The sequence below is a fragment of the Apteryx mantelli genome, chromosome 8, assembly GCF_036417845.1.
Source record: "Apteryx mantelli isolate bAptMan1 chromosome 8, bAptMan1.hap1, whole genome shotgun sequence".
Taxonomy (NCBI): Eukaryota; Metazoa; Chordata; class Aves; order Apterygiformes; family Apterygidae; genus Apteryx; species Apteryx mantelli.
The window spans coordinates 26,532,480-26,671,473 of NC_089985.1; the positions used below are offsets into that span (position 1 = coordinate 26,532,480).

At 38.2% G+C, this 138,994-nt stretch overlaps 1 protein-coding gene and 1 long non-coding RNA gene across 3 annotated transcripts; both read right to left on the reverse strand.

Annotated features, from left to right (window-relative positions):
• Positions 1–12,983: 12,983 nt before the first annotated feature.
• Positions 12,984–95,036, reverse strand: PRKACB (protein kinase cAMP-activated catalytic subunit beta). Of its 2 annotated transcripts, XM_067301001.1 has the most exons (12): positions 94,967–95,036; positions 40,676–40,737; positions 39,645–39,773; positions 34,966–35,064; positions 33,026–33,108; positions 32,340–32,466; positions 29,361–29,440; positions 28,708–28,777; positions 27,567–27,662; positions 25,905–26,027; positions 21,224–21,388; positions 12,984–15,252 (listed from the first exon to the last, which is right to left on the reverse strand). In XM_067301001.1, the coding sequence occupies exons 1-12, from the start codon at positions 95,010–95,012 to the stop codon at positions 15,127–15,129; spliced, it is 1,206 nt and encodes a 401-aa protein (XP_067157102.1). In that variant the 5' UTR covers positions 95,013–95,036; the 3' UTR covers positions 12,984–15,126. The 2 variants fall into 2 exon arrangements, with proteins under 2 accessions (XP_067157102.1, XP_013816876.1); XM_013961422.2 differs by lacking the exons at positions 28,708–28,777; positions 29,361–29,440; positions 94,967–95,036 and adding an exon at positions 57,879–58,065.
• Positions 95,037–99,434: 4,398 nt separating this feature from the next.
• LOC106499689 (uncharacterized) lies at positions 99,435–116,319 on the reverse strand. The gene is made up of 4 exons (XR_010884800.1): positions 116,252–116,319; positions 115,281–115,421; positions 101,627–101,760; positions 99,435–100,079 (listed from the first exon to the last, which is right to left on the reverse strand). It is a non-coding gene; the product is annotated as an uncharacterized lncRNA (long non-coding RNA).
• Between the last annotated feature and the right edge of the window lie 22,675 nt (positions 116,320–138,994).

Here is a 138,994-nt window from a genome sequence, read left to right on the forward strand (position 1 = left end):
CTGTATAAAATGAAGCAAATGAAAAAGCACAACATGCTTGTACACACAAAAACAGAAAACTAGTGATAGGCAGGAAGAGGAACAGTCAATAAAAAACAATCAGAAATTTCAGCTATATTTTAAACACTCCGTCAACATATTGGTGCTAGATTTTCTTCACTTTGCAGGTAAGTTTTGTGTTCTAGGAGCAATGATCCCAACCCAGACTGATCTTACTGGCTCCTCCTGGCTATCAACAATGCTTTGGTGGCTTTTTGAGTAGCAACACCATAATCAGTAATGAATAATCACTGAAAAAACATAAAAGCCTAATTCTGAAATCAAGGAGACCCAGTGACTCACTTGGTGACTAGTACTGACGGTGCAAGTTGCAGGTCCTTTTGCTGCAAGGGAAGCAGAAACATAAGACTCCTGCCAGACAGTTTTCCGCTACAGAGGTCTCAGTCAGTTCATCATTCTGTTCATCCTTCTCATTCTCAAGATAATGTTTACAGTGGCAAGGCTGCCATCATCTCAATAACAAGACAGTCCTGGCTGCAAAATTTACTTCAGATATCTGGCCAGCCTCCCATATGAGCTTTTACTTCCCTGGACACTGTACCTCAGAACTGGGCCACTAAAATACCCGGTCAAAGTGCATATACCTACAAGTCTGCACGGTACTCACAGAGCCCCTTTCCACAAAGTAGAAGAGACCCCACTCAGATTGAGAACACCTACCACGGGCACTTGATTCACAAGCTGGAAAATACTTTCTGTAGGGACAACCCAAAATAATTCATGATAGACAGAGGTCCCATTTCTAAAAATCCTAATTTATACACTATTTTTTGCCATAGGTAGGACAAACATTTAGCTTCCTCAGTAGCCACCTTTCAGCAGCAAAATGTTCCTGACCATTTGGGTTCAGCTCTCCCTTGTTTTCAACATGGAGACATTCATTAAGGGTCTTCTCCATACATGCTCGCTAAAGTTTCTCCTGGATCCCAATACAGGCTTTCTGAGGTGTTGTAGATTTTCCCTTAAAAGCTGTATTGGAACACTCTTGTATCACTTTCCCATCAAGACGCTTTGACTTAGAAGTCAAAGTCAGTAAGATTCAGGACCTTGTATAGACCCAGCAAGGAAAAGAGGCACTGAGGCTCATCCTGGTATCAGAAGTCCATCTGAACCGGTCAGTGCCTTTATGGTTTTCTTCTAAAGAAATATTCTGAGTATGCACAGAGCTTTACACAACACTTGGACAGAAGCAAGCCCTTAAAAGATGTGCAGCTTTGTTAACTATTGCCATATATGGGGGTGAACAGGTAAAGTGATCATATTTCAGAGATATTCAGGTGGATCATTCAGTGAGTTTCTAGGGTGATTAAGTTTTTTCACCAAATGTCCAGTACACTGCAGGCAGCATTAGCCTGCTTCAGAAACATCCTGATTTCCAAGATTTGTAAAGCGTGTCCTGGTACCCCCTGGCATCATCTTAACAGATTATAGTGTTGATATAACCTGAGATAGCCAGAGCTGATACCGAGTGTGGAAGACCAGAATAATGTGTTTATCCTATTGATCAGCCAGAGAGGATGCTGCTCCTCAGCCCACAGAAAGTAACGTAGAAGGGTATTTTCTGCAATTCTGAGAAACTGCAGTCAGGGGCATCTATGGATTCTCTCTCTGCTCTCACCCAGCTCCATAGGCACTGGACTGTGAGGAAACCAAAAGAAAACATGACAACCCTACACTTTATGTGGAAATGTGAAAGATCAAAGTATGCATGTGTGGCTTGGCAGACAGTGATTGCAAAAAGTAGCACCTTGACTTCAAGAAATGAACCATTCTCACAGCTGGGTAAGTGTTCCAGTTACACCTTAGAAGACAACCTTGTTTCCCCTCTCTTCTGACCTTTGATATAAAACAAAGCCAAAACCAAACACATGTTCAGACGTGAACATGAGCAGACATGACATTCAAAAGTTATGCATTAAGTTTATAAATGATCTGACCTTCTAAAAAATATAATTTGTCCTGTACTAATGTGGAAAAGAAAATCAAAAATGGAAAATGCTCAGCTGTAAATTGGTTGATATGGCTTTGATCAGAGATGCTCTCAATAACATATTTACTGCAACATTTTACCTTCTTTACAATTGCTCTGGTGGTCACATCATTCAGAAAAATATTGGACAACGATTTTTGCCTGTAAACACTATTGCTATAGTTATATAGCCAAGTAGAGATGCACCTAAATTTGATCAGCATCCAACTCTCTAGAACATATATATTCTCTCAATTATAAATACTATCTATTTAATAATCCAGCTTAGAGGCACTTTTGAATGAGTTTTTCACAACAAGTCTTTGGTTAAACACACTGGTTTTCTGAAATTTCAAGTACACATAATACAGAAGTGGGATTGTGTGTTATTAAAATAGAAGAAAACTGATCCTAGCCTCTAATTAAAACAGGATTTATCAGTCAGGGATTTTTTTAATGCAACTTCTGTACATAATATGAAAAATTGCTTTTGTTCAAATTAGTGTCAAGCACTTCTTTTGTAGTGGTATTAAAAACTGATACAAAAACAGTAAAAAAGAACTACTACAAGAATTAACTAACAATTAATTATAAAAGTATTTAAAGGCAAAAGCTACTAATACAGTATTGCAGCTGACATTTCTATGTATACGGATCCACACCATGCAAATATGCCACCTACTGGCAAACGAATGCAATTACAGCATTTTGTTACAGAGAGACCAGGGTAAGCTGGAACCATGATTTATTTTAGCTTACAGGTTTTTGAAGTAATTCGGAGCATAACAAAAAATTTCAAGAAAAATCAGAGTTGAATTCTGTTGGTTAATAAGCAGTGGCAGAAGTAAGACCAGTTTAATAACTTCGGACATAATCACAGAATCACAGAATCACTGAGGTTGGAAGGGACCTCTGGAGATCATCTAGTCCAACCCCCCTGCTCAAGCACGGTCACCTAGAGCACGTTGCACAGGATTGCATCCAGGCGGGTTTTGAATATCTCCAGAGAAGGAGACTCCACCACCTCTCTGTGAAACCTGTTCCAGTGCTCTGTCACCCTCACAGTGAAAAAGTTTTTCCTCATGTTAAGATGGAAGTGTCTGTGTTTCAGTTTGTGCCCATTGCCTCGCGTCCTGTCGCTGGGCACCATTGAAAAGAGTCTGGTCCCATCCTCTCGACACCCTCCCTTCACATACTTGTACACATTGATAAGATCTCCTCTCAGCCTTCTCTTCTCCAAGCTAAACAGGCCAAGCTCTCTCAGCCTTTCCTCATGAGAGAGATGTTCCAGTCCCCTAATCATCTTTGTAGCCTTTTGCTGGACTTGCTCCAGTAGCTCCATGTCCCTCTTGTACTGGGGAGCCCAGAACTGGACGCAGTACTCCAGATGTGGCCTCACCAGGGCTGAGCAGAGGGGAAGGATCACCTCCCTCGACCTGCTGGCAACACTCTTCCTGATGCACCCCAGGATACCGTTGGCCTTCTTGGCCACAAGGGCACATTGCTGCCTCATGCTTAACTTGGTGTCCACCAGCACTCTCAGGTCCTTCTCTGCAGAGCTGCTTTCCAGCAGGTCAACCCCCAACCTGTCCTGGTGCTGGGGGTTATTCCTCCCCAGGTGCAGGACCCTGCACTTGCCTTTGTTGAACTTCATGAGGTTCCTCTCCGCCCACCTCTCCAGCCTGTCCAGGTCTCTCTGAATGGCAGCACAGCCCTCTGGTGTATCGGCCACTCCTCCCAGTTTTGTATCGTCAGCAAACTTGCTGAGGGTGCACTCTGTGCCTTCATCCAGGTCATTGATGAAGAAGTTGAACAAGACTAGAGCCAGTACTGACCCCTGGGGGACACCGCTAGCTACAGGCCTCCAACTAGACTCTGTGCCACTGATCACAACTCTCTGAGCTCTGCCATTCAGCCAGTTCTCAATCCACCTCACTGTCCACTCATCTAACCCACACTTGCTGAGCTTGTCTATGAGGATGCTATGGGAGACAGTGTCAAAAGCCTTGCTGAAGTCTAGGTAGACAACATCCACTGCTCTCCCCTCATCTACCCAGCCAGTCATTCCATCATAGAAGGCTATCAGATTGGTTAGGCATGATTTCCCCTTGGTGAAGCCATGCTGACTACTCCTGATCACGATACTACCAAAGCCCCAAAACATTAATTTGGGTAGCAGTACTTGCTCAAGAAGAGCCACCAAACACTTGTTTGATGTAAAAAGAGCACAAAGACATTCGTTTTGATATTTCAAACGACGTTTCCTTGTGTGGTTTAAAACAAAACAAAAAAAAACAAAAAACAAGAGACCAACTAATTTATGATACCATTAGGAGTTATTTTTTCCCAGTATTCTCTGCAATTCTCTTAGCAGGTAATGTACTTTGCACCTGACACAGCCATGCTATGAAATACCTTTCCCAAATGAAGAAGATATGGGTGGATTTGGCCATATGGGGTATCTCTCTGCTCCTGCTAACAGAGTTAGCATCATGACAGCTTCAAAAAATCCCAGACCAGAAACATAAGACACAGGAGACAGTGCTCAAAGTTTGAAACGTATAGAAATTGGTCTGGAATTGCCCTCTACCAAAGCCTCAGGCAGGACAGTGGGTAGACTGCTTGATGCAAATAAAATTTTCCCAAAGAGTTCAAAACCATGTGCTATGCACAGAGAAGAGAATTCCAGCCCTTAGTTACTAAATGATGATATAACATGCCTTGCCTCTTTTACATTTCTCATATGAATAATTAACTAGTAACACTTGATTGCTTCCTGCTAAAAGCAGCATCTTAAACTTAAGATTTCATTTGCTCAGAATAGTTACAACACAATAAATAAGGAAGGAAATGAGGGGCTTTCCTTAGATATATATACAAAAATACTATATAGAGTATATACTGTATGTATATACTATTATATAGAGATATACTATATGTATATAATATATAATATATATGGTATATATTATACTATATATGTGCTATAATACATGCATATGTGTATATATATATACACATAAAAACTGACATTGTCCAGATTTCAATTTCTACATTCATACTCTCTGCTCCCCAAAGCACCCCATCCATTACCTCACAGCACATTTTAGCTGTTCACTTCCATACAGTCTCCTCTTACAGAAGCAAATTACTTCCTTTTCTCTCAAATTTCTTCCTGTGTGACATTTTCATTTGTTTAAATAAAAACTATCTGCATGGTTTTGCTGTCTGCAATCTGACCTGATGGAAACGCATACTGTCTGGTAAAGGCCTGAGAGACCTTCCCAGCTCCTTAAGGACTCAGACTTGGGATCTTCACTGCAGTCTCCATAAACCCATTATTCTGTTGATAGCAAGGGGTGAACATACGTGAATTGTCACTCCTCTAATAGCGTACGAAAGTCATATTACTGCTCATCTCCCAATTCTGACACACTGAATAACTTTTTGAGAGAAGTGATAATTTTAGAGATTCAGTGACTGTGTAACTTTACCAAATATCCCCTCCTCACATGGGCCATAATAGGAAAAAGTATAAACTGGCATTGTAAGAGCATCTGCTGCAGGAATAGAGACTTAGAGATCCATCAGGGACCCAATGCAAATATCCTGCTGGAGCCAAGGCACTGTGTTATGTCCTAAACCACTTGTAGGCACAGAGCAGATGTTTCTGCAGAGAAGCCTGTATGGTGAATCAAAACCCATACAACCTCAAGAAGGAAATGCATTTCCGTGACCAATGTGTGAGAGCACATAATCAGAAAAACCAAACTGACTTGTTCATTTAAGTTCAACAAATTCCTACATCTTGTGACAGCAACTGCAAGTTTACTTTTGTTGATCCAAAAAGTTAGGGAGGTACATGCAGTGATGGAATTACCAGAGTAGGAAGGTGAAGGCATCTGATTGTACATATTCCATCTGGTCTGAAATGGTTCACATGGTACTGTAAATGAGTGACGTCTTGCTTGAGATGTCCATTGTCTGTAAATAGGCCTTCACGATCTTCACTGTAAATTCAATGAAGCAACTCTCCTTTGGGCTGTAAGGACTGAAAGTGACACAAATAAAATTATAGTGTTCCTCCCCATCACAATATAGTGAACAGTCACATAAAGAAGGGTTGAGCCACACTCTGTTACTAGAATAGATTTTTCCTGTCATATTGTGTGAAGATGGGTTTCATGTAATCGCTAGGTGCATTTGAAGAAAGCTCCAGTTATTCAAACTTGGTTAATCCAGTAACAGTTCCCTCTCACAGATGTATTTTGTGATATCAGACAGGCTCTTGCAACTAGGAACAGCAAGGTCCTGTGCCTGCTTAAAGACAGCAATCCTGGTGCTTGCTGAAGCCTTGACACTGCGCATGCAATATTTGGATAATTTCAGGCTCTAAGTTCAAAGGGAAAATTAGATATACCTTCATACAGACTTTACCTTGCCCTGCCATCTCTTACCTGTTTCTAACACACTTTGCAAATAGAGCTCGTGGCTGGTTTCTGTCAAGTTTTTCTTGACAATACCATGCCACTTGGTGATACATTTGTTTGGTTGGCTTGCTGTGCTCAGTCATCTTCTTCTGAGAGGTTGGCAGTGAAGTAAGTTCTCTATGTGTGGCCATTTCTTCAGTGCTGGTGGCCAAGAAACATCTGAGAATTGTGCCTCACCTCTGGCTTGATGGAGGTAAATAAATACTGTAATGACACTTTGGATCAGGTGGCCCTGGAGGTGAATGCTGTTTCTCCCCAGTTCACATTTGCTCATGTTTAAGATAGAGTTCCCTGAAGTGCTGGCATTATTTGCCCAGACAATTTCTATGGATCTCCACAGGAGGGCCATGGGCCAGGATATTCCAGCTTGGAATTTGAATAGTTTCTTGTCACCCCACCTTGGAGAACATGGAAACCTGTGAAAAGGGGCAGGTACAAAGGACTGAAAAGGTTGAGCATTTCACTTGAGCTTCACTGTATAAGATTATGTCAGTTTTCCCCAGTTGGTTAAATATCCTTGGAAATTCTTGGGTAAAGGTTTCACTTCACAGTGGAGATTTGACCTCATTCAAGAGGTGGTTTAAGATCCTTGAGCAGTATCATTCCCTGTAAAAGCCACTTTGTACTGGAGCTGATAGCTCAGCATTATGACTGTCTGTAGTCATATTTCTCACATACGGATAGTTTTCTGGTAAGAAGCGAGCCAAAGCAGATGATCTCAGCCAGACATTAGCCCCTGTCAGTCAGAAGCAGATTGAGGTGTCCTGGAACCTGGTGTCTGTGATCCAATGATTTTGTTAATGCCGCTTGCCAAAGCTCTTGGACCCTTCTGCTGCAGCCTTGGGACGGTGCTCGTTCTGGAAGCCCTGGCACTGAACACGGCCTTGCCTATGGAGTTAGCAGACCTCCCCACAGTTTCTGGTACCCCCTGACATATTCACCACTCTGCCATCTATAGCTGCCTCCCCAAGCACCTCACCTGTGCCGGACTGCAGAGTCCGGCGTGCAGCAGTCTCAAATGCACCAAGCATTTTCTGGCTAGATTTACCTGGGATGTTACAGTGCTCTGCAACACACCACTAAAGTGTTCTAAGGCATTAAAGACTGTGAGAAACCTTTCCACAGAGCCATCCTAGTCTTGGAAGCAGGAAAAACATTTATACCTTGTGTAAATTGCATTTGTGGTGGGTACGTCAAATATACCAAAGACAGCATGATAGGATTTTGTTTCCTCAGTTACCAGGATAAAAACCAGCAAAATATATTTGGTTATGTTCCCATTAAATAGAAGAGAGTGTCACTGCTTTTCTCTCTCTCTCTCTCTCTCTCTTTTTTTTTTAAACTTGCCAGGGCAAATGGGCAAGCAGAGCTATGGCCTCTGCGGCTACGTCTCCATTAGCAAGCAGTACAGCCTAATAGGAGTGGAATTATAAAGCAAAACAGTATCACTTACCCAACATCCACACACACTACATGTTTCAGGGTATTTATTTTGTGCTAGCCCTAGTCTGACCCAATGGACTGATTGTCCAGTAGCAATTGAAGAACGTTAGATGCCCTTCTGGAGCACAACTTCCAGTTTAACTTCATCCAAAAGAAATCCAGTTCATAAACTCCAAGACCATGCCACAGTAACCGGGAATGACTGCGAGATTTACCTCAGAAGTGCACTCCTGATGTGAGCTAATGTGCTAACATTAACAAATTATATTCTTATATTATACACGTCCCCCTCGTATCATGTAGATCTTATACTGATTCTTCCATCAGTTTCTGATACAACATAATAATTTTATTAAGGTGACCTGTTCAGCATATCCCGTAGTTTTTACCCACCAGAAAGGAACCCTGCCGAACATATACTTCTTGATACATCCTGCAAGAGACAGGGAACAAAGGGAACATATTTACTGGGGACACACATGCTAAACTTTTTATGATGGCAGATAAAAAAAGGGATATTTTACATTTGAGAAATGACTGCATATTGATTACACTGTCACATATTGCACAACTAACTCCTATGAACTGACAATTTTAACATGCTTAATAACATCAATTAATGTGCCTGTGAGATAGGTAACACCTTGGCTAAGTAAAGCAACAAAATGTTCCCATCATTAGAGTCCTGACTCTTAAATCGCTGCTTTACACAACACATCAGGTAGAAGCTATAAAGAAGAAAGAAATTGAAAGGATTTTCTAATCAAGCATTCATTTTGTTGAACTGACAATTACCTACATAACTATATACACATCCCAAGTGTCAATATAGATACACAACAAGGAAAATGCAATAGAAAATAGTTCTTGTAATACAGCTATGCAGACCAAAGTATTGATATGCTGCTAAATATAAAAGAAAAGATGTTGGATTTTTTTTTAATTAAATTATCTTGGTGGCAGAAGAATTTCAAAAGGTTAATGGTAACCAAACTAGAGAGCAGAGGTAAAGAAAAGCAAGGAATAAATTTTTTGAGTGATACAAGGCAAGTGAAAAGCACAAACAAAATCGTGATAGCGTCTTTCTAAAGAGGGAAGTCGAGAGGAGTAGGGCTATTGAATCCATTTAAGTTATACCAGATTCCTTCCCACAAAGGTTTATCAGCATATTTAGAAAGGATACAAACACAATAGGATGCAGTTACTTTGTAAGCCATTTAAAGTATTCTCTATTTACAAGACATTTACATAATACAAATGTTTTCATTTCACCCTTTTTCACTATTTAAGATCTTAGAGCAAAGAAAGCAACTGAAAAAGCCTCTAGTTTTGGATATAAAGTTAACTTTTTCTGAGGAAGCAGGAAGATCCAGGCTCTCAGGTGCTTTTTGTATACACAAAAGATATCTAAAATCAAGGACACGATTCAAACCAGGCTTCCACAAGTAGATTTTACAGTAGGCTTTGTGTGTTTCTGACAAGTTACAAGGAGGTGGAAATACCTCTGTCTCTGAATCCATCAATATTGTAAAGGATACTATCTAAGCCCAAATTTTGAGTAAGGTAAATTGTTGTTTTTTTACTTTAATTAATTTCTTGTCACCAACATCTTGACAGCCACCACACTGCCATAGGCAGAAGGGTCTTGAAGAAAGCATGGAGAAATCAGAGGTATCCCTCTCTCTGCTTACTTGAAAACCTGCTGCTTCTCTTTCATCTAAATATTTCTCTACATGTAGCATCAAGTGGGAATGATTTCCATTAAATGAAAAAGTATATGACTTGGCAAAGCTAAATGGCCTCACTGGAAACAAGTCTAGCAAAAATAAATACCAGCCCTCAACCTCACTTTTACGTAAAAATTCTTGATTTAAAGTAACCTATTGCAGACACTCAAGTCTGTGAAAGTATCCAGCATGCTCTCGCAGCTGAACTGCTGACTTTTCAATCAACAGCCTTTTGTTACATATATCAATTGGAACGAGCTTTAAATGACCTGCTGACTTATGCTGATGCAGCAATACTTCTTTAACTCCTGCATCAAATATTGGGGGGGGGGGGTGAGGAAAGGGAATACATCAAGCTTTTCCATCATTCCAGTTTTCTCTTTGTTGCTATAATCAACAGGATTCTTCTTCAAATTTTAAAAACTGACTGGGCACAGTCATAGAAAGTCTTACTGTACTACAAACCCGAGCATTAAGATTTTGCTCCATTGGAGTAAACGTACCTGAGATTGTGTCCTGTTGAATCTTCCACAGGATCTTGGAAGCAAAGGCAAAGGAAGAAAAGCGCCTGACCTTTATCTCCCAGCAAAGGAGAACACCAGTCACTATGGCCGTTCATGTTTGGGAACAGATCGCTGGCCGCTCAGACATCTTCCAAACAGAACGACGTTACATCCTAAAGAGAGCTTTTGTGCTGCAACCATGTCCGTGTTAGACAGTGTTTTCTCTGTTTTATCCTTAGACAAAGATACCTCATTCTCAGGCTGCTTCTCAACACAAAAAACAGAATTTGAAATTAGATACTGGATTGCTAGTATCTAGGTACCGTTATCTATCAAAATCTGAATCTTACAGCTGAACACTAATAAGGAATGTGCAAGTTTGTCACTGGGTTTTTCTTACATGCTTCACTAACCATGAGCTAATGCAAATGGACATCACAAATATGTTGCCTTTAAAATTTCAAGCAAAGAGCCAAGTAAACACAATTTTTAGAAATACATTTTTGCAAATAATTTGTATTTGACCCTCTGATGGAGGGAACGGGACATCCAGATTGTAAGGTTTTTAAAGCAAATGTTACTAGCTTAGAAATAATGTAATGGGAACTCATCCAAATGATTTCCTGGCATCCTTAAGTTCCTGTTAAGGCCACTTAAGTAGGAGCTTTTTGGAGCAGTGAATCATAAGGATATATTGCACTTTGAAGATATGCAAGATTCTTTCCAGCAGACATGCCTTTTTGGAGTCCAGAAAGAAAAAGACCCCCCCCCAGCAAAGGGTAGAAATATTAATAGCCCTCAGGTTTAATTCAGCCCTTTATTCATTCACTCTCAACCTCTAAAGTTGGAAAGGGAAGCTATCTTCAGAAATCATATCTTATCCTAAGGCAGTTATCTTGTCCTCATTAAAACAAACAAACAAAAAAATTTTACTTAACTCTCATATATGAAAAGAAATATTTACTATCTACAGGCATTTAAATATCCTTGTGGAACTGCTAACCCTCCTACTGGAAGTGATCATTGCCCAGCCTGACATAAGATCCTTACGTTTTACCCCTTATGTCAGAGACCTTAAATCAGTTGATTCCTCAAGCTGTCAAATCAAAACATTTTTTAGAATGTTGTGCAAGACCCACACTACCTTGTATAGTAATGCTGGCAACTGATTTTTTTTTTTTTTCCTTTGGTCAAACATCCAGATCAGCTATACACGTCCCAGTTTGAGAACGGAATCATCATTTTACCAGTTTCTCCTCTGTAAGTGTGGCAAGTTGTAAGAACAACAGATTTGAATGACAGCTTCAAATCTGCTGCTTGACATGCTGTGTTTGCACGGGAATTGTGGTCAAAGGTGAAGAAAATTGTTTTGCAGTTGCTTAGATCATCTTTAGAAAAAGTACAAAAGTCTTTAAAATGTAATATAGCATTTATACTATGAAACCAAGTAAAACACAAAACCACAGTCAGTAGGCGTACAACAGCATAAGCAAAGAGGCTGAAGCTCTGATCGCACGGCAGGAAAAGGAGCTGCATTACAGACAGCAGATATCAGAGCCTCTCCAAGCAACACTGGCAGAAAAAGCCTCAAGACAGACAATGCCAAGACCATTAACAGTCTTTACTTCTATCAGTTGTTTCACAGCACAATGAGACACAGCACAAATTTTGTACAGCAGGGATCTGCAGACAATTTAAAAACAGGCAGTCATCTTTAATAAAAAGCAATAAGTCTGAATGCGAAAATATGAAGACAAATGATATTGCAGATAACGATCATCTTACTTTCACTTGATTGTCTAAGTCCAACTCACAGACTTCTCACAGTGCCTTTAATCCACACCACGTTCTCCAAACACCCTAGTTAGTGTGAAGCTTAATGGGTCCCAACTATTATGTGCAGTATATATTTCATAACCTTTTCATCTTGCTTTCAAACTCTATTTGCAGTGTATGGTGGAATGCAATGAATTATCATACAACATTCTGATTCACAAAGAAGCAGCACAATATTTCATGCAGTGTTGTACATAATTTAATTTGCACTTCTGTATATAAATGTTTACTATATTGCACACTATTGCAGCACTTAAAAACATCTAATTATTTGCAAAAATTAGTAAAATACTTTAAAGGATTTAAAAATAAGGGTTTTAATGCAACTGACAAGATAATAAAAAAAGCAATTTACTTAATGAGATACAATCCTTTATGTTGGAAATGAAAGTTACATACAACTAGAGTACAATTAAAATATACCATATAGTTCAACACTGAATTCCTCAAATGTGTAAAATTAACAAGCCTCTACTGTCATAGATATACAATTTTCCATATTGTGAAAAGGATTTTTGAAATTAAATACAGGTAACATAATATTCTGTAGTTATATTTTTATGACTGTGTTTAAATGAGAGGGTTGAATAATACTCACATTGTCAAATGTACTCACTAATGCCTTGGAAACTGCACACTTCCCCTCCTTTTCCAAAATAGAATCTCATTTCCATACTGAAGTCTATTATGCCATATTGGAAAAGTATTTTACTTTCTAACAGGATTTTCATAAAATTAAAAAAATAGCATAATATCATGGAATTAAGATGACTTTTCCACTTATGCCCACGTAGAATTTAATCTGGATATCAGACAGACATGTCAGAACCAATTTCCTAGACTTTTGTCTTATTGTACACACAAGATGAATGATTACAGTATTTTACAAAACAGAAAATCTCTGAACCTTATTATAAATGTAATGATTGAAAATTAAAATCATAACAGAATCAAATTGTGATCTCCAGCATTTATTAAAATCTTTTAAAGTTCATAAACGACAACAAAGTTACTGTAGAATTTATCGCATACAGCTAGCATACAACAGCATGTCCTTGGTCTAAATGAAATACAAAAGATTTTAACATTTTCATACAAAGGATTTCTTTAAATTTATTAATGTGACGATATATCTTTGTTACATAAAATTTGCTACAGCAAAGTATCTTATACTTTTCTTGCACATATGTAAATATGGGTGGACAAAGACTGCATTCAGTGTCAGCCTCCTAATGACGTTGTGCAAAAATGCTCAACAACCTAAACATACAGAATGTTGGATGTTACACTTCATACTGTTCTGTAAAATGTCTACAAAGGCTTTTCTTAAAGGAGTGTCATACAGATTAAAAGGAAGTAATGTCAGTGGTTTATTTTCACTGACATTCAAACAAATACAGTGGCTATGTATCAATATAGCTCAGTTTTATTAAAAACAATTCATTCTTGTATGCATGTAAATTGATCATAAAATATGAGTCTAGTTTAAACTGTTTAAATGTGCTGTTTTAAGATAGGTCACTGAGATAGCCAGAATCAAGTGTACGAATAAAACTACTATGAGTAAGTTTAAAAGCAACCCCCCAAAAAGTGCTGAGCCACTGATTATTAACATTGAAATAAATGTGTAAAACTGCCCAAAGCTAGCACATGGTAGCAATATCTTTTAAGTCAGTTGGTGAGAGTATAAAAAACATAATTAAGCCCAAATACTTATATCTGTGTGACCATACGTTCCGTTTGATTGAAAGAAAGTAGCTTAGAAATGAAGACACAATGCAACTAAAATAAACCCAGCTGTGGCAGTTTTTAAACTTTGTCTCTTTTCTTTGTGAATGAAGTGCTGTAATTAAACAGAAAATGATTGTAGCAGTACTCCATCCTCGGTTTACTAATATAGTATACCAGAATAAAAACTTGGCAATAACCTCTTTTATTCTTAACAGCTAACGAAAAATAACCGTGTTCATCCAGCAATGCATCCATAACATGAGTTTGCATTTGCTAAACCTTTTGTTTTTTCATAGCTAATGGCAGAGCGCATTTTGATTTTTAATTTTTTGAAACAGATGCCTTTTTTTAAATCAAAAAAGGCTTGAAACAAGGAATACTTTGGGAGCCCCAACATTGGCATTAAAAAAAAAAAAAAAAGGTGAATCAAAATGAATAATTCTCTACAATACTGACCAAAACTTCCTTTAAGAGTTTAGGGTTCTTGTTGTTAAAAAAGCCATTTAATATCTGCCAACTGAAATGCTGGTAAGTTGACTTGGTTAAACATGGTCCAAAGTCCAGACCAGGTGGAATTACTCCCTCTCATGAGACTGTAAGCTTTCCCTGGTACAGTCTGGCTACGGTAATTTACCTACTGCCTAGGTAGGGAATACAAAGGAAGGAGGCAGTGACAAAAACTGCAGGGATGTAGAAAACCAAGGCACGGGGTCTAGCAACTGCCCCCTACTTAAGCCAACCAATTGATTCTACTGAATTTTGGTCAGTCTCCAGGAAGAAATGTTTTAAAGTTAATTTAGCAGACATTTATATGGCGATAAATACTACCTTCAAAAACGCTAAAAATGTTGGCTAGATTTAGTCTGAGCTACTAAAAAAATTATTATAAATTGTAGCATCAGACACAAGACAGACAAGAAGTATTGGCTGGCACAGACTAGAAGCAACATTTATCTTTCACTTCAGTCTAAATCACACTAGCCGCAACACCTTCCATTTCACTCACACAAATAATACATTATTCAAAATAAAATGGAGCATTCTTGGGTAAAAAACTACTTCATTTTAAAAGGGGGAAAATGAACAATACACAGAAACAAAGGAACAACAGAAACCAAAGTTAAGTAGGAAAGTGGTCTAGTACTCTGTGTTACTGCACAACCAGTGCTTGCTTAATTGTGCCTAGTTAGAAGGGTTGGTGCAAACTGCACACATGGAAGATGGCAATAAAGACCTCAGTCAGCTTTGTGGAATGAAGTAACTAGGTAACTGTTTTGACATATGATGGTCTCAGCTTCACCTCATCTGTTAACAGAGTGCAAAGATCCCAATGTGAGCCCTGATGTCATCTTGTCCTCTTACTCCTACTAAAAATCAGCAAATTCTTTTGCACATTTTTCTGTTAGAGACACACGAATATCTTCTTCTTCATAGTCATCAAAGTTGCTGGTATCTCCAGGGCCTCTGCACTTTGGTATGAATGGAGCTTCTACCTGTATTTGGAAGAAAAAGCAATGAAATGTTATCAGCCTAATACCTTTAGATTTAGCATGAAAATGAGCACAACAAAATCCCTACTATGTCTCAAATCCCACCAAGAAAGCTTAATCTTGATATTAAAGTGAATTGGCTTACAGTTTTGGTACATAATTAAAACCAGCCTAGAAGGTGCAGGCCTAAGTGTATGAATATAAGTTAAAAAAGACTAATATCTCACTGACTAATATGAAATAAAAAATTACTTGCACTTCAGAACACAGTTGAGTTCTCTCCTTCCCACTTCCTAGTTCCTAGCACATGTAATTTAATCCTGTTCTCTCACTGGATGATAAAAATCCAGTCAGATTGAAAAAAAAACAACAACAAAAAAACAAAAAAACAAATGACACTGAAAAGATTCTCCTCTCTCAACTCATCAGCTGTGCGGTGAGGCCTGCACATAACAGAAATGATCGCACAGGAGTCATCATGTATGTAGAGAAGTGGATTCATTATGACCAGCACTAACCAAAATCTCAGGGCAATTTGGAACCCATATTCCTCCCTCCTCATATTTAACAATCCTCTGTTTGCAAATATAAACTAATCTAACACAAGTTTAAAACATAATTTGTTCTGTATCTCCTACCAAGTTCCTCCTAGGACTTAACTGTTTAAGTAAGAAGGGGAAGCCTCCTCAAAACCAGTCCACAAGGGGAGAGGGACGCCTTGAAGGGGGCAGCTAAATGATCACCACTGAAAGCCAGGGCAGCTTTAATTAATGATGGGGAAACCCCTTCTGGTAAGGACTGACTGCATATCCTCTAAAATCCGCAAATATACTCAATTAGCCTTGAGATTCAGTGCATTTTTTGTGAACTGCATGGCAGTAGGAAATTCCCATTTAGGTATCAGAACCAGGAATTTTCCAGGATTCTGTTAAGTGCTGCTTCTTAAAAGTCGATGGAACCTGCAACCTTCTGATGCTGACCGTAAAAATCAAATCCTTGGGTCTGGTTGTGACTTAACAGTCTCAATCCTTCTGTCCCAATTAGTGCATGCCAGCTTCTATTCATTTTGGAAGTTCAACTGAAGATGACATGAAATGTAGTTACAGGTCTGCATAGAAGCACACCTAAATGTTTATAGGCTTACAGCTTATGCTGCCCCTACACAGTCAGAAGAAAAAAAACCCTGCCAACTTGTGAATACGGGAAAGCTATCCTAGAGAACAGGTTGTGACTATTAAATTTCACTTTCACTCAGCTAATATCAATTAAAATCTTAATCCATCTAATCTATCAACACCCCATAAAGCTCAAAAGGGGCTTGCTGGAAGAAGGGATGAGCAGGGCTCAGGGCTGATGGGAGGGGATAGGCCGAATGGACAGTGAGGAAGGGACCGAGAGCCTGGAGCGCAGGAGACGGGGAGATGCTGCACTGCGGCAGGCCCAGGGCAGACGAGGGATGGAGGCAGCACTCAGTCCCACGTTCCTCCCTCCCGTTTGACAGGTGCCCAACTATCTACCTTTATGGCATGCATAATTCAAGCTCCTTTGAGGCAATGCAAATTTAAACCTGTAAAAACTAGGAAATGCAAAGTAATCAGACAGCTGACTTTCTGTGGGAGTTCCCAAGGAACGCACGCACCAGAAGCAGCCCGCGGGGCAGACAGAAGCGGGGCAGATGGGGCCCCAGCTAGCGCACGGGATCCCAGTTCCACTGCGTAATGGCACGGTGCTCCCAGTACATTACTGACTGGCAGTTGCGGGGGTGTGTGTGTGTGTGTAATAAATAAATAAAAGCAGTAAAATAAAAGAGGTACGGCACACACCAACACAACTTAAACTCTGCTGACTCTGGGTGATAACCCTATACAGGCACAAGAAACACTAACTTTCTGCATTTACAGACCGTGTTACAATTGTTAGGTGTATATTCTTCTGCTCCTGAAACAAAATTTGTGTTTAGGTGAAATATATTGACAGTATACACAGTCTGTGTATGCTCCTAGCCTACAAAGCCAAGCATCTTTATTTACCATTATCTAAATTCTATTTTTATGTTTTCTAAAATTCATTTTCAATTACTCTCTATCAAAGCTCAGAGCACATGAAATAGCTTATTCAGAGCCCAAATTTTAAAACCAGTTCAAATGAGGCACCTCAGATAGGAAAAAGTTTGTGAAATGTAGGAAAAAAACAACCCTATTATCTTCACTGAGGAGATCGCTAAAAAGTGATTATAGGAGATAATACTGCTTTCTAAAGGAAATATCTGCGTGGCCTTAAGTACAACCATATTATCAGGCCATATTTTAGTAAAGAGCTATGCAAACACACAAAGAAAACAATTATCTGACTTATTCTTATCTGAAATATGAAGTAACTGACTGTATCACTTATGACTGCAGCATAACATTATTATTCATGTTACCTGCCAAGGAACTGCTTTTACTTTACAAACTAGATTTATTCAGGAAAATAAGAAAATGCCACAGTAAAAGCTGGTATAAAACATAAGTTTATTGCTGTCTTTCTACAATCCCTTAAATGATATTATAATAGACACTGTTGTTTTAGATCCCTTGTAAGACAGTATTTGTTCCTTTTAATTAATAGTTTAAAAACAATTCAGCATTAGCTCTCACAATCCTTTAAAACTAGTAATAGCTATTCTGACTGTATTACTGGTTTACATCTTAAAATATTTCTTGTTTCTATAAAAATAATTCTTAGCGCTGTTAGTGCGCTGCTGTAGAAAATACTTAATGCAGAACTGAAACATATGATTTAATATTACGGGGCCAGGGTGTCACAAAAAGGCATACCAGGGAATAAAACTCATTGCATAGAAAAATGTCTTGTAAACAGGCATTAAGAAAGAACAGATAATTGCACTTCTGCAATGTGGAATCTTTTCTTAAAATGTCTGTACTTAATACAAAGAATACAAGATGTGTTAATAGTATCCTGTCTTCTAGTAATTAATACATTAGTGAATGCTACAACAACTGTACTGTCAATTTGTGTAGCCAAACAACCAGTTTCTTTTTATAAACTATTGTTAGTATTTAGGCTTGGCCTTTAAAATGCTTCCATTACAGCAGCAAGTTCATGCCTCTATAGTCAAGACTGCTAGCATTTCAACAATGTAAACTAAACCAATTCCTTGAAACATCATCACTTGACTAACACCTTTACCAATATCTAGGTAAAAAAATTATGTCTCCACCTGAATTTTCTGGGATAGCACCACTAAAGTGATTTGCTGTCTATTTAAAAAAAAAAAACAATGTTCAGAGGTTGCACTTAAGAGAACTAATAATTTCCTAGGTATCTGGCTCTGGCAACTTGCTGATCTACAGTTATTTAACTATGGCTCTACCTTCAGAGGGAGAGGAAGCTCGAGAGCTGCTGGAAGACAGACCTAGACAGAATTGTCATCATCCTCACCCTCTTCACAGAATCACAGAATGGTTGAGGTTGGAAGGGACCTCTGGAGATCATCTAGTCCAACCCCCCTGCTCAAGCAGGGTCACCTAGAGCACATTGCACAGGATCGCGTCCAGGCGGGTTTTGAATATCTCCAGAGAAGGAGACTCCACAACCTCTCTGGGAAACCTGTGCCAGTGCTCTGTCACCCTCGCAGCGAAGAAGTTTTTCCTCATGTTCAGATGGAACTTTCTGTGTTTCAGTTTGTGCCCGTTGCCTCTTGTCCTGTCGCTGGGCACCACTGAAAAGAGTCTGGCTCCATCCTCTTGACACCCTCCCTTCAGATACTTGTACACATTGATAAGATCTCCTCTCAGCCTTCTCTTCTCCAGGCTAAACAGGCCAAGCTCTCTCAGCCTTTCCTCATGAGAGAGATGCTCCAGTCCCCTAATCATCTTTGTAGCCTTTTGCTGGACTTGCTCCAGTAGTGCCACATCCCTCTTGTACTGGGGAGCCCAGAACTGGACGCAGTACTCCAGATGTGGCCTCACCAGGGCTGAGCAGAGGGGAAGGATCACCTCCCTCGACCTGCTGGCAACACTCTTCCTGATGCACCCCAGGATACCGTTGGCCTTCTTGGCCACAAGGGCACATTGCTGCCTCATGCTTAACTTGGTGTCCACCAGCACTCTCAGGTCCTTCTCTGCAGAGCTGCTTTCCAGCAGGTCAACCCCCAACCTGTCCTGGTGCTGGGGGTTATTCCTCCCCAGGTGCAGGACCCTGCACTTCCCTTTGTTGAACTTCATGAGGTTCCTCTCCGCCCACCTCTCCAGCCTGTCCAGGTCTCTCTGAATGGCAGCACAGCCCTCTGGTGTATCGGCCACTCCTCCCAGTTTTGTATCGTCAGCAAACTTGCTGAGGGTGCACTCTATCCCTTCATCCAGGTCATTGATGAAGAAGTTGAACAAGACTGGACCCAGGACTGACCCCTGGGGGACACCACTAGCTACAGGCCTCCAACTAGACTCTGTGCCGCTGATCACAACCCTCTGAGCTCTGCCATTCAGCCAGCTCTCAATCCACCTCACTGTCCACTCATCTAGCACACGCTTCCTGAGCTTCCCTATGAGGATGTTATGGGAGACAGTGTCAAAAGCCTTGCTGAAGTCAAGGGAGACAACATCCACTGCTCTCACCTCATCTACCCAGCCAGTCATTCCATCATACAAGGTTATCAGATTGGTTAGGCATGATTTCCCCTTGGTGAAGCCATGCTGACTACTCCTGATCACCTTCTTTTCCTCCACATGCTTGGAGATGGCCTCCAGGATGAGCTGCTCCATCACCTTTCCAGGGATGCAGGTGAGGCTGACTGGCCTGTAGTTCCCTGGGTCCTCCTTCTTGCCCTTTTTGAAGACTGGGGTGACATTGGCTTTCTTCCAGTCTTCAGGCATCTCTCCTGTTCTCCATGACCTTTCAAAGATGATGGAGAGTGGCCTAGCAATAACATCTGCGAGCTCCCTCAGCATTTGTGGGTGCATCCCATTGGGGCCCATGGATTTGTGAGTGTCAAGTTTGCCTAAATGATCTCTAACCCGATCCTCCTCAACCACGGGAAAGTCTTCCTTCTCCAGACTTTCTCTCTTGCCTCCAGGGTCTGGGATTCCTGAGGGCTGGCCTGAGCAGTAAAGGCTCACTCTTCCCCCAGCTTCCTCTCCCAGCTTTGCTTCACTTGTCCTGGCAGATGCTAATGTGCTTCTCTCCAATTTCTTAGTGGCTGCTCATGCTCTGAGAATATTCCCAATTCTCCCTGTTGCTTTCATTCCTATGCAGGTCTGAAGTTCAAAGCAGAGACTAGGCATAGAGTTTTTTTTTAAAAACAAAACAAAACCAAAACACACTACAATTCATGCTGGTCAAGCAGGTCTAGAAAATAATTTAAAAAATGCCAGAAAACAGCATTCAGCAGGGCTCTCAGTGTTTCCACAGCTTATGGAGCTGCACTCGAAGTGTAGTGTGAAAATAAAAAAAATCCTCAGCAGACAGAGACCTCTACATCTGAGTCCTGTCCCAGTCCCAGATAAAGCAAGAGCAACAACGAGGATGCACACCTCTTCAGCAGAAAAGGAAAAGTTCTAGCTTTGGCTAGAACATCTCCATGCTGAAGCAGTCTGACTCTAGTTGGAAAGGTATACAGATTGCTCTCTGCTGCAGAGGAGTATTTATAGATCCCATTATAGCAGGGATTAAACAGAAAGCAAGGGAGGCAAGAGATGGCTCATTCTGAGATAGTTGGGAAACAGACCAAAGCACAACGTGTGTTAACAGAACAGGAAAGTACACAGATGTTAAGGATAGGCTTGTTTGTTGTTGGTATTTTAAGTCCATTGATACATATTCTTCAGACTCTCAAATTTAAGCTACTTTCACCTATTCTCAGTTTAATTAAAGTGACAGATTTAGGAAAAGAAAAATAAGCAAAATAATTAGAAAAACAGATTTGACTTCCTCTCCAAAAACTTGTAATAGTTTTGAAAAGAAGGTATCTTACCTTTCTCTGATAAATGGCAATCCAATCTGTAGTTGCAAACCACTTGTGGTTCTTTATGTCATTTACACCATTCTTGAGATTTCCATATCGTTTGGTCAAATCTACCTGGAGTAAATTTCTTAGAAGATCCTTTAGGTCTGAACTGAAGTGTGACGGGAACCGTACCTGAAAATACATATCCAGAACATTAAAAACAATATATAAATTCGATTCTTCTGTGAGGTGACACAATGTTCATACGAAAGGAAACACTGGGGCCATTTTCTGTTCTTCTAAAGTTCTTCATCAAGTAGGAATGTGGGAAAAGAGATATGATTATAATTGCATAGGCATTTCTGTTCCACGGAGCCTTGAATCAATGGCACCACCTTGTCCATCTTTCAGTTCTTGAACTGAAAGTTTCTAGATCTGATTGAGTAGTGGGGAAAGTATTACTATAATGAAAGAATGATGTAAAAGCTGAATTTAACTTTGACTAAATTGTATCTCACCAACACATCTCAACTCATTCTCAACTAACTTCTAGGATCAAATTTTAAGATTTTATATGTATGTATGCATATGTATGTGTGTATTTATATACATATATATGTACACACACACACACAGAGGAGTATAGTGTGTATACATGCACACTCTGAAGTAATTCTACATTCTGCAGTCATACACAAAAATTCAATCTGGAACTTTATGCTGTACTGTAATCTGTTTCTGATAACTAAATACACCAATGTCAAAACTCTTAGATAAATAACACAACACTGTTTGAATATAGCATGTAAATGAGTTTTACTTGCCAACAGAATTCATTTTAACCTGGCTAAGAAATACTCGAAGATGATTCACAGGATATAATTACTTAGCAAAAGATCTACTGACAGAATTGGAAATTGGAGAGTGGAGAAAGGGAAAGAAAACAGCCAAAAAGTTTTATTTGTCATGCCCATAGTTTTCAGTATTTGACACTTGCTATATTCAGCTGGTCAGCTGTGAAATAAATGCAGAACATAGAATCATTTAAAATAAAAAGATAATGTGAAATCAAGAGGTCTGATAATCAAGGACATTGCTTAAATTTATCTGTCAAGGTTATGTATACCTCTATAGTAGAAGTAGTAGTATATGAGAAGCAGTGTTTAATGTATATTATACCTAGACAGGTGAGTGGTAAGGAAATGTTAACTCCATTTTTTTTAAGTAGAGAACTAAATGCATGAGTTAGAGTGTATGGCTTACTTAAGGTTATACAGGAAATACACTGCTAGCTGAGAACTGAATGTAAGAATTTCCAGAAATTGAGTTTAATGCTGTTTCTACAACCCTCCAATCTTTGGACTTGGTAAAAAAAGATTAGATGATCAATAGTAAAAATACAGAGCAAATTAGATACCATTGCAAAAAATAGTCAATTTTTTTTTCTTTCGGAGAGAAATCTTTCTTTAGAAGATAAAATTTGAGTTCATTTTAAAAAACAGCAATTTAGTTAAAATACATTCATGGAGACAGATGAAGGATCACAGTCTTACAAGTTCTTTCAAAAAAGAACTTCTAAAGCAACTTAACCTCCCTCATGCCCTCCTCCACCACCCAAACAACTCTGGGAAAGTCATTCCATGCTCAATAAAAAGACCATGGCTTGAAACACAACCACCACTTCCAAAACATACTTGTCTTCCAGTTTCATTAAGGGGTGAACAAATTAAACGTCACTTAGCTAGGAACTGGCTTAGCTTAACAGATAAGACCTCTGAGTGAAACCTACCTATTTATAGTCTAATACTATATTTACCACTTTTTTTTCTCCTCTTGTCTTTCTCTTTTTCTGTTACTGCTCATATTTTGCCGTTTCTTGCATTTTCCTGAGAATATCAGTTGTTCCTTTCTCCCTGACTAAGGAAGTAAACTGCAAAGTAAACTTATCTAAATCTCTCATAATTATTGCACTGTTTTTACTTTTTCTCTACAGATGGAACACCAGAAGAAAAACTGTATATAACAGGTATACTGATGTACACTCACTGAATACTGAAATGCAACTTTCCAAAGTTACATTTACATTTATTTATTTTTAATTTTTACATTGTTCCTGCCTTCCTTTCAGCATTACTGCATTTCACTGCATTCTGCAAGAAACATTTAGGTTGCAGTGACTGGCTAGCTGTGTAGTTTTCTTTAGTTAGAGCACAGGCAAGCAAATGGAAAAGGTTAACGTGGGTCAGCTGTTCACGCAACCTTTTCAACACAGTATCACATATATTAACCACTTTTCTTCCAAATTTCATATTAATTTCCTATTTATGCCATATAACAGATCATTAACATTCCTTAGATGTACAAACAGATATTTCAGTAATTCAATCATTTTGCCTCAGGAAGAGCAAAGTCCAAGTTAGAAACAAACTGGATGCAAATATGGCATCTCCTTGCACTCTGCTCCTCAATACATTAAAAAGGAATGCAAACAATTCACTGTACATGATGCACAGTCTCATTTCATAAACACTTCAGTTACAGCTGAATGTACTGGAATGAAACATATGATGCTTTGGGGCAGAAACAGTAATGGCAAAGAGAATAATTTCATATTTAATGACCTAGCAAAACTTTATGCAGACCGAGAAAAGAAAACTAAATATGCTTTCAGGCTTCTTTTTAAAATCAATACTCCAGCGATTTCTTCCCCTTCACTAATGATACCTTTACTAATTTACTGAAGGATAAAACTAGCTGGCTATACAGCTCCCACAAACAGAAAATACTAGCTGACCTGTCCAGGACTACACATAAAGGTTACGTGCTTTTGTACATCTATTTTCCAGTCTAAATTTGATCATTGGTTTTATAATTCTACTCCAATTATTTTGATTTAGTGTTTACAACAAAGAATCATCAGATGAATTTAAATGAAGCAGTCACACCAAACCACAAGACAGTTTCTGCCAAATCACAGAGCCTTTACTCAATATAAGTTCATTAAATATTGTATTTATAGCTACTCTAAAAGAAAAAAGTTTAACATTTAGCATAGACTTAACCATTGACATTCAACAAAACATGAACAAGGTGTCATTTGCCAGGGGACAAGCGATTGGGCTTACTTGCTAAAGAATATTTTAGTATGCTTTTCCCAGCCTCTTTCTGACCGGCTCAAGAAGTAGCCTTCCAACCCTGTCCCTCGGAAGGCAGCGTGGAGCCCTCTACGCCTTAGTACTTCAGTTTAAGCTTTCCTTTTCTTCACGTCACTCCTTACTTTTCTTCACATTTCTCCCAAGAAGCTGCTGGCGTAGGAAGATACTGCACAGTTGATTAGGTATTTACAGTACAGAAACTATGCGAATGAAGTGTTCATGAGTTTCCTGAGAGAAACTATTCTACCCCTTTTGAAAAGAGTGTTTGACCAGAGGAATTTCCATAAAGCACTTTGTGCGTTGCAAATTCACATTCCAGCATAACTGAATAGTAACACCCTTATGTAGCTAATGCCTAAATTTTCTTCTAATTATATCATGCTTATATAACACATTCATTTTTGGTATTTTGTGCAATTTCAAAAAAAGAGTTCCTCATGAATTAACCCATGTTTAGCTTTTCCCTTTTTACATCTCAAAGTAACTCTCACTTAAGAAAACATGTATCAGAGAAATACATGCATTCCCCCTTACTGCAACAACATGAAGCCAAACAGATATGATTTAAAAATGAGCCTTAGGAAGCTATTTGGGCCTCAATTACAATAAAAAAAAAATATTTTTTTTTGCTGTTGTAGTTCTATTTTTCCACATCACTACTGATTTACACTTACAGAAAAAGTACTTCTGCTGATATATCTTAGCTCATTCAAGAAACTGAAGCAACTATGCCTCCCCTATGAAAGGGGATTTGTCAGCATACACACCAACAAGACCTTCTTCATTTAAATGAGGTCTTACAAAGGACTCGCACTGCACTCCACCACAGTGCCCGCTACGGCGCCTCCCTTGATTACAGCTACCTAAGCACTGTGGCAAGGCACAGGCATACGCAGGAGCAAGGAAGAGAACTGTAACAAATCAAGTGAGCGCAAAGAAACGAGACAGGGGCTAGCAGGAGAACAACAGAATCACCACACTATCACGCTTTTAGCGCATTAAGAGATTGTCATGAGGAATAAAAGGGAAAAATTGGAAAAAATATTTTTTAACAATTTTATATAACACTGAAAGCTGGACAAACATTAGACATGTCTTGAACTACAGGACTTTGCTGTTGCAGAATTAAAGAAATCTACTTCGAATCATGGAAACTCTTTAGAGCTTCTCAAAAGGTGCAAAAATGTTTCAATAAAGAAAATAGCCAGGCAAGTTAAGTATACACATAACAGTTGTTGGATCATTTTTATCCAAGTGTAAAATGATATAATATCACAATGTCTGTAAATCTAATAACTTGCATTTTTAAAGGTGAAGGAAGGGAACAGTAAAAGTAGCAAATGTCCAGATTTTTAAAACATCAATTTTATTATTACAGTAACAATGTCTGTACTTAAGTAATATACGTTAGGAACTTTTCCCACACTGTCCAAATTGCTAAATATCTAGCAACCACTGAATTCTGCATGAACTCCACACAAATATCAGGTTCTGCAATAACAATGAGAAACAAAACAATTGCATTTCCAGAAACACATGGAGCCTTCACTCACCTTGCCAGACACAATCTTCTCATAAATCTGAATGGGCTGATCTGCAAAGAACGGGGGATATCCAGCTGCCATTTCATAAATTAACACTCCTAATGCCCACCAATCCACTGCCTTGTTGTAACCCTGGGATAAGAATGAGAAATATTACTGTTAGTATCATTTTTAACATAGTCTAAGATTTCCAATGTATTTGTAAAATACAAGGAAAGCAAATACATTCTTGCCTGTTTAATACAGAACTTATTGTCTAGTTCAAAATAAACTGAAGCTCTCATGTGCCAGCAGCTTACATACTTAAAACTTAAGTCACTGGTGAACCTGAAACATTTTGTGCATATTTCTGTGCTGAGTTTCAGTGATGTCTTTACACAGGTGTGACAATGCACCCTAAGTGACAGAGATGAGCACAACTCTTTCTCCGAATAGTCTGGTTACAGAAATATTAAAACTTTTTCCAAAGCTTGAAGAATTGTCATTAAACATAAGAGTACTTCCTATACTGCATAACTGTCATCTTTTTAATTGATTATCCATATATCAGTACATTGAAATTTTCATTTTTGGTAAACTAGTTATCCATATAAGCTTAAAAATTTAGTTAATTAGCAGTTGTTGATCCATTTATGACCTGATTTTCAAAAGCCTGAGCATAAAGTTATTAAGTAAATCTTATTTAATAGTAAAAAATGAAAAACAAAACAAAACAAAACAAAAAAAATCCCCAAACCCAACCTCAGCAATTATACACATGTAAGTACAACTTTCTTCCCTAAGATCTTTTACCAAGCTCAGGGTTAAAATTCAGTCTTTTCTGAAGAATTGCATTTTGGAAAAATGGTAGTAGAAGCATTGCAGTTTTTTCTTCTGCTGCTTTAGCTGAATAGGGCCAAAGATAACTCTACCCCAAAAGCTGCAAACAATCAACATTTTCTTCCCATATAAAAGTACTTCCTATTTACTTTTAAAGAACTGCAAAGGGCATTTAATTAAACCATACATTAAATGCACAAATTAACATGATGTCAGAAGTAGTTCCATCATCTGTAAAGATATTTTTCCTTTGCAAGACATGAAGAACTGCATTTGAAAAGCTATATTACAGTAAGATTTCTTCTTCGTTCAAACATGTTAGTGCAAGTATTAGATACAAACTGATGTAAGCTTAGACTGCATGTACTTTATGCTCAAAACTTGAACTTTTTCATATTCAGTTTCATTCAGAGTGCTTTAAAACTCTTGCAGTTAGTTATCTAATTACTTCTGATTCATCCAATATGCAGTTCTTGTTATCTCTGGAGCTCTGTTCTATCGGTTACCACTTCAGAATGTAACCACTCAGACCTGCTGTTATGATAAGGATACTAATTAAATAACCTAACTACAGTTTCTTTAAAGCCTGTCTTCCTTCACAAGTTATTGGCAAGCATACGTAGAGTTCTGTATTGTTGTACGAAAACCCCTGCTGTGGAGTAATTTTTAATACACTAGAAAATACTTGCATCAATTCTATTTTGTATCAGTAAGAGTTGATTAGTCAAGACTTGATTTTCAGAAGTACCAGCAAATCCCTCAGAGTTTAATAATTTGCTGACAATTTTTAACTGCATCAAATGCGTGGCCTGAACAACAGGACAATTATCATTCATAAAACTGAAAGAGCACCTTGCTGAGAATTATTTCAGGTGCCAGGTATTCTGGAGTTCCACATAACGTCCAAGTTCTTCCTTTTACTCTTTTTGCAAAGCCGAAGTCTGTGACCTGGCATCAGAAGAAAAGGAAATGACTGTAATTACACTTTTACAGAGAAACGAAAAAATAAAATAAAATAATACAGAAAGCAATTTTATACAGAGAAATAACTCGTCTCTCAGATTGGATGGTATCATATAGTTAGGTGCATCGTATACAGGCAATTTTTCTGATATTTGAATTCAGATGAAATTTGTTAGAAGGCTTCTCACGATAAAACTAATAAATAAATAAATAAATAAGGCAAAATAGGTATTCCCTAAGTCACACAAGCTACTATTTATAATTCAAAAATCAGTGGGAACTATGACTTATTAGTCTCATTTATGTAGTGTAATTACTTTAATCTTTTTTTTATATATATACTTTTCACAGACTGTTTATATTGCTGAAAGCTTAAAGAATGTGAATGTGAACAAGATATTTATCTTCTCCTTTAGCTGACAAACAAATGGATCACAAAAAGGGTCAAGATACCAGCGAGTCTTGTAAATTTGGAAATTTTTATTGCATAAGTGTATAAAGGTTATATGGAAAATTACTGTGGGAATTAGACAACAGAAAAGAGGTCTTCCAGTAACTTCTGGTTCTGAGTATTTTTGACAGCATCGCCAGAGTCCAGCTTGTTTATCTGAAGAGTGGGGATATCTCCCAGAGAAATGTTATGAAGTAATGTAAAGTTTCCTGGCAAATTAAGCAGTAATCGTATTCACAGATGGCAAGTTCTTGTCCATTATAAAGCCTTCGTTCCACTCATCATGTTTTCTGGAGAAAGTTCTCAGCATTTTCCATACTATCTCATCATCCTCTGTAGGATTTTTCCCATACCATATTGCATAATGCATATAGAAGCCAGCAGAATACAAGTGAAATTCTGAGATTGGGTTCAAATTATAAAGTCTATGCTTGTTTCAGGATCCGTTTCTTGTGTTTTCTTCTTGGTATCATATTCAAACCATTCACTAAGAAAGCACATTGTACCACAACAGTAACCATTGCTAATTGTGCAATAACCTGTGCTGATGGCTCTGATACCCTTATGCCACATACTCACAGTTAAACAAGCCAAACTCGAAACAAGCCAGCTTTCACTGTGGTTTTCGTAGAAACAGCAGCAATCATGCCTGCAATTAAATGGAGAGGGCGACAGGCTCACAATATAGACCTGATTCAGTCAACACTGAATCATTTCTGTGTTTATGAATGAGTATCAGTCCATGCGAGAAGAATGCACTGCACACATGGGATGGCCAGAAATGGCTTCAAAATTCAAAGAGAAAATGTATGGAGCTTCTACAAGAAATCTAATTGGAGCTGCAGTATCAACATATGAACATAAAAGCCCTACTCTGTTCAGTAGTGGCAGCTAACCAACCTCGCGTAGGAAGACTGACTGCTGGACCTATCATCATTAGTGGTTTGTTCACTATCACAAAGATACATCGTTGCATACTAAAGTCAACAATCCTGCAGGAAGTTATGAATAACTTCACATTCACAGAGCTCCCCAAGTGCATTAACAAAATTATTTCTGTTCTTCCTACAGTGTTATTTTGTTGTGAATGCAATTTTATTTTACAGTTAGAAATAACAAAATATTAATCCTTCCCACTTCTCTCAACAAACATTTTCATTATGAATTTTTCTGTTTAATTCTGGCAAGGCAAAAAGCAGGACACAATGAGGGAAGAAGGGCTTCCATTGTACCAAGACTGCAAGGCATTGCAGAGTGCTTGTTGCTGTATACCATCTTCTTGCTTGTCATTTTGATCACATAAACATAGGAACTAAAAGGAAGATGAGGAGGTGCCATGAGAAGATGCTGTAAAACAGAAGTCATTTGCAGCACTGCAATTCTGAGATGCTCTCTCTTATAGTTGAGATTTTGAGCATATTCATAGAGGTGCAGGATTCAGACAGACTACTAAGCAGAATCCAGTATGAACCTGGAAAAAAAAAAAAAGAACAAATAACTGGTCTTTATTATATTTTTAATATCAGCTACATCCATATATGCCAAAAGATACTTACCAACATCCTCCACAGTGCTACTGGCTGATTGAACATAGGATTTAAAGGATGCAAGTCCAATCATGAGGCAGGAGGACTGAGTTTCCAGGCCCATCGCAGGGAGTTCTTGGTCCTCCCTTATTTGCTGGGTGTCTTGCGTAACGAAGAAATCTAATCTCCAGACATACTTCCACCCTTCGATTCACTGTTAGTCTTAAGTCCCCTGCATTGTCTTCAGAGTCCTTCAAAACGTCCTTCAGGATCCTGAGACAAAATTCTGTCTAACATCTCATAATATGGGCAGGTATCGTGCACATGTGATAATGGAAAGTCCAGTCTTGGTACTCTGTTTTCCCATATACTTCATTTTAGCTTAGGAAGCATTCCACTTGACCATTCAGTTTAGCAATGATGACAGAAGTGTTTCATCAGCAACATTTCACCTTTACGGTTTCCTGCACTTTCACTTCTTGTCAGAAGACAAGGAAAAGTGGACCACTGTACACCTCTGGTATGGAGCACAGAAGGCATAGTACCCATTGCATAACACTAGCTATCTGCTGACTTCAGATGCAAGTAAATGCAAAGAGAGTGAACAAGGCGGCAAACCAGAGTATTAAAAGGTAAAAAATATCCTGTCACCAAGGGTTGAATTCATTTCCCCTGATTTTAGACTTTCATATTGTAAATGTCTACATTTCTTATCTCATAATCCAGACTCTCCTAGTCAATCGAAAGAATCAGACACTTCTAGAATGTGATTCACCTGATCTTAGTTATTTACACTAGGAAAAATGAATCATGTCCTGGAGTCTCATGTTTCTCTCCACTGGTAATACAGGGAATTTAGATAAATAATTCTAATATAAACAATACAGACACTACTTTGAAGACATCTGAATTTGGACAGGTGAGTCTCATCTCCTGAGACCTGAATACCGATGTAGACAAACTGGCACCAGGTATAGTGCAAATCAGTGTAAGAAAAGCAACCAGAGAATCATCAGAACACTACTGAATATAGATGTGTCTATACAGACATTAATATTTACTAAGTACTTCAGAACAAGTTTTCTTGTTTTCAGCATGAGTACAAAATACACTTTACCTTGCCAGTTACTACATTCAGAGAATGTATCATGGGAACAGAAAACAAACAAACAAACAAACCAACCCCAAACCACCCCCAACTTTTAACTGTTCGATGACTGAGCTCAGTATGAAGTCACTTGCTCACCACACAAACAAGTTCCTCAAGCACCACTCATTAAAAACTACCGCAAAAAGCAAAAAACTGCAAAAGGAAAGATAAATGCCTAACTTTACCACAAAGGTATGTTGTCATGTGGAAGATGACTGGGAATTTCAAGTAAGAACAGCTCTCACTACCCCCCCAAGATGGGACGTGTTGCCAGTCAAAAGATCACACATGTTAATCCAGAAGATATTTTTTCCATTTCAAGAACATCAACATGAGATTATTAATACATAACCTTTTTGCATATGTGTTATATATGGAAAACTTACTGAAAGCATACCAGTTGCAAACAATCTTTTTTCTTATCCCGACTGCAAACTATCATTTGTAGTTCTATTCATGCTTTCAGGTCATGAGTGGATAAAAAGCATTGAGATTTTTTGTTTTTAAAGTTTCAATTATAGGGTTGATGACTCAAAGTTGCCTAAATAGTAATTTTCCTTTCCATTGTTTGAAGGACTGTAGAGCTAACATACTAAAGGCATATGCAAATGATGCCTTATGGGAGTTTTCTTGAAATTATAATGTCTTGCAATTTGATTCTGACAGTTGCGCTGTATGAAGTTAATACATCTATCTATATCTGAGGACTTGCAGGTTGTTTCTTTCAAACAAAATTGATCAGGAACAGGTTTTACTTTGCTATGCTTCTGCGCATCTATCAAGAATGCACACAAGCTTTTGTTTCCCCAAACAAAATAATTTTTAATTTTAAATCTATAATGTAAGTTAAAAAAAACAAAAACAAAAAACCCCCAAACTCATGAAGGCAGTCCCTTTGCTCAGAGATCCAGTGCCAGTACTTCTCCAAAAGCTTCCTTCCTTAGCTTTTTCTCGCAGCCACGCTGGCAGGGCTTGCCTGTGCTTTTTGCTGCCTGGCTTCTCTACTTGTGACTATTGTCCGGAGTGATTCTGCTCATATAATCCTCGGGCTCCATGCACAGGGAAACCTCCTTTTTCTGCTCAACTCAGCACTTCCTCCAGATTTCCTGAGAAGGTTAGGACTCTCCAAGGTTGGGACTCATTTGACTGAGATTAGGTACTATATTGTAGATGTCAACATCTAAGCTGATCATCTCAGGCTACTTAGGACACCTTTCACCTCAGATCAGGGCTGATGCATAAAATAGGCCAGACGAACAGAGCCACACAGATGCCTACTTCTCTCCACAGGCCATGAGGGAAATCCTGACAACTCCCTCAAATGCAGACATCTCCAAACATATTTAGTTTTAATCAGAGGAAGTTCAATCCAAGAGTTTCAACTGTTATTAAGCCATGGGGCATTTTAACGTTCCCTGAATATAGGCTAACATGCCAACTAGCTTCAACAGACCATTTAAACACATTTGCTAGAATTACCTAGCCTGCAACACAAGACAAGGCTCCTCTCCCTAAATATATGAAGAATATCATACCTGGATGTATCCTTGCTGATCAATTAAAAGATTTTCAGGCTTTAGATCTCTGTAGATGAGGTCTAATGAATGGAGGTACTCAAATGTTAGCACTATCTGAGCTGCATAAAATCGTGCATGTGGTTCACTGCAAAGAAGTAAAACAATATTAAGCATCCCCACACTATACTAAGATACTGAGTTAACCACAAGATTGTCAGGGACAGACTATTTAAATATCTTTTAAGTGTTTCCTTTACTGCGTAACACAAAAAAAGCAAGTAGCAAGCATTTTATAATTAAAATATTTATTCTCTAAATCTAGTTTAAGTTTTTCATTTTAAATTGCACGTGAAAATCAAGATGAGTGTATTCCACAACATAAAACTTACAAAAAAACCTTACGCTTTAATTTTTAATTTTAGAAACTGTGATCAATTTCAGTGACTATGACTATGAATTTCAAGATTATATCTTGCATAGATCATGAAAGCCTGCATTAACTAACTGAATAGTAATAAAAGTAATTACAAGTTTTCCACTGTCTGATTATTTTAGTCCACTGAGAAAGGGCAAAATTAAAAGCACTTACTCCTTTAAAATTCTTTCTTTCAGTTTCATTTCTTCAGTTTTCTGATACCTTCTTTCCTCTCACAAATTAGCACTGTAAAGCCTTTTTAAAGGAATAATATCATCAAGTCTCTTACCTGAACCTTCCAATTCTTCTTAGATGTGAAAACATTTCACCACCAGGGACATACTCCATTACCATGTATAAATTAGAATTATCCTAAGGAAGCAAATAAATACACATGATATATTAGACATTCTATAATCTCTTTGAAACAATTTCCAAGCACAGTATGTTTTATTAAAGAACAAAAGAAAGATTTTAGGCATCCAATTACCTTAACAAATGTAAAGCAACACAGGTAGAAATTCTTGAAAAAGTGCAGGCACACTTGACTTGACAAAAAGAAATAACCTAATCTTAACAAATCTGATTTTTTTGTAAATTTGGAGGACACATATCACTGTTAATTAGCAAAATATTAAGTTTCTTTACAGACTGACTAGTGCATACTGTCTTGAAATTAGAAGCTAATCTCAAAGTTTTTTCCTTCCTGGTTAAGATTGTCATTAAGACTTGCCTCATGTGTAAATATCTCACAAATATCTGCAGAACAATTACAAATTTTCCTCTCCATAAAATTCATCAGGTACATCCTTTGGTTTTTCTCAAAGATAGAATGCTGCCTAAAAGCTCTCTGCTGTACAACAACCGATTTCCTAGCAAGACAAGGAAAATCTTGGAGAGTTTAGATTGTTTTGTTCTGAAGATATCCTTCCAATTAGTATCTGGTGAGATGGTGTGTGCATGTGCATGTACACGCAGGAACTTTGAAAGCTTCCTGACAATTGATGCATCTCAACCAGTTCCCCGAAAGGTTCTGGCACAGATTTTGGCAGTCGTTCTAGGGCACAGCAGAGACACCAGCTAGTCCTGAGATTCTGCCCCACAACTGATCCAAGTGTGTGAGCACACACTCACGCTCACGCATGTGTACATACACACGCAGGCACATCCACTCAAGCACACAGAATTTAAACTGCTAAGAAGCCTCAGTTGTTAAATAACCTGAAGAGGAAGAATTTATGATACCATCAAATCATCAAGATAGTAAAATTCATTTCTCAGATGTTCCCTTTAGTCTTTAAAATCTCTACAGTATACTTCAAAATTGAGCTGCGTATGTAAGAAATGAAATTTTATCCAGCAGAAACGCACTTTGGGTTTTGTTTTTTCCCCCAGATAAAGCCAACGATGACAACACTCATGCAGTCACATAAAGGTATGCTGTCTAAAGTAAGGCATCTAACCTAAATCCCATGGGGGCAGTGACTTGCGAGTTCTGATGAATCTTGCTGTGGCAGTATAAAACATTACCAAACTCCAGTGGAATTTTGGCCATTTGAAGCTACCAGCCTAACCAGTGGAGGAGAACACATGCCAGCCCCTCCGCTGTTTCAGTGCAAACTCCTGAACTGCACCTTAATCTAAAGCTGTCTTTACCAGTATCTTAAGCTAGAACACATGAGTTTTTATTAAAGCAGAGAGAGTGTGAACACGTGTTCTGCTCTGCCAGCTTTTGTGTGGAGACAGTAACCTCCAGCAGAGAAAGAAAACTGGCGTTGGTAACTTCCCACACAAGATTTGTCAGGGCTCAGCCATCACTGCTCCAGGTGAGGGCTGCCTGAAGTACAGTCACAGCAGACAGGATCCTCCAGAAAGCTATGAGGAATAACTGATGCATGAACTCTGGATTTAGCTATAACAGCTTAAGATGTTATTGTCCTCAGTAGTTATAAATTCACAGTGCCCTTCAAGAGAGGGTTTAAAGAGGCATCCCAAAGTGTGAATTTTTAGAGAGATGTCATAATGTTTTCCAGATGAGACACAAAGGAGAAAGTATTTTTATATAACCCATAATGGACAGAAAAATTAATTTTGCATTAGCCATTTCTAAAGGATGTTAAATATCTTATTGATTGAACTCTTGCTCAATTTCTGTGAAATTATTGTATTGTAAAGTTAGAGTGTACACCTCCCTGAAACTCAAACAACTACTTTCAAAACAATGATTACCTTAAAAGAATACTCCAGTCTTACAAGGAAAGGAAAGTTCACTGCTTGTAATATTCTCTTTTCATTCAGTGTGTGTTCTATTTGCTTCAGTTTGACAACCTAGGAAAGGAAAACACAATCTTCACTTTAACCATGACATTTTATAAATTTTATTAAATTTTCAGTGTAATCAATTACCTGAAAGCAAACCCCTAACTTTACAGATAGCTAAAAAAACCTTTAGGTTTATTACTATAATAACAGCACTGAGAAAAGATTAAAAAGTCTAACAACATTCTAAAGAGTAGTGCTCATGGAACACGGTTTGCAGGTGACTCTAGAAATAGTCTTTTTCACCGCACAGAGTGTAAGAATCAGTAAGGAAAATATTTCTGTACATGTTCTTAAGAACTACTTGCTTTCCTAATGGAAATGCTTCTGCAGCAGGATGATAATGCAATAAAACTGATTTGATCTTTGGACCCTCTGCTAAGAACACAGAAAACCATGTCATACATTTAATTAGGAATTTTCTATGTGGAGAAAAAAAAAAGAAATACTACCTTCTCCTTGGTATTCATGACAATGTTAAGCTACCAAGTGCAAGTTGCAGAATTCTGATCACTGCTCTTCCTCAGCAATTTGGAATTTGGTTTCTTGTCATAATCAATTGCATAATCATAATTTTTCCATTTTACTTAATCTCTATCACCCAATTTATCTATATCTTATTTTGAGAGTGGCAGGAGACCCAAGGTTAGTTACCTTTTTTTTTTTTTAAGCACAGGAGACAAGAAAGTCTACAAGGCTGATCAAAACATCAAAACAAGTCATTGTTTTTTGATATCTGGAAATCAAATCTAACAGCTCTAAATAACAGATCTGCAAGATACGCCAACCCTGACTGAGACTGTGTTTAAAATTAACTATCTTTTAGAGACAAAAGGTAGTACCTATAGATGTCTGAGCTTTTTTGTTAACCACTTTTTCTTTCCAAAAGCAATTATGGAATGAAACTCAGCAAGCAGCATTATGTTACAGACATGCTAAATAAAGGCAGACAAATGAAGGAATAACAACCCTACACACAAAGCTGCCGGTTACATCAACATATGCTACATTTCTCTTTATTTTTTCATATCCTGATGAACCGAGGATAAGATTGGATAAGAAAGGGACACAGAACTGGCCCATCCATTTTGCATTCAGATTTAACATCTTATTTTAAGGCGATTCTAGAAAGACCCTTCCTTTACAATCACCAACTAGTGAATCCTCCAGAGAGTATAATTGCTGAAACTGGTAGACTCTTTTGAAAGAAAATACAGTTGTGTATTTGATCAGGGAATGATTGACAGGAAATAAAGCCCTAAGAATAGTTCTCACAATTAAAAAGAGAAAGTAAACTCTCCTCCGATAAAACAGCGCTAAATTTTTTTTCTTGTTTATAAAACAGCAGCTGGACCTTCTCTGCAGTCTCCTAAGATAAAATAGAACAGCAACACAGTGAATCCAAAAATAGGGAGGGAGAGAAGAATGAATGCTCAAGTAGATCTGGGCTATTTCCAAAAATCCCAGGGACGTGCTAGTTGGGCTAAAGAGCCAGTTTTTTCCCCACGCCAGGCTCTTAGTTAAAACTCACTGGCAAGCCAGCAGACAAGCAAACCCTGTGATAAAGCTCATCTGCATGAGTGCTTCCTGCTCCAAAAGCAGCTGCGTAAGGGCCGGCTGCGGAGCGCTCTGCCTAGGGGATGGAGGCCCCTTCCGCCCCCGCGCCGGTCCCTGTGGCCGCGCGGTGCCGGCGGACGCTGGCGCCCCACTCTCGCCCCGCAGGAGGCTGGCAGTGCCCAGGCACCGAGCCTTCACCCGAGCACTGAAGGAAAACCAGCTGGATAACTGGCATGCACGGACACCTTGTAGAAACCAAACGGACGGGAAAACATCCTACTGCTTACATGGTTTAAAAATAGGATATACTTTCTCTTGTTTCAAGTAGAATGTAAATGAAAAAGTTATAGGCAGTTCTTCACATGGTCTTAATTGCAGACATCTCCATGTTTTCTATCAGATCCAAATTGTAGAAATTTTGATAACCTATTTACTGATCAATTAATTGAAGTTAATACATGAATACATTTATAATATATACATTCATATATAGATATGAATATATATGTCAACCAAGTTGAGTTGAAAAAGTGCTTGCAATGCATAATTTAAATACAGAAACACTTCAGACATCTGATTAGCATGAAAACACATCTCTTTTTCTAATAGAAGACTGATATCTGGGGGCAAATGTCTTAAATCCCATAGAACTTTTACCGAAAGTCCATTGCAATAAAAATGTGAATTTTTGTTTTTACCAGATATTATAGCTATAGCTTTCCAATTTATTTTAGACTGTGCTGGTAGCAATGAGTTTAATTAACTTTATGTAACATATAGCCCATATTTTAAATCTTACTATTTTTATGGCAGTTTTCTGAAGAAAAACACAATCTCCTAAATTGTTCCAGTGACAAAGACTCAGTCATTCCTGAAAACAGTTCAAATAAAAAGAAGTTAAAAATGGAATTCGGCAGTGGGCTCTCCTGGCAGCAGCGGGACGTCCATCGCTCCTTCCTTCGCAACCCAGCTTCTGCCAGGATCGACCAGCCACACTGCGATAAGGACAGGCGACACAGGCCTCAACGGCCTGCGCTGTCGGTCTTGTGGTTGTACTTTCCAAAGTCAAAAAATGCCAGAATTGATACTGAATTGACAAGTTTGTTTTGGCTTTTTGTCCAACACTTATAAAGGACCCTGTTATTATATAACACACTATTCCAGGTCCAGGACACCAAATCATTCCTTGTACAGAATGGACAGCAAATGAGACAGCGTGGCTAAAGAGTCACATTTAAGGAATACTGGAACGGCCACTCAGGGAACTGCTTTGATCATGCTGCTGCCATAGTCCCATCATACAATGTTACTCAAGAGTGTCAAAATGCATGAGTGCAAGAGTTCAAATTAAGGCAGTGCTGTAAACTGCATTTTAACATTTTCTGATTATTAAAGTCCACTTTGCCAGATTGATATTTTCTTAATATGATTTTTAATTTAATTTGTTATACAGAAGCAAAAGCATGCAGTGCCTTATAAAGTAAGAAAAGTTCTTATGCTGAGGACCTTAGAAACTGAGTTCTAAATAATGCACTTCTGAAAAACTTGTCAAAACCAGTAAAAACTAAATATATAAATAAATTTCTTAACAACGTATTATTCCAAAATTCTATTCTATTTAAAATTTAAACTTCATCAAATGACACTGCTTACTTAACTAAAAGAATAATAAACTTTCAAAAAAATTTTGAAGTGGAGTAACAATACAGATGCGGACTACAGCATTTCAATTTTCAACATAGCAAATATCTACTGTAGGACAGCTGTTTGCTCTGAGGCCTTCCAAGACGTGCATTGCTGTGGTGACATCATGCTGTCTTCTTTCCTCTTTCTATACAGCTCTTAACTCACATTGAGGGAGAGAGAAAAGATCCTCAATTCCTTTTTAAAATTACTCTTCTATCTAAGCAATCACTATAGATGCAACAGAAATATTAAATAATTATGCATACAAAAAATAATACCCCATGGGATTGAGAATGGAAAAGAAATGATTCAAGCAATTAGTATTTATTAAATTACAGTTCACAAATGAAAATTTTGAGAACCCCTGATTCAAAGAGTCTTCCAAAATTCTTGAGCTATGTGCTAACAATGTAAAATAAGTTGATTTTTTAAAATAGTATTAAATTTTGCTTTTGCTAAAGAATATGTAGGCCACCTTACAAAAGATAAACAAAGAATTTAACTGATAATATTTTATTAATGCCTAGAACACTACTCAACATAGCCTCTTTTACCTGTCATTAATCCTACTGGTTGTTGTAAGAACTGTACCCAACATGAATAACTGAATACGCTGGCTAAAAAAGAAAGTCAATTGTTTAAAATATGACTAGCATCCAAGTGCAATAAGCAAAAGCACAATAAATGCAACACAAATTTAGCCACAGTTACCAGACCTTTGTCTGCATCAAACTTATAAATATGCAGTTAATACATTAATATAAAACTCGAGAAGTTTTGCTGCTTTTTAAGATTAAGAGAGAATGCCTTCTCTATTTTATTTGCTTTGGTCTTATATTCCTATATGTATCCATTCTAGTGTGCAGGAACTGGAGCAAAGTAACAACAGCAGGAAAAATCATCCTAGTTCATTCAACACATTTTAACAGTGCTTTCTTGTGGCCTCAGAACAAACTCTTCTGAAGAGGACTGTTTTCTCAGCAATCAAAAATAGCAGTAAAAACATATGCATGGACCCATAAAGCCTTTTTCCTAATCATCTAAGCTCACCAGCTCCCACAGAAGCAGTCAGTTCATTTGTTGAATAAAAACAAAGAAAATGAATTAAAATGCTTAGCAGTGAGGAAAAAAAAAAAAACAACATATCATAAAATCAAAGAAACTCAAAGGCCAAACAAAAAGCGCCCCTAAAAGCAGAAAAGGTTCATTGTGGCAACATTAAAAAAAAAAAAAAAAGTGATGTAACATTTCTTGTCAGATCACAGATGCATATTTGCAAACTCTATGCATTCTGCTTCTAAAACTACCACTTGCACCAGAAAAAAAACACTATAAATTACACCAACCTTCTGTTTGTCCAGTATCTTCATAGCATAATACTGTTCTGTGGATTTATGTTTCACCAACATAACTCTCCCGAATGATCCTGTTCCAAGAGTTTTTTGCCTCTCAAAATCATCTAGGCCAGCAGTATTCTATACGTACAAGGATATAATGATATTATTTATAAACTGGTACCCAAAGACAATTTTAACTGCATGCAATGAAATCATTTATGAAAGAGGGTTGGGTAAAATTGCATTTATCACAGATGGCAAACTAGAGCCAACGGTAGTGTTAATATAATTTCATGCCTATGAAATTTTAGTAAGAGATTTGATACTGTACTGATTAAAACAGAAAAGGACTTAACTGAACTGCACCAACATTACTGTAATTCATCAATAAAGATGACACATGCTTGGTAAGAAGAATTTAGCTGTTAACAGCTCAGGAGTTTAACATAGAGATAAATAACCACATATAAGCAGATCAGAGCCTGCAAATCCTTGAACCAAGTTCTAGAGACAACTATGTGAGAGCTATCTAGAGATCACATTAAGTAAATTTTCCCAGGTATTCATTACAATAGCATTTCAAACGCTGATTAAAAAAAAAGTTCAAATTTTTAAATATTTCCCTCTGACAAGCTCCTTAACCTGCCCTCACACCTCATGTGGTAGACTCCTCCCCCAGTACTATAGGGGAAATCATGAACAAGGTGAATTACAGACTTGCCAAAGCTTAGTATTATAAAGAGCCAGCTGAAACATGTCAATAAATTTTGAGCTTTGTCAGGCTGATTGTAAATGTCATTCTGGGTACGAGAAAGCTCTTGTGCAGTGTGACCATTTCGCCAGCTCCAGGTTCAAATCCGGAGAGGAAATACAAATCTTTGCCAATCGTAACTTCAGTGACAAAACAGACATTCAAAATGGAAACTCTTGAAAATTGCATTAAACTTATCTTAGCTTTCTATCTAGCTCATCACAGACTGATAATATATTATCAAAAAAATGCAACAGAGAAAATTACTGAATGCTTAAAGGGTTTATACCTGAGGGGGGCTTTCCCATTTTCTTAAAAAATCTTCTTTGGCTTTGGCTAGGAACTCTTTCACTGAAAACACACACAAAAAAAATACATTCTTATTAATGTACTTCATCATGGATGTGATAGAGATGCTTCTTTAACAAATTATATAAACTTCATCAACTTCATTCTTCATGAAAGTGAGCACCAACGTCTCTAAAACTTCTACAATATCTTGAGGTAATCTCTAAGCTTCCTGGAGCAACTATGTCACTCTACACAAATTAAACTACTTCAGCTCTAATAACTCGCAATACTGTACACACAAGCAGGCTTTAAGGTGATGTATAACTTTCTTAAATGGAGTGGGAAAAACCCCCAAACATCTGACATTTATAAATCACCATGCCACAGAGATGGACTTTTTTTTTTAATTAAAAGTTACTTTTTCTTATAAAAGATTGATCATAATGTCATTCTCATTGCTTTTTTCAACCATCACCTTTATTTAAAGGCTGTTTGCAAGCTCAGGTACCATACGCACAGCATTACTGCAAGCAAAGACAAAACACAGGGCTACAACAACACTGCACATTAGATATGCCCACAGTCAAAGAACAAACACTTTTAATATTAATTTTGCACTGAGATTACAGCAAATAATAGCAAAATAGAAATAATAGCAAATTTCTGGCTGTTTAAAATGTGCACTAATATATTTTATTCAGATAATCTTTCAGTTGTTCTATTTTTTGGAATATCAATTATCAGGCAGATCAGTGTAGATTACTTAATGCACAGTCACAAACACAAGGGTTTCAGGCATTGCTGTGATTCTGAAAAAGTCACAGAATAGAGAATAAAATATCATATCAGTTGTGTGTTCTCTGAATCATTTCACATAATATAGCATTAATAATGTTGGATTTTCTGTACTATATTCCACCATAAGCAATTTCTAAAAATACTCAGAAATGCGCTAAGATTATTCTGGGCAAAGTCTAGAAATACATGTTTTGGTAACTGTATTTTAGCTTCTGATGCTCATAAAATTTAGGTTTATCACTGGTTGTAAGCAACCATCTGATGAATCGGAATATTATAGCGCTTCTCTTCTCAGAGACGACTCCTATCTACACAGAGGACTTCTCAAAAACTCTTGGGTCACTGCCTTAGCAGTGGTACGGCTTCAGCGGTGCTGAAACCAACAGAAGCCCAGGAGCAGGCTCCAGTCGTGAATTTTTTTTGCTTTGCTTTGCTCACTGCACTAGGGAATGAGGTGCTCAACTGCAGCAAAATACTCAAGGGAGCTTTATGGCTCCCACTGTCCCGGGCTCTGATGGAGAAGCATCAATACAAGGGCAATTTCAGAAAAATTGTCAGAAGTTATGGCAGACCTAAAGGTTAGAGAAGTGTTTAAAATATGATATCCAGTCAGCAATTTTAGCTTAAGAGAAAGAAGCAATATCAGAGATGAGGAGCATATTTATTACCTCTAACTTAGGGATACATGGACTAAGAAAACAGTTTACATCAAAGGAATTATTTTAAATTGATATGAAAACTCATTGAGAGTTATCAGTATTTAGTGAGTAGTCAGTACAAGGTTTGGTACATTCATCCCAAGTGGGGAAAATATTTCTATTGTTTCTAAATTACAGGGGTTACTCATTTAATGACTTTTAATGATTCCCATTTTAGAAAAGAGTAGGATTTCCTGTGGCATGAAATAATTTCCTACTACAAAAATGGAAGCTAAGAATGGCCAAAGTAATGACTGATGGCCCCTCTTCCACTAGGAGAGCAGAGATCATGACTATGATAAAGCTTTTTAAAAATCAATTTCTGTCAAAGTAACATTATCTTAATGACAAGAAAAAAATTAAGATGATCATTAAGACTCACAAAAAGCTGAGTCTTCAAACTCAAGCAGCTGTAGCTTAGAAAAGAGCATTAACTTTGCTTTAACACTGTAGAGCACAACGAAAACATGAAATAATTTTTGTTTGTTTCCTTTTTTTTCTGAGTATACAAAGAATAATCATGTTATTACAGTACATTTTGGGTCTTAAATATCCCTCATGCAACTTCCATTGTTCAAATGAAGAAATATTTTAAATTCCCACATCTTTTGCACTGAAATCTAATTGCAAATATACTACAGCATTTACATGTAATCATCTCTGTCTCTGTTCTGATTAGGGGATAAAGAATGCTGTTTATGAAAAAACTGGAATACAGCTGGAAATATTCAAATTGTTGAAGCAAGAGCAAAAAAATTCTGTAACATCAAGAAGCCATGAGCTCTCCTTCAACACAGAACTTTTACCTTACTCTACTTCACTTTTGTCCTTTTTCTTGGAAAGCAGCACTGAACATGTGTTTTCAAAATAAATCTACCCCAAGGCATATTTTTTATTCCTAAAATCTACATCTTTTAAAAAATATTTCACATTCTGTGATGTGTGTTACAGATTCCCTCCTTAATGAAAAAGGGCTCAAATTTCCAAAAAACCCCTGTAAGTGTCCTAGAAGCCTAGCTCTCATTTTCAGAAGTCCCCTTGGCTCCTAAAGCCCTGTACCAGTCAGTGGGCCATTACCAAGAGAATTTAGGCAACTGTGCACTTAAGTCATTTCTGAAAATGGGACTTTGAATCTGAAACAGAATAGGTACATTTGAAAATTATATCTGAATCTCCAAACATCACCTCTTGCTACAGGAGAACATGTTTTATATCTACTTTTTGGACACAGATAAAAATTTATGCTGATTGGTTGGTAGTGGTCACTAGCATCACTGTGATGATCCAAAGAAACATTAAATGATGACTTAGAAGTTTTCCTCAAGTGCACATTTTTAGCCACTAAACGTTGTTATGATGCGACTTCTGTTTGCTCTTCTGGTCTTTAAACTGTTGCTAGCATCAGTGACTTTGGGCTCTAATGAAAGAATGAGCATACCAAAGGTCTCTATAGGTTCCCCAAAGGTTTGCAGGAACATTCACCCACACAGATGAGATGATGAAGAGAGGAAAGAAAGAGAAAAAAAAAAAGTTTTATGCATTTGCACAACAAACACATAGAAAACACAAATACATTCCCCCCCCCTCCCCTCCCCACTCAGGAGCGGACTCCAGAGTAAAGCAGACCTTTCCCACACAGACAGAATGACTCATGCTAAATCACAGAACGGCTGAGCAGAAAGTACCAAATGAAAAAAGAAAAAACAAAGGCAGCTAAATTCAGTATGAAAAAAGATGATGTATCACAGAAATAAGCATAGTTTACAAAACCTCCGGAGAGATTAAGCTGTCCTCTTTAATAATGAATCTATTCCAAGACTCAAATATCCATGGAATTGCTGCTAACAAAACTATACCCATCTTCATTGCACCATGCTGGATCACAATAAAACCTGTAACCAGGTGATTTTCCAACTGCTTATCACTTTGTTCCAAAGACAGCATGTGACAGATTGCACAGCATGTGGTGGATAGCTCAGAAATGGTAAGCAATCTTCAAAATAATTCACAAATTTGAGACCCGTTACGCAACAACAGAACAAAGTCCCTTGGGAAAGTCTAACCTGCCCAGTAAGGTTACTGTATGCAGACTGGAATACATTCTTGAAAACTTTACGTTCATTGTAAATATATGAATTAATTTAGTGAGGCTTTAAAAAAAGAACCCAGGAAACAGATCTTGATATACAGATTCCCATAAGCACTGAAGAACGAAGAATCACTCGTACGGCCGAGCAAAGTGAAGACGATAATGACGCAAGGAGTGTATGTGGAGACCAGCAAACAGACCCTACCCAGCCTGGTTTCACTGATACAGTAGAAGTTGGAGTGAAGGAGGTTGAAATTAAAGGAGGAAAAGTTGTTGCCCAAGAAAGCAAGCTGTTGGCAGTGGAGGGCAGAGCAGCAGTAGCACCCCAGCACAAGGAGGGCCACCAGAGGGGTCAGCAAGCACCCCAGCTGCGGCTGCCGAGGCCGCGCGAAGGTGCCAGAGGCTGGCAACGCACAAACACACACCACTGACCTCTCTTCTCACGGCCAGCAAGAAGAATCACCAGCAGCAGAAGCAAGTTTTATGAAATGCAAACCCCCAAAGCACGTAGTAGGGAATCTGGGGAGATTCAGGAAAAGGTCTTAAGAAAACAGATTGGGAGTTAAAGTGAAAGTCTTCAAATAGTTTTTTTTCAAACTACTGCCTGCTTCAGGTAAAAGCCTAGTAAAAAGAAATTCTACAGGTGCACATGCAGCTGGGCAAGGAGTATGTGAGATACCCACTCGGGTATCACAGACAATGCAAGACTTGGCCTAAGGAGAGCTGTACTCCAAGGGGAAATGGTGATAAGCAGGAAAGCATACCAACAGGAATTTTTAAGGGCAGTAGAGAGCAGGATAGAAATATGTAAAATATGTAATAAAATCTTGACACTTGAATTACTCAGCCCACCCACTAAGAGTCAGGACAGTCCTGGAAACGCCCACTGCAACTCCATTATCCGGAATTAGTTACCTATCTGTTTCTTGACTATTACTGGCCAAGAGCTGCTGTTCAGACAAACTTAATTTTGCATGTGACTAAACCCATCGCTTTGTTGTTTAATAATATAACTATACAATTAGTTTTGTTTGTTTTATGGGTTAGCATTCACATGAAAAGTTAGCAGGATTATAAAAAAATTAACAAAAATAGTATGTGTGATTGTTACGGAGAGTAGTCCAGCCTAAAACACTGTTTCAGAATGAGTGAATCACAGGAGAGCTGCTGAAGAGCTACAGGGTTGGGGCCTTGCGGCGACAGCAGGGGGGAGAGGGGGCACAGATGGAGCAGCCCTGGACAGTTACCATGCATTACTTTGCCTTTCTCCCACCTCCCATGTGCACCGTATTTGTTATTCTCAAGCACATCTCTCACAAGAGCCAGAAATCCAGATTTCTTTTTTGGGGGGGGGGGGCAGGGGGGAGAAGTATTTGGATAGGATTCATGGCAAAAAGCAAGAACTAAACTGATTAAGACTAAACATTGGGCACTACTACAAACCCCCATCTGCTGTGCTAAATGCCAGTCTCTGCTTGGTATTTAAAATGCCCTTTATCAAAATACAATTCAGTTTCAGTTCCAAAACTGTAATATAACCACTTGAAATCTGGAATTAAATGGACCATTTAATTATATCTCCAAATTTTATTTAATGGAAAAAAATGAGTATGTATGAAGAGATTTTGCTAAATATATTTGTGTATTTCATTTTATAAAAACATGTACTATTTATAGCCTTAAACATTACCTAGGTGTATTTAGATGTCTCAGTGAATACTGTAGTTACACTACCACATGTCAGAAACGAGGGAGAAGAACGTGGCTCAAGAGCTCTCAGTCCTATTCTTACACTGTTCACCTGTTTCTTGTGTATTTCTTTAAATTCCTCTTTTGCACGTTTCATAAGCAGGAATAATATCACGTGATTTACAATGAGATTTCTCGATCCTGTTCAGTATTTAAAAATGACCACAACTGAGAATGAAACATTACTGTACATTCAAGGAAGTAGCGCAGGTTCCAGTTAACATTGTTAGCTAGAAAACACTTTAAAACAGAAACAAAAATAGTATCATTGCAACAGACCATTGAAAAGACCAAACTGCTGTGTTGCTCACAAAACGAACAAGCGGGCGAGGGGAGGCCAATGCCGTATGAAGCCTGCTTCAGGCCCAGACGGTGCTGTCTTAACATGGCAGTGAAACACACTCAGCAGCTCTGCTGTGAAAAACTGACCCCTGACAATTTTATCTTGTTTCTGTTCTGCCAGCAGGAAAGGCAGATAGGCTAAATCAACAGACTCTGCAGCAATCTAGTATCTGATCCAGTAACTTTTTTACTTTAAGAGTGAGGTTTTGATCTCATATTTCTGTTTAAATGTTAATGGCTATGAGAACTGATGATGTAGTAGTAGAGCAAACTCCTAACCAGCTGCAGTGGGTGAGAATCTTCCTTGAGCTTTAAAAACAAACAAACAAAAAACAAACAACAAAATCCAAAACAGGAATTAATTTTCAATGTGCAATAATAGTAATGGGTGTGAACAACTTGTATTGTAGAACTCAAGATCTGGAAGGCAGGCAAAATTTTATTTTAATCTTGTCCATGATTTTGAACTCCAGCTAGACAGTATTTGGTCCACCCTACGTGGGCATATTTGCAGCAGTTAAGAGCTCTGTGGAGAACTTTTTTTTTTTAATTTTTATTTTTCAGTGTTACAGGCTATCATTTCTAAACTGCAAATTAAGAAAAGCTGAACTCTTACCTAACGTGCACCTCTTTACTTGGCTGGCCAGAGAGCAACAGTCTACAAGAGGTACGACAGATTTGGGCAAACCAAAGCAGAAGCTGAGTTTTCAGCTATCAGAGATAACACCTATTTTTATTGAATTCTGAGCAGAAGATGTTCCACTGCACGCAACTGCCACAGCCAGACTGACTTTCTCTTTCCTTCTTCTATTTTTATTAGAGATAACAAAGTCAATTATACTTCCAAATCTAATTTTCAGTCTCCTCTTTATTCATTTTCTTAAATCATAAAGCACTAGCCAAACAGAGGTAGTAAGGCCTGTTAATGCCAGAAGTACAACATAACAGGACACCACTGCAGGGAGACAGGACCAACCCAACTAACACTTAATCACTTAAAATGTGAATCCCTGAAATTTCACTTAAAAAAAAAAAGTAAATAAAAAAAATTCAATGTATATTAGTAACTTATTCAGTCATAAACACAGTCAAGTCTTGTCCTAGCTCTGCTCAACAGTACCTGCTCATACTCATGCACATTCGTATATGCTTCAACCATTTTCCACCATTAAGAATTTCAATTTAAAAAAATAGATGATTAAAAATATATATATACAGGTGAGATTAAAATATATATATATATCAATATCACTCTCAATTTAAAAAAGAATCCAGAACCAAATCTCATCAAAATTTATAGATGAATATACTTCATAAAAAGAGAAAGCGACCCCTTCCCCCAAGAAACACACAGAAAAATGCTACATTCTTCAATTATATAAATAGACTCTCTTCCTTTCTGCTAAAAAAAGAAAAAAATAAGAAAAGGATGAACCAATTAGAGTTTATTATTCAAATCTTAATTTATTGACAATATACAAGACATTCTTGATGCAGACAAAGAGAATAGCTTCATGTGTACACGTGGTCCTTTATGGTGGCACATCTCTTTTTCCTGCCTAAACCTCCCTTCCAAATTAGAGGACTATTAGCACCCTTTCTCTGAGTGGTTAAAGTAGATTTTTCCTTCCAGTTCTTCTCTAGCAACACCAGTTACAACTGGCATCCAGTTAGTTCTGGAATATGTTAAACTAAGCTTTGGCTTAAGGAAAGGGGTCTCTCCCGTACCCTTTTCCTATCTTTGAAGTGTGCTCTGAAGGGAATTATTCTGGACTGCTAGGCACTATGCATTCATAAATCTGCTTCCTTTCTTGCAACAATCAACATGCTTTGAGGCTTAAAGGTCCATGAAGTAGCAATTTGATTTATTAGGCTGCAGTTCCATGTTCAATATGGGCGAGTATAAATAACTGCTCCCCAAAAAAGCAATCCTGTCCTTCCACAGTCGTCTGTTCCTGTCTCTGCATCATGACCTTCCTTGAAAGAGCAAAAGCGCCTTTGTGACTGATTGCCAAACCAGGTCAAGGAATTGAGCCAGATTAAAAACTAATGCAGAGAGGCAAGAGAGTAAAAAGAAAACTAGTCTTAATCCAAATCAATTCTCAGTTCATTTCACCACATGAATACTTCTGCTGGGGTGAGCGAGAGGACAACGTGAGGTGGAAACAGGCAAATACATGGGGCCAGACAGAAGTGCTCCTTTTCTGAAGCAGTGCCAGCTTAGGCTTGTGTAACACGGCCATGAAAGTACTGCACTGGGCTACTGAAAATGCTGCTGCATAATAATTCTTATTTTAAGTTACTAATCTTCAGTTCAGGACAGTTAATTCTATCAGCTTAAAATTAATAAAGTAAGTTTAATACAATTACTTACAAATGCAGTACTTAACGCTCCCTATATAGAAAATTACATCATACATAAAGGGTTATGTGAAGAAATGTTAACATACAGAATTCTCAATTATCATATGCTGATGGGCTTTGTGGGCAGTTAGGAATTAAGCCTCATCTGTGCAGTAACAGCCTCTACAGCTCTAGCCAAATTTCACCCAGCAAGTAATCCAAAACGTCGCAACTGCCACAGACTCTAGTGTTGAAGACTTCCTGTGTGAAATATAACAAGTATTAGTTTTCACAATTCTCCCACAGTTTTAAATTTTCTTTTGTAATTTCAAACACCTCTGTTTCTGCAGTGCATATATTTCCATGGTAACCATGTGAAAAAAGGAATAAATTTTAAGAATGAGTTCCAAGAACAAAATTTTCTAGGGTACTACTATAAGATACCCTGTAACTATAGCTACGCTCTTGGGGAAAGGCTTTTAGCAAATTCTACTAGCTAAATATGAATATAAGAAACAATCCGATTTTTCTCTTACAGTCAATAACACACAGCAAGCAAAACATTCACTGAACCTTCTACAGGTTTCCTCTAGCGAGGCCATCCATCCCTCTGCACTGAGAGATACTGGCCAACAGGCTAGCAGTAACTTTCTTCCCTGTATTACTGCCCCCACCTTGCCTCTTAATTAAAATTTCAGTGACTAAAGAGGATAACATATTACTGGCCTGCTATCACTGAGGGTATGTTTTAGGGTTAGATTATTAGAAACTATAAGCAAAAATCTGCAGGGCATTGATCTGCATATTCACCAATACATTCCCTGCAAGCAGGCAATGGCTCTCACAGTACTAGATATACTCATGCACAAATACCCTTTTCTTGAGAAGTAATCCAAGTTTTAAACTGTTTTTTTTTCTTTATACTCCAAACTAAGCATCTTCAAGGATTGCTTACTACATGGATGCAATTTAAGGAAGACTAGAAACAAACAACTCATCGTTTTTTCTTTTTTCATGTATTTCATATGAGGAGTCTGAATAATACTCGATAAGCTCATGTACGTATCCTTCTTGGATTTTATTTACCGTTAACAACATGCAAAATTTCTGCCAACCTTGCTTTAACTGCATCCATTTCTAAGGCTGCTTCCTACAGAACTACTTTGTCTGAGCCCTGGCATTAACACAACTGCAGAAGTTCTCACGCCCTTGCGCCCAAATCGGTAAGCTGTATCCTCACTGCTGTCCGAGTAAGGCCGCAAAACAGCTTCTCATCTCATTGTAAGAGTTGAATCTGACACGTCACAACACTGAAATATCTCACTCAGAGCACACTATCAATATTTACAGGAAAGGGTTGCCTACAGTAACTAACCAAGTAGTAGAAGTTCATTTATAACCTTAAATAGCAGAGGGACTGACTTCCTGAAGAAGGAAGTCTTATGTAAATAAATACGTTTCACAATTCAACACATCAAGTGAACAACAAGCTTTGGTTTGCCATAGGATTAGGGCAAGCAAAAAATAGGTAAGAATTTTTACTATCCATTTTGATAACAAATGGCACTTTAGAGAAACACAAGTTAAAGCCAATGCTTATTTTGATATCAGGCAGACACAGAACTTGCACAGAATGGAGTCGCAAACCCTGCAAAAAGATTAAAAAAAAAAAAAGCACACGTTCTTAATGAGCTATCGCATCCGTCAGAGACGAGGATAAAGAAAAACACCAAAAACATGATTCAGGTTATAAAACTGCTGTTAAGAACCTCAATAATTAAAGACGTGAAACTCATGTTATGAGCTTTGGCCTACAACGGTAATACTAGCAGTAATTTGAACTCTTAAAGGAACCAAGCAACAAATAACTACATAAACAATTTGGTATGTAAATTATATATAAAAAAACCCACACGACAACAATCTTTCTGGTAAAAACCACTTCTGAGATGTAACAGAGACTAAATGATGCCACAGTTCAACACAGATGAACGATTACAACACACTACACAAATACCCTTTCCATTAGAAGTAACCCAAGTTTTTTTAAACTCATTCTTTGCTTACACTCCAAACTATACACCTTCATGGCTGTTCACTATGTACATGCATTTTAAGAAGTACATCAAAGCAGCAACTCTCATGCTGCCTTTTCTTTCTGTCAAATATTTCAAACAAGGAAACAGAACAAAACATGACCCAGCTCAACGCCTAAGAAATTATCTTAATCATTGTCAGATGATTAAGACTGGTAACATTATTGGGGAATTTTTCAGAGGAAGCAGCCATTAGTCCCACGAGAACTACATAGGAAGACATCTAGTTGAGGCACCTGGACGTGCCATGTCATCCTTCCATTTTCTTTAGGCTTCTCAGCAGTGGGAATAAAAAGATGCTTCTTGAAGTCCTTCACAGCAACTGAGTGTATCAAAAGGAAAATAAATACCACTCTTACTACCAGTGTTGACAAGCAATACTTCTAAAGTTCTTGTCCAACTCATCATTTATTTCAAATGCTGCAAATCATTTTTTCTCATCATGAAACATGCAATCTTGTTCTGTTCCCTATATTTTCATCTCCCAACTTCAGTCACTCAAACAAACACTAGGTCTTCAACTTCGAGACTCCTTCATAGTTCAGGCCTATCTTTCCTCTATTACGTCATATGCACAATTGCAATCTTGACTCTCCACTCAGTTTTGCTATGATGTCTCTTTGTTACTCACTTGTTAAGTTCTTCAATACTTTTTTTTGACTTTTACTAGTTGTGCCTTGCTCTTAAAAGTTATTCTCTAGGGAATACAAAAACTTAACAATAATTCAGCTGAGTCTATTAGCATTACTCCATTCTTTCCTCACACTGCTCCACCTGTCCACACGCATTGGCAACTGCTAGCTTGTACTTAGAGTGTAAATTTCCAGATGAGCGATTACTTCCCAATTTTTTGGTATTTGAAAGCACTAGCCCAAACAATAACTTAATGTTATTAGGAGTTACTAGTGTAATAGAAGATCTACCAGAACCAGACTTTTTAAAACTGGAAGTTGTGGACGTTAGCAAAGTCATTCGGCCTTCCAGTTTTATCTGTTAAAGAATATTCTGTTGTTTAAAACAAAACAACACAACTAAAACAAAACAACACAACTAAAACAAAACAACACAACTAAAACAACATGGAAACCCCCAAAACTGGGCCTGTGAAAAGCAAACAGCTTTTAATCTTTTCAAGTCTTTAAAGAAAGACTTATTCATCTGGAGCCTTTCTGAAAAAAATGCTAGCAAACCAATCAAAATTCCAATTGAAGAAAATGTATGAGTTCTAAGGTTTCACCTGCATCTTGACAACCTTTCACAAGGAGACCATCTGACTTGATCCACTTAAAGGGTGCAATACTGCTGCAGTGAAGACAACCATAAAGGTGCATTCAAAAGCAAAAGTTCTTTTCAATTTTTAGGGTGATGAGTTAATCTAATTCCCAATTAATAGAGCAGAAGAGATTCACCTTTCCCTTGTAAAAATTACTCTTCTGATTTGTGGATTATTCTGCTTGGGAACAGACACTTGGTAAAAGGTGCAGCTATTTTTTTTTAAATGGAGCTGCAAGCCTGGAGGTCAAGATGAAAAAAATCTACACTTGCAAATTGTTGAATAAAGCCCCAGGGAGAAAAAGAAAGGAGAACAACCTGTAGCCTTTTTTACACCTAGTTTTTGTGAGAAATTTATTCACTTAAAATGACTCAATCAGAATACAAGAAAAATATACTATCCAGGCAGCAAAATTTGAAACCGATATAGCTGACTGCCAACATCTAATTTTTGCAGAAGCTACAATCTAACTATAAGAGAAAAGAGAGAAGGGTGAGGAAAAATCCAGGAAGGTGATTGGTGAGAAACAGAGAAACTCTGGGCCCGAACTCTGGACCTCTTTCACGCGTAGAGCAGTGGGAGCACACGACACTGAGGAAGCACAGCAAGGCTGTAGTGTCACACTCACTTTAAAGGCAGAGGCTGCAGTGAGAAGGGGAGGTCCAGCTTCCGCCTCTCCCCTTCTGTGCGCTCGGACTGGCACTCGGGAGCCCCTGCGATGCCAGACCGTTCCCTGACCAACTCGCCATGCGGCTGCCTAAGTTTTGGCATCCACACAAGACCGAGGTGGCGATACACAAAAAGGATGGCTGGACCACCTCTTCCAAGCACTGCCTGCATTTAGGTTTGCTTTAAGCACTCATGACACTGTAAAATAAACCTTCATATTTGCACATACAAAGTTCTGAAATCACTGAAAATTATAGCTATACCAGTTTTGACATTTGTATGTTATCGTACTTTGTATCACTGAGGAAGTGACAGCAATACACTTCATTTCAGTGAAGATGACCTCAAAGCACTTATATTAGATGAGCACATTATAAACTGATATTAGATAAGGCGGTGTGATGACTTCTCCCACTCTTTGTATCTTATGTCATGCACAGAAGTGAAACGTTAGTAAAAACAGTCCTTTAAATTTGTAGGATAAAGCAAAATCTCACATACTCACATCCAACACACACACACACACACACACACACACACACAAAAAAACCCCTGTATAAATTAACTGTGGGGTTTTGTTTTTCTTCATCTACAGCAACCTCAAATCCTCTTCTGTCATTTTATAAAGCTCCAGACTACCTACTTGAAACAAAAAGGCATCATTTCAAAAACTGATTTGGGCTTTTGGCAAAGAATTTTCAAAGGACATCTGTTTCTAAAGAAAGAAATGTATATTGTTTATATATGACTTTCAAGGATATTTCAAATGAGAATAAACTATTTCGTAATTCCATTAGATTCAAAGTATAATAAGTAGTCATGTTTTTTTGGGGAAGCAAATACCTGCCTGGTAAGTTTACCGATTCTATTAAAATATCTCATTTTAAATGAGATTTCCCACCCCCACTTCCATGAATGACCTCAACTATTTTGCTATCCCATCATTTAGAAAGAATAAAAACCATAGAAAAAGAAGTTGGTTCAGATGAATAACAATAAAAGCCAGTTCAGAATTTGCAGGTGATAATTATAATAATTTGAGAAGGCCTGTTTGATTTGTATCAATTCACAAAAAATAACTTATTATGGGTGCCAAAGGCAATTTTTAAAGTAAACTGATTAATATAGCATTCAATTGTAAAATTTTCAGTCTCAGATTTTGTGCCTTATTTAATGATTTGGAATAGTTATTTCTAAAAGAAAGCTTTAAAATACAATTTAAAATACTAAATACCCATTATGCAATGGAAACAATGCTTAATACAAATTGCAAATCTTTGAGACTAGTAATTTTTAATCGAAATCCATACTAAGTCAATTACAAAAACAAAGAGATCAGTAGACGAATGCATTTATTGATAGCTATGCAGAGAAGAGGGGGAAACTAGGTATATTTTTTCTGCTTGGGAAGACAAAACAAAAAATAGTGTCAAAGGTAATAGAAGAGACTTACCATTCATGTTGAAAAGCTAATTTTCAGAAACATATTGCTCCTAATATTAATCCAAGAGTTGATGAAGTATGTTCATCTCTATAAAATCAGTGCTTCTATTTCTAAACACACTTATACACCCTAACTGGAAGCAGAGAGCACACAGAATCCAAAGAGCTTCTCTTCCTTAAGAACTCACTGTGATACAAAAAACCCTATGAAACACAAGATACCAGTAGTAAACCAGAATCAATATTCAGGACACGGCTATCTGGCTTTGCTCGTTAACCACTTCTGTTCTGACCAACATCACCTATTCATGTCTAAAGCAACTCAAAATGGCAGGGGGAAAAAAGCATGCAAACACCAGGAGGGTTTAAGATGTTCTCAATTATATCAAGCACTGGTTGTTTCCATGGCAACCCTAGACCAGAATTATCTGTTGACTTGTACCCAACTAGTAGTTATTCTAAAGCTTTAATCAATTCACACAATGTATTCTGTACATTATTTGATATTTCAGATGTATTTTTCTCCACACATACATATATCTCATAATTATTCAGCTAAATCTCCACAAGACATTCCACAATATTTGAAAGTATATTTAATATTGTGTTCAATCAGAGACCAAATAACATTCCTTTGACTATTCATCATCCATCCATTTGCAATTCAGAGACTATGAGTACTTAAAGATGATAAAAAAATAAATGCAATAGTGGTGTCCTGCTCATTTCTGTTATCCAAGTTGTTAGCGTGTCTTCGTATTTTCCAGAGATTTGGAAAACATAAGCATCAGTTTAAGAATAAAAGAGAGTAAGATCCATGCTGATCTTACTCTCTCCATTCAAACCCAAGCAGCCTCATTCTCCTTTCCTTTTCCTCCTCAATCTTACAAAGAACAACAAGCAACGAACAAAATGAAACAAAACAAAACAAAAAAAATCAAAACATAGGCTCTGTATACTTGCAGATGATCATATTTGAGACATGCGAAACTAAGAATGAAATATACAGTTCTGATGACTAACACCATAAATCCCTTTCTTCCTTTGGCTGTACAGCACAACTGACCTGATTACCAGTTCAAGCTGTTCAATTACACACGCACTCAGTCAACTTTTTAAAATAAACTCAAAGGCCTGTGGTATCCCGAGCCATTTCTGACCCATCAGATTCTAAAAATTTTTCAAAATAAATTCACTTGGTTTCATACATTACCAGGAATCCAAGGAACGTTAGAAACGATCTGTTTTATGTATCAAAATAAGGAAGCAAATACATGAGATAAATTTCAAAAATCAACCACTGAAAAACCCTACAGCCTTAGAACACATGACAAATTAAGCTAACCCACAACACAAGACGACAGACAACATTTAAAGCAAACACAAAAAGTCCACCCAACATGAAGCAGCTCCTTCCTCTTGAACAAAGCTGTGGCTTCAGCAGTAACTGCTCTGTAGGGGACATGCATAGACACAGACCTATTGCAACACTTCATTATAGGCAAAGGTGTTAATATATTAACATTCTTTTCAAATGAATTCCACTTCAAAATTAAACAACAACAAAAAAAAAAATCTGAGAAGTCATTTCCCAAACTTCTTTCGGGAATTAAAGAATGCTTTTGCCTCAAATTTCAGAAGCAATCCACACTAAACTCCTGCCATTTAGCCTCACCTAACACCTAACAAGAACAGTTTATAAGTTGCATTGATATAGACAGAATAGTTGTGAATATTCAAATATCCTTACAAGACAACAGTATAATGTTTTTAAAACACTGCTTATTCATTAAACTTCCTATGAATTTTATCTATGGCCTGAATTCTGTGACCTGATGCAATTCTATGACATTTAACTGTTAGGAAAGAAAATAACTGTTTCTCCTTCATTTTTCCTTTCTGAAAAGAGAGAATTTTCACAGATACTGTATTTTGCTAAATATATAATTACGTGTCAGTAGCAGACAAAAATGCTACCGTCACTATACTCCCCATTTTCTCTACCACTCCTTGAGCTCAAGTGGTAGTGAAATGAGAATCCTGAAATGTAGACTTAGTCCACATGTACCTACACTACTTTTTTTTTTTTTTTAAATAAATGTTACCATTGAGATAATTAAGAGCAAAGCATTGAGAGCAAAGATTCAGGGTAAGTATTCAGAATTTCATCCTAAACCCAAACTTACATAATCAACCAAAATTCAGCTATCAGCTCACTAACTTTTTTGCTCAGAAAAATATTATATGCAACCACTATGCTTAATTATTACTTAAAATAGCATTTATAGAACAACCATTTTCACCATGTTTATCACCAAAAGACACGACATGCCATTTCCTCATCAAGCATGTCATACAAGGAAGCTTGCTTTAAATAGAGGGGAAAAAATAGTAGAGACTTGTACACAAACAGATCACAATTTGTACATGTCAGTAGGTCAACACCATTTTCTCTTCGTATTAAATAAACAAAAATGCTTCAGTGTTGTTGTTTTTTTCAACTATCTACTTACATAAAAAAGAGCTTCTATATAAACACAAGCATACATCTATTTTTACTGACTCGAAAATATTTTGGAGGAGAGGAGGCTCACAATTCACGCACTTTCATCATTTATCTTCCCAACAAGGCTAGTCTATCCTTTTCCATCTCATTTGGGAGACCTAGATTTAATCTATTTTAGGTCAATGCATTAACACCTTTTTGCTTCCACGTTTACTGCATCTCCTCTGAGAACAGATTCAGTTCCTGCTTGTATAATATTTTAAATTGAAAGTAGCAAGACAGATTAACATTGTCTTTCTTCATGGTAACACTGTGATGTTAAACACCTCCAAGAAGGCCTATTTCCAACAATGATGCTATTCCAAACCCATCAATGAATCTGAAATCCAGCACAAAATCATCATCAATTATCATATTGTAACATTTTAAAATGAGTATTAACCACAGAGACAATAACTGACTTGCAAAATAATGCATTGCTTTAAAAGAAGAAAAAGGTCAAATGACAATCTACTTACATTGTGGTATTTTTGAAACCTCTCACTTCTATTAAAACATTTCATGGTTGCATTTTGGGTAAGTCACACATATCGTAAACAGTTTGCTAATTAAGAAATTAAAGCTAGTGGTATTCAGCATTCCCATACTAAATTAATAGGTAATAGTTAAAACCAAACACAATTTTATGCTGTTTACTGCAATATAGCACATTTTGAAGTATCACTCAAAATAAAGTGACAAATGATGAAAAGTCCTATAAATGGAAGCCTAATCTGTGCAGCAATGTCTGCCCATTCCAAAGTTGAAACACTACCATTTTTAATGAGTTTTCTGTTTCTGCTGAAGGAGCAGATTTAATTTGAAAAGGAAGGAAATAATTTATAAGCAAAAAAATTATGTGGGGGTTAGGGGAAACCTTGTCTAAACAGGTCAATGGTGCTTTAACAGAAAAAAAAGGGACCAGGACTAAATTCTCCTGCCAGCCACCCACTCCTCTGAAACAGGACCACTCTTCCCCTTACATGATGCAATATGTTTTTCTTCAAATTAACACCTTTAGGTATTAAATTGTAAAATTGCCTCTGGAACGTATCACAACTCAGTATTTGTATCCAATTACAAATATACAAGTTCTTTGCTTGTTATGCAAACTGAAGAGAAAATATCTATAAAACAAACAAAACCCCCTACTTACTTGATTTGTCCCATAGGACAGCAAGTTCAGAGAAATGATGGCTCTCATTTTCCAGAGCCGCTCTCTGGTCATGGGCACCACCCTTCGAATGCCTATGAAAAAGCCGATTAGCAAAACCTTCCAGTCTCTGTAGCGCTGTGGCTGTCCCTGGGCACTGGTTGCAAGGGATCTCCTTCGGAGCTGCCATCTATACACACCAGCTACTTAGAAAAGCAAAAGCTGAACTCAGACGCTAGGAGCGATGCATGTGTCAAACTTCCTGTATGCAGTGTTTGCTAACCACTGCTCTCTTCTACTTCCTGTTAAGAAAAGCTCTATAATGTACGGTTTTATACTGTCAAAAGTCTCTCCACGTCAACTGAAAATAGTTATATAAAAAGCTGCAAAATTTGCTCTAGCACGTGCTTTTACAGCTTTTTAATATTTACCTCACATTTTATATTAAAATAAACATTTTACGTTAAAATATAAGCAACTTGTTCAGAAATAAAGATCAGAAGCCAGATTTTTTTTTTCTAGTTTACCACAACCACACATGAAAAAAGGAAAGTAACTATTCTGTAGTTCTCCCTGTTACTAAGACGGAGTACTACCATAATCACAACAAACTTAACCACCTGTAATATAATCATTAGTAATCTCATGTTTTCAGTAGAACAACTTTCTAAGCAAGGAGGTTACTTGCAAAAATCTACTGAAGAAACTATTATTTTATTATTGCAAAACAAATTATTTTCCTCCTTTACGTTGAAAAAAATGAGACTAAAAGAAGCTGAATACTTCTAACACACACAAACAAGATTACACTATACTTATTCATACTGACTTCTACTTACTCCAGAAATGAACCAAAAGAATTTAGTTTTTTCAGTGATAAACTACCAGAATGAACAGCGCTGGCAGATCCTCCTTTAACAGCATATTCATTCTCCCAGCTCCCAAGGCAGCTGGAAGGAGAGTCACAAAGTCATGGTCTCCAGCTCATGACATTGCTTATGTAAAAGCTCTGACTGCAAGACTTTGGGAATTATGTAAGAAACTTTTTTTTTTTTTTTTTTCCAAGAAGTTTGGATCCTTCTAACTGTAGGATAAATCCAGGAAGCATCATTCTTCATGGCTCAGAATATAGCGGAAATAAACTGAAAGCAGTATTTAGCATTAAAATCTATTATTTTTAAACTATGTAATTTTGCAAGCTTAAGATGGGCAGTACAAGAAATTCGCTTCTGTGAAAATGGAAACATACACACCGGGCAAGTTTCCCAGGATATCTTCAGCTTTTTTTTTTTTTTTATATAAGATGTGGTTTCTTACTTAAGAATAATCCTAAATCTTTAATATTTAAATAACTTGTCCCAATCTGTCTTCTGTCTTACAGTCAACATGTATTAAAGATATACCTCCTATTTTTCACCACCACACTTCTCACTGAGTAGTTTTCAAATGTCACTAGATAGCCATCCTTGGACATTACATAACTATTTCATAACAACTCAGAGTTTTCAGAGGAAAAGCCTTACGATGACAAAAATGCCTGTGCTCTGCTCATGACCGAACAAGAAGAAAGCTGAGGGCCAGACTGTACAAATTGGACCAGGTTCCTCACAACGGTCACTTAGAGCTGCTGCCACCAGCCTCCCTCCAGCAGGCAGCACAGCTGAAGGTCCTAGGACCCGGACCAAGCCCTGTGCTTTTGGGCCCTAGATACGCTCTGGAGATGCGATTCTTTCTCCAGAACCTGTCCAAAAGGTTGGGACCGACTGCCTAAATGCTTACATTTTTATACCGCATTTTGCGAATCTGGCTGAGCGCTCTCTAGCTACTTGGTGACCAGGCTACTCTGTGGGAGCAGGCTAAGGCACCACGGCCTCCCCCAGGTCTCAATCCGATACAGCTCTTTTTCTATCTTCAGCCTCCCTGGCTTTTACCTACTTTATCCCAGGATCAGTGCTGACTTCCAAGAAACCCCAGCAGGCTGAGCACTCCTGCTGCTAGAAATACAGAACTAGGGAACGCTCTGGGGATCAGCTTGCCTTATAAGGGGCACAAACAGGCCCTGTGGATATATTATGCACCACATATAACCACACACTTTATGCTAGAGTAACGCTGTGCCACTCTATATATAGCAGTATAAGAAATAGCTAGACAAAAACAGTATGCCTATTTCCCTGCCCGTTGCCTCATCTCTCTGAAACGCTCCGGGGCGAGAAGAGCCCCTTGGATTCTCTGGCCCTGCCCGGCAGCACCCAGCGAGTCGCTGTGCATCCAGGGAAGCTTGCCAAGAGACTTCGACATCTTCTCTGACCTTGGCTGTTGCCCCCAATAAACAAAGCCCCATGCCATGAAAGTATGCTCAGCTTCGCTCTCTCCTGCCCCACCATCCTGAGCCTTTCTTCTACAGTTCTGTAGTCTTATCTTTCACCAGGCTTCAACTAAACTATGTCGTCTCCCTGATCTCAAAGACGTAAACTGCAAAATTTACCTCGCTTCATGTTATATAAGTTAAAGTCTACGTGCCCTCTACAGTCAATGGAGAGATGTGGGTACTGTTCAGTGGGCAGGATGGCTCTCTGAAGAGTTGTGAATGCACCCAAGTGCCTAACCTAGACACCTGAATCAGGTGCCAAAAATAGGAAGCAGAACTATCCATCCTCAGAGATCCAAGAACTGAACTGGTTTAGGTGAAAATCGGTATCAAAAAGGGATTATTAAAGATACCCAAAGAGAAAACCTGGATTTGCTTTTAATTGCCAAAATTTTACAAACTACCGCCAGTGAACACTGTTACAGGAAAAGTTCTCCTCCACACAGGCAAAACACGGAAAGAAAGTATTGGTCACACTCATAGTTTATTATTCAAATATTGATACACAGATAGTACCACACTTTACTAATATAGACAAGCAGATCAGCATTGCCCAACACCATCACAAAATAGTACCACACTGACTTGCTGTGAAGTAATCCATCTCCCTTATTTCTCTGATGCTTAAAGGTGGAACCTCCTGCTTCCTTTCACCTAATCATTCATCTTACTGACATACTAATCTTCCAAATCAGCATAACATTCATTTATCGACACCAAGTATTTTCTGTTATATATGAAGCATGGACTACACAAGTTCCACATAGGCAGTATGTTACACAAAAAAGCTCAGTGATCGACAACGGATGATGCTCTATCAACAGTAAAGTTCTGGGGCTCAGCTTGTGTTAGGATTTTCATTTGCCAGCCAGTAATGCTTTCCCCTCAGAGCAGTTTGTAAAACTTTAAACACAATTAAATGTTTACATAGACATGCACAAGGAGGCTTGAGCTCATCTTACCCATGCTCCAAGCTGGAAGAAGAAACTGAGCCAACTTTGATGGAAAGCTGTGTAGTGTTACCATTATAATCCTGTGGTTAACCCAGTACGCTCTCCTAAAACAGCAAAACACAGCTGTACTTCAGCCAGACCAGAAACAGTCCATGTCCTACCAACTCAGTGCTACAAAGTCTGGATCAGGTATGTGTCAGCCTATCTGCATAGATATGCCCACATCATATCAGGCCTGATTAGGATACATTTACTTTCAAAGAATAATTTTTTTTACTCTAGAGACAGTCTCTGTGGCCTAGGAAACTTTTCACTTTGTCACAGAAAAATACCTTATTTCAGGTCAGCTTTAACAGAAAGGAAAAACTCTTATGTTATTATCTAAAATGCTTTATGCTTGAAGCCATTAGAACTAGCCAGTTGCCTCAGACAGCTGAAGTCCAGGTCTGCCCCTATTTTCGGCAGCCAGGCACTGTTGAGAATCACCCCGCTCAGCCCCAAGCTGTCCAGGCTGCCCAGGGCAGCAGGGAGCTCCCCAGGCTGGTGCTGGCACATTGCAGCACCTGTCGAGAAGCCCAAGCAGGGGTTCAGCGCGCATGCTGCATCTCTCCCAGGCGCTCCCCATCACAGTCGATCCAAACTAGCTGGGCAGTCAACTCAAGGAGAGGTTTACTCGCACTGAGAAAGCGAATTGTTTCAGTGTTCCTGACTGATTTCTAAAATTTCTGTTCTACACGAGATAATGAAACTCCAACTTCTCTTTCCAGACAAATTTTATTCTCACTTAACATTAACCCCTAAGTCTTGGCAATATTTTAAAACACATCAAAAAGCCAGGGAGGTGGGAGAGAGATTAAGCTATGAATACACATTACATGTGTAAGGTTATATTTCGGTGAATAATATTTCAATAAAAATGCATAAGAAATCTACAGGAGGGTAACTTAAAACAACAACACAACGATGACAGCAATAGAAAAAGGCTAACACTGGGTCCTTTAACCTGAAGAAGGTGACAAAACTGTTTTCACTCTTCTGATTGCTCTCTCCCAACCTTGGGTGCGTTGCCCAGCAGACGATATCTCGGGCGCAGGTAACAAAACGCCACACTATAACCAAGGCAAGGATTTTGCAAATCAGCTTCTTGCTGAGAAAAGGTCAGGAATAACATAGTCACATGGACAATTCCTTTTCAGTTATCGCTATCGCTACTGTAACATTTCTTGATTTCTAGGAAGAAATTCCACCATATCAAACAAGCCGTAAGATGAACTTTTATGAAGGGAATACCCTTCTTCCCTCAAATAAAATAGGTCATCAGGACAACCAAAGCAACATTTCTCTAAAAAATTTCTTTAAAATATAGACTCTATCCATATGGATGTAACTATGAGTAACAGCAGGATTTGTACATTCCTGCTTTAACTGAATATCGAAGAATGCAAATGTTATCATGACTCTAAAATGATATCTAAGATTTTCTCTAAATAAAGTTACCAAAAAAATCCCTGAATTTGAATGAAGTGCAAAAATAGATAAATACTAAATACCACAGTACACCTATATACACTTGAAATGTATTTATTTTACTACTAGGAGCTAATGCCATACTTCTGAGTTTCACACACACAAATAAAACCCTCAGAACCCATGTCAGAACTGGGAGCATCCTCCTTTGCGTTAAACAAAGGTTAACCATGAATGTCTTAAAAACTCCTGTATATTTTTGATTGTAAGACAATGAAATGTATTCCTCGGCAGGATCTTGAAAAATGGGTCCATGCTATAAAATAAGTTCCAGATCACCTACAGCTAACAAATATTTAGGTCTTAATTCTAATGTTGAAACTTAACATTTTCCTGCATACCTACAAAACTGAATCTCAGCCTGCCTGTTCAAGCATATTCTACATCTTTTTAAGAGCGAAATAAAAATTCTCCGTCTTCTGTAGCTTCCTTTTTTTTTTTTTTTTGGTTTTTTTGAAGATTTAAAATTAGTCATTCTGTTTTTCATTTTTCAGCACTGGCCTTTGGCCAAAAGCAAGAAAGACATACCAAGATATTTTCCGCATGTTTATTTTGTTCATAATCTAGGGAAAAATAATTTAAAGAAACCTGATAAAGGGATACTAGAAGAACTCTTTTTTAGAATTCAAAGGAGAAATCTTTTTTATTTGCTTTATGCTTCCCTTTATGCTTGTTATTTCAACAATGAAAGCCCAGATTTATTATTTATTAAAACAGGAGTGAGGAATCACTTCATACAAAACAACACGTTAGTGAGGGTTCCTCCATTTTTAAAACCTTGTGGATCTTACTGAATTTAGCAGGTCTCCTATTGACCAGTAAAATACTTATAAGTTGAAAGATGCTGTCAGACCATTTCAGATAGTTATATGACAAAGATAGGACATTTTCAAACATTAGGAAAAAATAATTTTGTTGTCTAATATTTTGAATTAGAAAATGCCACAATTTATAAGCATTTAATAGTTTATAGTTTTACAACTTGTTAAAGAACATACACTGAAGAACCCACTGTTCTGTGCTATAAACATGAGCAAATATATACGGTCTTTTTACAATTGTGACAGAAAGCTGAAAGAAAAAGACAAAGTATATAGATATCCATTTAATAACTAAAAATCCAAAACTATTTTAATAGAAATTATGTGAATAAACACACTCCATATTATATTTTGCCAGACATACATATTCCAGAAGGAATTATGGGTAGAAATAAGGCAGAAAAAGGCTTCTTGAAAAGGCAGACGTATTTTTGATTTTTTATATGCTTTACATACAGCACTGGGTCACTAGTTTGCATTCTTTCCTAAACACACTAAAGGAAGTGCAGTATTTGTTAATATCCTACAGATTGAATGGCTGTCCTGAAATTTTGAAAGAAAGGTTTTTCATAATGCATACAAGCAAAATAAAGACAACAAGTAATTCCACTGTTTAATAAAACACGAGAGTAAAACCATAGAGTTTTACTGTACTTTTACATGCACAATTTTTCTCAAAAGGTTAACCCTTAGGAGCGAGTGCCCCTGAGAACAGTACTAAAGCTGGGACTGCAGTACTTCTATAAATAGTACTGCCAAGAGGAAGTTGTTGCTATGGAAATGCTGGTCATATTTCTATTTTCATTCGGCAGACCTCTGCTGGCATCTACTGTACACAAGCTTAACTGCAGCACACATCAGGAGGCATAAACACACACTTGCATGGGCCAGTGGCATAATTTATTCTTTTCCCAAGCCGATACAGGAGGAACATACACAAAATGAAACCCAGAGTGTAGAGAGACAAACAGAAACAAGAAATAGCAAACCTTCCATGCATTCAGCACAGCATTGTTAATGTGCAAGCTAAAAATGCTCACTTTTCCTGTCAGTTCTTGTCAAAATTTGCTAAATTCATCATCCAAGACAATTTTATTTTTCATCTACATGTACCATGGCAGCAATCAAGTTCTCATTTCTATCAACACATTTCTGTGCTGTTTTGAGATCAAACAGCTTATAGGCGTAATCCCAAATCTAGTCCTGAGAAGCAAGCGGACAGAGACCCCTTTCATTACAAGTCCAGTCTTCCACCAGACAGACCAACTGCTCATTAGAGATGGTCCTTGGCACCCAGAGAGAACAGGACTCCTCTCCTTTCTAACAGGGCTCCTTCCCGCTTGCTTTTCTTACAGTTTCCTTCAGGATGGTGCTTACAGTCTGTCCTCAACACTCTTTATACATTTGTGCAAGACTTTTTGCCTCCAGACCATAGTTAATAAACTATGATGTTTAAGTTGCAGAGATAGCATGTCTAGATGAATACAGGTGCTGTTTTCAAGTACTGCCTGGGCCCCTGTCACACTACAAGAACAACCAGAAGGCTGCCCTGCCTGATCTTCCTTAGCCACACGTGGAGTCAGTAACTGGACTGTAAGCGCAAGTCCCATCATCAGTCCATGCAACCAAAAGCACTACCTGACAATGAGGGATTTTGCTTAACCAAAACAATTTTGTTCAGTTGTACATGTTTATTTTACATAAATGGATACCACAGTTCAAAGGGCTTCCCCCAATTTCTTCTGAAGGTCTAGCAAAAGTACCATAGAAACTGTTGTATGGTATCAAGTACATCTATTCCACTGGGTAATTGCTTCCCTGCGTAATGATGCAATACATATCCCCCCACACACTTGTGACAATATTAAAATACTGAATAGCTTGATCTTTGGTATACACTACCAGAAAGATCTCATAGGTGGCCTCTTAATACTGAAGTGTCAGTTACTACGGCCTTTATGAGAAAATCCTCTCTCATGGACACTCATCTGTTAAAGACCCTTTTGCCCATTCGAGAAATTAAAGTCTACAAGGAACCTGCATCCTTATGTTGTGACTTCAGCCACCAACACAAGAAATACAGAAGCAATATGGCAAAAACAAAAGGAAGCAGCAGACCAGGCAAGCTCCTAAAGTGCCCTTCAGATTTGCCATTACTGACTGCAGATTTTCCTGAAGTGACTCAAATATCTACGTTTTGACTGTGGTTACAGTAGACCTGAAATGGCAATCTCTTCACAGCTTCTTTGAGGGGTAATGGAGAAATTTGCTAAATATCCAAATGGGTTGAAGGCAAAACAATTTGCTTAATTTTGGACCATTTCACATCAGAACAATGATGTTACAAATTTGTCTCTCAAAGAAACAGCACAGGCCCAAGCAGCTAAGCAGCTGCTGCAGAGGCTGTCTTAGCTAGAGAAGGCTGGGGCAGCTGAGCCCTGCCTTTCTAGGAGCTGCAGGCTTAGTCTATCCTTCCTGGCTTTAGCCACTTAGCATTTTAAGTAAATGCCCCTCAACAGATACATCTGTATTTAAGAAACCCTACTCAGGGCAAATTAAACATTACAAGCCTGAGTTGAGAGTGCCTCACATGACAAGTGGTGATTAAGCCTGAGAGATCCAAGATCAAGTATAGAGCAAATTCCTGATCTGGGATAATGGGAGGTAGGGAAAGAAGGGACGGTAGTAAAGTGATCACCAGAACTGAAGTCTGTGAGAGAGAAATTCCTGACTATAACACTAGCTACACTTGACTATCATATCCTATATTATGCAGTAAGAGACAAAAACAGGAAGGTAAATACTATCCCAGTCTAACTAGAATTACTCTAACACCTCTTTCAGGAACTTTGTCAGCATTTTAAATCACTGGCTTATTCTCTGGAGGAAAAAAAAGAAAAGCCACCTGCTTCCACTTTGAACAAAATATTTTAAATTAATACTTTTGTCTTCCTCCAGACTGGAGTGTTCTGTGATTATACGACATTTAGGTTCAACTGTGGAATATATCCAAATGAGAAAAAAGGCACAACCAAAGTTATTCCTTTGGAAGGGATAATGCTTTTTCATAAAGGATAAAATGAAAGATGACAGAGTACAAATTAGAATAGAGCAGTAGCTTTCACAAAGTATGCCCTAAAGTACAAAGCATTTAGCCACGCGATGCGGAGACGCGAGCTCCTTCGCCTGCATCGCAGGCTGAACTGGCGTTCCTCTCCCGTAACGCTAGGCTACGGGCTACCAGCCGTTCTCACTCCTCCACTCCCAGCAACTGCTCATCTTTAGATAGTCTAAAGAACAGGGAAAAGATGGAATCAGTATATACCTAGCACTGTCCCCCACATGAGCTAGAATGGAAAACTGGTACTAAATTTCCTAAAAGTAGAGGGGATACTATAGACCCCAAGGTAAGAGGCTGTAGAAAGCATAAGAAGATATTTCAAAGTTTGTTACATGCTCCAAACAAATCATTGTGCTAAGTAAGCAGTGCCCCAAATACAGAAAAATATGTTAATACACAGGCATCACAAACAGTGCAGACAGCACGATTTCTGTATTTCTGTATCTAATATTACAAATATTGGATATACAAGATTTATGCTAGTCTGCACTTAAATAGAACACCAAATCCCCTCTGCTGGTTTAAGATCAAATAAGGTATGAGCTTCCAAAACTATGATACAGAACTGTAAATTGTAAAAGTACTCAAAATCTTTCATCTCCAGTATGTTGTATAAACACAGCTAAGTATCTCAGATTTTTCAGAGGGAAAATAAGCCACACCACATAAACCTTCTAATTAAAGCCTAAGTGCTATGCTTGACATTTTTCTTAGTGAACTGGTAGCAAAGTGCTCAGGTCTTTTATTTGCCTCTGTGACAGGTTTTAATTTGTAAATTATGATTTATATCCAGTCTGTTTCATGTAAGGTGAATTTATTTATTAGTAGTTTGGATATGCTGATACTTAAATGGCACTTGTATTTGGACATAACAGAAATTATTTACCAGTTAAAAAAAAAAAGTATCAATTAAAATGAAACATTTCCATTCTGCTATTACGAAGTATGTCTTCCAGTTACAGGCAATATAACAGACATTTCAGTTCTCAGGTAATAGTATCCTCTGGGATTCTTGAGTGTTACTTTACAATCTACAGTAAAACCCAAAAGAACTAAAGCTCAGACAGGTTATCTTGAAATTGAGAAAACTTTACTGTGAAATGCAACTGCCAGTAGGAGGAACGGTCCTACTAGGAACCTTTGGTCCTACTAGCAGCTAGAAGGAATGGTGTATATATACATCTTTCACTCTTACACTTACTAAGAATGAGAGAAATGTATCACTCCAAATATATTTAATTTATTCTAATATTTATTTAAAGATGACAAAAGCAGAAAGTACTTAGATAGAAAAATGATAAAGATCAAATTCATAGTTGTTTTTTTCTTAATGTAAACTTTCCAAGATGCCGTTTCACTTGCCATTTATCCATACAAGTGCAGAAGCAAAAGATCGTTTTAAGAAAAATATTTAAGAATTTATAAAAGATTCCAAATGTTTCTATATAAATCTCCTGATTCTATATCTAAAATAACACAGAACTTTGAGTAAAGCTTTAGAGTGAGCATGAATAAAATACACCATTACTTGTAAACCCCTCAACAAAATCATGCAACTCGTGCTATGTCAGTTTAGTATACAGTATGAGTGACAGCAGAGAAGAAATACAATTCCTTAATATTGTATCCTCAGGAAGCCACAACCTTGCAATTGTATTTTTATTCTCAAAGCAAAATGATCAAAGATTTTTCACAAGATCAAAAGAAAATACTGATGTCCTTTATCAGAGCACAGAAAATAAAAGTTACAAACCATGCGGAAGATACAAATTTTGCTTATTTTTTTGCATAGAATCAGTGCTTGAAAATACAAAACATCTTTATTCCAAGAAGTTTGACAATTCTGCATTTTACTTAAAATTCAAAGATTTCCTTCTAATAAGCAAGTTCTTCGGATGCTAGCTCTATCATACTGCACAAAGGCTCAACTTTTCCACAGCTCAACAATATTTAAAAAATATTTCATTTCCAAAGTGTAATGAACACTTTCACTTCCAACTGACATCCAAACCATTGCAAATGTCCTTGACTCAACTTAAAGTTGTTCTTTCTTTTATTAGAGACAAGAACATCCAGTAATTGTAATCATATCTACCTCTGATTTGCTTTAAAAGGAGTAGCAAATGACAATTAAAAATTAATGCTTCAAGTCACTGTATTTCATGCTGTGAAATGCCACTAAAAGCAGCTTCTCACGATAGGTCACCTCAGAGCACTGATATTTAACCCCATAGTCTCCTAAATAAACATATAGTCTAGACTTCTCTATACCACTGTTACCCAAAGAATTCCCTAAAGCCGCATTCAAGCAACATTTGACCCTGCAGTTTTCTTCCCCTTTGCCTACTGAACTAATAAACATTCTCATAAGCACAGAAATGTTTGTGGCGTAGATCCAAAGAATACAACGCATTTGGTACTGAACAATATGGCCATTAAAATTGACTCTCCAATACAGATTTTCTTTCCACCGACTTTTATTTCTGATAGTTGTAGAGATGAAAGGCTCACAACAACGCAAGTCTTCCCAACACTTACACACCCGTAACTCCAATCTCACCTTAGTCTCGAAAGCCAGAAGACCTGCTAAGAAATCGCTCTAGCTGATTCCAAATCTAACAGTTGCAAGACTAAGAGCTTTGAGAGTCTTGGTCTGACCTTCCACAGATTGATTACAATATATATTTTTTTTTTTTACCCTGCTTAGGCTTATTAAGTGATGACTGATGAGAACTCATATGATCTACTAGTAGGCTTCTATGTATGAAGATAAACCAAGAAAAACAAGTAACTGGTGAGGGATTTTTCTGAGGTACCACTACTATTTCTTTTGATTGGAACCTGATCAAGTTCTTCTTGCTAGAAAACAAACCAACCAACCAACCAACAAACCCCAGGAAGCCTACACAGGTCAGAATCTGGTAACTGTGCAAAAGGAGAAACATCCAAATATTTTCATCCTTAACTGAGATCTCTGCCAAAAAGTACGGAATCACAGAAATGTGCATGCCTGTGAAATAACCGACAACTTCATTGCACACCTTCACCTTAGACTGCAGACAATCACAAGGAAGACGGAGAATCTGGTTAAGCAGGCCTTTTTGCATTCATAAGAAATTCCTGTTAATAACTGGTCATTCTATCAAAGAATAAATACCAATAAAGTACCAATAAATAAATAAATAAATAAATAAATAAAATTATAAAATAAGATTTTGGATATTCCTATTTTCAGTAGTTAAAAACCCTATGATAACATCCTGTGGGTTCTTTAATTTCTGGGAAGCAAAAATCCCTCTAATTTGGCAGAGCTAGAAGACATGCTATTTTTATTTATTATCTTAATTTACTCAAAGCATTTTGAGAAGAATGGGTAAAATTGTGCAACTAGCCAGAGGCTTCTTTTCTTCCTCCTGGAAAAACAAAAATGGTTCACTAGATCTGGTCTCAGATGCTCATAACTTTTCCTAACAACCTCAATACAGAGTTGTTATTTCTGGGAGTCACATGGAGTGTGGGAAGATTCTGATTTTCTTCCAGTTCCACTCAAGTTAAACTACCTAAAAAACTGCCAAAATGAAATACCAGTTGCAATTCATTGTGTAAATTTTTAAACTTACTTCCACTATAAGATCTATTTTCCTGCCTTTTGGGGGGAGAATGGGAGTAAGCACATGGCATCCCTTAGGAATGAAATATCAAAATATGAAGTTACTGACAGTAATTGCAATGAACATTATCTATGAGCCCTCTCTTCATCTTACTGATAAAAAACAATACTGATACTTAATTAAGCATTAATGAAAACCTTCTGTCAAGTGAAAAGAGCTGCTTATGTATTAATACAAAACCTATTTTCACATTTCCATTCTGTTGCTTCTGTAAAGGAGACACCAGATACCAGCTGATTTATCAGCCAAATAAGGCAAACCATGTATTATTGCAACTTTTGAAACCATTGCTGGTACCCAATTTTTCAGCAAAGTTGTAGAAGATATTAACAACGCTACTATGCTGTCTGATGTAGCTGTGGATAGTTCCTGGTGGGTTTGCTGGGCATTCAGGATGTCAATCGTGACAAGTTCTTAAGACGAAATGGCTTTTGGGACTCCAAACCAAGTAAGCTTATAAGATCTACTCAGTTTGAAATCTAGATTTGGGCAAGTCAAACATATGCATCCCCTACTATATCCAAAGTAAAATAGTACTTCAGCATACTGAAGAAAGTTTCACACAGATCTTTTCAGAGGGCAATGGATAGGTCCCGGCAAAAATAACATCGCAAGGGAACATATTACCTTAGTCCTTAATGACTCAGTTCTGAACCTATTGAGGTACTGAGGATGTTGGAGGGTAAAATGCAGGGATGGAAAGATGGCTAGAAAGAAAAGGATGAAATGGGACAGGAGACAGTCAGGGAGGAAGTGATTTACAGCAACTCAAATTATGTTGCTCTTTCCTTAGTTAAAAGGAAACAAAAAAAAGCAAACCAGAAGAATCATTACTCATCTGGATTCTGCAAACAGTTTATAAACTGGTCACTTTTTTTTTTTTTTTTGGGAGATTCACTTGTCACAGTTACTGGATTAACTACATCTCTGCACCCTCCTCATTATCTTCAGGTACACGTTCATTAAGGCCTCTATCCATGGGCTGATTAAAAGCAGGTTAAATACAATTGCAGTCTGTATTACATTAACCATGACAGCTTCAGTAACTCTAAATTATGTCCGACACCAGCAATTTGACTAGTTTATGTGTGGTACCAGCCCCTTTAGAGTACAGTATTCAAGAGAAATAAAAACATATCATATAGATGCCATGCTCCAAAGGTCTTATCTACTAGCTTTGTGTAGGATAACCCACCCTATCAACTCTAGGAACTGAGCAGCATACTTCATTCACATAACTGACAAGTTGTATCAGTAGCTTCAGTTTCCTAGAGTAGTCTTTATCAAAAGCACATCAATAATTTTCATCATTATCTTCCCCAGAGACTGTAGCTTTTAAAACTGTATATAGTTTACTGATCTGTTATTTCCCAGAACTAACAAAGCAGACTTGGCAAATTGTTCAAGACAGAATACAGGACCCCCAAATTTGTTTCCACCTTCTCTTATGCTTGTTCCACTAGCATTTATCCGGATGTAGCTTATTAAGCTCCTTCACAATACTCTACTCAGCCTACACAGAAGAGACAAATTTAATCTAAAATAAGTTTTCTTACTTTCTGATTACAACAACTTAGACTAGAAGTTTACAACTTCATACTTCGGTGGAAAACTTGGAGCCTCATGGCCATTCATGTTGAAACACAAACTTTCTCTTTTTCCTTCCTCCATGGAAAAATGGATAGGTAGTGTGTAAATTCCCTCTAAGAAAATGAAAAGTAAAACTGATATCCTGGGTACAAATTTTCTTGTAATTAAAGCAACCAACTCAGCAAATATAAATAAGGAAAGTATACTTTCAATAAGATCTCAAACAAAACCATTGCAAAACCGTAACTAGCAGCACTGGTAGCAGAATGCTGGCAGTCATCTAAACAATTTATGAAAATATCAAGGCATCAAATTCTGAACAAACCACTAAATTTTACATTGTTTAAAAGACAAACTCCTCTCAGTGCTATCAATGCTATAACTCGTGTTCCTTGGTAAATATTTTAAGTACAAGAGTCTGAACATGAAATTGTGAACATCATTATATGAAAACATATGTTATGCAATGTTTTTGAAAACTGGAATATAGATAATATGTCATTTAAGTAATTTTAATAAGCTGTTCAAGTTTCACTCTATTAAAGGAGTGAATTCACATCTAGAGAGACAAGTATACAGGCAGATGACTGGGAAAACAGCTGTGTGGGAAAACAAGAGGTCACATAAATAAGCATCATATCCTATACCATGTGCAACGGGGCCAAGCTCGGATGTTCTCTCTGCCTTTCTTTAAAGCATCATTTTGCATACGACTTTGGCAATCAAATAGCTCTTTGATGCAATTTTGTCTGACGTGCTATACGCTCAAATATTTTTCATTTCAGCCTGATTGCTGAGTATGCCAAAATTTCAGCCATATAAACTTCAAGGGCAACACTCCATATCCACATACAACTCCACTCTTTATTCTGTTGTATTCATTTGAAGGGTTATAGCCCAAAATTGATTCAATGTAATCTCATCTCATTATCTCAACTCTTCTCATTTCAGTTTGAGAACTGAAATGACTTTAGTTATTGACTGCTGATTGTGCAAAAATGGAAGATGAAACCTTCTTTAAGATTCTTCAGTATTATAGCAACTTCTGATATAGCTGACTCAGCACATGGATAGCAAACTACAAATACGCTTTGGTCACGCTGAGAAAAAAGAATGGATTAAACACTACCCTTTCTTAAATCCGTTTTGCTATCCTCCTTCTCAATTTGTATCTGATGTTTTGTAAGAATACTGGTTAAGATATTTTAAGTTATAAAACTCAGTGGTTGCAGCATCACTAACAAATGTTGATCTCTTTATATGAAATCAAAAAATTTCTTCTGACCTTGGGGAGTATCTCATTAGCTATTTCAAAGACTGCAGCATGAAGAAGAGAGACTTCAGTCAAAAAAAAAAAAAAAAGTATTAATGCTATTTGGCGCACAGGCTAAGTGATGAAAATATCCACGCTCTATTTTGGCTTGTGTTTATCAATGTTTGTCACCTAAGGGTACTCTCTTGGATCCCAAATTATGATGCAGTTCAGACTGCTAAGGTAATTAATACTCCTTTTATCATGTTTTGTTAAGATGCTGATATCATCTCTGTGGTAGCGCTTGTCATGGGTATTTTTGTCTTTGCAACTCTCAGACTGAATTACTACAAATAGCAATTACACAGATTTACCCTGGAAAGCCACTCAAACTACAATTAGCATACAACACAACTGCATACTTGGATGCAACCATGGCACCAGCCATTCTGGTAACATTGAATCTGTTCTCCTTAGATTCATCTGTCTTCTTATTTTAGAGCTGCCTTTAACCTATCAAGTACTACAAATTCTTGAGTGCCTTGGAGATTCTCTCTTACTTTATTCACTTTCATGACTATGATAACTTGGTGAGGTAAGATTCTGCTACAAAAATCTTAACATTTAACTTGGATCACAGGGTATGGAAATAAAGAGATCCAAACTGACCATCACAAAACAAAATAAATACTAACTTTCATATAACTTTTGAGTTGTTTTTAACATGACTCCATGATTACAAAATAAGAAGGCTGGAGACTGCACTCTCCATCAGTCAATTTATATTTTTAATGAGAGCCATTTGAAACATTCAACACATTTTGAAAAGCATGTAACAGACACAAAGAGAAATGACAATAATTTCTTTGGTGGTGAGTAGGTTCATGGAGAAAATGCTTACAACACAAATAGCATAAATATAATTCTGAGCTCATGATTTACAGTATACACCTTGTTTTCCTTTGCAGTATTAGAGCATTCTCAGAACTGAATGAAGAAAAGGAGTCTCCCTGGTTTGCTTGTTTTGAAAAAGGATTTACACTATTCATTTCAGTTTTGTTTCAGCTTTTTGTGATTAATAACATAAAAGCCTTGAAACATGGCCAGAAAGACCAGTGGATAATACATGACCCTATTAGGAGGCACTTTACCCAGAAATACATAGGAAACCTGTTCTGTGACAGAAGCCAAAAGTTTGCAAAGTACTTTCCCAGAGTCCATTTAGATTTAAAAATAGATAAGTAGTATTATGATACAGCAGTCACATGTGGTACATTTGATCTATTTTGAGCTAAAATTAATAAGCACTTTGAGAACGTGAAGTAAATTGATATGCTAATTGCCATAAAATAAGCTATAGTTTCTGTCTGTAACAGACTTGACAATTTAAATGCATGACTAGCGAAAAATCAAGATATAGATTTTATTTAAAGTTATCAGAGGTGTTACTATAAACCTCTGATGATTATAAGAAGTCACTTCACTGTATTTCTGTATGCACACGTCTTCTAACACGTTAATCGTTTATTTGCAGTTAGTTGCCAGTTTTCAGATGAAAGGTGCTTGATACTGCCAGCTACTTTTAAAAAGCTAAGAAACTTCTAAAAAGATATACTTTCCCTAACAGAAATTCAGAAATGGTTAAAAGCAACAGGACTGTTAAGCCTGATTGCATGGCCTCCGTCTTGTCTTTCTGGAAGACCCCGACTGCGAAGTAAGGATTTAGGCAATCACATGACTCCCAAGTTTAACAGCCTCAATTTTCAGTGCATCAAGCCTAGGTAGGAAGGTCAGCAAACACTGTAGCTTGACTGCAGATAAGAGCCAAATCATATCTACAAACAATTTCGATATTACTACACCATAGCCTGACACCTTTTTGTTATTCTTACAAAACACAGAAGGGGATTTTCCTTTCTTTTTTACAGGAGCATTTCTGAGCTTAACCAAAGAGCATTCTAAGAGCCGTGGCATGCAAAGGCTTCTCACCAGCGTCTACTCCTTCCTAATTATCTAAACGGTCTCTTTTAACTTGTGGTAGTAGTTATACAAATTGAAGTCAGCTTCTCAAAATTTCTTAGAAATTTCTTCAACTTTAGCATAAAACACAAGACAAAAATTTTGCCACCGAAAAAGACACATTACCGCCCCTTAATTTCACAGTGCATTTCATAAACAATATCCAAAGTCAGTTGAATTTCTGCTTAAAGTGAACTAATCAGCTGTCAAGTTAGTTGTTGTACTTATCTACTCAATATTTATGAATACAGACATTAACTGGCAAGTAAAAGAGTTACTGCAATTTTCACATGAATACATATACAAAATTTTGTCTAAATTACTACTTGTCTATATAATATATTTTAAATGGAAAGCTATATTTAAAGAGCACTATTCAAACTGCAAATTTTAGTACCCCAAAGTTGTTGTTTTTTTTTAAAAGGAATTAAGATTGTTTTAGTAATCTCAACATGCTCCCCTTTTACACAAGCATCATAACAATCCATATGATCATGTATTCAGTTTTGCACAGAGCCATACCTCACACAATATACTGCACTGAACTGCGCTGGCAACCATTCGGGATTACGGACTGAGGGGAAATTCTCTGTAGATTCCTCTGTGCAAAGCGGAAAGAGGTCCGAAGCCTAGGAAGCAGTAGGACAGCCGAATGCTTAAGGCAGCTGAACGCCATCCTGAGAAGCAGGCACTATCCCTGCTCGGTGAGCAGCAGCCTAGATCAGTTTTTTTTTCAGCTGCATATACTACTACTTCTCTTCCTTTTCTCCCACAAGATGGCCAAGCAGTAACTGGGTATTTATTTATTTCACGAGGAACAACAAAACACTCATAACTGCCAGAGAAATCAATACAAACAGCACCCTGAATAATCTGGAGGATTTCATAAATATTTCATAACATTTCCAACGTTCTCTTTTGATTATAGAAACTTAAAGGCTTTTAAAGAACAAGTCTAAAAAACAAGTCTCACCTTGTGGCACCATATAGATTCAGGCGTGTTACATCAGCAGATTCCTCCCAGAAACCTCTCACATTGGCTATGAAACACACTCTCGCTCGTGCACTAGCACTACAAGGAAGTGACTCACATTTTTTCATAAAAGTTTTTTTTTTTTTTAAACAAAGAAGAATGGCAAGTTTCAGAAATACTGTGTTCCTTTCATATTTTTGATCACAAACAATTCTATCAATCTCTTTACCTACTTCTCAGGTTTCTTTCTAATCTGTACTTTTATTTTGCTTGCCCTATGATTCCGAACGCCCCGTATATACCTATGGTCACAGATACAGTACTTATGATTTCCTAAATCAAAACAAATACGGGAATAATATGAAGCTGTAGTATGCCACCTTGGGAACTCTGTAATATCAGAACAACTAAGATTTCAAAGCTACTTGAACATTTCACTTTAGAATGCAATGCAGAAAGTTGGTGCAATAGAGCATTAAGGAATTATTTTTTGTTCCACTATATGATCAGAACCATAAGAACAAACAGAGAGGAAAATGCATTTTTTTTTAATTCTCTATCCATTCTATTACTAAACTTGAATAATTTTCACATAAAAAGCTTAAATAGAAAAATTGAGATATCTTATTTTTATAGCATAAATTCAAATCTGAGCAAACATAAAACTTCATCTGATCAAAACAAGCAGACTGAAAGGCAGCTTTAAGAAAAAGGTGTAGCCAAAAAAGTGTGTGTGAATCACAGCCAAAAGAAGTCCAAGAAGAATATTAAGAACACCACAAAGGAATAAGAGAAACAAGTTCAATTCCTTAATAAAATCCTTCTTTTTTCAAGACACTGATTAATTTAAATTTCCTCAGCAAATAATTCATTAGTATTATAAGAACTCTAAGGCCATGAAAGTTCATTTTTAAGCTGACTCTTTATTTGTGGACAATAAAAGAGTAAGAGAAGTAAAAGAATTACACCAGAACTTTTTAAAAAGCTTTTTGAAAAGTTTTTTTTTAAAAGCTTATCAATTTATACAAGAACTGCAAACTATAGTTGCAGTAAGAAAATACCAATTTTGAAAAGTAAACTGACACACTGTATATCTGATGGCACAACAAACTCTTAAAAGCAATTTCTAGAGAGAAAGCATATACTGGTATTGAACTACCCGTGCAAAGGAAACTGATGTATCAGTCAAAAATGCACGTGTTAGCTTGTTGGTATAAATAACAAACCACTCAGTCAAAAGCTGAAAAGTATGACTGGTGGTATAGCAAAATAATCTTCAGGACATTACCTACTATTACAGGTGTAAGTCAGTCAAGAAAGGAAAAGCCTGAGCCGCTTATACAAGCAAGCGTTGCTATCTATTCGCCCTGAGCCGTTTACCCGTTTCCATCATCCACTCCACCCCTTGACCAGAAATAGGTGGGATACTGTGCCCTGCACGCTCTCTTGATTCAATCCTGTGTACTCGCCACGAATGTACAAAATCATACCTACCTCTATAAAAAGGGAATGAACCTGAAATTTCCACACGCAGGCTTTCTTCAGTCAGGGCTAGGCCAAAAAACAGCTTGCTAAATTTTTCACGGGCCATGTTCCACTGTCTGCCCAAACCGTGACCGGGGCTTCCCTGCTGCCTCTCCGACTCCCCTCCCGGACACACACCCAGCTTTACCAAGTGCTATCCAGGCACACTCCTTCCCGACACGTGTGCCCCTGGGGTTTGGTTTGGAAACTCCGATTCGACTGGTTTGAGTTTCAGTTATATTATTTACCAAGATGGGGAAGGCTGCATTGCCATCCTTCACTTTCACAAAATATTTATCCAACTCGTAAAAACACAAATATGACAGCAGGAAGGGGCAGCAAAAGAAACTGATCTCTGAAAGGTTTGAATAACACTTATTTTTATCAGACAAAATAAGGTACTGAAAACTACACAGAAATAACGTAATATTTACTCTAAGCAAAGGAAATTGTATCTAATACATTGTTCATCAATTAAAAGTACTAGAAATGCAAATGATATTTTATCTGAAATAGGCACCAAGGGTTTTTTTTGTTTGTTTTTTTAAAAACTATTATCCTGAAAAACAAGGAGATAAAAATACCTTCTTGAAATACAAGGAGAAAAAAAGTACCCTAAAATACTGAAACAAGTTGCACATGACTTTTTTTTTTTTTTTTTTTTTTTAAGTGGAAATGTTTTCCTGATAATCAGAGTAGGAGGAGTATTTGAGGGGCAAAGCTCAGCAAGAATGACATTCTTGGCTAATTACGTGGCGATTTCTGTACCAGGTTTTAGATGAGAGACAAAGCGCAGAAACAGCGACACGGTGTGCAAACACCTGTCTGCAGGAAGGACGCATTCCCAGTTCAGTGGATTTTCTTTTAGTGAGAATGATAATAGCTCTTGTGAACAAACTTAAGAACTTAACAGAAAATATTCTTGAAATAAATAAGATATTCATATTTTTCCTGTTGTCATATGTACCAAAATACAAACACTAAAATAATACAAACTGTCATGAAATTCATAAAATAAAGAGATATTAGCTTAGAAACAAGTTAACAACTAACCAATACTGCATCTTATAACTTAAAATACTGAAAATTTTATACTTAGTTTAACAGAACACCAGAATATCCAATTTAACTGTAAAAAGCTTTTCCGTTTCTTAAAGTGAGCAGTACTTTTTAAACAGTGCCTTTTATAAGAGGCTAAAAAATTAATTTAATTAAAAACGAACAAAATTAATTGTACCATATTAGTGTGAATGAATGCCAAAGCAAGAAAAGCAGAACACTTACCAGTTAATTAAATAGTTTCAAAAACTCAACTTGGTACATACACGTCCAATTTTTTTCTACCCTTAGCCGGACTCCCAAATTAGAGAATATAACCACCTCCCCAATGATTTATGGCCTGTTTACAGGGAGCTTACATATATGGGATTATATTTTGATCAAAATTACCAGTGTTTGGAATTATTATTATTATTGGTATTGGTATTATTATTATTGGTATTGGTATTATCTATACCTTCTGAGATTCAAATGAAAAAGCAGAACAACTCTGCAAAAGTGTAATTATTTCAAATACAGTTTTTTTATTTCCTTTTATGTAAATGAATAAAACATCAATACCTGACAAACAGACATATTAAAAGACCTTCTATTGAAACAGCCTTATTTTTTAGTTGGTTTGACAAAAATGATAACTTCTGAGATGAGGATGGAACAATAGTTGAAAATCTCCATTCTTTTGCACATATACTACAATACTACAAAAAAAAAAAAATCTAATCTCTGATTTCTTGTAGTATCTTGCATAACTTTGCAGAATATTAATCTGTATTACACAATTTTAAGTTACTAATGCATGAATGCTACAGGCTGTAACTGTTGAAATATTAACCATAACCATAAATTCTTTCCATTTTTCTAACTGCAACTTCAAGCATATAATTCATCAACAAATCATTATTTGTCAAAATACAATAAAATATTTATGAATAGAACTATCTTACTTAGGGCATAACTACAATAATATTATAATTGTTGGCATAAAAGAGTTACCCTTCTCCTCACTTTCTCCAATGTAAAAAAAAAAAAAACAAAGGAGGAAAAAAAAATGCTCTTTCACTTGTTCGCATAGAGATTTTCCTTCAGTTATTAAGTGAATTCCATCCATTCACAGGGTATATGCATATTCAGAGTATAAAGAAACTATAAATATTTAGAATACTATTACGACTGCATATCTGTTTTCTTAAGTTATAACAACTTGAAGAATATTTATATCTGCTTGTATATCTTTCAAAACAGTTTTAGTATTGCTGTCCCATCTTCAATACAATCACCACTGAAGAAGTACTTGAGAAGAACTATTAGCTAGAAGTACTTTTTAACAGCAACAATGTCTAATTCTAAGCACAGTATTTTGGTACTTCACATGGCAGTCCTCTAAGTTAAGCTTTAAATTATCCAACGCTGTGACAATTAAGCTGTGTTTAGACCACAAAACCACACCAGCAAGAACAGACAGCTATAAAAATGAAGTATTGTATTCGTTTGTGGTTCCAGATTGTCTCCTATCAAAGAGTGCTGCAAAGTTGCTGCTGCTGCAGCAGCAGACAATTAATTATGATTCGGATAATCTTCTCTCAAATACACAACGCAACAGGAACCACCCAGACAGAACCAGCTGTCAGTAGCATCTGCAATTTAATCTTTTTATGAGAGAAGATGCTCTGCCATATGAAGAAGCATCAGAAAAAAAAAAGTTAACACGACCTTTTATTCAACAGTTCTTGATGCAACCCCAAATAGGGAGATTTCCTATTTGCTCACACTCCTGGATCCTGAGGAAAGTCCACTGGCATCTTGTCAGGGAGGATGCGAGTGTCCCAGAGACAAGTGACATCAAGAGATTTGTGTAACAGAGGATGGCCAGACCTTTTTTCCACCAGCGCAAAAAGTTAGTGTTCATTCTGACCAATAAAGAAAACCCAAACTTTTAAGCATGTTGCTGGTTCTATATTTTCACACACAACTCCAGCGTATTTTTGTACTTTGGAAGAAGAAAAAAATTCTTTATGGTATAATATTACTGCCACTTCCTATATCATCAGTAAATGCTTAACAGGGACTAATACTACTGTTTCTTTAACTTCTTGCAGGCTTCTTCCTTCTTCAGTATTTACTACTTCGATTTTCAGAAAACTGTCAAGTGTCTTACATCTATAATACTGAATATACTCTGTCTTTCACAACTACTGCATACATTTTACTGAACCCACTACATGTTGTTTCTTCATGATAAAATGTACATTCAACAGAAAATCAAAACTGCTTTTCACATAACTCTTTCCCTCTGCAGGCTATTCAAATAATAGATGATTTGAGTGAAAACCGTATTCTATCCACTGCTATATTTCCTATAAATGTACCCAATCTCTTCTCTCATCTCAAAGTCTGCAGTCAACTTCTATAAATCTCTCGCCAGTGGCGCACAAGTAACAAACAATCTCAAACTCAACAGACTTGTTTCGCTACTACTGCACTCAGCAACCAGGAGTAGACATGCACATTCACGAAAATATTTTATATTTCAGTGTCCCCCTTTGCAGATTTCCAACCATTTTAGAGCATTAGTATCACATACGCAGTCGTCATTACCTACTGAATTCTTAATGCAATTAAGGGGGGGCGGGCAGAGAAACGCCTTTAATTCTTCCCTCTTTCCACTTGATAACAGCAACAGTCCAATTAATTCACCACTGATGTTAGAGTTTAACTGGTAATCTCTGTGTCAGAGAGATGTACCTGGGTTGGGAAGGAAAATACATCTTCATGAATTTTGTTTCTCACAGAGCAATGAAAGTAAAGCATTCCTATGAAGAATCTTGGCTCTCTTACTCTTCAAGATTAAGAAACCCTAATCTTAAAAGGGAAATGAATGGGAAAGCGAAGACAAATACACTGGCATTACCAGCAGCAAGCCAAATATGGAGAATAAGCTGTGCTTTCTTGGTAACACATCGAAAGAGACTACATGGGAAAGGCTTGTGCACATATGCTTTCCACACTGCACATCTACTACTGTACTTTCCCAGTCACTGTACTTGGGCTCGTCCTCTTAACTAAAAGATTGTCAGTGGAACAAATAGGTTTGTGATTTTCTCCTCCAACTAAACTGACACATTCATTTGCACTAATATATAGAGTGTTCTGAATGTAACTGTGGAAAACCAGCCGACCACCATTTTCTGTTCGGGATTGCTTTCAGACAAGGAAAGGCAGAACAACATCAAGTCACCTTTTGACGAGAAAGGCCAGCAAGGATAGAAACCTAATTCTTGCTTTAAATGAAAAATACATCCTGCAGAAAATGTTATCCTGAGCAATAGTGTCTTCACCAGTAAGCAGAAAATTCACTTCAACTGCAGAAAAGGCAAATCCAAGAGATGCCTTCATTTTTCTTGTCAAAAATCATACCAAATTTACAGTGCTTATAGCTTACAGCCTAACTATATCACTTAGGCTAGCTTCAGTGCCTGGTTCTTTCACATCTCTCACTGAGCTACAACACAGATCTCCACATGTTTCGTTTCTTCCTCCTCTTACTCCCTACTCACTGCTTTACTACTGATACTGCTGTATCTAAAATGAGTATGTATGCATTAGTCATCTTCCAGTTTTATTTATACTGAAAACTACTTGAGTACATTCTGGAGTAATTAAAAATATAAGGAGGAAGGCTGGTGATCCTTTCTCTAACTTTGCCAAAATAAATTTTGCTATGATGATCATGAGGGCAACCACACTTAACTGCACTAAAATGTCAGAAATACTATTTTAATCTCAGTAGTAAGCAAAAAAAGTGATACAATTTTGCTGATAGTATTTGAAAATGGCATGTTGGTGCACACCATTAGAAAAGTCAGTTACCAACATTTCTGCTCGAAGGGAAGCCTCTATCGAGCTGCCCCAAATTAACACCAGTTTTCGGGTTACTACTTCACAGATCAACAAAGCGTGGCTGCTTGCACCTTTCTCCTTCCCTTTTGTGAAAACTTAGTGTTTTCCTTAGTGGCAAAATCACTTAAGACAATGTTCCTTCCCTTCTTCCACATTCCCTGTTTGTGTCAATCCAACACAACATAAGGCCAAATTTTGAAACAGGTCCATGAAAGGAATGGGTTGAACAGGACAGCTGGGCGAAGCAAGGGATTTAACCCAGATCACTCCAGTGACTCTTCAGAGCAGTCCCCAAAATGGCTATGTCGACACAGGAGGAGCAGCAAACCATAGCACAGAGAGCAAGGAAGAACAGCAGGGGTGATCAGGGCAGGAATTTTTCAAGTCAGCTTTGCTGACAAAGCAAATTGGTCACGTAACTACACCGTAAGCAGTAGGTCAAAGGAAACTGCACAATTACAATCTCAAACCTCAAGCTGAAGACAATACAGGCATGTTTTGTTATTTTAAGAAAATCTTCATACCAGCAAAAATCAGGAGCTACTCTGAAAGCATAGCTCTTGCCCAGCTGAAACTAAACCAATGCTCCAAAAGGCTTTCTGAGAAAACATTATACAGTACACCAACAAGTAATTCTGGCTATAACTGATTCCAAAATTCAACCAAATCATCTCACAACCTGTCCTCAGGCTGAAAAGCACAACAGTCTTTTCATCGAATTGCATTTTATATTCTTTCTGTAAATTACTTAGCATTGTTTCAAGCATCTGCTAAAAAGCCCCAATTCTTGAGAAAGAGACAACTTTGTAACACCAGTTTAGCTCCTGAAAATAGCAAATCTTTTAAAAAGATACTGTCAATTAAAGAAATATTGAAGTTTGAAGGAATTTTAGGTGGTTTCTTACAAGCAGCACCTACAATTACCATGATAAAGAGATCAGAAGAAATGGTATCACGTTGGTACAGAAAACAATGCACTTCAGCACAACATAAAATTGTCTTACATCAGGATAAAGGAAAACATAGCCCAGGACTGTAAGGAATATGGCTAAGTGCATAAAGAAGGTGAGGACTGTGGGTAAATAAGGGACTTGCCATAACTGGTATAGAAGGAAAGCGCTAAAGATGGCTGAACTACTGAACACACCAAGTATACTTGTTTCTTCTGTGAAAGGACCAAAATAAGGAACGCAGCTTTGGGTATCTGGAATTGTGGCTCCTGCAAGAAGATAGTCACTGGAGTGTCTAGACCTGCCATACCACCTTTACAGTGACAGCATAACCTCTGATTAGAGGACTGAAGGAACTGTAAGACCAGCAGGAACTAGAATCTGTCGTCCTTGTGAGGTATACATGCTTACCTACTCTTATCTATTCCCTCTCTCCTGCCCACCCTGACAGAAAAGATGCTGACTGGGAAAAATCCAAATCAAAACCTATGGTGGTTCATCTGGCACACTCCCACCATTCCCTCCAGAAGGCAAGAGCCACCTACCTGGGGAGAGTCCTGCAGAAGGGTACGCTCCACCCACTTCGCCTCTTCCCCATAAACCTCACTGGCTACCTCATGCAGTATTTGAGTAGTCTTCATGACATCCAGCCAGTTCATCTTCAGGCCTCATCTTGGAAAATTCTGCTATGCACTTATACTTCACTTCCTCAGCTTTTGCCCTGCCTGGACAGCAGGAGACAGGATCTCTTACCATCAGAAGAGAGATGTCAGGTGGACCAGCTGGTACCCTGAGCTAATTCCAGAGCCCAGCCAGGAAAAATACTTTACAGACATAGGCACATTCACAGGGTCATTCATGGAGGTCCCCAGAGTTGTGCTCCCTCTGGTATAAGGGGGGGCCGCACACGCATGCCATAGCCTGAGTCAGATAATCAGCAACCCCCCTTCCAGCTTCTCCAGAAGCCCTTATTAAGGTTCTCCTCCCTCACCTTTTTATTTATACCCTTCCCCTCTATGGCTCCACCTGATGCAGGGTCTCCTCTTCAGCTCCTGCTAGCCTTGACCAAGCTGCCCATTCATGGAACCGGGAGGAAGAAGCCTGCCAGGATGCCTGTGGCATCTGTTTCCATTTCCTCATCCTGCCACATCTCCAGGCAGCCCATCTCCAGCCAGCATTCATCAGCTCTCCGTGTGCCTTCAGGGAAGGGTGAACACGGACAAGGCCCAGACCACACCCTGCTTAGTGTTTCTCTATTTTTACACTTCTTGAGCCTCACCCCTCTTTCTTTTAGTAGCTGTTGCCCCCCTAATCATCATATTTTTCTCTCCATTCTCCTTTTCTTTACCTTCTCTTTCTCAAGGAAGGCTCTAATGTTTTAAGGGATAAATTGATATCTATTAATAAGCAAGAGACCAATGGCTAGAAGTAGCTGCTTAAAAAAAAGCCAGAACAGGATGAGCAGAGGGCCCTTCTCCCTTCCTGTGCCATATGCAACTTTTCAGATAATATCCTCTCTCAGTTGTTCCTTTTCTAGATAGCAAAGTTCTCACTTATATAGCCATGTCTCACATGGAAGCCATTCGATACCTTTTATCATCCTTGTCACCCTTCTCTGAACTTTTTCCTGCAAGTTCAGCTTAGATGCAACATGTTCGATATGATCAACTGAAAATACAATACATTTCTTATGCCAGAAAGAAGCCTACAAATAGTAACAAATGTCAGTCAACAATGAAAGCAGAAAGGGGGGGGGAAGTGGACACATTCATCTAAAATGCAAGAATGTCCTACCTCAGCAGAGTTCAATACAAAAGCCCCCACAACTCTAATATGCAAATGAAATTAATTCTGTATTTGAATACTAAATGCATAATTGGATAACGGCGTAAGTAGAGTGGAAAGAGCAATCATTTGGCAGAATGCGTGTCAGTAACAATACGGAAAATTAGAAGTTAAACTTCTTTCTTGGGTATTAGAGCAGTCTGCATGAAAAACTGAAGCTAATTTTGTCTTCCTATCAGTTTTGCAGTTGATCATTAGTCCCCCAAGAAATTCAAAGAAAAAGACTTGCTAATTTGTAAAAGAATCACCAAACACCAGACACTGTAAGAACCATGAAAAAGCACTATACACCATGAGTCTTTCAGTCTGTCCCACGTGATACAAAGTTGTTGTAAACTTGCACAAGTTGCAGAACACTTTGCAATTTGTTATTCATACAGGCCATTAAATTAAAGTATGATTTAGCACCTTATTTCACTTTGAAGTTCAGTTCACATAAACTAGAACCTTCAAAACATGCACTTCAAGCCAATGCAGAGAAATCAGCTTGACCACAGGATGCACTGTGGCATCTCCTGCTTAAGACCACTTAATCTTGAATTCACAAAGCAGAGTACCGGTCCTGGGATCTTTAATGCATGCATGGTCCTTGATTTTGTGACCTTCCTGTCACAAAAGCTCCTTCATAGAATCCAAACGTATAACTGGAGCCTTGAATTAAAAAAAAAATAAAATAAAAAAATAATAAAAAAAAAGCCCAATACAAAACAGTCCTCTACAAATCAATGAAAATACATCTCCCTTCATCAGAATGGTACATGTTAGAAAGAAATACCTTAATCTTTCAAATTGGTGTATCATGATTTTAGCTACATAGCACTTTCTCTCTCACCTCCTACCCTGTTTTTCAATGAGAACTACCTGATTAAAACCTCCAAGCACCATAATAATCCATGCATCAGTTACTAATAAAAATGTTTGAATACAGGTAATTTGCATTAGAAACTTTATCTGAATGATAGACTTTGATGCAGTTAAGTCATATTTTTCCATGTGCAAAGCAAGGGTAGATTATCATATACTTAACAATTAGAACTTAAATAAAGTTATCACTGTTACCTTCTCTAAGACAAACAAAGAATTTCAAACTGCCTAATACCATATGAATCAAAAGTAACCTTAATTACTATTACAGTGTACCTGCTGATTTATCTGAGCACATACACCCTTAATTATGTCATTTCATGAGAGGGAAGAGCAAACGTATTCTGGGTAGAAGAAAAATAATGATCTTTTCTATCTTTAAAGTTTCTTTCTTTGTGCCAGAAATAGTTTCCTTGGTTTTAACTTCTTGAACCACATTGCAACAGTGGAATTCTGTGGATGAGTGCTAACAGTAAGTGCAGTAGGTTAACAAGTGTGTACTTGCAGGAAGCAGCTTAAATTGAATGAAATAAAATAAACAACAAGTTCCTGATGTCCTCTGTTTAAACATTCAGTATTTTAACAAAAAGATAAAAGTTAACAAGAGGCAGATGGATAACAGAACTGATGCTTGTCTTTACAAATCACCCTGCAGACTAGACATTCATTCACTTGACAATGTGTTGAAGGAGGATTTTCTAGGCTTCTTGTTTTATCAATGCAGGTAAGATATCTTACTATTTCAGTCTTAGTCTATCAAGCAGATTTCATCTCTCTCAGAGAAAAAAACCCAAAACAATCAATGCAAGGCAGAATAGTAATTCTCTACCATTCTGATGGAGAGAAGTTGGCTCAAAATACTCATCAGGTTTCTCTGGTACAGAACAGCCAGGTCATGGAAAAGATTTTTGTTTTCTCAGAGCCTCGAGACCCAGTTGCCTCTAGCATGCACTGCATATTTATATAACTTCATGATTCTCTGCAAGGTTTTCTAAGAACCTCAAAGCTACAGAGGGATGACATCCCAAGGGAAAGAAACACATTGACAATGTATCAGTTCTGTTTAGTCCTGAGTCCTAAGAAATGCAGTTGTTTTTTAAACAATGTATTTTAACACCTTCACTACATACTAAAATGGTAAGCAAACACACAGTGAGCCCACAAGAAGCTAACCCTTGCTATGAGCACAGATACATGGTTGTTACTCCTGTTATCCATATGCACACAATCTGGACACAACTATGTTTTTATCTGGGAATATACACCAGAACTCATTATGCCACAAGCCACCAAGTTCTCTGTGATTACAGAGGAACTCCTCTGGGCAGAGGACTGGAGAAAGCAGGTTAATGAATAATGGAATGAATGAAGTAAAAACTTTGGTACACTCCTTGGTATAAAATTGGCAAGAGAACTGAAATTAAATACAAAAGGAAGATAAACAAAAACTCTTCTAAAATACTAGTTTTAAAGATCTGCATGATAAGAAAAGCATGGAGATGGAAATGAACAATGTTTTACTCTATCTTCTGTATCTTCATATAACTACAAATGCTTGAATAAAGCAACTTTTAGCAAAGTCTAATAGCTAGGTGCTAACAGCTCTCACTAAAAACTGAGCTGCAAGCCTTGAAGTAATTCATTATATGAATACAGGCAGAAGGAAAAGGGGGTGGTTTAGAGTAATCACTGTTCCAAGAAGTTAGCAGGGTGAGGTCTTAGGAGACTGAGTTAACCAAAGAGCTACATGCTAAGAAGAGTCCTTTTCTTTCCACCTCATCATTTCATTGCCAACAGTGCTTTCACTACTTCCTTTGAGTGTGTCTCCTGCCAACTGACACCTCAGTGAACTGATTCAGTTTGCAAAATTGAGAAAAGATAACCCAAAGGGGTAAAAAAACCACATAGCTTTTGGCCTATGTAAAACAGCTCAGCAATGGATCGGAGAAGCACTAGAACTGTGACAAGCAAGAGGACCAGGAATAAAAACACACTTTTCAACAGTGTAAGCCACCAGATGGGCTCAGCTGTTTTGTGAAATCTTACTCCTAGTGGACGTTATTCTGCTGTTACACTGAAGAAATAGCAAACAGGATGTCAAATAAAGACAGACTCAACAGAGCACTGAATAGAGCGTCCTCTGCTTGTGCTGATCTCCAGCGCGATAGGCAGAACTACCTCAGCATCTTCCCTTTAGCTCCTGGTACAGCAGTGCCTACAAAAACACACCCACGTAAACACACCCTCAGATTGCTTTGTCCTGATTCTCCAGTTACAGAGACTAATAGTCTCATTTTTATCTTGTATTTTCTATCTGTCTGTATCTACCTTATTATCCAAAACACAGATCTTAAGTGTTTTGGAGCAGAAATTGGCTTTTTCATGTTTGTACAAAGCAGGATCCCGATTCACCACTACCCCTCCTGAACACTAGAATAACACAAATAAATACACACAGCAATGTGCAAAATCCTTTCCCAACCGTACTAGAAAAAAATGGAGGGTCACTCTGTCTTCAGATTCACAACTCCTGAGACAACACATTTCTCACTTCAGTTATGTCTTGACAGCTCTGCTGCTACTTTGTCCTGCCCCTCAGTCCCTCGGAAATATTTCTACCTCACACTGTAAAAACAGCGTATGTTAAGGGGAAAGACTTTCAGCAGAGCCTGAGAGCATAACAGCACAGTCCTCCCTCCAGCCCCAGTGGTAGGTTATGCAGCCCCTGGTCCCTGCCTGTATCCATCTCACCTCTGTGCCATCTCAGCTGCGTGAGCACAATTGCTCGCACAGCTGCAGTGAACTGGATCAGGAAGCTGATCCAGGTTAAACAACGTCTCTTCTGTTTTTGTTTTTTTGCAAGCTTTCTTTTTTTTAAACCTAGATCAATTCTTAAATTCAGTCCACCTTGTTGTCTCATGAACAGTTAGTTCAGCACACACATAGGGCAGAGAGCCAGGAAAAAGTGGTGGGGGGCAGAAAAGCAAAACTGCAACCAGAAGAAGTGCTTATGAAATAACATCTTACACCTGTACCCAAGACAATCCTTGAGAGCAGCTGCAGAGCAGACTCTTCTCCAAGTCTGAGCCCTGACAGTTTCACAAGTTTATATGAAACAAACCACTGCCTTAAGTTTTCCATCATGCAAAACTTTGCAAGCCTAGCTGACCAGAAGTACTGATTAAGAAAATGGACTCTAGCTGGATCTGATCTGGAACCCACCTACTCCGTAGCAGAGTCACAAGGTTTGCAAAGCTAATATCCTTCATTAAACTAACCAGTGTAGTTAAAGGTGGGGGGGGGGGGAGGAGAGTTTTGGGCAAACAAGCCCTTCATCAGTTCTACAATAAGGATGCAGGCAAAACACAGAATCTGAGAGGCATCCAAAGCCCTTTCCACAGCTCTCTCCAAAGGAGAGACATGTCAGTCACGGAAGAACTTAACTAACTGGGAAAGAATCCCAGGCAACCTCCTGCCCAGCCATGGCGGACACCCCTCTGCAGAGGCACAGGAGCCCACAACCAACTTTAACTCACATTATTGTGTCCTTATAGTTTTTCACTTGCCTCTCCCTATCTACACTTTGTTCCCTATACCAATCAGATGGTTAAGGTGGCAGCACAGACATAGCCTTAGTCACATTAAGGAATAAGGTAATAGCTGCCAAAAATATAAGAATCCTGAGTATTTTTTAAGATATTACTTCAGACTTTGACATTTCTGTAAATGTGGATATATGCGTAAATGAACAAACACTAAAGAACTCTAGTAACAAGGCCCTTTCAAGCAATTTAAAATATTCTGTCTTTAAAACAGCCTGAGCATGCAACAAAGGCTAACTACAACAGCTAAATACACAAACTAGTTTATCACTTGGGGGTCCTTCTGTCCTTTTGTTAAGCTACTAGGAGGCTACCATTTTTTGAATGATAGCCTCTTTGCTAGTCCAAGCTGTGAGTAAAACTGTTTTGTTTTTAATTAAAGCAGAATTGTAAAATAATAGCATGCCTCTTTTCAGACGGGGTATGCTGGTAGTCTTACAGTGGCTTAGAACAGTCATATCAGTAGTCTGGCGATTCCATCAAAGGAATTTTTAAGTATTACTGCAGCAAGTAATTATAACTATTTTTGATTTTCAGATGATGAAATCCCATATTGCTGAAACCTACTTGATCAAAAGTGAGACAATACAAGCCCAAAAGTACAATGAAAGAAGCTTTAAAAACATTGTTTTAGAGATGTTATCCATGCAGTCAGCATCAGTGGAATATATGTTGTTTAATTATTCTTTATACCATACATACTATAGCTGATGCTTTAAAATGTGTAAACAAGACATCAAAAGCTATCCATTTCAAAATCAGAAAGCATAAACACAGTATACAAAAGAAAAAAGAAAACTGCTGTTGAACAAAGCTACAGTCAGATCAAAAACATTGAAATATGGGTCCCTGGAAAAGTGACAGGGAACTGGCAGGCTTGGCATAGTAACGGGACACACAGCTTTTCACCTCTAGGTCACTGATTTTAATCTAATTAAGGTCAGCGGTGACAGAGCTTTGTCTCACCTAGTCCTTAGATGAAACAAACATGGTGTGAACATACTGAGTAGACATGAAAAATAAGAAAAAAACCCCTCAAGTCTAGAAGAAACGCTGCCTGAGGAGGTTAAGATCTACTGGCAAAGGAACATTAAGAAGGCTGCCTCTTCCTGTCAGGCACATTTTAAAGGAACACTACTTACAGAATAATTATATGAGCTAAAAAAGGGAAGAATTGTCTATAATAGGAACTCTGTCATACAGAAGATATTGTAGTGGGAACGCTTTGAGGAGTAGGAGGAGTGAATGAACATAAAACTCACACGCAGAATACACATCAAATACTCTACTTGGCTATTTAAAGACCACAGAAGTTCAATCTAGTAAAGACATGTCAGATTAATAAATTCCTTGTGCAATGGAAGCTGGAGATACGGTTACCAGATAAAAGGAATGTGTACAAAATTATGTTTTGAAAATCATGTATAGTTTAATTTTAAACATTAATTTTAAAAGCAATTTACTATCACATATTGCTACAGAAATAATGGCAAGGATGAACAGAATCCTGACCAATGCAGCTCAGACGCCAAAACCGGATAGCTTCAAGATCTCTTTGAAAGAAGAGAAAGTACATAAACCTTTCAGTCACCAAAGAGCGTATTCAAATCACTTGGTCTCTAAACCAGTTTGGTGATTAAAAAGAAAAAAAACCTAACAATATCAAAGGTATTTATTCTCGAATCTAACCCCCCTTTTTTTTTCTCCCAGTCAGGATGGTAAGAGATATTAAAAGTAATTTCTAAACAAATTCACTTGCTACCATGTATGACACATTGCACATTTAAAAGGGCAAATAATTCAGAGACATACATGGTAATTACTTCAAAAATTTGTACTGCTTTTCTGAAGAAAAAACAAGTACTTTCTACAAACTTCACAGTTGCAGGGCTGACATTCAGTCCTGTTTAGAAAAAGTCCTAGCAAAAGTCAAGTAAAATTAATAATGATTTTTAAAGCAACAGATCTTACCGGATTAAAAAAACTACAAGACCTTTTTTGAACTCAGAGATCTGTTGTAGTCATATTTCTTTTGTGTGCTACTTTAAACAAAAGATAAAGAATATTAATAAAGCTAACATTTTCCTACAATAATTGCTACAAGTTAAGGTAAATATCCCAAGGACTCTTTTTTTTTAAATGTAATTTACCACATGTTGACATTTTAACCCAAGTTAACTTCATAGGTAGCAAGAGAAATTTTCTCAGATAAGTAAACTGAGCAGCTGAAAAAAACAAAACAACAAAATGAGTAATTAAATGAGTATTAGGATGAAGGACCAAACTTACAGAAACTTCAAGAAAATTGCATCTCCTCAGACTGCAAATGAATATACTTAGTATACTATTATTCTAAAAGACCCTGAGAATTTGCAGCTGCTAGGCCCTGTGAAGACCCAGGAAAACCAAAGAATCCATTTAAAATGTACATACTCAGAGACTTAAGTGTCTCTTAAGAAAGAAAGAAAGAAAGAAAGAAAGAAAGAAAGAAAGAAAGAAAGAAAGAAAGAGAATTTTGGTCCTCCAGTCTAAATCTCCTGTATATTAGCAGAGCCTGGAAAAGAATGGCATAGAAAGAAAAAGCAACAGACTATACTGGGGCATTCCTTCTTCTGTATATCTTGCCCTCCCTGCTATGTAAGCCTGACTCACTTCTTGGTAGCTAAGTTTAAAAAACTTAGCTGTTAAAAGCTTATACTGTTAAAATGCTTAGAAAATTAGCATCCAGTTTTCATCCACCTTCAACTTCCGCCTAGAAATACTGCAAAAGATTTGTTCTACTACTGACATTCACATATAACTATTTTTATTCCCCTAGATAGCCTGAGCAAAGTAACAAACACTGCAGATATGATACAATGTGAGAAGCTAACACAAACAACAAGAACGCAAGAGCCCCAGCTAGGTGCACAGCATTTTACTATGCCGACCACAGATAGCGAAAGAGCTCTCAAATTACACTCCATGGACAAGCTACGGAGAGTTATCAGTGGAAGCTAAGCTCCCCTTCGTTGTTGTTTCAGGGACCTTAGTGTGCCCTTGATCCATACAATACCGTGAGCTCCATGCCTCGATCAAGGGCACAACATCACTGTTATGAGCCATAACTGGGTATTTTTCTGTTACCATTTCACACAGTTTTAAGTGTCCCAAGTTTGGAATATATGCTATTAATGACACATGACTAACACAAAACAGCAGGAAAATTTGCTAGTCAATGCAAATATACATTAGAAATATTAAAGCTCAGTCATGTTTCACGTTTCTTCAGCTTTTATGTGCAATGTACTGTGTGAGTAGCTTACACATCAACTTTCACTGCCAGTAAATAAAGTACTAGGAACAATAGGTTATGTGTGTAGTACTCATATACTATTGATCCTACATAGTAAATGAATCCCAGTCTTTCCCAGCAGAGTGTCAAATGAGGATCAATTTCTTCTCCTAGCTACAAAAGTTGTATCACTACAGAGCTTCTTATTGCTAAATATACCGAGTAACTAAACATCTGAGCACGATACCTCTAGCAGTATTTTCAGTTTTAAACGTAAGCTCCTTAACAAAGGAAGAGAGAGGAGTTCTGAAGCAAATCACTGCGTTTAGTAATATGAAAAGAGAATTAATTGAAATGGAAGTAAAAACTATGTCTGATTTAATGTTATTTAACCACATAAAGTAATAGCAATATGAATGCTATAAAGTACAAAATGCAATGTTTTGTCATCTGAATTACTTCAGGCCATCTATTCTGTCTCTCTATGTATATATATACATGCACACATCTTTATAGGCACATGAAAATACTTCTCATCAAAAATATGCTATTTTAATTACACAGCTGAACACAAAAATGAAAACACTAAACAATAATACTTAAATACTCATAAAACATTTGGATTGTGAAATCTATAATAATGAGATAATATGCAAGAACTGAAAGGAAAAAAAAAAACACCCAGTAAAACTGGATTGGTTAAGCAGATTCCTAGCCCCACATCTGGATACACCCAGTAGATCCCTGTAAGTGCAAGGAATGCTGTGTGGGCAGCGACTGACCTATGCAAATCTGCTTACATGCTCCTGCCCTAGCCCAGAGCAATGAACATACAAAAAGCAAACAAACTGCGAAAAACGACAAAAAGTAACTTAAATGTTTAAACTTCTTTCCATTTTAAGGCCGCCCATAGAATTCTCAGTAACAAAGGGTATTGTTGTGGGAACACGGAGCTTGCACAACTGGCTGCTCTCGCCTCCTTATCTACCACAAACATACCCAAAGTTTTCAAGTGAAAATGGAGTAAGAAAGTTAACTTACTAAAATAAAGTCTGTTCTCCCCTCCCCAACAACTGAAGCAACTCTACGTTATTATATGAGTAATTATTGTTATGCTGAGGCACTTGGACGGAGAAAGACCAGCAAAAAGCAAACCGAACCAAACGGATCTGGGACGGTAGCTGTGACCGACGCCTCCGTCCTCCATCTCGCCCGCGGGGCGGGAGCAGGCGCGGGGGCGCCGCGGGGAGGCGGCGGGGGCGGCCGAGGCGGCGCGGGGCTGGCGGCGCGGCGCGGCGGCCGCCTTCCCGCCGCCCAGGGTGTGTTCAGGGGTGGGGAAACGGCGCTCGCCGCGGCGCGGCGGCGGGGAGGGAAGGAGGGAGGCTGGCGGCTGGCAGCGGCGCCGGCACCTGCCCGCCGCCCCCGGGCGCCTCCCCCGCCGGGCCGGGGCGCGCGCGGGGCCGCGGCCGGCGGGTGACAGGCACCTGCCGCGGGCGGCCTGGCGCGGCCCGGCGGCGGCGGCGAGGCGGCCTCGGCCCGGCGGCAGGGCCGCCGCAGCCGGAGTTAACGCGCTTCTTCCTGAGACGCTAAACCGCGGGGCGGGCGGGGAGGGAGGGAGGCCCGGCGGCGGCGGCGGGCACCGCGGCGCGGAGCAAGGCCGCGGGGGCCTGCGCGGGGCGGGGGGCTCCGCGCCGCCGCCCGCTAGGCCGCGGGTCCGCGCGGGCGGGGCGGGGCGGGGAGCGGCGCGGGCGGCGGCGGCGGGGCTCGGCCTCACTCACCGCTCTCGATCTCGTTGCCCTTCTTGGCGGTGGCGGCGTTCCCCATGGCCGGGCCGGGGCGGCGGGGGGCGGGGGCAGGGCCGGGCGGCGGGGCGCCGCGGCGGGCGGGGCAGGGCCGGGCAGGGCAGGGCAGGGCAGGGCCGGTGTGGCGGCGCGGCCGCGGGCGCGGCGGGCAGGCTGCGCTCGCCCCGCGCTGGGTCTCTGTGTCTCCGGCCGCCGCGGAGGAGGAGGCGAGCGCTCTGCCGCTGCCCCCCTCCCCCACCGCGACACTCGGCGGAAATGACGGCCGGGGAGGCGCCTCCTCCGTGCTGCGCCGCCCGCCGCGCGCCGGGGGCTGCGCGGGCCGCCCGCCGCCGCCGCCGCTCCGCGCGGGCCGCCGCCGCCGCCGCCGCCCTCGGGCGCCGCTTGCGGCGGAGGCGCGGCGAGCGCGGCCCCCGGCTCGGGCTGCGCGTAGTAACGGCGCCGCGCCGCGGCCCGCGGGCGGCGGGAGGCCGCGCCGCGCCCAAGGTGACCCCGGCGCCGCGCTCGCCCCGCGCCGCCCCCGCGCCCCTCGGCCGCCCCCGCGCCGAGCCTCCGCGGCGGCGCCCCGCGCCCACCCGTGTGTGTGTCTGTGTGTGTGCGCGCAGCCCGCGCACGCTGGCTCTTGGCACGCTGTATTTACCCTGCTCCACGCAGTGCTGGAAAATTTAGAAGGGAAGCAGGCTGCCAGGAAAGATTTTTATTTTTTTCCCCCCTCCTTTTGCTGCCACTCGTGTTATAAATAGCTACAGCTACACATTTTCAAGCGGTATTGTGATTTTTCGAGTTGATGGTTCTTTAAATACATGTATTTACCATGTGAAATACTCTTGAGCGTTTTTGCTGTGGAAGGAAGTGCTCATCAAAAAGAAGGCTCGATTTTATGCGCTTTAAAGTGGTGAGACTGGAAAGCAGAAGTGCTAATCTTATGGATCACAAACCACATATATCCTGCCAGGACAATTCGCGCGACATCCAGCCGCTTTTGGCAGCGCTCTTTCCCCCGGGCTGGTGGCCGCGTGCGTTGTTCTGGCGGCCACAGCCCTGGCCACCATCTTCCATGGGGCAGTCGAAGTTCCCTCTGGGCCGCCCACCTGCGCCATACATGTTTTCCCAGCCTCGAACTGAAGGCAGGGTCTTGTATGCATACAGTTATGCGCACTAAGCCAGACACCTCAGATATTTCAGACCTCCTGAGATGGCACAGGGGGTACAGTACCCACATACAGTGGGTCTCACCAACGTACACATCTGCTTTCACACTGCAGCAAGCTGCCTGGCTTATTCAGCTGCAATGTTGTGGGTACGCTTACCTGAATTATCTTCAAGTTTTGCAGGCTGGAGTTCTACCCATGAACACTTAAGGAGCTTTCAGATTTTCACCTTTTCACTCGCATTATCCTGAGCTGAGACTGCTTGTTTCAGAGGAGTACCCTTGCTTGTATGAATAATGAAGCAGTCAGTGGGGAAGGCAGGTCTTCACTGCTTTGGAGATCAGAAACGAGACTTACAGCTAGTGAGGAAGTAAACTGCAAACCATTGGGGCAGTGAAGCTGCTACTATTGAAGAGGGCTGATGCATTTTGCCAGAGCATTTTGCCAGAGCTGGCATCTCTGCGTCTTTACACACTTCACATGCTTACTAGAGGTTCAGTGAGTTACCAGTAATTCACTCTGGCAGTGGAGAGCATGTAGATTGCAATGGCCAGATCTGCCCCAGGAGGACAAGTTAAGCTGGCGATAGAGGAAGGTACGTTTGCCATCAACCATTACTTGAACACTGTCATTGACACTGACAAAAAATAGAAACCCAAGGCAGTGTAGTATTTAGATAAAAGTGCAAAGATGGTACCACAGATAGGTAAGGATGTTACCCCAGTTTCAGACATTTCCCCACTCCAGCCATCATCATTTTCATTTTGGCCAGATTGAATCTGAGTCAGCCGATTTTCATCCAGGTGCTGACAGGCACTTCGATATCCTTGAGAAGACAGCAGCAGCAGCAGCGCTAACAAGTGAGACATGCTGCAGCATCTTTAGCATATTCTTGGCATTAGAGCTCATTCCTCCACTAGCAGATTATGCTGCATAGGCTCCATATGTGAGGACTTAGCGAGCTCCAATAGCTATTACCACCCTTTGGGGTTTGCTGGACAAGGGTTGCCTGGTCGTTGCATGTACTCCAGCAAAGTCCTTTATATGCACACATAGCATACATATATATGTATGCACAGCAATGCATGACACTAGTTCTCAAATAAGTATATGCTCTGTATACACATATGTGCTGATGTATTTACATAAGCACTTATACCCAAACACTCTCATAATCATAGAGATGACATATATATAAAGGAAGATAATTCACAGTGCTGCAAAACAGATGTACAACTTCCATGATCCTAATATTACATGTCTAAGTGAAGATTACAGAAGCAAGGACCCAGAGCTGGACCTTCACAATCTTCATGCTACATATACAACTTAAGACATATTAACAAGTTAATATTCATGAATCAGTTGCAGAACATTTCAACATTACATTATACTGATTTCATGAGCGTTCAGAGCATCATCTTTTATTCTAGCCCTCATGCTTACTTATCAGTCTGCCTGAACTTTCTCATATAAATTCCTTTGGTGCTGAAATGCCTCACATTGCTGCTCATTCAAAAGTACTTTGTCTCTTTTAAGTTTCTTTCAGCATAATTGGTTAAACAATCAAATCATGCAAATATGAAAAATGTCCTATTTGGATATGTTAGAATAACCCAGTAATGGTGCAACCTAAACATTTAAAATTTCTTTTGTTTTGCTGCTCTCTATAAGATTTTGTTTAAAAAGCTATATTCTAAGAAAGTCGGCTCAGCAGTTTTAGAGCTACACACACTTAACGATGTCATTTTGGTGATGCATAGTGGGTTTTAATTCATTTTTTCTACATATTTGTTGGGTACTATCAATTAGGGTTATCTAAGTAAGCCCCATCTTCTATGATAAAGCTTGGAGCTCTCTGGGAGCCCTCTGATGAAACTGGTGTCTTCCACTCTACCTAGACTCAGAACTAGAAATGAGAGGGCCAGTTCAGGACAGGAAAGACAGATAAATTTCTGTTAGATCAAAGGCTCTCACTTGCGCTTTTAATGGAAATCACTTTTTTGTGTAGTAATTACTTCTGGAGCCACATATCCTTTCATTCACTAATCATGCCAATTTCTAGACAAGATAGCAGCATTTCTCTAGCAACTACAACAGTTGTTTTCAATATAGTTTTGCAACAAGTCACTAAATTTAAATCCTTATGCATCTTAATTTTCTTTCCTTACATTTAAGGTATGCCTACACTGCAAGGGATTGGTATATATAGACTCATGATTTTGCCCATATGGTGTTATCATTCACACTGATATTTCTTATCGTGAGGCTGTAGGCTCTGCTCAGGTTATGGATATGTGCCTGCCTGAGCTGCTGGTCTCTTTACGTGGCCAGTTTGCCTCAGGATTGCAGCAGAGCCTATAAATTGCAGGGTGAATGACAAGAATGCTGTCTTTGACAGCCGTTCCCCAAATCCCACACTCCTGCATCTTTTAATGCCTCTATCAACCTCCTTCTTTACTCCTAAATAGGGTGCTCTATTTTGACATGTAACCCTTCGTTTTTCCTTTCAGCTTGTTCCAGGCTACCAGTGTGTTTCCTGCTGCCAGCTAACCTCTGCTCTGCTGGTCTGGCATGTTTTTCTAACATGGTGCTAACCAGTCAAGAAACACATGTATCTTTTGGAGATTATAGAGGGAATTTTCCAAATCCTCAGTTTCTGACCCAGAAATAGGAATATTCATCACTGCAGCATAATTTAAGACCTGCCAAGAATATTTTGAGTATGTCAGGTAGATGTACTGAGGGAAGGGATGAAAGGCCAAGTATGCTGATGCCCTGCTCTGTGTGCTGGCTATACAGAGTAATGAAGTGCGTCTTTGTGCAGGTAAGATCAAATCTGCTGACCCCCAACTCATTCCTGTTGAGGACCCTCCCTTACAGAAAGGAGCAAAACAAAGGTCTTACATAGGGTTTCCACAGGGTCAGAGATTACAGCACCTCAATTCCCAGTGAAACTAGAGCAACTTGGTCATCAACCTGTTCTATCGGCTCTCCTGAAAAATGCTCTCTGCTCTACTCTGACTGTGAATCCAGGGGCTCTGGAGCCTCAGGAAAAAGAGTGCTGCCCACTAAGGTTGCCACAGTTTTGAGGGACTTTTTGGTTCAAACAGGGAGGAATTCGCAGTTAACGTGAGGTTTCTTGAGTGTGACTAGGTGCATTCGAAGGAAGAAGCTCCATGGGAAGTTTACCCCAGCAGCTGCCACTTCACCACTGCCACCCTCCCACCCTGGCATTATGTGTTTCCCAAGAGAGCCAGTCGTCAGAGAAAACATTAAAACATGGAAGCAAAGAGTTTATATGTTGCCTTATTGATTTTTTTTTTATTTCATGTATTTTACCACATTTATTTCACCACAAACCTCTCAAGAGTCAATTTTTTTTCTGATGTTGTAGACATGCTCAAATTTACCCGTTTCTTTAAACTATGCATTTGCCTGCTATCTTGACAGATAGTAATTTGTCAAATTTTCTATGGATAGTAGCTACATACTCTTGGGAGGTGATAGGTTATGTCTTGTGATCAATATCCTACTGAGTAGACACATTTTTTGCAGAGATAAATTACAGACTTCTTTAACGGCAAATTCCAGCTGCTCAGTTTTTGCCCTTTGTCTCATAGGACCATCTCATCATGGGAGAAGGGCTGGAGTCTCTGGCTATCAGTCAAACCGCACTTTCTTCAGTTGCTTATTATTGTTCTTTGAATTCTTCCATGCTCATAGAAGATAATGCCTGCAAATTTGTGATTCGGAAGGAATAGCTAATAGCTGTTAAGCAAAATTCTTACTGACCTGCCTCTGTAACTGACTTTGTAATCCATTTGCTGGTATCATGCTGCCATCAAGCTCATCTTAAAGTTTTCCTCATGCAGATTGAGAGAAGTCCTTCACTTTTCTACTCAGGGGTTCCAAAATTTTTGTATTTGTGATTGCCCAGTCTAGGAAAAGCAAGATATTTTATATCATCTTGATTTCCTTCTCTTCACAATAGCTGATGGCATACAAAAATCAAAAGTGGAGAAAAACACACTGTTTTTAATTGCACATTTTGTTCTCATATTTTTAGTAGTTCAGGAACATATCTGAATTGCTGCACATGGATTACAAAAAGAATGAAACTTAGAGCAAAATTGATGGTACAGTTGTCTGACATAGTTTCTGATCCTGCAAATACATACTTTATTTTAACCTTGCTGATAGTCACATAGATTTGAATGTAAATACTACTTGTATAGTCAAAGTTATCCAGATGTATACCTGTTTACAAAAATATATATTAGAACACTTTCAGGATAGCTAATTTTATTGTTTGCAGGCTTACTGTAATTAGGATGCAATTAATATTATACTAATGTTTGCTCTTACTATATATTGAGACTCTGGATCACTTACCTTTTACAGAATAAGGATTACAAACACAATATAGTGGCTTTTTTTGGTTTCTCTTTTTAGGGCTTTTCTACAGAGATCTCCATGTTAATTACAGCTGTATATTTAAAGTAGACTATACTATATTAAACCCCTCTCTATATATTTTTCTTCAGAATTAAAAATGACCTTAATTCAATTTAGTTTAACTCACGTTGGAAATGAAATGGGCTATGTTAAATGAAGGCCACTTTAATCCTAACTAAGAGAGTCCACACAATGAGTTTACCAGGCTTAACTACTACATTTGGAAAAATAAACTTAGATTACTTTACAGTATCACCATGCAGAGAATCTCTTATTACAGTTTATAAGTTTCTAAAAGATACTCTTGTTATATTGTTTTGATAACAAAAGGACAAATTCATTAGAACCTTGACCTATTAGAATGGATGGAAAGAAAAAGCAGCATTATATGTATTACCAAATACTAATGAGACACCAAATAGCTAAGTGAATTTATTTAAGTGGGAGATGTGGAATGAGGGGAAATGAGGGAAACTTAAAATTAATAGTATCTTTAACACATTTATCTTTCATATGAAATTTAAAAATAACAATGTAATTATCTCACATATAAGTTACAGCTAGTAGCTTGAAAATATTACAGTAGGCCCTCAAATAGTCATCTACTAAGAAAAGAGAAGTAAAGATGTAGAAAATTTGGAATAAAAAATGAGGAGAATATTGCCTAGCAGACTGTGAGCTAGGTTTTGTCACTTAGCTTCATCTAGGATAATCCTTGGCATTTCACAGACTCTTGTTGTACAGTATCATTCAGAATTTGAAAGCTATTGTTATCTAAATCCCTTTTCTGAATTCAAGAATAGAAACAGGTGCAGGTACTTAAACAAAAAACACATTTGTCTCTGACAGTGGCATTGGAGGACTCGGCACTTTAGCTGTCCCCTCCACTATGAGAGAAGTGTAGCTTCCCATCACTTGAACTGCTTTATGGTTTAGTAGCAAACTTCACTGATAATGTATAACCACTCACTTCATAAGAAAACAACATGTCTATTCAGAGACATTAACATTTTAAAGAGACATCTTTTACCTGATTTGCCTTCCTTTTCCTGGATACCTCCTGTCTCCACACGTGATGTCATGCTGTGTCATCTCTTGCCATGAAGACTTGTGAGAAAAAACACCAAATGTTTGAGCTTATCATACATTGATCTCTTTTAACTCCTGGAATGAATAAAAAGGAAATAAATTCTGGACAGACCTCTGTGCTGCAGATATCTTTGTGTGTGATATTTTGAAGACCTTGACTTTAGGCTGGTCATAGTTACGTGTTCTGAAAAGAGTCAGAATGTCTTTCAACCAGTATTGCAAAAGCTGACTTAAAATTTCTTTGTACCCATCTTATAAATAGTGGCATCTAATTAACATGAAAAACATTACATAGCATGGTTTTCAGGATATGCTTTCATATCCTATCCTTTCTTTTTTTTTTTTTAATCTCAAACCCTCCTGTAAAGTACAGGTTCATAACCTCCGCTGTCCGTTGCATTGCCTGCCTCACCTGCGTAGCGTAATGAAAGGCAGACTCCGCCGAGCTGGGATCTGTCACACAACGACATACCCAAATGGAAGCCAAATGGATTATGATGGGAATGAAACCCAGCATGTTACCTTCCTTTTGTATATGTTTTATTTCTTTACTGGATGGCATTCACTAGTCTGTGTGTTATTCCGAAGTTATACCTATGAATTCTAACACTCCCTCTTCATAGCTGCTTTTTAAGATATGACTTTCAGTGCATAAAGTATAGAGCCAAGTAGAAATTTGAGTGCAGTCACTGTAGACAGTGGCATTTAGAGAATGAAAACCAAAATATCTCCAAGCTATGTTTTATTACAAAGCTTTTGATAACTAGGAAAGTCCAAAATAATGTCCTCTGTGTTGTTCAGTGATTATTCGGGAGCCAAGGTTCTCTAATAGGATATTCTTTACTTCAGGATACAATTTCAAATGCATCTGCTTAACAGGGCATATGTATCTGCAGAGCTTCTCTCTAAGACTAGGAAACTAGGCCTCTTAAAAAACAGCTCCTAGTATCACATATACCTTTCCCAACCAGGTTAATAACGAAACTTAAATTTATTTGAATATAACACAGAATTTCTTATGCTTATAGCCAAATTATTAACTACATTATTAATAACGTTTGATTAGTCTCAGACATATTCACAGATCTGCTTGAACCATCAGTGATATTCTTGCTGGGAGGTGAAAAATTCAGTTTTTCATGAAGTGTTATGTCCCAAAGTTTGATCTTTTTAATGTTTTATGCTTCCTTCTAAATGAAAAAAATTCAAGCAAAACACTAGAGCACTTGTCCCTTTCTTCCTCCCTTTTGGAATTTAAAAATGGAAAATTTATTTTTTTCTCGCAAATGTTTTTAGAAAATACAAATACACAGAATGTATTGCTCCCCAGCAAATGTTAGTCTGACTTCAGAGTATCACTATCATTATATCAATTCTCATCACATATTCATCCTGTATTACATTTGCTACCATTTGCTACAACAGCTTCTAGGATCCCAATCATATCAAGTAGAGGGGGAAAGAAAAGTCAGCTTTATCTGTTTTTCACATCCACATTTTTCTCAGCTTCTATTGTTACCAGCTTTCTAGTTAGGTGTTTTTTGTTATTGTTTTTCAGTGAGATGTTTGGAAGTAGAAAGCTCCATTTCTTTTGTACAGACTCTGCAGATGTCTTCTCGTATCTGTTTTAGTATTGTAACATTGCTTCAAACAACAATTAGGAATGATGACAACTAGTAGTGACATATCTACATCTAAACTTCATTGTAATTTGCTCAAATGCATGTCCTGTAAATTGTGTCCCTGTCACGTATCACTGTATTGGTTAAAGAAGTGAAGCTAATAAGCTTTTTAATGCACAATCAGCTCTTCAGCTGTAGCACCTTTAGTAGTGCCATCTAAAAATAGAAAACCAGTCTAGGATGTTTTTCTTGGTTTATTATTTATGTCTAGAAGCTAGTTGTTAACAGAAACAAAATCACTTTTCTAAGTCATGAATTTTACCCATTTATCTCTCTATAACTGGCTGATTTTCTCTCAGGGTTATAGCACGGTTCTTAGAAATAATAGGAGTTGTGCACATATGCCTAACTGAAGGTAATATGGGTCCCATTTGCTCTCGGGGTTACAGCATACTGTTGCTTCTTCTGCACACACGATCTTCTTCTGCAAGTGTCCTTGGTTCTTACGAAAACATTCATCTAAACCAGAGGTGTTATCAATGTGCAGTTTGTTCATGGCGTTCAGACCCTGGTGCTTGCAGTGTCTCTCAAATTAATATAAGCTTTTGCTTAAATCTCAGCTTCTCCCATCTGCAGTATTTGTGTTGTTACTGCTTGTTTCCGATTTCAAGCTCTGCAAGCTTTTCTGCCTCTAATAGCTTTGCCATACAGTATTTTCAGCTCTTGGTCATATCTAAGGTATCACAGTCCCATCTGATCCAACACTTTATTGAAGTACATGTTCCTTGGCAAATTCTACATTGCCTCATCTGGGGTGAACTTCTAGGAGTCCAATTCTGTATTATTTGTTCTCTGTTCTAGTGAAAACCAGGGGCTAAGTTAGCCTTTCAAAATGGCAAGTTTTTTTTAATCTAAAATTATTAATTAGCTCATGCTCTAGGACAGGGAAATTCCATGTTTTATCGTAACACCTATCAGGGGTAGAAATATACTGAGCTATAATTGACTCTCCAACTTTATAAACTGCCAAATACTTTTGAACCATCATGTTCAATGTATATAACTTTCATATACTTTGTTTTTATCTGGACTGCAATTCTCCTCAATTTTTTGTAACAGTTTCCTGGCTATCCTCTGCTTGGATTGCTGAAATCTATTAAATATGCCAAATGCATCAGAACTTGCTATTTTCAGAAAGAAAGAAAGCCTCCTTCTGGTTAGCTGCTTTTAAATAACACCTACTGCTTCCAGATGTACATTCAAGTGTTCTTTCCTTCTTTCCAGTAGTTTCTGGTACTTCCAGTGTTTCAGCCTTTAAATGCTCCAATTTCTTCATAGTTTGTTTCTTTCATTTCTTTTTATTGCTAGTACCATGAATCAGGAATCATTCTAGGCTCAGAGAATTAAAATAGATGTTCTTTAATCATGTGTGTCTGCAGTGTCTTTTCCTCACACTTACAAGACAGAAAGCTAAACCTCTTAAAGGTACATTTACACCAGTAACCTTCCATTGTAAGAAATTACAAGCAAAGAAAATTATAGTATCATCATATTTATTGATGTGCATCTACTGAATAAAATTTAATTCATGAAAGCAACAATCAGTAAGAGGCCACTTTGCATCTGAAAAAAAGCAGCTAATAAACAGACTTGAAAATTTTGTTTAATTTTTGTAGACCTATTTTTGGTTTGTTTTGATTGAAGAAGCTAGAAGGAGAAGTGTCTATGGTGTTAGCCAATAAGAAGGTATTAAACCTCAGCAACATAAAGAAGTGACTATTTCAAGTGGTTGTAATGCAAATCTCATTGTAAAAGCTTTTTCCTCTCAGCTCCAAAATCTGAGATGCCATTGTCAGAATGTGCTTTGATATCTTAATGGCAGTATTATTATATGTTCTGCATATTTGATATATGCATGATTGATCCACCCAGAGAGAGAAATTGAATGTTTTCAAGCATTTTTTTTGTCCCATGAAACAGAGATCTTTGATTTCTAAATGCATTTAGACCAAGGCAGATTCTCTTTAAACTCAGTTTCACATCTGAAATGTTCAACTGACTTTCCAATGTTTGAAATAAATACCTTGCTTCTCATGAAACTTTTATTTTTTAATTTATGCTGAAAGACGGTAACTATGTGAAATACTGTATTTTCAAGGAAATATGAAAGAGAGGGTTTTTTAATTGGCGTTGGGTACTATCTTTTTACTCATCAAATTTACATGAAAGAACTCCATTCAGTCCATTTGTGCAAAGAGCAGCTCTAGTCCCAAGCAATATCCGAACCAATAACTGTCTACATATAAGAATTACCCTCAATCATATCTCTTCTGCTTCCAGTACTGTAGTTCCTTTCAAAAATTTGTTGGTAAAGACAATCAATCAAGGTCTATACTAGAGAATGCATAATCATGAGATGCCTGACCATGTTAGGGATAATGTCTGCACTTATTTATGTCATGTCCATGTACAACATTTTAAATCTGGGGTGATGGCGTCTTATGTGTAAGTCACTTAAGACAGTTGCTCTTTTCCTTCTCTGACAGCTCTCTTCAGAAATCTTCCTTTCTGATAATTTTGTCACAATAAAAATTATCCTCTGATTTAAACATAACTTTCTTTTGTTCCTTCTATTATTTCACATTACTAAAATAAAAACAATCAATTCCTCTCCAAGAAATGCCCTTTTCTTAACACTAAAGACTTAATATTCCTTCTTGTCCTTTCCCTCCTTTTATATCTCTGTTTCCCTCCATCTCCTCTCCTGCCCCATTCTGTTTATTTGTTCTTTTCCTTTCCTGTACTGCAAATTTACTATCAGAATCATTATTTTGTAAGAGTTAACAAAGCTAAAGAAATTCAGCAGCACACTTTGGTGGTGTTTAGCATCCCTTGCTTCATCCAAATAACCGGGGCACTAGATTTTATTTTCTCTAATAGGGTTGAGCATAAAGATGGGGGCATGTCTAACTCAGCTGGGGCCCCACCTGGTTATTAATGAAAAGGCAAAGCACAGGTCAGGATTTTCTTCCCTGCGTGCACACACTCACAGGAAAGGCCATAAAAGCTACTGCCAAGGAGAAAAGTATTTTTGTGAATTCTCAGACAAAATCCTGCTTTCTTCATACTCAAAAGAAGTTTTGCCATCAGTGACATTGGGATTTTATCTGCAAAACCTGGCCCGGATTATTTTCCTATTTTTGTGGCTGTTACTTCTTACAAACTTTAAAAACATAGTATCTTAAAGCAAATACTTTACTTAAACTCTCTCTTTAGTTTCTGCCATAGCATTCCACCAATTTATTGCAGAGAAAGGAGTATAATTAGCCATATCCATTCCCTGAAGGTTAGTATAGGACAGTATGCTGAACAGGCACAAAAGACATGTTAGTAATGGTTCTCCTGGGTAAGTAATTTATTCCTGTAATTTCTTAGGAATGATAAATGTGGTTACATTGTTCTCCTTTGGTTAAAAGCACTTCATCTATGCAGTATATTGGAGGGATATTTCTTCTCTGTCCTCTATCTGTTTGAAGGGGGAGCTAAATGCTTTGCATAATGATCCTTTAATACGTAAATATTAATAATACAACTAATGCCAGTACTTAACAGTTATGTAGTGCTTTCTCATCCATAAATCTCAGAGTGAGACAGACAGTTGAAGGCAGAAGATTTTGAAAGTTTCAGCAACATTTGTGAGTGGCAGTCCATGGCTGCTGGGGCTGCAGGGAGGAGAGAAGAGGAAGAGGCAAGAGAAGAAGGGCTGGAGGAGGTATGGGGAGAGCAGCCGAACCTCTCAGGGAGGGCAGTGCCCCCCTGCCACAGACAGGCTGCATGAGAACTGCAAGAAGGGAATAAAATAGTGCAGAATAGAAGAGAAGAGGGTTTGAGAATGGGAATGGGAGAGAACAAAGAGGTCAGAAGAATTGAAGTGCATCTGTGTGGAGAAGGGGGAGCAGATAAAATCATTATGGGAAAGAACGTGTAGGTGTCCTCACCTGCCTACCCTCCTGGAGTCTCATCTCTCCACCTCAAAGGGGACCTCATTCTAAAGGAAAATATATGGTATGATCTTTTAAGAGAAAAAATAGTATGGGAGGCAACCTGTTTAGCCTGGAGAGAGAAAGGGGTGCTATGACTAGGAGAACCTGTGATTTTGCTGCAATCTCAGGACTGTGTGAGCAGTCCGAGTTCCTGCACCCGTGTCTCTGCTCTGCATGTGAGATCTCTAGTCACTTCACGACAGTTTTCAGGGGAGTAATTTGGAGACCTTTGGTCTGGAGATGGTCTTTTAGTATATGTTTGGGCAGCTGCATCACAGTGGGGTCCTAATTTTGAATGGGGCCTCTGTTTTCTGCCATAATTGAAATAATAAATCATAATCTACTCAATAATGGAGCCGCTATTGCTTCTTGGACATAAAAATCTCATGAGATTATAAGGAAATTTAAATTACATTAACATTATCTATTGTATTCACCAAAAATGTTCTCCATAGTTTGAACCAAAACTCCAAATCATCATGCTTATGTAAAGTGTAATTGTAGCAGTCATTTATTTCTTTGCTACCAAAAGTAGTAGTAAAGAGTTTCAAGGATTTTCCTACATCATGCTATGCATTTCTCCATAAGTAGGGCACTCTGGAAAGTTAATCTTTTTTTTGTGTGATTTTGGAGACTACAGCACAGATACAATAAGGCCCTTTTAAATCTCTCTGGTTTATTTGGTTGCTTAGGACAACCCCTGTAAACAGCAGTGGGACAACACAAGGTCTTCCCCAGGCTGGGAAACTTGAGGGAGAAGTGAGATCACTCTGGAAGGGATGGATTCAGCCTGCCTATACCTGTATGAGGAGACGCATGCTTTTGCAGGGACTATTTTGCACATTTCTTCTGGAATGCTTTATGCTTTTATGCTCTTTAATTGTTTTAATTTGTGATATACGGCAAAAATAAACATGTTTTCTGGCAACAGCTTTTTTCTTGTTTTCTACATTGCTTTCCTATTGTGACAAAAATATTTTTATTTACTGATTAAATGTTTATATATAATGAAAGAAGATTATGAGAAAGAAAACTTTGGCTATACAGAAAGCACTACTCTGCTTCTCATTTTGACAATGTGCTTTTATTGTGCCTTTTGAGACAGTAGCTTTAAAAAGGTGAAAACCCTATTGGAAAGCTAAGTAAAAATGCTTCTGGAGGAATCCAAACAAGAGTAAAAGTGTTACTCTTTGCAATATTAGCTGTCAATCAGACATGATGAATAGAAGGGTTAAGTATTAGCTAGCTGATACGTATTTCAAAGCTTATTCTTACTGGTACAAAACAGCAGGTTCTTTCTCATACACAGTTACGCAGAGTTAGAAAACCAACAACCTGCACTTCTGTGTCATTCTGCTGAAGTATTGAAATATTTTACCATTTCCCTGATATTTTAGGACTAAAGTTTTTTCAGGTTATGCTTCAGAAATTAGATTATTAGGTTTATCTAGTTTGTATCCTCCTCTGGTAGTGTTTCATTACTAAGAGTTGCTTCAGAAAATTATTAGTATATTGTTATACATGTTATTACACAACTACTTTTCTAGATTTAAAACATGATATTCCTTCTATATATGTACCTCTTTCATTGCTCTCTATGAAATAATCGCTATCAGTGGGCTATATAGAGAGGTGAACTTGGTCACACAGCAATATTAAGTTAATTTGAACTCCATTTTATGTCTGTAATATTTAAGAAAAAAAACACATTTAATTCTTGTTAACATTGTAGCTCTATAACCTGTATTCAGTATAAAAATATACTGCTTAAACTTTAGCTATGAAAAAGTCATTACATAATGTCATGTCATCCCATGTATGAAACCTGTGGTTTTGTGATTAAGTGATGAAAACAGTCTGAAGGAGTAACTTTATTAGGCTAATTAAGACTCAGGAATGAGTTATCTGGAACTTTTGGTTGAACCCTGTAAACATCACTCTTCCTTTTATTTTCTTGAGACATAAAAAGGTATTTAAAGCACTTCCTTGTTTATGTAATCCAAATTCATATTGTCTTAAGTCATATGTAGTCTCTTAAATGAAAGCAAAGTGACCAGAAAATACAACCAAGTCAAAAAGGGAAAAAATGCAGGACAGTAGTGAATTTAAATCTTTCATAACTGCAGATGGAATTTTGAAAGGTAAAATCTTGTCAAGTCTTCATGGACTGGCAAATTCTAGGGCACTTTTTATAAAAGGTGAACTTTCCCTGTTGTACTTAGTTAAAATTTCTCTTCTGCCAATTTTGGTGCAACAGACTTTTAGGCCAATTTGGGAGTGGGATGGGACTTGGAGAGTAACAAACTCAAAATCTGCCACTGTCTTCTCTGGATCATCAATTGAAAAACTCCCTTTTCTTTTTAAACAGAAGTACAGTCATTTACAGAAAATGAGGTTATTATCGTGCTATCCTTTCTACATTTACACCCTACTCCTTACCCTAAAGATGGACAGAAAACCTTTCATGATAAAGACCCGTGAGCTATTTTTTGCATGGAAAACCACATTAAACTCAGGGAGATCACTTCATAATGTGCTGTTGCAGGGTCCTCATGCTGCACATCTGTCTGAGTGGAATGGGAGGCCTTTGGAAGCTGGGGCATAAAGTACCACTGCTTATTTTCTACATACAGGGAACCTCTTCTGCAAATTTTTACGGTATATGTCAGAGACAACTGTGTCCCACTGTTTCAAAACTCCTCCAGAGATTATAATTTGACCTATATATTTGTATCTTTCATTGGCCTGTTTTACTCTATTATCTAGCCTTTGTATATATAGTCATATATAGTATATCCATCATATACATTTTATCATAAAATATAATTACTATGAGCTGGTGATATATTTCAACCTTCTCATTAACATATTAACCAACAGGTTTGTTGTCTTTTAAATAAAATTGTAAAGAATTAGCCCATTACAGCTATTACATAACTATTCCATCCCTTCTTCAGTGTACCACATGGTACAGATATATCTGCTGAACACTTTTGTAAAGAAGGGTGTAGATATTATCATTTCTATTTTATACGTGAAGAAACTGAAGCGGACATGTGCAATGAGTAAAACATCTAAAGAGATTCTGTAGTCCCATCACAGTCTTTAGAAGGTATTTGGCCCCATCACAAAATCAGTGCACAGTTCTATAAAAGCAAAATGCTTTCCCCAACAAACCAAAGACTAAGTTATCCATGCAGCTAGAAATTGTTTTGAGGTACAATGGTAGATCTCTGTAAAGGACTTCTTATGGCATCTAGGATTTTCATAAACTCTATTATTTTTATGGGAAAAATTTTTGTGTAGAAACAGTGAGGAACTAACATTTATTTCAACATTTTAACAGTGCATATTAATGAAATTCAAATTTCAGCACACATTTTTATCCCATTTAAGCAAATACCAACTTTTCAATAGTCTTTTTTACAGGAAAAATAATATATGTATTCCTACAATACATTAAATTCTTTGTAGTTCAGCTAATGTGAATAATTATATTTGGAACTGAGATTTCCCAGAAACAGATTTGCTAGCTAACTCTACTGTAGGAATACTCTGTGCAGAATACAAATTCTGAAGATATTATAAAAAGCCAAATCATTTGCTTTTTAAGCGATATTTATTAAGAAACATGACAAGGCTATAAATTAAACAATACATTTTAAATGTATGTTAAGCTTTATAAGACAGAGTCTATGACATTTAATCTAGGGAGCACAGGAATGGAATCTGGAAGGACTCGAGCACTTAGTTCTGCCACTGACTCCAAAGGTCATGTTCCAAGCGATGTGCAAAGTGTGAAGTAAATTAGATGAACTCTGAAAACAGATTTTCTCAACCTTCTGCATATTTCAGATCATTATCTCCTGTGTGGCTTTTGACAATGTACTCATCTGTTTGGCACAAACTCATTGCTGACGTGACATTGAACCAACAGTTGGGATAAATTTGAATCTGTGTATCCCTTTCTTAAGGGAGATAAGTAATATTTACCTGATAGGAATGTTGTGAGAGTAATGCCTGTACAGTGGTGAATAAAAAACTGTTTATTGCTTATGACGAAGGTATACCAGTCATTTCTTGAATAATTTTTTAAATAAATTTTAACATTATATGTAAAAGGGTTTAATTCCATTTTTCTTCCAGCCCAAATTAACAATGCATCAAGAGACTTTAATAACGAAAATAAGCGCCCAGTTTTCTCTGTCAGTTGAACCAATATTATCTGTGAGAGAAGATTTACAGCTTCTCTTTAGGTCATAAAGCCTAGTTACTAATTATCTTCACTAAAAATGGTTAAGATGATAGTAGTACAGTATCATACAAAATAGTTATCACATTGCACTATGTCAAAATAATGAACTGACCACTTCAGATTCATGTCAAAGAACCTACATGAAACAATTTTCAATTACACCTAATAAGACACTGAGCTAACAGATGTTGAGAACTTTTCCATTATTTTACAAAAGGACACATTAACTACATGAGATACACCCCAGCTCTACTGGGACAGAAAGCTCTCTCCATTCCCATTTTTCTTCTCAGTGATTCCTGACCAGATTGCTTAAATTCTGTTTTATTTCCTGTGTCCAACATCTGCAAGGAATGAGATGCTCACACACCTCTACTTGAGCCTGCAGGCCAGCAATAGTGCAGGCAGCTGTTGGTAACATGTTATGATCTTATTCCCATTGGTGAATGCTTATGTGTAGTAAGAAAACTGTTTTTTTCCTTTCCTGGATGACCCCATGAACTTAATTGACCAGCACATATAAATTTCCACTTTCCTTCTATCTGTGCCTGACTTGATCCTACAACCTTCACACAATGGAAATTTTTTTTTTTTTACTGGTTTGATGGCTGGTTATCAAAAACAAATGTCTCTCTAACCTGCTGAAGTTCTGGGACTCCCTTTTTGCTCTTAATCAGGGGCAAAGAACAGATGGGAACTCGACAGGATTATCTGAGAAAAGAACCTCCCAAGCCTTGATTACTGAACAGATAAAGACACTCTGAAATGATATTTTGTGTGGTTAAAAATATAATTATTTTCTTGTCTTAAAGCCATTCAAAGACATGCCTGAACCAAAGGGGTCCCATTAAGCTCCAGTGTAATTGAGTGCAATCTATTGATACCCTTGGTATTATGGTATCTGCTTACATCAGTACTGAATTTCTCCCAGACAGTGTTTGGAGTGATGAGGATTATAAAAAATTATTGTATATGAAATGCTATGTTATGCCAATATCATACTGTTACAGCTTGTAAAATCACATTGCTCTGTATAATAAAAGATGTTTACAGCAGCAATGAACTCAAATCAAGCACATAGCACATGTTTGGTGATAAATAAAAAATAACAAGCCATCTTGCTGGACATTTGATTTTCAGGGGATAATCTCAGACAATACTCTGAAGATTAGAGAGATAGGAGATAAGAAGCTGTGACAGGCTGGCAGTATCTGCCTGAAACACCACAGCCTATTAGCAGGTGTTGGTGCTGCTGGGAAAATGTTGCATGGATTTTGCTAACACACTGAGCAGATGGCTTATAAAAGAAATGGGTGTTGCTCTTTGAAGCGAAAAACATATATGGGCTGAGAAGTCTTATACAGAGAATCCTGAGGGAATATAAGGCATAGGGAGAGAACTTGAGCTGAACCTTGTTATTTCATTGGCAATGCTTTTATTTTTAGAGTTAGACTCTAGGAAATGGGTGATTTTTGACTGCACAGACCATGTTTAGACATAGTTTTATAGAAAGCTGAAAAATGCACCTGGTAGAAAAGCATAATTAACTACCTAGTAAATAAATTGCAAATGGAATGTTGTGCAAACAGAAGAAAACATACTTGGAATAGCTAGGTTTCATACTATACAGCTACATGCTGCTTCAAAGCTTTTGAACCTCATGACTGTTATTTTAAACATTTTGAACCTTACTGTGGCTTTTTGGCACCCTCAGCACTAAGAGTTGCATGAAGGTACAACCCATTTCAACAGTAAAGGCAAAATGCAACTTGAGGTTTTCTGGACCGTATGAGATTAGGCATCCTACTGCACCTTTGTAAACTGATGGTTGAATGGCATTGGATTAGGGGACAGGAGAAATAGGTTTTCACTTCAAAGCCTATTTTGTGACCTTGAACAAAGACCAGGAAACCTCTTTGGAATATTTAATTGTCCCCTTTGTAATTTGGAAAAATTATATTTACTGACTTTGATTTGGATTATATATATTCAGCATTAGAGTTCTCATAATTATTCAGGCAGTACATTATTAATAACAGGAAAGGTTAAATAGGAACTGTGCTCAAATAAATAATCAACCTTTCTCTGAAGGACATGAATGATCTGATTGCCATCACCACTATGACTACTTAAGGTCATAAAAGTACATGGAATACCTGGATGGAATAATTGTAAGAAACACCCCACAGAAATTTCATAGAAAAATGTGGATTTATGTGAAACAGCACATTCATTCCTGATCTCTAAATTTTTGTTTTGCCTATGTTTCTTTTTTTGTGGAATTCATAAGATGATCTTCATGCCATAAAAGGTATCTCTTATTCCTAGTTTTATTTACAGTAGCAATTATCTAGACACATCTGTTGTCTCAAAGGCACCAGTGTTCAATATTTAAACTAGCTCAATATTCAGACTAAAACTCCTCTATTTAATTCTCCTAATCAAGCATCTGGGTATTTAATACCCTGTTTCAGTTTCTTGCTACATTTTGTTAGCGCTTACATTTCAACTTAGAGGTAGTGAGTACAATCTACTTCAACAGTGATTCAAAATGCAGATTACATTAGAAAAGTAAATGTAATCTGCTTCTGGCAAACAACAACTAAAAGCACATTCTGGAAGAGATTAATGCCTGCTGCCTCTGAGGAATGGAGATGAATAAAAGCATTTGTGTTGTCAGATTCTGGTCCTCACTGGGAGGTCAGGCCACAGATTGTGATTTCCCAGTTAAGGCCAGTATCCATTTGCACCAGTGCTCCGTGGGAAGGGGAAGGCACTAGCTGCACCTCAGAAGTGAGGCTGTCAGAAAGTGCCTCTCAGAAGCAGAGCAGGGTGGGCACGGTTATGTTGCGAGGCACCAGGTTTGGCTGCAAACTATAATCCAAAAGCTGGGGACAATCCTTTGTCCAGCCTCTCGTTTGTGATTTGCCACTCTTACGCTATTTAACAGAATTCAGCACTGCACAAAGGTGCACTGCAGACTGGGTCTGCACCTGAGACCAGGTCTAGGGATACAGAGTGTGGGCATACAGCTAAAACAAAGCAGACAGGGTCTGACAGAGGCGCAAATCAAGCTTTGAAGCAGAGATAACACGTGATGCAGACACACCTTTCAAATTATTTCATCTGCAGTTAATGGCAAAATTCCAAATGACTGTAATGGAAGCAAAAGCAAACTTTTCCCTGCAAGCATCCTCTAGCACACCTGTGAGAAGAATGAAGAATGTTTGGTTGGTGACAAGCTTCGATCACATTGCCTCTGGTTTAGTGTATAATTTCTTTTATTAAAATTTAGGTCTGTTCCTACAGTCGCTTACCTACACAAATAAGCATGTGAATTTCAATGAAATCATACTTGTGGGTAGAAATTATACCTGTACTTCTTTTTTTTTGACAAGCCTAACACAGCTTTGAGCACTAAAAAAAAAAAACACGTGCGTATCAGTAGAAATCACAATGTAAACTATAATCAAAATAAATTAAAAATACTATGTCTGTAATAATCAAGAAATCCTTCAGCTTTACAAATTACACATCTGTACCACACATGAGAAACACTTTTACATCTCCTTAGGATTCCCTGAAAGATTCTTCATTTGGCTTTCTTTCCTTATCAGTCAGTGTAGTATTTGCAAAAGAAGCCCATGATCTGTTCCCATTAAAATGACAGCTTACCTCCGAAGAAGTTCAACAAAGTAGATGAAACAATATAATACTGATCAGCTCACAGTTAAAATTTCAGCCAACTTTACTTGCTTCACGTCATTTAACAAACTTCAAGTTATTGTCAACCTTCTGCATTCCAGTTTTTTTTTCCTGAGGAAGAAAAGGGAAATTTTAAACCAAGCCTACTGAATATATTTATTTCTAATCACCTTTAAAAAGTTGTAGAGATTCTCATGAGATGCCTATTTTAGCTAAGAGACTGTTCAGAAAAAGGTGAGCCTGAAATGGATTTTAAAAGTATAAAGTACCGAGGAATGTATCATGTAAGGAAGCAAAGTAATGTGAAGGGGCTTGGTTAATTGATAAAACAGAAAAAAACTCCAAACATCAGCAACAAGAATAACTCCGTACAAGATGATGGCTAGTTCCAGGGCAAATCTAAATCGGTGTAAATCCAATGGCATGTCAACCTGCACTGCTCGCGAATCGGACTCTCAGGCTCAGAAATAAGCACCCAGGATGCTACACAGCCTATGGGGGTGATGAATCAAATTTAAGTTGGTCTTCTATTTACTTTTTCCAGAAAAAGGGTTTTATTGAAAATTGTTTATTCTTTTAAGGATACACATTTTAAAATCTTTATTTGAAAATTCTTCCTCCATTTTTAATTTTTTAAAGAAACCAAATTACCTGATTAGGCCATGGGCACTACGCTAGGCTCCAAAATACCTCAGAAAAAGATTGTGACAGCACTTGCAAAGTGGCATACAGCAATTACACACACACACACACAAAGAACGAAAAATCTTGATTATAAGACCAAGCAGGAAGGAAAGTAAAACCTGTCTGAACGCCGGTATCCCCAGCGCAGACCCCCACGTTCATAAACGCGGACTAAGCCCACCGAAGCGACAGTCCTGCCGCAAACACCTGCTGGCCACGCTAACTGCCCGGCGCCCCCAGCACTGCAAACGCCCCACCTGGCGGGACGGAGCCGCTCACGCCCGGCGCGGAGGAGGCCACGCCCGGCGCGGAGGAGGCCACGCCGCCGCCGCCGCCGCCGCCGCCGCCGCCGCCGCCGCCGCCGCCGCCGCCGCCGCCGCCGCAGCGCGGGCCGGGCCTCGGTGCCGCCGCCCACGGCCCGCGCCGTTGCTAGGGCCTCTGCGTCCGAGGGCAGGGACAGCGCGGGCCGCTCCCACTGCGAGCGGGAGGGGGGGGACCGAGCGCTGCGGGCGGTAACACGGGCCCCTGGCGCCACCGGCCCCGCTCCGGGGGCATCGCCCGCCTTTCCGCAGGCGGTCTCCTCGCATATACCTGCGTGGGGGGGGGCCGGCCCTCTGGCCCGGCCCGGGGGTGCCCGGCGCCCCCCCCTCTCGGGGAATGGTTCCTTCCAGCTTCCTAGCCGTAACCTCCCCCGCCCCCTCCCGCTAGTGCCCAGCCCGGCAGGCGGCGGAGCAGATGCTGCCGCCTGGGAGGGCTCCACCGCGCTGTCCGTGACGGCACCGCCTCGCCCGGCGCGGCCCCGGCCCGGGACCAGCCCTGCGCCCCCCGCGGCGACCGGAGCGCTCGGGGGCCTCCCAGCCCGCAAGGTAACGGCGGGGGAGCCGCGGGGCGCCTGCCCTCTCCGCCCGCGCTTCGCCCCCCTCCGGGCGCGGCGGCCGTTAAACCGCCGCCCCTCTGCCCGCCGCCCGCCCCGAGCCCCGGGGGCGGCCGGTGTCCCCGGGAGCGGCTGCCGTCCCGCGGGCGAAGCGGCGGAGCGGCTGCCCGTGGTGATTCAGCATCGCCGCCCGCGGAGGAGGGGCGCGGGCGAGCGGGGGTCCCGGCGGGGACGGGCCCCGGGGGGCGGCAGGGCCGGGCCGGGCCCGGCTCGGGGCGTTGCGCGGCTGGGGGCGCCGCGGGGCCTGGCTGGAGCCGCCGGAGCGGCCGGCGGGGATGCTGCGGCGGGGGACGCGCCCGCTGCCGCCCGGTCGGGCGGGCCGCAGGACGGTGCTCGCGGCAGGGAGCCCCGGCGCTGGTGGCGGCCCCGGCGGGGTGCGCGGGGCTCGCCGCAGCCGCGGGCGATGCGCGGCGCGGCGGGGCGGCTCCGTCGGGAAGTCCCCCCGGTGCAGCCGGGAGTGCTCGGGCTGGACCATGAAGGCTGTTTGAGTGCGTGTTTTAATTTGAAGAATAAGGAACAAGTAGACACTTCAACAGAAATGCGGCAGGCTTACGTAAAAACTTGGGTGATTTTTTTCAGAATTACAAGTATTCATGCTCCCCCCCCCCCGAAGTTTGCGTAGCAAGCGCATCGTTTGTGCACATCATATCGCCTGTATGGGCAGGTCCCTTCAAAGACACTTAAGGTTAAATTGGGATACTTTGTTGGCAATTATATCCAGCGGGGACTAAAATTTAGAACAAGTTGAATCACTGGAGATCTAAAACAAATATCTTTGCTTTCTGCTCATAGTTCAAAGTCCATAATCCGTAGGATTTTCCGATTTTTTTTATTATTATTGAAGCTGCACATTATTTTAAGCAAAAGGCAAAAGCGTTTGATGCTAGAATCTGAATATTCTGCTGAACTCTGTGTAACTGCCGTAAGGTCTCAAATTTAATTTCATTCATGCCTTTCTTATGTCTTTAAGTGTGTTTGTATTCTGAGTACCAAAATCAGGTTCTGTTGCTTATCAACACCTTCCCTCACCCCCTGAAGAAACCCATGCATAGCCTGATACTGTATTCTTTGCCCAAATCTTAATTGATTTGATGTACCTGGATGTTAATACCTACCTAAAAAAACAGAGCACTCTTACTGCTTATTTTCACAATTTAAAGACTGGAAGCACTTTTCCATATGGGAATCTTTTGTCCCCAAATTCTACGGAGTTTCTCAAAAATATACAGTGTGACTGTGCATCAATAGACACTTGTGCCCCTGGTTTAACTACTAGGATGTAGGTTTTCATAGAACTTTGATATATATCAGTATCACTTTGAACAAAAAATGACAGAAGCAGTTAAACCCCCATGCCAGGGGATTTCCAGTATGGTGAATAAAGATACTGGCTACACTAGCATATGGAAGTATTGTTTTCCAGGCCAGATAATCTAAAGACAAATGTTATAGTACTTCAGAAAATCCTGTGAGCTATTTCATGTGGTATATGAAATTTCTTTCTTAAGAAAGAAGTGTATTTTTGCCTGTAATTATTAGTGATATCTGTGTTATGAAAGCAAATCTAGAACAATAATTCACTTCTTAAGAAAAAAAACTTCTATGATAGTTTGCATACATCACATCCAAAGAGACCTACTCACCAGTTTGGGAGTGTTAGAAGAGACCAGGAAATCAGGCCTGTCAACAGTTATATGGCAATTATTCTAGTAATCTGTGAATAGTTTTAGTAATGTGAGGCTCAGGTTTGCTGTCAACTAATGGTTTTTTCCTCCTCTCTTCCAAAGCCAACAGTGTTAAATTGGCAGTGTAGATTAAGCTGTGGACAAGTCTGAAGGAGTGGGAGATGAATTGGTCAACAAGCAGTTAGACAATAAACTACCTTGTAATCTGTTGTATTGTTAGGATGTTTTCTAAGATCTTTATAATAGTGTTTGCAATGAAAGATATATATCTATATTTTAAAGATGAAATGTGGCTGACTAATGCTGACTGCTGAATGTGCTTGATCTAAATTGTCAGCGTCATCAAAGACTGAAACATGATATCTTGACTTCAATCTCAGTGTGTGAATGTTTAATATATATTATAAAAATGTCTGCAGGATGCATATGGCAAGTGAGTCATTTCTTCACTTCCACACTTTCTAATGTTTTGGGTATTTTGTTTGTTTTAATTATCTGTTTAATTATTTATTTTAACTTATGCTTTCTGATACATACATTCGTATAAATGAGGAATACTTAGTATTAATTTAAGGATAGAAATCTTTAGAAAACCATTACAGTAATACATATAAAATATTAAATGCAAGAAAATTGAACTGAAATATTAATATCTGAAATAGAGAAATTAATAGCATTTCCCAAGCTACCTTGCCTCTACTTCTATAAAGCTACTGTTTTGCCTTCAAAAATGAGCATGATAGTGTTGCAATATAATTTTTTGATATATGATTCCCTAATCTTTTTTCTTTTTTGCTATAACTTATCGGTCTAAAAAATGGTTATTGAAATCAACAATGTCTTATTTCTCATATTTTTGAGTTTCTGAAAACCTTCAGAAAACTTGTGTTGTGACTGCCTTGCAGGGTTCTGACTGTGGACCAAACCTAAACAATAGAGTCATGAAATTGTATAAATGGGCTTTGTATCAATCCATGAAGGAAAAAATGAATGCTTGTCAGTCTTTTACTTTTTCGATGAGGTATTTCCATCATCCAGGTTGACACAATGACTCTGTAATGGCCTGGTGGGGAAGGGAACCTGAAAGATGTCTAGAGTCTGTAGGAAGATACATACTGTCAAAGTTAAGGAAACTCATTCCAAGTACTACAGCTAATGTATCACAATATATTGGCTGGATTTTGTTTTTTCGCTGTCAACTTTAGAATACTGAGCCTCATGTTGCCTTTTGTTTTTTACACACCTAGGAAGTTAGTTGGGACTGTTGAACTTCCAGCAGTAGGATTTGAAAGGGCCCTATTAAGCATAAGGAAGCTCTTCAAAGTCTCTTAATGCTTGCCTAAAGCCCTGCCAGAATGGCACTTCCCAAGTATTCCTCTGCAGATGTTAGGAGGCTCCTTAAAAGTTTACTGGAGCCCATAAGCCTTTTTTACATTAATACTTAAAATGTTAATGCATTTTAAATTTAGAACTGAATACATTCCTCTTGACTGCACTGGTGGGTAAGAGAATCACATGTAATTGAGGATGAGTATGGGAGAAAAAAACCTGATGTATTGAAATGGTGAACCTTTGAATCTGTTGGATATTTGAGTAAGTTGTATTGTTCCAGAAGAGCACCCCTCTTAGATCCGCAAGTTTTTTGCAGACCAGGAGGCTCCATACTGCCTAGTTCTACTGGGTGCCCTTCTTTGTGGTGGTGGATATAGGAACCCACAGGTGTTTTGCAGGGGTTTTGGAATCTTAGCTTTTTGCTTGTTCTAAATATTCTTCCTTACAATACAGAGCAAATCACAGAAACTCTATACTTAGCTTGATGCATGAGCTTGTTTCCATTGCCTTTTGCCTTAAATGTTTATACACCTATACAAAGTAGTTTTAGAACACTAGCAAACTATTTTATACTTATTTAGACAAGTTCTAACACTTCATAAACATTTTTCCTCTTTCTTTGAATTCATTGTAGAATATCTTTTGGTTTTGTGTTTTAAAGGATTAACTAAAGCAGGCATAATGGTTCTTGCCTTCAGTATCAGTTTTAAATGAAATACAGGATGTCCAAAACAAAGACTGATGTATATAGCTGTAATGTTTCCTTTCCCCTGTTAAAAATACAAGTTCAAATAGTTTAAAATGTTAAAAATACAGGTATTTCTTTAAAAAATAACATTACTTCAAAGGTAACATTTATGAGTATATTCTTTTTTTTTTAATTATAATGCATGTTCATTTCTGAGGACACAGAAACAGTACTGCTTTACAGAGAGTCCAAATTAACACCACCACCAAAAAAGAAACACAAAGGAAAACAAACATTCTGATTTGGGACTCCCCCCCCCCCCCCCCCCCCTTTGCCTTCTGTGGAGTAAATGCCATGGCAATTGCTGCTTCTGCTTGTATTGGGTTTTGGAAGAATTCCAGAATGAAGTCTCATATGCACCACTGCTCAAATGCACTTTAGATGAAGTTACATTACCATTAATTGATTTTAAAAAAAGGAAAAAAAATGACTGCCTAAAAGGATGGAAGCACTTTACATTACAGTTCAGAAGGGCCTTCTGGGCAGCTGAAGGAGAATACTGACTGTCACTTTTGAGAAGAAAGAAAAGCTAAATCTGCCTTTCATATACAATAAATGTTACAGAAAGAATTGAGAGGGGTGTGTGCTCCACAGTTAGATGCAGCTAAGTGTTGACAAGTTTATTTTCATCCTTGCTTAGCAGCAAAATGCTAAATATATTCTTCTTTGGTTACATTAAGGCATGTTTCCTTCCAACTTTGTCCTTGGGTTGACATGTGTTTGTTTTATTTTTAGCCCTTGAAAACCAGCACAGTAATATCCCTATAGGGTGCAGTGAAAGCATTGGAGTACAGCATGAGAAAATGAAATCATATGCTTAATATTCAATTTGTGCAGGTGAACAGACAAAGATCTAGATACTGATTGTAAACACAAAAAAGAGGTGGACTGATGGGGCAGAAGGTTATGAGACTTCATGGGGAAATTTCTCTTATTTACTTGCTCACAATGGACTTTTCTTGAAAAATAAGCAATATAGCTATCTGGTGGCATTTTCCTTGCTTTTGTGGATGGTTGTAATGTATTTAATACTTGCTGAATGTGAATTTTGTGAATTTGTTACATTGTTTTTATCTTTCCTTAATGTCTCTTGGGCGTGTTTGGGGAGGAGGCAGTTTGTTCTGAAACACATGATATGAATTATTGAGGTCTGAAAGATGTGCAATTTCTCCACTCAAGAAAAAAACCCCAAACTTATTATATTTTATTTCATACTTTTTTTTCTGTGGGATATAATATTATCCTAACTTTTTATCTTTATGTCAATCTGAAGTTTTTGAATGACTATAAAATACTGGCAAGCTTTAACAGGCATTAATTTGAATAAATTTTTTTCTTGTACAGTGGAAAAAGTGATGTGAGAATGTCACTTATGGTGGTTCATATCGTACCATTTTAAAACTGGAAGCACAGACTGAAAAGAATGTTTCTGATGTAGAAGATATGTTCAGTAAGTAAAACAAAGTGCCACTGCATGAAGAGATAGAAATCCGTACAGTTTTGTATTGTTACAAGGTCTTTGCTAGAGTCATGATTCTTGTGGGTGCTGCTTTAGGGCAATATCCTGCAAGTGAAGAAATTGAAGAGAAATAAAGGAACAATATGGAGTTAGATTTAAAATTCTGGGCACTGACTGAGAAGTGGTCCAATTAATGATGCTAAGCAGTCATTTAAAAAAAAATAAATAAAAAAATTCCTACTTCCTACTATTGCCTTTACATCTGAAGAGAAAATGACCAAACATTGTGGCCATACTGCCAAAAGCAACACTTGGGAATGTGAAAACATATAGAAAGCAAGTCCTTAGTGTTTTCTGAGAAAATGAAATAAAGTTTCTGAGAAATGAAAATAAAGAAGAAACATTCTCATGAGTAGGTATTGTGGAAGTGTCTGAGGCAGGTATTCAGCACACATTCACTGGTAAATAAGGAATACCTCTCTGTCAGTCATGGGACGTACATACACAATGATATTCTAGCTAGTCAAGGATAGTAGATGGATTAGAAACTTGTAGAGTCTGAATGTACAACAGTAGATATAAGAAAATTGGGACCAAGACACTATGAGGAGCCACTGGGAGAAGTCTTCTGTGGGAGCAGACTTCAGGAAAGCTTCTCAAGGAGAAAACTGACCCTGAGGGCTCTGAGGATGCTAATAGGCCGTAATGGCCCTGACCAGCCTCCACTGGGACCTTACCCATCCTCTGCCCATGGGCCCAGGAACCCCATTTCAGCTCAGGCCAATGCCTTCAGTTCCTGCCTGAACTACCTTGTAGGAGTGCTGGTCTCCAGCTCAGTCATAGCCGTGCCTGTGCTTGGCCATGGACCCCATTGATCTTGACCCTGACCCACAGACTGACTTCCCAGCTTGACCTCAGTCCTGTCTTGTCACTGTGGACCTGCCTGGTGGTCACTGGGCTGTGTGCGACCTTGGTTACTGTCACTGGACCTGATCCTGACATGTGGATTGACTTCCTGGTTTGACCTTGGACCTGATTCATCATCACCAACTTGTCTGACGATTTGAACTCTTGGTTGAACTAGGCTACCATCCCTGGGTCAGCCCTTCTGGCCTTGCTTGGGTACCATGGGCTGTCCTTGTTATCACACTAGGCTCCTGGCCCTTCCTCATTAAGGGAGTAGCTACTCCCTGAAATGGGCAAGAGACTTTTTTTTTTTTTCCTTTTTTAAAAGACCCATGTTCTAATGTCCTTCTGATGGTGAAAAGAAAATAGCTTGAGAGAGAGGAAAAGTAAGGAATTTCAGCATACAAGATCACTGGAGGCTGGGTTCCCCACCAACTTCTACCAATAAGACCTTATAAAGTCTGAGGTCATTGGGAGTATTCCCAAGGACAAAAGACTGCTCAAGAGATGGGGCTGGAAAGCTGAGTAGCAGTCATCTTACCAAATGGAGAATAGTCATCAGAGATATATGGAAAGGGAGATGGAGGTTGCGTCATATTAGCACCATGCAAATCCATGAAAATATGTCAGTAAGCAAAGACAAGACTTGAACAAAGCCCTAAACTACACTGTGAAAACTTTTAAGTAATTTTCATAGCTGCAATTAGCTTCACAATTAGTGGGCTGCAAAACGGGTTGATATCTTACTTTATGGAACACTGGAGAAGATGGTGTGTGTATTTGACTGTTACTAAAAATACATTGAATTTGTACAAAGCATCAAGCTTTGAACAGAATACAGAGCACTTTACCCAAGAGGGAGTTCTGCAATAAAGTACTTGACTAAGCAATTGAGGAAAAATTAAAAGATATATTCATTTTTTTGGAAGTCTGACTTGATCTAGTTAACTGGAAAGAACTGGAAACACATTAATTAGTACCAATCAAAATATGGTTATAAGGATTTGTAGATTCATTGACATTAGATAAACAGTTTGGCCCTCAATGGAGGGGAAAAACTAAAGGAATAATTGGGACTGATCCAGAAAGAAAAGGCTGGTTGTATGTAAAATAAAGTCATTCCTAAAGTATCTTTTTCTTTCCAGCGTTACTCTGTCTAGATTTAGCTACCAATTCCATGTCCCCACAGGAAACTGTGTCACAGTTGGTTGCATTTAAATGGTGGGAAATTATAGGAGGAAACTCAAAATCCTTGAATTCACCACTTTGTCAATTTTGGAAGATTTACCTGTCCAGTTATAGCCCCTCTAGATGCCTTAATTCGTGTTTATTTCAAGTAGAGCAAAATTTTCATGTTGAACAACTTGGATGGGATTCATCTCATCAACACTCAGACATCTACAATCCAGTTACCTACAGCTGTCTGCACTGACAGTATAGAGGCTGATGGTGAAGGCAGCTCAGATATAACCTGCTACACTGTACACTGCTACTTCATTTATTTAGGTGACTCTACCATTATATTTGAGGAATAAATGTACTTGCAGTGTCATCTGTCATTGAGGAAAACTGCAACAATTTGTGGTAGAGCTGTCAAATTTTCACCATCTTATTTCTTTGTACTTATGGTGAAAGTATGCACACTGGTGGTTTGATTTTCTATTTCACTTCAGCATGCGACCAAAGAGAAGCATTCTCTGTGGTTTAGAAAGAACTTCTACTAAGGGAGGAAGTAAAAGGAAATATCTTTTTATGTATATTGTAGCTTTTTGCAAGAATCATTGTCTGCTCCTAGCTTCATTCTACATGTATGATTCTTGAAGGATGGCACTACAGCTTTTTATGTGAATGTGTCCCTCCAGAGCTAACTAGAATCTGGCTCTCCACAATACTTTGGGTTTGTAGAACAGATGTGAGAGTACTGGTGCAGCTGGTAGCGAGACTGGTCTGTTCTGGTACTGATTGCTCTGCAGAGTTTGTGATATGAAAATTGAATGCTCTGAATGAAGTTAGTGAAAACTTGATACCACAGAGAAATGCAACTATTCCCCTAGTGTCTGTGATACTGCACAGCAAAAACAGCTCAAGAGGTTCTTACTTGGAAGGTCCTGTGTGCAAGTTATAATTCACTGCATGTTAATATATACATACGCTGCTTATATTAGCAGTCCCAGTATTTGGAAAACTTACCAATTCTTCTGTTGATAATTTTAGAACTCTATCGTTATGGAGGTATAGCATATGCAGTGGGCCTGACTGCTGTAGAACTGACACAAGAGAAGGGAGTGCAGTTGATTTTTCTATGATTTCCTTCAGTGTTTAACTACAGAAAGAGTTATTCCAGGAAATGAAGTAAATTTCCCTTTCCATCACTTTGCTAAGTTCACTTCACATTTGAGTTAAAAAAAAAAAAAAAAAAATTGTACTCCACGGTTGCATTCCTTGCCTCACCGAAGCCAAACAGGTTTGATTAAAAAAAACCTAATCTCATCAGCCCACAGCAGGAAGAGAATCATAATCCATTTTTTTTATGTCAGTGTATGAACTCTATCTTCCCTATTCATTTTACTTACCTTAGTTTTCTGCTACAATTTTATGTTATTGTGATCTTGATCTCTTAATTGTACATTTGAAGAAATCGTTGCTCTGGTTATAATACCTCATCTCTTTGGTATAACTCCTTCCCAATCACTGAGTCATTTTCTCTTTTTAGATTTCATTTCACTTTAGCTTATTGTTATGACTAAATCCCACTGACTTTCTTCCCACGGTTCTTGTCACACTCTAAGTAAAGTGGAAAAATGTTGCTTTCTTTTTTTTTTATTGCATATATCATGTATTTCCCTTTTCACTCAAAACACAAAGATAGACTATCTAGAAAGGGTTAAGAAAGAGATGTAAAAATTGCTAATAGAATATCTAGAAAGGGGTAAGAAAGAGATGTAAAAAATGCTAAGGATGGATTAAATGGGAAGGAGCTGCTGTTGCAGCAAGTCTTTCCCTGATGTATAAGCACTACTTAAAACTGTATCATCTGTCAATCATTGATAGAAAAATTTATTTTCAGAAGTAACTCTTCAGATAGTTTCAGCAGTGCAACATTTACAGGTGAGTGATTTCATTTAGCTACTTCTACAACAGAATTATTTTAAACCCTTTTTCATATCAGTGGCTGGTCCTGGTATGAATGTTTACTTTGCAGTGCATAAACTTGTCAGTCAAATCCATGGTAAATAAATTTTGCACTCTTATCAGTAATTTGTATGAGGAAATTGGTAGATCATAGTGCTGCATGCATCTGCCAAAGCTTTTTTCACTATTGCTCTCTATTGCAGACTGTTAAGTGAAATACATTAACTTTCATTTGACTTAATTTGTGTACACCACATACATTTTGGAGTGAGTTCTTTTTCCAGTATTCTTGCTCCCTTTTTCTCATTTTTATGCTCTTCCTCATATGTCCTTGAGCGCATAGTTTATCTTTCTGTATGATAAAACAAAACTGGATTCAGGAACATCTATATGAATGCAGTCAAACTTGATGCATTAGCTGGTCAAAGGATGCTTCTGGACAGCAGCATAAAGCATTTCATTGAGCTGAGTAGCTATATATTGCTTGCACAGTAATCCCTGTTTCTGAACCAAGAGTGAATCCTATATGAGCTATGAAATATGAGGCACTGTCTCTAGATCATCAAGCAGTTCTAAAAGTGATGCTTGAAGCTTATAGTCTTTGTCAAGAAGGGGAGAGATATTCAGATGCAACTCAGTTATTTTTAGCTGTAATCTCTACTGTGCCAAAGATTTGATTTAAATGGAGTATAGTTGTGTCCTGGATGAAACATGGATTGGCCTTGTCAAGAAATCAGTGTGTGTTTTTATTTATGTTTCTGAATTGTGTCACCACCAGGGCTGTTCTGGAACTGAAACTCTTATTTAAAGCACACAAAAGTCAGTAGAAATGTCTACATTTACTTCAGTGGGCTTTGGAGGAGATCCTATGACAGGACTTGATGTCATTTACACTGCAAACTTGAGACAATTTCTGTACTTTGTGTATGTATCCATTCCTTCTAAAAGATGGAACTGTGGAAATTTTGAGGAGGAAAGCTCTTTTTTCCTTCCAGCAATCAAATGAGCATAAAAACTTGGGAAGGAGTTTCATATTTGTGAAATAGTAGTCAGAGTCCTGGGCCAATATCAAACTGTGAATCCCAGTTTCTTCTCCATTGTTTTTGTCTGGATTGTCACAGGTCTTCTCCTTCCCTCTCATTTGTATTAATACTTTGTATTAAGCATTTACTGAAAGACTTATTCTTCTGGTTAATAGGTGTGTTGTAACTGTTCCATACCTGTGTATTTAGAAGAGCATTTGTCTGGGTTTGGTGCATTTCTAGCTAAACGTTCTTTTTCCCTATCTCTGGTCATCAGGTAAATAAAATAAAGCATTTGCTTACTGGCAGCAAAACATTATTCTGTAAAATGAAGGGCATGATATGTCTGAGAGTGAGAAATGCAAAAGGATGAACACTGTAATTTTCAACCTCAGATAATATGATGAATAAAAAAGTGTGTGGACCAGTTCTCAGCAATGTTTTGTTTTATGAGATTTTTCTTATAATAAGAAATGAATGTAATTGTCTCTTTTTAAATATTTAAAAATGAGTAACTTTGCAGCCAGCATGTATTTGCCTGGTTAAGTTTATGCCCTTCAGTTTCATTAAGAATGTCCCTTAAAAGATTACCTTAAGAATGTACCTTAAGATTAAAGTAAAGAAAAATCAATTTGAATCATCTTTAATTAAATACCCCACTGCTGTAGCCTCTGGCCGAGGTTTTATTTCAGTGCATTTCTCAAGTGTGGCTCTAAATGAACCCACAAAGACTTTTTCCTATTTAAAAACAAGCAAATACTCCAGAGCCAATTACTTTTAAGTGTTTCTTTTGGGGAGCTGACCATGAGATGGATGAGGACAGAGCTAGCTCTGATATTGTTCCAAACATGCAACTGTGCTACTGCTGTGATTAAAGTCTTGAAGGGAAATAGGCACGCTTAGGTCGGTTATCTCCTCAGATTTTTTCGTTATTTTAAACTACAGTAAGACCTCCAATGTCACTGTCAGTATGCTCTCTCTGGCTCAGAGGCAGCATATGATTAGTCACTAAATAGAACTGTTCAGTACTACAGGGCTGCAGCGGCAATGCCATTGTTATGATTCAGAAGGTACGTTATTCTGATCATCTGAGTTCAAACATATCCTGGAAATTTACTTTTTGGTAGAATATTCTCATGATTCTTTGTTCTTCTTAGCAAAAAGTACAACTAGTGTATGCAAAGTCTGATGTGCTTCATTTTTTCTTTCTTGCTTTGGATATTCCAAGTATTTAGTATATGGTCAATAGTTAAGGCATGGTATTTTTCTAGACTTTTTGACTACATGCTGTATTTTTCTCTATAGGTGAGCAGTATATGCACAAAATATTCCTATAACAGGATACTGGAATCACATCTCATTACTATCTCATTAGGATAGTGACTCTATTTAGATCCCCTACAACGGATAAAAATAGCATGACCCGGGGACTGGAAGCAATTCAGCCTTTAAAAGGAATTTTTATAAATTGGGTCAATTCCAGCTAGAGAGACTTCTGTGGAGTCACATTCTTTTGAAACTGCTGATTTTCTCCTGTTTTTTATTTGCAGAAATATTTTCAAAATTGGTGGTCTCGTTAAGCCACAAATACTAAACTCTGGGGAGGAAAACTTGCTTTTGCTGGGATGTCCTGTTGGAGTTTCTGTCCAGCTTTATCAGCTATAGTAGCACTGACTGGTTGCAGTGGTCTTAGTGATAGGGTAGGCCAAGTGAAAGAATTTTTAACTATCATTTATTCTTTATAGAACAGAATTATTTAGCATAGTGATTAAAATATTGGAGGCCAGTTAGCAACCCTATAAAAATGTGCAGATATTACTAGTGGAGCTGAGCAAGTTATAGTAATAAAAGAAAATGTTGGTGTAATATGATAAACAATTCAGTGATTGTGTCAGAGCACCTTTTTTGGTACTTCCACTGTCAAGAGAACTTTGACTGGCTGTTTCTCATGAATGCACCTGGTAGCTTATCCAGGTCCTGAGTTTTGCTTAGCACTTTCAAATCAGGTGCTGGAACTGCAGGCTAGTATCAGTCAGTATAGATTTCAGGCTCCTGTGCCATCCTTTTGGCTAAACTAGAACACATTCTACTGCAACAGCGTGTGAATTTGGGTGATGTAATTCCCAGTCAGAGTCTTTGTGAGCTGTGTTTGATGGTTGCAAGCAGTGTTTGATGGTTGCAGTCTGTATTCAGAAATGCTGAAGTAGATCTATCAAGTGTAGGCCTGTAAAATACCAGATGTAATGGAGAGATAATGGGGCTGGGGTGCAGTTCTTACAATACGCAAATGTCTGTAGAAGTGGCATTAACCATATTCGTATTCCTGTATTGTGGAATGTTAGGCCATTTTCACGTGGAGCCAATGCCACCAAGGTGAAGCAAGGGAGGGAGAATTACATGCTTGAAGGGGAGCCTAACAACATTCTTTATTCATGATCCTTAATAAATCTTCTCGCGGGGTGCAATTTATAATATAAGGAGTCATTGCAATTACAGCAGCATCATTAAAGGATTTAGTGGGGGTTTTTTTTGTTATGCTATGTAAAGACAAATATTCTGATACATGTAAAAAGTTAAAATGTCCTATCTTGTAGATGCCTATGTAATGCTCTTGCTAGAGAAATAAATCTTTTGAGAAGGATAGAAACAGCAAGAAATAGTTTAATTTCAGTGGTGATTAGTGTGTGATGGACACAATTTAAAGCACCCAGTAATACATGTTGGTGTATTTTGGCATGCTGTAATGAAGAGCAGGTATGGTGCACTGCAAAACCAAAAGCTGAACAGAGATGTTCACATGAGTGCCACAGCTCTATTCTCCTCCTAACTCTCTCCCCTTTACCCTTTCCTCCATCAAAAGCACATTTTCAATGCCTGATGTTACTGTTATTCATAATTATTTTTGCACATTATTATTACAGAGCTCTTTGTTTCTTTCATTAGTGGTCATGGCTCTCTCACCACAAAGAGCATTAGCGCTTTAGTGGTTGACAGTCCAATAGTCAACAGTTTCCTACACTTATGTTCCCCAACAAAAATCAAAGAGGGTCCTTCAGCTGTCCCTTTTAAAGGGAACGTTTCATGTAGGAGGGTAGGGGTGGTAGGCAGCATGCCAGTCAGCTGTCCCTTGCAGACCAGGTGTGGCCAATGCTCTCTAGTTTAGGGTATGAATCACTGAAAATGCCTAGAGCACTCTAACGCTGTTGTAAACGGAGGTAGAAGGATTGGTGGTATTACCAAGGTAGGTAGTTACAATAGATAGAGATGTTTTTCCATTCAGCAGTGTTCAGTGGAACTTATTGTGACCATGGGCTAAGGAACACTATTTTAGAGTTAGTAAAATGCTCTTTCTATTTTAGAGTTAGTAAAATGCTAACCTGCTAACAGTTTTATAGTGTTACCAACACTTACTGAAGTGATGAGCAGTAGTATGACAACTGTGCATTGTCCATGCTTTGTGCTGACAGAGAGTACAAGCAAGTGATTGTGAAAGGTGTTGTTTTTTTAGTAGCAAATGATGCAGAGCTATATTTTCTAAAATTCAGATTTTACTCTATAAAAACGTGGTTGCTCTTTGGTATGTTTGAGCTATTTTGCCAATATTTTTCCTTGCTATTATGAATGCTAAATGAAGTTGGTGTTTATCAAGTTCCCTGCATTTTCCTTATAAATTATTGATTTGTTATCATCATACAGGTTCATTTCACTTGCCTTATCAATTAACGTATTTCCTATGTTTTACTGAACAAGAAATAGGTACAAACATTGATCTTTTTATTGTAGTCTTCTAGTTCTATCTTGATCTTTTTTTTTAAATTGGCTCTCTACTTTCAATGTTCAGAACATAAATATGTAACTCTATACTACTCATTTTGCTAACAATCTGAAATATGTTATCACTTTCATCAAGGCTTTTGGAAGGGTGAGAACAACTAACAGATAGTCACATTGTGTACTCTGCTATGAGACACACTCTGGAGGTCTTGGAGGTCTTTTTTTAAAAGAAAAACAATCTTCAACTTCGAAAGCTTTGAAATTAATTTAAATTTGGCCAAAAATTGGAAGGTCCCTTTTGGAAAATGAGTGAATGAGATAGCAAAAAGAAGCGATATTCCTTCACCGCAGCACTGAAAAGATGAAACAAAATGCTTTTGTGCCCAAGTTTGATCTCTAAATTGTGAGTAAGAAACAAGTATTTCATGTGAAACTCTACCTTGTGAGATTTCAGCCCTTTCACAGCTTCTAATAAATTTCCCATTTTTCTGGTCAGGGATCTATACTTAGTGCCACAAAATATCTATGAAATGTTAAACAGTATAGAAACCTAACGCAAAACTATTAAGTGCAAAGTTGGGCAATATGAAAGGAAAGTCTTTCATGAAACTGACCCTGTAAAAGTCCAGGCGTTCTGCGTAGACATGTCTAACTGATGTAATAACCAAATGTAGTAACATGTATAACTGAATGATGTAACTGGCAATAGAAAGTAACCTTCTTGTCTAACTAGAGTCCAGCCACTTCCTTAAGGTAACACAGCTTTATTTCTCTAGCAAAAGATAGAGTTTTATAACTATGGCACAAACTCTGTTTTGTATAACGTTTTGAAAGTGGGCTGGAAGGGTCAGAATAGTTTATGCTTTCAGTATGACTAAATAGGTGCTGTAATATTATATTTGTTATACAAGCTATGCTGCAAAAAACCTGACTGATTTTAGAGCCCCTGCTGAATCTGATCTCAAAAGTGAAATTGCAGTTGTAAGGTTATACTCACATTAATGTAACAGTAACACGTAGATTCAGAGGTAGAGTGCTGTCACCATAGCTATAATGTTTGGTAGTTTAGACAAATTTTGTCTACTTTAAAAAGGCTGACCACTTTGATAAAATATTTGAGAGGTGTCAGATTGAGAAAATTGTCTTATAGAACTGCATGTGATTCAAAAGAGTTATGTTACATCATACCGTTTTTATTCTTGTATAGCTTATAGCTCTCTCTTTAGCAACTCAAACATCTGAAAACTCTGTACATTAACTTTATCCGAAAGAGCTGCTGAATAAACATCTCATTTCATTTGTTGAGAACAAATACTGCTGAAGTTAATAGATACATTTCCTTTGACTTCAGAATGTTTTGAACCAAGCCCTAATGTTTATTAATTTTAAGCCAGTTGACAGATAACCTTTTAAAAACAAATTTATCATTTTGATGACACATTGAGCCTCAAAATGAGGATTGCTTTTTGCATGCAGAATTCTATGTAGGAGTGAGAATTTGCCACTGAATTGTTCTTGTGGCATGTTAAAACCAAACTGCTCAGCTATGCTTGGATATTGTAGAAACCTTTAAGTTCAGCTTACATTTAATCCAGATGCTTATTGAAAATCATGGAAGGATATGATGCTTTTAATTCTGTAGTTTAATAGCTGCAAATTGTTGCCATGCTATTTGAGGATAGTAGTGAAGATTTTTCTGTTATCATTTCTGTTAATGTCACAATCTCATTTCAAGTCTGCATTTTATAGCTCAATTCCAGTTCAAGAGTAGATCATAGTTTTGTGTAATTGGGCAAGATCTCACATGGCAGCTTTAAAGATAAGTTAGATTTTTTCTTATTTTGGGGAATTTTTCTTCATCTCAAGAATTAAATATGCAAAGGAAGGACTTTGTACATATTTCAGATGTATCACTATTATTTATTACTTTGAGAAGTTCTGATCAGTGCTTGTAACTTCCTCGCTGGATGAAAATATGGCATCTCTGTAATAAATAGCAAACCCCTCACTACTGGAGTGGATTCAGAATCTTGCCCCCTAAGATCTAAAGGGAGCAAAAAGCTTAGTTGTTTGGGTCAGACTGTAAGAAACAGAACTCAGATGTTTGCTGGGTCTGCTCTGAAGACTACCTTCACTTTGTTGCTTTTCATGTTTCTGTGAAATTTTGGTTGTTTTAGTTTTCCAAATAATTGGGGACTGGGGAGTGCAGCACTGTGCTGTTGTCCTTCCACCCTTGTGGTTGCATGCCAATTTATGTAACTGTATCTAAAGTCTGTCTCCATTTCAGAGTGAAGGCTCCTTATGTCAGGAGCTGTGTGGATTTCTTCCTAGCTACTGAGCATTTACAAACACTTTGGCAGCACTGAGTAAATGATGTTAATGGACTCGGATGAAAGCAATCTGCTAGCTCTAATATCTATACTAAAGTATTCCACCGTTGGTGAGTGATTGTCTGTATGCAAAGAATCCAGGTAATTCAAATAAAACTGTCAATCCAATTTCACCTAAGTAAATATGGAAATAGGATAAAATAGGAAGGAACTTAAGAAAAGTTAATTGTCTTTCAGAGTCGTTGCCATATGTGCCATGACTTAAGCTCTGAAGTCAAGTTTTCAATTAATATATGTAAAGTTAAGCACATACATAGCCTATGTAGTTTTTCAAACTGTACTATATTGTCAAATGATAGCTAGAAAGAAGTTCACATTAAAAAAACCACCTTGGTTGATAGAGTATTATCTCTGCTTTGGACCTCGGAGTGTTTTGGTAGTAGATGATTTTACCATTATTAATTTTCTAAATCTATTTTAAATATACATATACAAACTAGTTTCTTTTTGTTAGGGTGCACAGTAGTGGTTTCATAGTTAATGGTATGATTCATGTTTTGTTGAAGAATCTCATTGACCTGAGTGTTCTTTGGAATATATTCACAAGTTGCATTGTTTTATTTTAAGTTTTAATTTGACTCCCCCCTCTCTATTTTGATGCGAGTAATTCAACCTTTTTCTGGGATGCTTACTCTTTTTGTAGTGGGGGAAGGGCTTGACAGCACGCATGTTTGTATTTAGAGACAAAAATAATCATTTCAGTTCCACACTTCATCAGGACTTAATAGTGAAGGGTCATGAAAGGCAGAGGTCACTTGGGAGCAATATAGTACAAATAACTTAGGAAAGAAATGGAAGGGTGATTTGTATAAAAACACTTTTGTATAATTTAGGCCAGAAATTTTTTTTCAGGCAGTTTTAGAACTTTTTATGATGCACTTTATTTGTGTAACAGCAAAAAATACTTTTTTTTTTTTTTTTTGCTACAATGTGTTACGATTTTTTTTTATCCATAGTTTTGTACATAGGGTATGTTTTGAAATTCGTGTCTTAGCATGCAGGCTTCTTTTCTTATGAACCTGATTACTTATTTACTTTAGAAGACCATAGAATAATATATTAGTGGCAGCAAAACAGGGAGAGTGCTGTGAAAATGTAAATTAGTTCTACAGATTCCAGTATTCTTGTTGACAGACAGTTTGCATACTTTCATGCTCCCCCAAATACCATAACTCTTCCTTTATGAACAGTAAAAGAAAAGTGGAAACTGGACTGAGATCCCCTGCTTTGTTAGAGTTTTGTATTATTTTGAGCCAGAACTGATCTAGCTGCTTACTCCTCTAAGTCATTGAGTTCCTAAGTAGACTTCAGTTAAAACATAAACATTTTGGATGCAACATTTTCCTTGGTTTTAACTGGAGAAATGACTATTTTTTCCTTTGGAAAACTATCTGAATGAAAACCTTACAGATAGATAGTATGTTTTGCAATAGCCCTTCCAGACAGTCATATTAAAATTTTTGGCAAAATTTCCCATGCTCTAATTCATTCATAAAACTAGAAAATCACCCACTAGTATGTACAGAGGTAGCCGGTTATATTAGAAAAAAATAACATTAAAGCAGAAAGTGTACCTGCATGTTTGCATAGTTATTTCTTTACCACACAGAAATGATGTTGACTAAGTGGAAGAGAGTATAGCAGAGGTGCCCAATCTTTTTTGCCTGAATGGACAGTACAGCTTATTAGATAGCCACTGGAAGGTTGATAGTAATACCAATCCTAATTATCATCTTCACTTCAAGTGCTTCCAATACATAGTACTAGCTTGTCTAAGGGAAATAAAAATTAAACCTGAATAAGCATACTCTGTGTAACGCTTCTAGGCACAGTTGATGGATATTTTAACTGTTTCTTGCAGTACTGCCTTTGATTTATGTTTGGTTCTTGTTTTTTGGGGAAGTCTGGATATGAGGTAATATATATTTTGTATTGTTTAAAGACTGGGACAGGCGACCTGTCCTAATGGGCCACAACCTGATGCCAGTGACAATTAGCTGACAGGCAGGGTACTGCTGCAAAGGTGGGGTTAGGTCTGCTGTGACAACAAGAAATAGCAGCAGCTCTAAGCAGAACTTCTCAGAACTGGTAAGATAGTCGGCAAAGAATTGCTTCAAAATCATAAAACTGCTTTATTTAAAAAACAATACCATTTTGAAGATCTGTTTTCTATTCTGAAGGAGTGTCTCTAGTGTTTTCCTTTTTTCCATTCCCCTTTTACCTCTGCCAGCACCATCCCCCATGTGCTCAGCTGTTCTTGCCACCATCCCCTGCCCTTCACTCAGACACCCTTGCAGCCTTCAGCACACTTTGGTACTACTTTTGCCCAGTTGCTTCTGCTGTACCTTGCTCAGTTTATTCCCTTAGATGGACTCAAGCATCTGCCTCTGTCCCTGTCTGTGTACAAGTGTTCCCTCTCCAGGAAGACTACCCTGCCTGTACTGCCCCGGCAAAAAAGAGCTCCTGCTTCCATGGCCTTTGCACCCAGTCAGTGCTTTTTTGTCGTTGTTCTGCCTAGAAAGAGGCATTGTGTCCAATGTAGCTCTCCTGCTGATGCGCTCTCACCTTTGCCAGGCGACTGTACAGGTAACATCTCATCTTTCATTCTCCCAGAACACTTCTACTCAAAGGGCTTATTTGTATAAAACCGTGTTAGTCTGATGAAGAGACACTAGTTTCCCCTTCACAAACATTTCTTCATTTATAGATTAACCATTTTCTTTCTGCTGTCCTTGTTTCAATATGGGTGAGCAACAAACCTGAACTAAATTGTGTGTATCATGATTTCGGGAGGGAAATGGTATACAGAAAAAATCACAATCCTTTTTTTGTCTCAGTGTGAATTCAGAGATTCCTGATAGATCTGCTAAGGTTAAGCAAGCTCTGTCACTCCCAGTTTGGAAATACAATACTTTCTTCCATGCTATTTAAAGCCCTCCCTTAGAAACAGGTCTTCCAGGTAGGTTACTAGAGAGAGAAGCCTCTATGTTGTTGTAGCCAAACACAGGTTACAGGTTAGTCTGAGATGATTCCTGCTGTAGAGAAGTTGAAAAGAGGAAATGCACATGGAAGCTAATGGCTGCCAGGACTTATAGAATTGCACTGTAGCGTCTCGGTGCCCTGTCTGCATGCAGCCATCTCCTTCCAGCTGTATCTCCCTCTGCAGTCCCCAGCAAGAGCCTGTCTTTAATCCTTCACGGAGATACATTCCTGTCTCCTGCAGGGGATCCATTCTCCCAGTTAGAGAACTGCTGACCTAAACTCTAGGCTGAGAAACAGTTGCAGGTTTACTGTGAGGATTGATCCCATGAAACATCTTCATTAGTAAAATCTTCCTGTGCATTTCCATAGCTCTCTAGTCTATGCAAAAAATCCTGTTAATATATTATCTGTACTGCTGATAGTCTGCCAATCTGAAGGATCATTGACTGATTGATAGTCATGGACCTTGGGTGTTTGCACTCCATATTTAAACCTGCATTTATACAAGTAGAATAGTTTATATATCAGAAAAATAGTAAGTCAGCAGCATAGTGTAGTTTTGAGGTGTATGATCCAGCTTGAAAATACAATTAATTGACACTAATTTCTAGCAGATATTTTTCTACAAGCTGAATGAAAGATCTGTGACCTGCTTGATTTTTATTACCATTTTGTAGCGTGTAAATCATGATGTATTAGTAAGGGCTGGCATTTCTCACAAGGAAGTATTAGTCTCCCTGACATTTTTCCAAATTGGTTAAAAGCTTTTAGCCAGCACAGCTGAAGAACAACTGCTAGGAATTTGGATATGTGCATACAAATCCTTAATTGGCCAACAGAAGTACTTATGTTTAGTTCTGGAAATAATACTTGTCTTGTACTCTGGTGTTATTCTTAGCCTGAGAAACAGATAACATGCAATATTCACTGAGACATTGTGTCTGGTATTGCTTTTCCTTAATAGTGCTTTTAGGAAAGTGAATGCTTTACTTTCACATCTTTGTGTCTAATTTTATTAGTGCAGTGGGCAGTAGGACTTTCAGGCCACCTTCTCAAATGGTGACATTCAGAACGTTCAAACTTCAAAATGATCCACCACTTTTAGTTCAGTTTGCGGGATATTCTCAGGGAGTTCTGATACAGCAAAATGTTGTAAATAGGTTAAATAGGTAAGCCTGAGAGTTACTATTATTGTGTCAAATATTGTATCTGTGTATAAAAAAAATCTCCTATTCTTACTCCCTAAATAAATACACAGGGTCATGTTTCAGTGTGCATTTGTGCAACTCCATTGAGTGGATGTGAAGGGAGTTGGTTTGTCTTAGTTCAAAGCAGAATTTGTACATTAGCTACAGTCATAAAAGAATCATAATCTGTTATTCTTATCCTTTTGCATTAATTGACTTAAAGTATGACCTTGACAGAATATGATTAAAATATACTATAATATTCCCTCCCTCTCCCCCTCCCCCCCTCCCCCCCCTCCTTCTCCCTCATTTTTTGGTAATTTTGCTAATTCATGTCTTGTCCAATCTATGACAAACTGATTTTTACATCAAAAGTCATGCTATCTCATGCAACTTACTTTGATTTGAGGAAAGAACTATCCTGCATGTGATTAAAAACTGAAATGAAAAGAGCCTTTACATTGTTTAAATGTGCTTTATTGTATATTTTACAGTAATTTAATGGTGTATTTGTATGTTTGATGTCCAGGATTTAAAATCTACATGCCAACTCAGCTTCAGAACTCTGTATTTTGTCATCATGCTTATTCTAGGTTGAAGACAAATACAGCAGAAGAAACTCATCATGCTCTATATAAAGTTATTTTAAATAATTTTTGGAAACGCCGTGAACAACAATGTAAACTCACCTAAAGCTGGTGTAAGGAACTTTAGCCACACTTACAATTGCAGAAAAGAAGTCAAAGCATTTTCAAATCAGTGACTTATATTGTATATGTTTCACAAGAAAAATCCTAGGTTAGTTTGAGGCAGCCTGCCAAAAATGGCCTTTGTCTTCTTGCAAACTTTAATAACAGAATGCTGCATGTCTGAATCCAATCTGGTGGTATAGTTAGAACAGTGTTTTACTCCTGAGGGTTTCTTTAATCTTTTAGCCAGTTGTTCTTATAGGCTTAAGTTGGATTTTTTTAAAAATGTTTTAGCTTATGAGATTTCACATCTTGCATTATATTCCTCTACAGAAAAAAAGTTGGAATTTTGTATCGGTAATGTAGGTATGAAAAATAGCATTTTATGTGAATACTTGCTTTAAAAACTGACAGTTTTAGATACTTGACAGCCTAATGCATCTTCGAAATTATGTCAGTGGTGTCATGAGACTGACTATGTGTTAACAAGTGTTTATTGGAAAATCAATTTAAAAAACCAAAAAATGAAAAAGTGAAAAAATGATCATTAAGGTAATTTCAATTATTTCCCATTTGGTACCTTAAAATACATAGTATGCACTGTATGATTTTAAATTTTTACTTATATTATGGTTTAAAGTTACCATAAATTCAATGAGTTTTGTGAAGAAAAAGTTTGAGGCATTGATCTAATTCAGTGTTAGATATTTTCATCCCCAAATCTTGCGCACACAAATGAAAATAAGAAAGTGAGATAATA

What these genes read in the sequence shown, in the direction of transcription:
- PRKACB (XM_067301001.1), bottom strand. Translation starts at nt 95,012, where the DNA reads ATGGGGAACGCCGCCACCGCCAAGAAGGGCAACGAGATCGAGAGCG. An exon ending in GACTGGAGTATTCTTTTAAG is followed by an intron (nt 33,109 to 34,965) that starts GTAATCATTGTT and finishes TTGCTTCCTTAG; the next exon opens with GATAATTCTAATTTATACAT. An exon ending in ATCAGCAAGGATACATCCAG is followed by an intron (nt 29,441 to 32,339) that starts GTATGATATTCT and finishes TCTTCCTTTTAG; the next exon opens with TTCCTATGTTTATGTGATCA.